General features: G+C 40.2%; 2 protein-coding genes across 5 annotated transcripts; one reads left to right on the top strand and one right to left on the bottom strand.

Moving 5' to 3' along the window:
• On the bottom strand, positions 5,848–78,541 carry DMGDH (dimethylglycine dehydrogenase). Of its 4 annotated transcripts, none has more exons than XM_005685299.3 (16): positions 78,400–78,541; positions 77,313–77,487; positions 68,462–68,560; positions 66,579–66,743; positions 63,210–63,414; positions 55,511–55,759; positions 53,050–53,248; positions 45,668–45,837; positions 45,039–45,192; positions 42,883–43,048; positions 42,292–42,422; positions 40,777–40,994; positions 38,989–39,146; positions 36,478–36,537; positions 12,553–12,687; positions 5,848–6,973 (listed from the first exon to the last, which is right to left on the bottom strand). In XM_005685299.3, the coding sequence occupies exons 1-16, from the start codon at positions 78,498–78,500 to the stop codon at positions 6,758–6,760; spliced, it is 2,601 nt and encodes an 866-aa protein (XP_005685356.2). In that variant the 5' UTR covers positions 78,501–78,541; the 3' UTR covers positions 5,848–6,757. The 4 variants fall into 4 exon arrangements, with proteins under 4 accessions (XP_005685356.2, XP_017909165.1, XP_017909163.1 ...); XM_018053674.1 differs by lacking the exon at positions 5,848–6,973 and adding an exon at positions 10,434–11,093; XM_018053676.1 differs by lacking the exon at positions 77,313–77,487 and having other exon boundaries at positions 68,462–68,556; positions 78,400–78,472.
• Positions 78,656–96,145, top strand: LOC102175022 (S-methylmethionine--homocysteine S-methyltransferase BHMT2). Its single transcript, XM_018053790.1, is given in 12 exon segments — positions 78,656–78,688; positions 78,960–79,026; positions 79,082–79,239; positions 79,341–79,444; positions 79,973–80,075; positions 83,567–83,846; positions 87,402–87,493; positions 88,487–88,678; positions 90,515–90,662; positions 92,092–92,273; positions 92,525–92,754; positions 95,964–96,145. Coding segments are annotated over 12 exon segments (1,671 nt in total). The 3' UTR covers positions 96,046–96,145.

Here is a 113,827-nt window from a genome sequence, read left to right as displayed (position 1 = left end):
TGAATACGTCCAATTCTATTTTCCCCTTTTCTGTATGTATATGGGTTGTATTAATTTTCACTATCACCAGTCATTAAAAAAAATACTATACTTTTAACTTTAGCCAATCTAATAAGAAAAATGGTACCTCAGTATAGTTTGTGTTTGTTTTTGTATTTCTCTTATAATGAGTAAGGTTAAAAATCTTTTCTTATGTTGAAGGGACATTTTTACATTATTTTTGTGAACTGTCCATGTCAGTTTCAATTGGGTTTTTGGTCATTTCCCCGTCATTTTAAAGAGTTCTTTATTAGATATATTATCTCTGTGATTAACATCACAAATATTTTCTCCCAGTTTGTCTGCTGTCAAATATTTGGCTATAGCGTTTTTGACATGCCCAAGTTATTTTTATGCAGACAAATTTATCAATATTTTCCTGTTGTATTGCATCTGGATCTGAGTCATAGTTAGATTTTCCTTACACTAATGTTAAAGTCAAATGCACTCATATTTTTTTCTAGTACTTGTATTCAGTTTTTACATTTAGATCCCTGATCCACTGGCATTTATAGTTGTGTATGATGTGAGATAGGGATCTAATTTTATCTTTTTCCAAACGGTTACTTAGTTTTCCCACCATTGTTCATAAAAAGAATAGAGAAGTCCACCATTGTTCCAGTGATATGAGATGCAAACTTTATTACATGCTTAATTTCCATATGGGCTTCCCTGATAGCTCAGTTGGTAAAGAATCCACCTGCAATGCAAGAGACCCCGGTTTGATTCCTGGGTTGGGAAGATACCCTGGAGAAGGGGTAGGCTACCCAGTCCAGTATTTTGGGGCTTCCCTTGTGGCTCAGCTGGTAAAGAATCCACCTTATGTGTGGGTTTATTTCTGGGCTTTCTATTCCTCTGTCCTACCTGTTGACTCATGAACTCAATACCACACGTATTCAGTTATAGAGGCTTTACAATATGTTTTAATGAGTGGTGGGGACTGACTCCTCAGAGCTTTTAATTTTTAATATTTTTCTGACTCTTCCTGCATGTTTAACATAAACTTTAAATCAACCTGTTTGTTGGTATTTTATTGGAATTGCATTAAATTTATAAATTAAGAACAGCTTAAGTCTTTATATGAAATTGCCTATCTAAAATAAGAGGTTATCTTTCATTTATTAAGGTCTACATTTGTGTCTTTTAGAAGTGTTTTAAAATTTTCCTCATTACTGACTTTGTACTTTTTTTGTTAAATTTATGCCTAAGTATTTTATCTTCTCTGTTGCTACTGAAATGGGGCTTTCTTTAACTTTTCCTCTATCTTTTAACTTGTTGTTATTTGTGGACATGAAGGCTACTGACTTCTATATGGTAATTTATATTCTGCCAAATAATTATTTTATTGTTTGAGTTAATCTAATCATTGATCTTTTTAGGGTTTCCCTACTACATAAGCGCATAAAATAATATAGATTTAAAAATTCCAATCAGTTTGAAAATGCAAAAATTAGGACTGAAAGAAAGGCTGCTCCCAACTCACAAATAGGTATTAAAGTTAATTGTTTGATAGATGAGGTGCTTGGAACTTGGTGTATATTTTTTACATAGAAAAGATATTAGAGACACCTGATTTACATTCTAACCCATACAAAACCTATTTAGCCCATACTTTAAAAATTTTTAACTCCTAAAGTCAGTAAGAAAAAGATCAACATCCACTTTTAAGTAGGCAAAATATAGGAACCTAATAGTTTACAGAAAGGGAAATGTAAGTGGTTATTAAATATGTGAATATATGTTTAACCTCACTCAAAGGAGAAATACAAATTGAAATTTCAAGAGTATACCGCTGATACTAGTGAGAACTTAACTATTTTGGGTAAAACAAGCCCTCATATATGAATCACAGAAGTGAAATTTGGCATAACCCCTATGGGGAACAATTTTGCGTATCTATCAAAATGTACATACACTTTAATCCCAATTGTAGGCATTTATCCTCCAGATATACTCTATGTGAGAAATATCATATGCATTAAGATATTCATTTTGGCCTTACTTTTATTAGAAAAAGGTAAATAGCTGGGCTTGGTCAAAATAATTATGAGACACTAAGCTATCATTTAAAAGGATAATATGGAATAATCTCCAAGATATACTGTTACTTTTTTTAAGTTTGGCAAAGAACATTATGCTTGGTATGTTTTAATTTGCTTAAAATTACATGTATGGTTGGATAGCATCACCAATTCAATCGACATGAGCTTAGGCAAACTCTGGGGGATGGTGAACGACAGGGAAGCCTGGCACGCTGCAGTCCATTTGGTCACGAAAAGTTGGACATGACTCGGTGACTGAACAACAACAAAATTACGTGTATACATGAGTGTACACACACACATATATTCATATATTGAAAGAGATAAATGTTTACATACTTATAGAGAATCTCATAAAGGATTTAGAAGAAATGATAACATTGGTTGTCTCTTGACAGGCGGTTGACCCTGGACAGGGAGAGGAGGAAAACTAACTTTCACAATATATCCTTCACATCGAAATTTTAAACTCTGAGCCTGTATTATCTGTTCCTAGTAATATTATTATTAACAGTTTGGTAGTAACATAATTTAAACAAAAAGTAAAATGCATTTTAAGTTAGGACAGAGTGCCAAGAATAAACATGCCCCATGAACAGGGCTGTAAAGCCCACGGGCCATGCACTGAGGAGATCACGTAGATGCTTCTGCTGCACTGCCTTATTTCTCTGGTTTGCAGAGTCTTGGGTTCTTGTCATGGTTCTAATGGGCTAAACGCTGTGCTCAGAAGTCATGAAGTCTCTGTTCAATGCTTGTCTCAACCTGTTTGGTGTCAGTGCCTCTGAATATGATAAGTATTGCGTCCAAAGGCTGAACAGTTTTAAACATGTTTCTCTAAAGGTTTAACCGTTGCGGTAGAGATAAGAATGGCAAGAGGCCTACTGAAGTTTACTAACCAAGTGTGGTAAATTGTGGTCAGTGTTACTCATTGCCCATTACTACCTTGAATAGTCCAGAAGGAGATAGACTTGAACATCAGGAAGAATAGACAAACTTGGTCATTCTAGATGTTTAGCTATTAAACTATTTTCAAAATATTACTTAGTTTTGAAAATCGATTTGGGATGGGATTTGTTTCTACCATATCTAAGTGAGGGGGTCAAGTGAAGTGAAAGTCGCTCAATCATGTCTGACTTTTTGTGACCGCATGGACCCCATGGACTGTCCAGGCCAGAAGACTGGAGTGGGTAGCCTTTCCCTTCTTCAGGGGATCTTCCCAACCCAGGGATCAAACCCAGGTCTCCCACATTGCGAGCGGATTCTTTACCAACTGAGCCACAAGGGAAGCAGAGAGGGTCAGAGTCTTCTTAAAAGCCCATAAGGTCCTATTTTAAACTTGGAGATGAGTTTAAGTTGCCAGTAGTCACATGCACCAGTTATATGCGTTAACCGCCATCAGTGCTAACTACTGTCAAGGCATTAAGTATCATCAAGCTTACAAGCATGTAGGAAGGTAATTCTAAGAAGTATCTTCCATTTATTGTTGATTTTGTTTTGTGTGTTAGTGTAAGTATGCGTATTGAGAAGGAGAAGATCAGTTTTTTAAAAAGAAGAGATAATTCATTTATCTCTGAAAACTCTCCCAGTGTCTGAAATTGAGAATTTGATTAAAAACTGCTATGGCCAACTCAAATTGAAACGCCTTTGACCTCCTTATCCTGCTTGTTGCTTATCACCTCCTCAAAACCAACTAGATGAGAGTAGAGAGTGGAAAACAGTACCATTCATATAAAAAGATTTTGACATAGCATATTTTGTGTGCTTAAAACAGTGCACAAAAGTGTACATAGGTCAATGAATTCTCACAAAGTGGACAGACTCAAGTAACCACTTCTCTGGTCAAGAAACAGGATGTTACAGACATGGATATACCTTTTCTATGGTTCCAGCTCCCACTAGCAGCTCCGACCCGTATGAGTCATAGTGTCAGCTTGGCAGCTGGCATCTCTCACTGGTTTTCCATGTTAAGTTCCCTCCTTTGAACTACCTAGCAAGATAATCACATAGTGAGGCCGCATGGAAACAAGTGCCCTGCCACCCCACGGTGTTGCCATTGGCCTTAGATAGGTGCCAGACATGAGAGAAGAAGCCAGCCCGGACGACCATTTTTTAGTGATTCTCTCCCTCTGTTACATTATACGACTATTTTTAGTAATAATAATGAAATGAATAGTGAAAGTGAAGTCACTCAGTCGTGTCCAACTCTTTGCGACACCATGGACTGTAGCCTACCAGGCTCCTCCATCCATGGGATTTTCCAGGCAAGAGTACTGGAGTGGGTTGCCGTTTACTTCTCCAGGAGATCTTTTTGACCCAGGGATTGAACCTGGGTCTCCTGCATTATAGGCAGACACTTTACTGTCTGAGCCACCAGGGAAGTCCCATACAACTATTTTTAATAATAATAATTATGAAATGAATAATAACTCCCAGGAAAAAAATACACAGGATAAAAAAATTCTATTAAACTTTGAATATATAGTCAGGTCAGTAATAAGAAAAATAGAAATAAATGTTATAGTATAAAAAAGAAATTAATATTTTTAAACTATATTAGTTTTGAAAAAGGAGAATATTTATACTCACAAATTGGTCTGCTACTTGTGAATAATAAACCTTTTCTTTTTTAAGCTTTGTAGTGATTTCACTGAATTTTTTCTTCTTCACATATTAATGTTTACCAGGCAGTATACCCAGATTTGTCTGGTTATCTTTGCAAAGTTTATTGAAGAATATTTTTTAAGCCTTTAATTTTCTTTTACATGAGCAACAGATGTACAAGTTTGGCAGAAATTCATAAAAATCTTTCACAACAAACTCCAGGAATTGAAATACTGTCTTTGGTGCTTTGGGAACATTTATAGTGGCTTTCAAACATGTCTGTGTTTAAAAGTTTCCACTAAAATATCTTCATCAGAAAATTCATCATACATTTACATTACATACAGTAAACATTTCTAAAGTTTTTCTTCATCTGCTAAAAATTAGAGAAAATGGCTGGCAACAAACTTTAACATTGTTCAATCTATTGATTTAGAGCAAGTGCCCAATTTTTGGTGGAAAAGGTGAAGACATTCAAATACTTCTTTACTGATTTCTTCTAGCAATGTAAGATCAGAATCTTTTGATATTTCTCCTGGCATTCTTTGAAATTTGAATTTTATTTTTTTTAAAAATGACCATTTTTTAAAATTTTGTTTTTGCATAGTCAGTTGCCTTCTCCTTCCGGGTACTGTTCCTTTGATTAGAGTCTGATATCATAATATTTTATGTAAATAATTTTCCAGTAATTCATCACTGAAAAGTTACAACTTAGGTAACTCTTAAATTGTACTACTAATGCAGTTTTATATTTTTTCAATTGTTTCATTAGTTTTAACACAAATAGCAATTAGGCTACAGAAAGGCAAAGAATGAGAAATACCTATACCTGTATCAGAGCTGAGGGAAAGGGTCTGGATGATACTCTTGATAATTAGAAAATATGTGTTTTCAAAGGGATTTTCTTCATTTCTTATGTAAGAGGAGATACCAAAGATAAATGAATAGCATGTTGAAGAGTTCTAATACGTGATTACTTTTATAAAAATTTACATGTAAATTTGGCACATTTAAAAAACTTACAAGTTAAGAAATTATTTTAAAATCTAACTGCAGCATCTTATCATGCTTCGCATTCAGCTTTCTTTGATACGCATGTATTGAACTTTTCCTGGGGGGTGAATGTGTGCACAGAACAAATGATAAATGACAAACGACAATTTTTTGAAATGTTCTATTTATTCAACTAAATGCAAATAATTTCAAGAGGTGTATCAAAGAGTTATTTCTAAATGGCTTTTTTTTTCTTGCTGTACACAGTGGTAAGGGCAATCCTGTCAGCTCTTAAGCTCTTATTTGACCTGCTTTGCCAACAGTTTGTGAAATGGTATCCAGAACAGCACAATGAAATGTCAACCCGCATTAATTCTTTCCCAAAGAGAGGTGTTCAGTATTCAGGCTGTGTTTGTCCTGGCACAATCTATTTATTTTTCAGCTTCATTTCAGAAGGTTTACAAGTACCACTTCCTTTGGAAGACTCTGTTCTTTTTTGCAATTTCTCTTCTAAAACAACCTTTGAAAGGACAGTAATGATGTCCCATAAAACTGCCTTCTGGGAAGTCATTAAGAAAGTAAATATCTCAAGGAACTGAATAAAAATGTTACACATACCAATATTAAATTTTACTGTTTTCTTCCTAGGCATGTTATGAAAAATTAAAATGATACCTTATTCAATGAGTATTTCTCAATGAAGTAAATCCATCAACACTGCATTTGTTTTTATGTAAAGTGTAATTTGTTTTCAGCTAACAAGAACCATATGCAAATGTTTCTAAAATTATATAATGTTTTCTATATTAGCAATCACTTAAATGTTTTGCTAATGGAGTTTCATAAACAACAATATAGGATAACAAAAACATTGATTTCAAGTATCTTTATTTGAAACAATGTAAATCATTCATCCATCATTCTATCTTCCTTAGAAAACAAGAGAAAGGTTTTAGAATTCTTAATCTAGATTTTGATGATTTTGAAATAAATCTTTGGTTTTCCCATTCCCTAGCCAATCAGTTATAATTCTGAGTACAAGTATATTGCAACCATAATACATTTGCCTCTTCAAAGTCTTTTCAAATTTTGTCCTTTCCACCTTTTTTTTGAAGCCGGCTTCTGGTTGGTTCTGTTAGTACCAAGGGTTCTTGTATGACAACTGCAGGGTAATTTTTGCCCAATAGTTCAACTTCAACTTGTTGTCCCACTTTACTGAGCTCTACAGGAACATACGCGAAAGCCAGACTCTTCTGGATGTGGTAACTATAGCTCCCGGAGGTCGTGTTGCCAACCACCTGAAAAACAAGGCCCCACCACCCTTGGCATCTTGCTCACAGCTAGGACGAGATGGGTGGAGGGCATCACCGACTCGATGGACTTGGGTTTGGGTAGACTTCGGGAGTTGGTGATGGACAGGGAGGCCTGGCGTGCTGCGGCTCATGGGGTCGCAAAGAGTCAGACACGACTGAGCGACTGAACTGAACTGTGTGCTTCCTCTTTAGATGAAAACTCTCAAAAGATATGTTCAACTTACAAAGTTTTATGATATGCTGTCTGTGAGGATAATATCAGGAGGAAAAACTTCACTTTTTTTAGCAGATTAATGAAAGTTTAAAATTATGAAAAACACTTCTCAGAATATATATCTATTTATTTTGCTCAGTTTCATGCCAAGTGATTTGATAGGAAGAATGACATATTTCCATTTTAAAATTCAAAAAATTCTCTTCCATCAGACTAGCATGGCAGTAATAGATAAAAAGGAGGAAAACCTAAAAATCCTAAAGCAAACCTAGCCAACTGTTCCTGTTAGCATTTAGAAAATGACCTGTCAGAAGAGTGCTGAATTAAACTGTTAGTATATCAACAGTCAACATAAAGTGAATCTTCTATATAAATATTGCTGTTGTTGTGCTTAGTTGCTCAGTCATGTCTGACTCTTTGAGATCCCATGGACTGTAGCTCACCAGCCCTCTCTGTCCATGGGGAGCCTCCAAGCAAGAATGCCATCATGGGTTGCCATGCCCTTCCTCAGGGGATCTTCCCAACCCAGGGATCGAACCCAGGTCTCCCACATTGCAGATGGATTCTTTACCAGCTGAGCTACCGGGGAAGCCCATATGAATATATAGAGCATTTAACAATTCCTGATAACTGCTAGGCACTTAAATAAATGTTAACTTTATCTTCTTTAGCTCTAGATGCAAGAAAAAGAGTCAAATGCCAAAAAAATTACAATATAGATTTAAATGCCACATATCTTAAAAGTAAGAAAACAAAAGCAAAATATGATATATAGCCCAATTCAAAATGGCTTCTCCTGGCTACACAATGTCTCACTAATCCTTATAGCCTCGCTGCCTAGCACAGTGGTTGTGTATAGCTCGTGCTTGAAAACATCCATGAGCAAGAAGCAGCCTGGTGATGTTTTAGCTGCCTCAGCAAAGGGCCCACAACAGGCAACAGTCATGTCACAGCATTTCTAGTCTTTTAGATGCTTACACATTTATGACATTAAATACAGGCTCCTATCTCTGCAGCCCCAGTTTTTAATTATCTCATTGAAACCCCAAATCAGAAGCTCTCCATATAATTTCTGAACTCATTATGGTGATTTATAAAGTGAATGCATTCATTAGTAAAAGCTTCTCTCTGGTAGATTATTAGCTGCTAAGGTATTTCTGAAATAACACACATGTTTCAAAATGGTTTTTCTACTCTAGATCAGAGTTCCATGATATAAAGCTGGGATTTGGGTCAAGGTAGTTGGAGTTCTAACCATTGCTTTTTGAAAGATACTGATAACTTGGCTTCACTTCCAAATCTCTAAAACAGAGATCTGCGTTTGGAACTCTGGAAAAGTTAACCTGATTTTCTTGGGCATCTTAAGAAAACAGGAAGAATCCTAAGTGAATCTCTTGGTCAAATTCCCTAACTCACTGGATCAAAAACCCACAATCCCTCTTCAGAGATTGCATGCCCTATTTCCTCAGGTCTCCCCATCTCTTAAAATCCACCAATAATTCATCTGGCAGTTATTTCTGCATTAGTAACTTAAATAGCATGTTTATTTTGTGAATGCTATTCTTAAAATATTTATTGAATGTGTTCTGTTTGATTACTTTTATTTCTCCCTTAATTTCTCTCTAATCCAGAAATTGGTATCTCAGAGTATTTTAGAAATCTAGTCTTTCCTTTGATCTTATTACTATGTCTCCAGGGAAAGGTTTTCCCTAGCATAAATTTTATATCATTCTACTTTCACATTTTCCAAATTCAATTAAATTCATTGCTTCATTTTGCTCAGTGAATCATGAGAACAACTTGTTTTCACCCTCTGCGTAATAGAGTCTCATATTCTTTGTGAACTCAAATGTCGGCCATCTTTTTACCAACGTAAACAAGCTTCATTTATTTTTAGCCTTGTCTCATTCTTTTCTTAATTATTAGACTTAAAGATGCCTGTAACAGACATAGAGAAGAGAACATGGTAAATAGTCTTTGAAAGAGGGAACATAATTTAAATTGGATGATATATTTATTTGGCTATCCCTGTGTGTTTTAGTTTATTAATAATGAAAAAGAAGACTTTCCAAACTTTCCCAACTTCCTTATCAAAAAGTTTTTTTTCAAAACTTATTTCCCAGCAAAGCTGTTTTTTTTTTTTTTTAAACTAATTAAAACCCTTCTCATGCATACTCTTGGAGAAGTATGCAACCCACTCCAGTGTTCTTGCCTGGAGAATCCCAGGCACAGAGGAGCCTGGTGGGCTACCGTCTATGGGGTCACACAGAGTCGGACACGACTGAAGTGACTTAGCAGCAGCAGCAGCAGCATGCATACTCTTCTGCCTTGATTTTTAAAAATGAAACCTTACTTAAAATCATAATCCATTCCTCCAGCACTGCCATCTCCCAGTGAGACTTAACATTTCCCCAAAGTACTCATCACCCTGTGATGTGCTATTTATTTTATTTAATGTTCATCGTTTGTCTCTCCCCTCCCTAGAATATAAGCTCCACGGGGACAGTGACTGTCTGATTTGCTCACTGCTGCACCCTTGGTACCTAGAATATTGCTGTCACTTAGCAGACATTCAGATTTGTTGAACAAACAAATTAATGATGTTTGCAATGCTAGCAATCAATCCTATTGCTAGCATTGCAAATATCTACCTGTAAGAATAGGTAGTGTAAAGGTAGATATAAGTCCAAAGGTAGTGTAAGTCCATATAAAGTCAGGAAATAAAAATCAAAAAAAGATTTCATATCATTCTAGAGTATAAAGTAGGTCAAAGAGGGTCACCCCCATGATAAAACGATTTAAGCATCATGCTGATATCAGGAAATTTAAGAGAAGTATTTAAAAAATATTTTTGCAAAGACTTTTTTGAATTTGCTACAATATTGCTTCTGTTTTATGTCTTGCTTTTTTGGCCACGTAGCACGTGGGATCTTAGCTCTCTGACCAGGGATTGAACCCACAACCCTTGCCTTGGGAGGCAATGTCTTAACCACCAGGAAAGTCCCTAGTTTCAGATTTGCCCAAGATTTCGACCACCAGGGGAGTCCCTGAGAAATATTCTTAATAACTTAAATTGCAATTGGATTGGCAGCTCTATAAACAGATGGCATGTAATGGAAAGACGAAAAATATAACAAGATAATTTGGTGCACAGAGAGGGCAAAGGAAATAAAATTTAAAAATAGAACTTGGGTTTCCAGGGTTTTTCTTTTTTTCCCCCAGATTTGTTGTGCTATCATTGACATATAACATTGTATAAGTTTAAGGTACAGGATTTCAGTTTTTTTTAACTTGGGTATGGTCATATTTAAGATGACTAGAAATCTGTCAGTGGATCATGGTCAGTGGTGGGGTTGCATACAGAATGTTACAACATAATCTGTCCTTCATTCCGTGGCCAAGTGAAACAGCCAGAAGGATGGGTGTGGACCATATCAGAAGACCAAGAAAGCTGAATGAGAATAGAGTGCAAATGTAGAACAAATTCAAGGATGAGGTGGGGGGTGAAACACAGTGACAAGGGAGAAAGTAATTAGAGGCAGAAAGAACTTTAGACATTATCGCACTCAATGGCTTCATCTTACAGATAAGAACACCGAGACTCAGAGAGGCTCATGCAGTTGGCTAATGGCAGCGGGATTTTAAGTGGAAATCATGGGCAAATCTGAAACCAGAAAAAGAACATATTAAGAAAAGAGGACTGAACCAGGGATCTGGAACAGAAAGGTGAAGTGGAGACTGTGAGTTAAGAGGAAGTACGGTACAAACAGAAGAGCAAACTCAACACAGTTAAGGCTGAGGCATTTGAGAAAAAGCTCCAGATCTGAGAAAAGATCCACTGGCTTCATAGCATCGACTATGACATCCATCTGTTACCGAGATGTGCAGGACCTGTGGGTATACAACGAAGTGCTTAGGAAAATACAGGGGCCATCAGAGACAGAGAAGGGAGAAAATGGGGGGATTCAACACAGGCTTAGAAGACAGCATAAGCAATTTTAAGTCCAGCGGTGCCTGGGTCAGAAATCACCTCTGCCAGCCACATGTCATAGTGTGTGACCTCCAGCAAGTTGCTTAATCTCTCTGAATCCCAAAGCCTCCTCTTTAAATGGGAATGATCATATGTATCTGAGAGGGTAGTTATAAAAGTAAATGGAATGACATGAAAATTATCCAGCACAAGAAGGAAATCTGTACATGTTAGCTCCATGTCAAAGTGACCCCTTACCCAGATGCCATTTCTTTAGTGAACGGAAAGTTAAGATTTGGTCCCACTGGCTCTCCCCACTACCAGTGCTTTTTGTCACTGAACTGATGGGAAAATGGAAACAAATATTAAGTAGGCTGCAATGCGTGAGAAAACACTTTAGCACAGAATCTCTGAATCTGTGCGTGTTGGCCGAGCAGACCCTGCTCCATACAGAACAGCTATTAGGTGAGTCTTAAAAGCCCCTTGGTTGCCACACTGTCTCTGTCTGATAACTCCTGTCTGGTTGTTGTTTTTGTTGTTGTTGTTTGTTGTTTAGTCACTAAGATGTGTCCAACTCATTGCGGCCCCATGGACTGTAGCCCACCAGGTTCCTCCGTCCGTGGGATTTCCCAGACAAGAATTCCTGACCCCAGGATCAAACCCCATCTTCTACATTGCAGCCAGATTCTTTACACTGTCTGGCAACACCAGGTAAAACACAGCAAAATGCTGAGCCAAAGTGGGTTTTATAACTAGTCATAAAAGAGGGAGGAAGTGAAGTTCTGTTGATAAGTTATCGAACTCCAGCTTTACCAGAAGAGAGAATGAAATGTAGCATCCCAAAGGGAAAAGAAGGTGATCTAACTGCTCCTGCAGAACTGAAAGATTTCCATTTTACTTTCTAAGGTTCCACCCTCCCTTGTCATAAAAATTTTCATTTGAATTTTTTTTTCTGTTAATGTGCTGAGGTCAGAATTGCCTCCTTCTGAAAGATCCCAGAGAAGCTAAGTCAGAACACCGAGTTCTTTATAAACTCTTTCTCTTGTATTCACTGATACGGATGTGGCAAGTCAATAGGCCATTTCACCTGCTAACCTTCTAAATCGTACCTTCCTCACTGACCAGTGTGTTCAGGTCTCCCAGTTTATTGTCTTTCATTAAAACATATAGAACATGATGTTTTCCAAAATGGGCAACATTTCACATATTCCTTTCAGGTAAGTAATCTCTGTCTCTTGACTGTCAGTTCTGAATCCAAAAGAGTGTCATCTCAACAGTAGATAAATACCTAGCAAAAAAACTGTAAACAGAAACACAGACAAGGCGTTTCTGCTTCAGAAGAACTGCAGTGGCCCCTCGCTGTGGGGCTTCAGCACTCACCTTGCCATCATACCAGATGCTTTCATTTCCCTCCGGATCGACGTCGTCTGTTGCCAAGGTGAGGCAGACCAGTCTCCGTTTCAGCCCCTTGGCTTTAATCTGTTTCAGTGCCTGCTTTCCTATGAAGTCTGCTGGCTGCAGGAATCCAAGATAATGATGATGAATGAATGCTCAGACACTGTGACAAGGTTAGAGATGCAAGCATTTAAATTTGTCTTTGCTATTTTCTCGCCAATTACACATTAAATAAAAATACAGATTAAATCAAACGTCTAGACAAATATTTCTTAGTCCTCGGATGACAGCATCAGCCATGTATTGCTTGAGAATAGGTGAGACTTAAGGGTAATAACTTCTGATAAGTGTACCAGAACTACCCAGGCAGAAACACACGAGGCCTGATATTGTGATGGTGGGTTATGAAAGGTACCCTTGCACCCGATGATTCTGGACAGTGGGACTGGTGGGCAGTGCGCAAGGTGTGGCTCAATTTCTACCCCAAATAAGCCTTTCCTAAGGAGGAAATACACTTTTTTGAAATATGATGCTAAAGCAACTCCAAAATGCCTACTTTTCCCCCTTCTTCAGAATAAGGGTTCCTGGAATGTATTAACTCACTGGGTTGCATTCTCAGTTCATGCAGGAAACATATTGAGCTCATGCTGTGAGAGGCATCACGCTGAGCCCTGGGTGGGCTACAAAATTAGTCAGATACAGACATTCTGATTAAAGAGCTTATTCTCTAATGCTGTGTTTTTCAACCTCCCCCCACCTCCTTTCCCACGACACATGACAGATGACACTCTCATTCCTAGTGCAGTCCCCCGGGCACACTCAGGGCTCTTCCCAATGCAGTGCAAGCGAGTGAGAGGGACAGTGTTATAGGGATGGCCTTGAGTCCACTCTCATGCATTAAGAAAAGCAGGAATCATGCAAACTTCAGGAGTTTCGTGTTTACTAGTAACCAGCCGTACAAACAGGCGAGCCATGGCTCCGCAGCGGAGACACATAGCTAGTAAAGGAGACACAGCTCTATGCGACAAGAATGCCAAGGACACGGGACAGACATGAGAAACTAGTCAGAGGCTAAGAGCACTGAGCGTGCAGAGGGAGAAGGCTGACCCAGGTGAGGCGCTGGGAGAAGGCTTCGACACATAAGTGTCCATCTCTTATCTTAAGGAGGAAAAGAATGTGTGATATTCAAGTCACATCTCTGACGACTCAGATTGATAATGTGGAAGACAAAATTCTCTAAACAGTTCTCCTAGACTAACTACTCTCTGAAAGAAAGGAAAGGAAACAATAATTTTTATTTCTTTACTGGTCAAAGAAGAAAGGAAATTCTCTTTCATGCCAAACAGGTCCTCCGCTACCAACATTTGGGATTTATGCAGCTCTTTCTGCACACAATCATTCAGGATTGGGTGTAATAAGCCCTTCACCTCTCAATTTCCTTTGTGCCCCAGCTGGTAAAGAATCCTGCAGTGCGGGAGATGTGGGTTCGATCCCTGGGTTGGGAAGATCCCCTGGAGAAGGGAAAGGCTACCAGGATTCTGGTCTGGAGAATTCCATGCACTGCATAGTCCATGGGGTCGCAAAGAGCAATTTTCACTTTTGCTTCACCTCTCAGTGAAGCAGCAGGGGCGGTCCTCACACTCCCTCTGCCTGAGAGCCTCCCAACTCTCTCCCTTACTGACTCAGAATGTCTTAGGACAAGCCCACAGCACAGTATGATTTCTGTGGATATTTCAGCTTTACATTGCTGACTACACAAGAAGCTAAAGAAAGCTTCTACTGGCCAAGATTAAAAAAATTATAAACCTGAAGTCCAATTCTTTCCCCTCCACTGTAATCCAGATAGTGAGAACCAACTACAAGCTTTGTTATTAAGCCAGATAAAAATTCAAAGACTAGAATCCATGTTCTTTAAGTTGGGACAACTGGGGTTAAACAAAGCAACAAACACAGGAAGAGTTTATTCATCTGAATTCGATGTAGGATAAATTCAGGATAACATAAATCAAAACAAACCAAGTTCATTATAGTTAGAATGTTTGTCTAAATACAGAAATAATTCTACAACAGGTGTTTTTTTTTGTTGTTGTTATCTTTTTAAAAAGAAGGCTTGCTATTGTGGATATATGATGATAAGGAGTGCTTTTTAGAGTTGCTGTCTATATGGGAAGTGAGTGATTGCAATGAAAAGAGGTCACACACTTTCTTGAGTGGAAAAGCACTCAGTGCTGAGTGGCTATGCACTCTGTAATTTTGGAGCTCGAGGAAGCCCTGAATAGAGTCCTCACCTCCTGTTATGGAATCTGAATCTTTGCTGCTACGAGATTCACTTAGATCTTGAAGGTTTGAGGTTCTCCTGCGTCCCTATTAAAGAATTTTCTTTCGACTGTTTACTCAACTGTTGTCATGCCCCTGCTGTGTATCAGATACTAGACACAGGGTATTCAGAGCTAAAACCACAGGGTCTTGCAGCCTCTGGGAGGTCCCGCAGGAGATATGACCTCTTCCCCTCCACATTACAACATGCTCAGTGCTGAAATTATTTCATCTGCTTAGTGTTTTAACATATCAGCAGAAAAAAGAATAGTTTGAGATTACTGGAAACATGGTAAAATGTGACATGCACAAATAAGTTATACCAATTTGAAATGTGATTCAGTGTTACTTCTGCTTGTTCTAAGAGTGTTAAAATCACAGTGTTTTGAAAATTTTAAATGTCAAAGAAAAATGTCTAATGCATGTCTAAGGCCCACAGACAGATGCTATGATAGAGGTATGTACAGCGGGAGCTCAAGAAGGAGTATGATTAGCTCTTTCTGGGATAGGAGAGGGGGGCTGGGGCACCCTTCTGTCGTCAGCTACAGTTTTGTAAAGGGTTTGAAAGATGGGGCTTCCTGATAACTATCGTCTGAATAACCTTCTCCAAAAGCCCTTGCACTTATAAGTCGATCTTCCCAACATTCATAGAGATGGATTTGGGGTCTAAAAGAAGTTTGAGTTAACTTAGACAAAGACAGTGAACCAAGATCTCAGGAGTTCAAACCCCATTCTCTTCATCTACTTCGAGCTGCATTCACTGAGCTGTTTAAGCCAGTATCTGCCACATCTTGAGCGGAGCTGCAGTGAAAGCTGCCCATGACCACAATTTCCAAGAAGAAGGACTTTAGGGGGTGCTGGCGCGTGGGGGAATAAGGTGTGCTGGAAGGGGAGCCCAACTCCACCAAATTCACAATTTTAACTAAGTCTAAGCAGGAGAAGGAAGCGGCAACCCACTCCAGTATTCTTGTGTAGGAAATCCCATGGACAGAGTCTGAGCCTGGTGGGCTACAGTCCATGGGGATACAAAGAGTCGATACAACTTAGCAACCGAACACACGCAAGCAGGAATGTAAGGGATCCATTAATCACAAGAAACAGGAAAGCGTGGAACCCCGGAAAACTTCCTTTAAAAGAGAAAAATTAAAGTAACAAATTCATAATAGATAAGTAATATTAATATTTATTATTTATTAGGCATTTGCTCTGTGCCAAACACTATGCCCAGGGCTTTACAATCAGGAGCTCATTTAATCCTCACAAGGTTTCTATAGGACCAGTGATTTTATGCCCAGCTTATGAAGAGAAGGCCTAGAAAACTTAAGTAAGGGTCTTTCACGAGACTCAGCTTTAGATTTTATCCATATGAATGTTTTAAATGACTGTGCCTAGAGTCTATCATTGGCCTGCATAGCTAAAGAATGTTTCTTTTAAGTTATTTAGAAAGAAATATATGATATCACATATATGTTGAATCTAAAAAAATGATACAAATGAACTTATTTACAAAACAGAAAGAGACTCACAGACATAGAAAACAAATGTATGGTTACCAAAGGGGAACGGCGGAGGGATAAATTAGGAATTTGGGAATAACATATATACATTACTATATAAAATAGATAACCAACAAGGACCTATTGTATAGCACAGGAAATTCTACTCAATATCTGTAATAACCTATATGAGAAAATATCTGGAAAAAATGCATAACTGAATCATTTTGCTGTACACCTGAAACCAGCACAACATTGTAAATGAATTATATTTCAATACAAAATAAATCAATTACTTAAAAATATTATTTCTAAGTACCCTGAACCTATTTTGAATGACATTCACTACACAGTAATATTTTTACTATACAAAAGAATTTGAAAATGTCCTGGAAGTTAATATTTAATGAAATTTAACTTCTATGCCTATATATCCCTGAATTAAGAAATGATCTTGTCAGCAATGTCGTCCTCAGATGAATGAAAACTAATACTCAAACAATAAAAATGTAAGGAACACATACTTAAAAAATACAGATAAGAGATAACACTTGTCCTGTGAAACAATTGTTGCTTCCTAAGCTAACCTGTGAAAGTGAAAGTCAATCAGTCATGTCCGACTTTTTGTGACCCCATGGACTATACAGTCCATGGAATTCTCCAGGCCAGAATAGTGGACTGGGTAGCCTTTCCCTTCTCCAGGGGATCTTCCCAACCCAGGGATCGAACTCAGGTCTCCCACATTGCAGGCGGATTCTTTACCAGCTGAGCCACAAGGGAAGCCCAAGAATGTGGGTAGCCTATCCTTTCTCCAGGGGATCTTACCAACCCAGGAATCAAACTGGGGTCTCCTGCATTACAGGCAGATTCTTTACCAACTGAGCTATCAGGAAAGCCATAGCAAGGAGAGATAAGAAAGCCTTCCTCAGCGATCAATGCAAAGAAATAGAGGAAAACAATAGAATGGGAAAGACTAGAGATCTCAAGAAAATCAGAGATGCCAAGGGAGCATTTCATGCAAAAATGGGCTCAATAAGGACAGAAATGGTATGGACCTAATAGAAGCAGAAGATATTAAGAAAAGGTGGCAAGAATACACAAAAGAACTATACAAAAAAGATCTTCATGACTCTGATAACCACAATGGTGTGATCACTCACCTAGAGCCAGACATCCTGGAATGTGAAGTCAAGTGGGCCTTAAGAAGCATCACTACGAACAAAGCTAGTGGAGGTGATGGAATTCCAGTTGAGCTGTTTCAAATCCTGAAAGATGATGCTGTGAAAGTGTTGCACTCAGTATGCCAGCAAATTTGGAAAACTCAGCAGCGGCCACAGGACTGGAAAATGTCAGTTTTCATTCCAGTCCCAAAGAAAAGCAATGCCAAAGAATGTTCAAACTAATGTACAATTGCATTCATCTCACACACTAGTAAAGTAATGCTCAAAATTCTCCAAGCCAGGCTTTAACAGGACATGAACCATGAACTTCCAGATGTTCAAGCTGGTTTTAGAAAAGGCCGAGGAACCAGAGATCAAATTGCCAACATCCACTGGATCATAGAAAAAGCAAGAGAGTTCCAGAAAAACATCTACTTCTGCTTTATTGACTATGCCAAAGCCTTTGACTGTGTGAATCAAAACAATCTGTGGAAAATTCTTTAAGAGATGGGAACACCAGACCACCTTACCTGTCTCCTGAGAAATCTGTATGTGGGTCAAAAAGCAACTGTTAGAACTGGACAGGGAACAAACAACTGGTTTCAAATTGGGAAAGGAGTAAGTCAAGGATGCATATTGTCACCCTGCTTATTTAACTTATATGCAGAGTACATCATCTGAAATGCCAGACTGGAATAAGCACAAGCTGGAATCAAGATTGCTGGGAGAAATACCAATAACCTCAGATACGCAAATGACACCACCCTTTTGGCAGAAAGTGAAGAAGAACTAAAGAGCCTCTTGATGAAAGTGAAAGAGGAGAGTGAAAAAGTTGGCTTAAAACTCAACATTCAGAAAACTGAGATCATGGCATCCAGTCTCATCACTTCATGGCAAATAGATGGGGAAACAATGGAAACAATGGCAGACTTTATTTTGGGGGGCTCCAAAATCACTGCAGATGGTGACTGTAGCCATGAAATTAAATGATGCTTGCACCGTGGAAGAAAAGCTACGACCAATCTAGACAGCATATTAAAAAGCAGAGACATTACTTTGTCAACAAAGGTCCGTCTAGTCAAAGCTATGGTTTTTCCAGTAGTCATATATGGATTTGAGAGTTGGACCATAAAGAAAGCTGAGCACCAGCGAACTAATGCTTTTGAACTGTGGTGCTGGAGAAGACTCTTGAGAGTCCCTTGGGCTGCAAGGAGATCAAACCAGTCAATCCTATAGGAATTCAGTTCTGAATATTCATTGGAAGGACTGATGCTGAAGTTGAAACTCCAATAATTTGGCCACCTAAAGCAAAGAAGTGACTCATTGGAAAAGATCCTGATGCTGGGAAAGATTGAAGGCAGGAGGAGAAGGGGATGACAGAGGATGAGCTGGTTGGATGGCATCACTGACTCAATAGACATGAGTCTGAGTTAACTCCGGGAGTTGGTGATGGACAGAGATGCCTGGTGCGCTGCAGTCCATGGGGTCGCAAATAGTCAGACATGACTGAGCGACTGAACTGAAGCTAACCTTAGCCCTGACTTGGGAAGATTTAAAGTGGGGTGATAGCAGTCCATTCTCATTTTACTTGCCTTTCCTCCCAAGATTATAGGCTTTATTATATAGTTATTCATCACAAATGAGAGAGGAAAATGTGTCTGAAGGTAAGTGCTGGGATTAAAATTGGTATCTTCAGGATGACCTGGGAACAGAACTGTATTTCTTAATGAGTCACTACCAAATTAACTACATAAATAGCTGTTAAAGTCTTTGAGAAACATTTCTGGAGCACTGAAAATATACCTTAAAATAGTTTTGGCTTATATTGTTAACCTATTAATTTTTAAAAAGCAATGAGTCATTAATGCAGTCACCTGTGATATATCCTAAATATAACATCCACACAGATGAAAACATTAAGTGGATTTTAAGTGAAATGTAATTAATCATCTCTCTTTAGCTTTATTAAAAACACACATATTACCAAAAACCACATGGAAATGAAATCAATTAAACCAGTATATATAGGGTTGGGATTCTCAGAACAGTGGAGGGTTTTCACACATGTAGCTAAAGTGAACTTGAAAAGAGCAGTGGAAGGAAGGTTCTGAGATAAAGTCAGGGTGGTGGGCTCCTACAGACTGGGAAAGAAACGTTAAAAATCTTCTTTTGGACCTTTTCTGTTTCATATATTTGGAGTCAAAACCCATCAGAAAATTGAAAGCAGCCATTGGTGTGATTGAACTTTTGGCCCAGATCCTTTTAAAAGTTTCCAAAACCATAAGGGAGTCAGTGTAATACACTGGGTTTCAAGAAAGTCCCTTTGGAAACCAAGTATAGCACCCGTGGGGGTCACACCCTGGCATTTAGAAACATGGGGAGAGTGGCAGAGAGCCCGCTCAGCACATCTACCGCCAGTCACAGAGCAGAGATGAAAACCGGGGTAACAGACTTCCACCACTGCCCCTTAACACATTCCTAAAAAATTCCTATTTAAAATGAGGCCAGGAATCATGCATTAAAGACAGTTCTCATGGGACTCCCTTCGAAAGCACGTGGCCATGACTAAACTAGTTTAGTTAGTTCTGTAGCTCAGTCGTGTCCGACACTTTGCGACCCCATGGACTGCAGCACACCAGGCTTCCCCGTCCATCACCAACTCCCGGAGTCCACTCAAACTCATGTCCATTGGGTGATGTCATCCAGCCATCTCATCCTCGGTTGTTGTCTTCTCCTGCCCTCAATCTTTCCCAGCATCAGGGTCTTTTCAAATGAGTCAGTTCTTCACATCAGGTGGCCTAAGTATTGGCGTTTCAGCTTCAATATAAGTCCTTCTAATGAATATTCAGGACTGATTTCCTTCAGGATGGACTGGTTGGATCTCCCTGCAGTCCAAGGGACTCTCAAGAGTCTTCTCCAATACCACAGATCAAAAGCATCAATTCTTCAGTGCTCAGCTTTCTTTATAGTCCAACTCTCACATCCATACATGACTACTGGAGAAACCATAGCCTTGACTAGACGGACCTTTGTTGACAAAGTAATGTCTCAGCTTTTTAACATGCTGCTGCTGCTGCTAAGTCACTTCAGTTGTGTCCGACTCTGTGCGACCCCATAGACAGCAGCCCACCAGGCTCCGCCATCCCTGGGATTCTCCAGGCAAGAACACTGGAGTGGGTTGCCATTTCCTTCTCCAATGCATGAAAGTGAAAACTCAAAATGAAGTCGCTCAGTCGTGTCCGACTCTTAGTGACACCATGGGCTGCAGCCTACCAGGCTCCTCTGCCCATGGTGTTCTCCAGGTAAGAGTACTGGAGTGGGTTACCATTGCCTTCTCCGTTTTAACATGCTAAGTTGGTCATAACTCTTCTTCCAAGGAGCAGCATGTTTTAATGTCATGGCTGCAGTTGCCGTCTGCAGTGATTTTGGAGCCTGCCCAAAATAAAGTCTCCCAATGTTTCCCCATCTATTTGCCATGAAGTGATGGGACCAGATGCCATGATCTTAGTTTTCTGAATGTTGAGCTTTAAGCCAACTTTTTCACTCTCCTCTTTCAGTTTCAAGAGACTCTTTAGTTCTTCTTCACTTTTTGCCATAAGGGTGGTGTCATCTGCATATCTGAGGTTATTGGTATTTCTCCCAGCATTCTTGATTCCAGCTTGTGCTTCCTCCAGCCCAGCGTTTCTCATGATGTACTCTGCATATAAGTTAAATGAGCAGGGTGACAATATACAGCCTTGACATACTCCTTTTCCAATTTGGAACCAGTCTGTTGTTCCATGTCCAGTTCTAACTGTTGCTTCCTGATCTGCATACAGATTTCTCAAGAGGCAGGTCAGGTGGTCTGGTATTCTTATCTCTCTAAGAATTTTCCAGTTTGTTGTGATCCACACAGTCAAAGGCTTTGGTGTAGTCAATAAAGCAGGAGTAGATGATGTTTTTCTGGAACTCTCTTGCTTTTTCTATGATCCAATGGATGTGGCAATTTGATCTCTGGTTCCTCTGCCTTTTCTAAAACCATCTTGAACACCTGGAAGTTCATGGTTCACGTCCTGTTGAAGCCTGGCTTGGAGAATTTTGAGCATTACTTTACTAGCATGTGAGATGAGTCCAATTGTGTCGTAGTTTGAGCATTCTTTGGCATTGCCTTTCTTTGGGATTGGAATGAAACTGACCTTTTTCAGTCCTGTGGCCACTGCTGAATTTTCCAAATTTGCTGGTATATTGAGTGCTGTACTTTCATAGCATCATCTTTCAGGATTTGAAATAGCTCAATTGGAATTCTATCACCTCTACTATCTTTGTTTGTAGTGATGCTTCCTAAGGCCCACTTGACTTCACATTCCAGGATATCTGGCTCTAGATGAGTGACCACACCATTGTGTTTATCTGAGTCATGAAGATCTTTTTTATACAGTTCTTCTGTGTATTCTTGCCACCTCTTCTTAATATCTTCTGCTTCTGTTAGGTCCCTACCATTTCTGTCCTTTATTGAGCCCATCTTTGCATGAAATATTCCCTTGGTGTCTCTAATTTTCTTGAAGAGACCTCTAATCTTTCCCATTCTATTGTTTTTCTCTATTTCTTTGCATTGATCTCTGAGGAAGGCTTTATCTCTCCTTGCTATTCTTTGGAACTCTGCATTCAAATAGGTATATCTTTCCTTTTCTCCTTTGCTTTTTCCCTTCTTTTCACAGCTATTTGTAAGGCTTCTCAGACAGCTGTTCTGCTTTTTTGCATTTCTTTTTCTTGTAGTGGTCTTGATCCTTGTCTCCTGTACAATGTCACGAACCTCCATCCATAGTTCATCAGGCACTCTGTCTATCAGATCTAGTCCCTTAAATCTATTTCTCACTTCCACTGTATAATTGTAAGGGATTTGATTTAGGTCATACCTGAATGGTTTATGGTTTTCCCTACTTTCTTCAATTTAACTCTGAATTTTACAATAAGGTGTTCATGATCTGAGCCAGTCAACTCCCAGTCTTTTTTTTGCTGACTGTATAGAGCTTCTCCATCTTTGGCTGCAAAGAATATAATCAATCTGATTTCAGTGTTGACCATCTGGTGATGTCTATGTGTAGAGTCTTCTCTTGTGTTGTTGGAAGAGGTTAGTTAATTATGACTAACCTATGGTCCTTATAATGAACTAACTTTCTCTGGTCATTTGTAAAACACCATATGCATCTATGTTTGTCTTACAGTTAAACTGATAAAGTCACATACTGGGTTTGTTCCATTGAGGGAATGGATCTGACCAGCCCACCACCCCATCAAAACAAATTATACCATCATTCATTTTATTATCACACAATTAGAATCATACAGGATTAAAGCAGGCAGAAAACTTAGTCCAAGGTCATTTTTTATATAAGAAAATTGAGACCCATAGTTAAGATTATTGCCCAAAGTGACAAAGTGAGTTAACACCAAACCTCAGAACCAGACTTCCCATTCTTGATTCCTTTTCCTCTTTGCAGAAGTTTATAACAGTCCATGCAAGTTTATAATAACTACAATTTTCCTATCTCTTTATTAGCAAAATATTAAACTATGAATATAGCAATTCCAGTCTGTTATTATTGGCTAGAAATGAATATTCTCATATTCATAGTTTTTTATTCTCTACTCTTGGCATATTTAAAACAAAAAATTCATCTAGCATTTTTCTAACCGAAACTGCTAAGCAATTAAGCATTCCTTCTCAAAAAAGTCTGATACAACTAGAAAAGGGAATCTATTAACCAGAAGAAAGGTGCGGATACATCAAAACCTGGAGAAAATAATTAAAATATGATTCATGAGCCAGGCGAATAATTAGGTTAATTAGCATCTGATCCAAACTAGATGTTTCAAAATGAAAATAGCATTCATTGTGTGTGTTTAATGACTTTTAATATATTCAATATCAAAGAAAACCATATTTTTCAGTCTTTGAGTCTTTTGATTCATAAGAAAACAGGGAAATGAGCTTGTGGCTTTGTCAGAATGTACTTTTTTAAAAATTGGAGCATAGTTGATTAACAATGGTGTGTTAGTTTTAGGTGTACAACAAAGTGATTCAGAGGTACTTTCATGCTTAACTGCATTAGCAACAATTAGAATATCGAGGTTTCATAATAGCTTTCATCTCTTTAGACTATAGTGAAGAACAATTGCTTATTTGGTGTTTTAAGTAGAGCACTCAAGCCTAAATGCAAAGTAAATAATTTTTAAAGAAAATACAAAGAAATAAAGCTAGGGTCTTCAAAAACTGAAAGGGTTTTCTCTATAGTTGGTTTTCCATAAAAGATGTGATTAGATTCCATTCAACAAGATTGGATGAGGCCTAACATTTATTGAGGTATCAAATGTTCTTTGACTCATCTAATATTTATAACAAATTTAAAAGGTGGATGTTTTCTTCATTTTAGAGATGATAAAATTGAAGCATTTTTAGATTAGGCAACTTGTTTATTTTAGAACCAGTTGGTGGCAGAGCCATGGTTCAAACCTGTTAAATACTTACTAAGACTATACAAATTATAGCACACAGTACTAGCCCTGAGGATTCTTGGCCTCTGTCCTCAAGGAGCTCAGTCTTGCTGAGGAGGCAGCCAGTACTATTGGGTGTGAAAATACCATAGTAGAGGTAAGTACAGGGTGCTATAGAAGGGATCCCAGAACTCCCCTGGTTTTAATTGCCACCTATATATGAATGATCCAAATCCATACTTTCAGAGCAGTCTCCAGACTCATGTGCTCAGCTGCCACTGAGACTCTCCACTTGGCTGTCCCATAGTCCCCCCACATCTCACAAGTCTTTCCAACCTCTCAGTCACACCCCACCGGTGTTTCCTAGCTCATTAACAATATCCTGGGTCCTATTTTCCACTCCCTTCACAAACAGCCCTTCATGTGGTCTCCATCCTACCTTCTCATTATCATTCATACCTCTTTCTTCTCCATCCTATGGCCACCGCCTTAGTTGAAGCCCTCAACATCTCTCCATTGGATTGCTTCAATTCGGGAAGATGACCTCCCACTTACCAGGGTAAATCCCTCTTAATCTGTTTTCCGTCACTAAAATGTCATTCCTTGCACAAAATCCTTTAAAGTCTTCTCAGTGTCTCCAGGATACACTCCAAACTCCCTAGCCTGGCAGATGAGACCCTGCATGATGAGGTCCCAATACTTCTCTGGCATTATCTTCATCTGCTACATGCCAGCCTTGATAGGTGCTGGGGATAGAATGGTAAAAATGTATTGTGTATTACCAGAACCTGTACTCAAGAAGGTTATATCAAAAGATCAAGAAATAGGAACAAAATAGTTGCAAACTGTAACAGGTCTTATAAAGAGGATGCAGCTACAAAATTTCTTTTAAAAATTATCAAATAAAACCCAATAACATAGAAATACATAATACATCATTACTACATGGATTTTATACCAAAATTAAAATTGGGTTAACATTTGAGAATAAATGCAATTCATCACATAACAAAGTAAAAAAGAAAAGCCGTATGATTATCTCAATGGATCCAGAAAAAGCACTTGTCAAAATCTAACATTCCTAATTTTAAAACAAAACAAAACGCAAAACTTCTAGCACGAAAAACAGAAAGGAGTCCCCTCAACCTGATAAAGAGCATCTGTGAAAATCCTACAGCTTTCTCTATGGAAAACGTACAGCCAACAGCATACTTAATGATGAAAGACCGATGGTGATGATGGTGAGTGTTTTGGATCTAAAACTGGGAAACAAGATAAGCATGTCTGCTCTTACCACTTCTATTTGTTGCTGTTTCAACCAGTAGAGGTTCTAGCTGGTACCATAAGGTAAGAAAAATAAATGAAAAGCATCCAGATTAGAAACAAAAGACAAAGAAAAGTTTTATTTTCATGCACACAGTTGTAGAAAATCCAAGGAAATTTTTTTTTTAAGTACTAGAACTACTAAGTGGGTTTAACAACGTTGCAGAATGTCAGATCACTATACAAACCCATTGTTGTCTACATACTAGCAATAAACAACTGAAAATTGAAGTTAAAAATTTACAAGTCGCTCAGTCATGATCAACTCTTTGTGAGCCTATGAACTATAACCCACCAGTCTCCTCTGTCCATGGAATTCTCTAGGCAAGAATACTGGGGTGGGTAGCCATTTCCTTCTCCAGGGGATCTTTCTGACCCAGGAATTGAGCCCAAGACTCCTTCACTGCAGGTGGATTCTTTACCACTTGAGCCACCAGGGAAGCTCACTATCAAAATACAAAATACTTAAGGATAGATCTGTAAAAAGATATGCAAGACCCATAAAGTTCAAAACGTCATTGGAATTAAAGATTACCTAAATAAATGGACAGATAGACCTCATCATAAGACAGAAGACTTGAACTGACCTATAGACAGGATGTAATTCCAATCAAAATCCCAGCAGGCTTTCTGATTCATGGAAATCCAAGGGACCTAGAATAGCTAAAACAACACTGTAAAATAACAACAAAATTTCAGGGCTATCACAACCTAATTTAAGTTACAATAATGAAGACAGTATGGTATCCTTAACAAGAAAGATAAATAGATCAATACAACACAATAGAGTCCAGAAACAGACCTAAACCTAGATGAACAATTTTTTTGGACAAAGGTACAAAGGCAAAGTAGTTTGAATATATAGTCTGTTTCAACAAATGGTGCTGTAAACAATTGTACATCTATATGCTAAAATATAAATGTCCATCCATACTTTTTATCAGATAGAAAAATTAACTAAAATTGAATCACAGATCTAAATGTAAAAAGATGATAGAACCTGTAGAAAAAAAATAGCAGAAAATCTTTGTGACTTTGGGTTAGGCAAAAATTTCTCAGCTACAACATGAAAACATGATCCATAAAGGAATAAATTGATAAGGTGTTTAAAAATTCAAAAATTAAAAACTTCTTTTTGAAAGTCACTACTGGACAAATGAAGATATAATACACAGCCTGGGAAAAAATATTGGCAAAGTATGTACCTGACAAGGACTTTTACCTAGAATGTATGAAGAACTTTCAACACTCAAAAATAAGGGAAAAAACGAACCCAGTTTAAAATGAGTAAAAATTTGACCGATGCTTGATGAAAAGAGAGACAGGAATGGCATAAAAAAGATGTTAAGCATCAAGTCATTAATGAAACAAATTAAAACCATGATAAGATACCACTACACATCTCTTAGAATAACTGAAGTTAAACAGGCTGATCACAGCAAGTGTTTGACGAGCGTATGGAGAAACTGGAACTCTCATATACTGCTGGTGGGAACATAAAATATGAAAAATGGTACATCACTTTGTAAAACAGTTTCTTATAAAGTTGACATATCCCTTTCACTTTATCCAGTCATTCCACCTCTAGGGATTAACTTGAGACAAAAGAAAGCCACAGTCCATGCAAATACTTCTACAAGGATGTTTACAGTCAGTTTTTGGTAATAGCTAATCTTCTACAATTATGCTGAATCTAGGCTCAAAAGATTATGAAAGTTCTTCATACATTCTAGATACAAGTCCTTGTCAGGTACATACTTTGCCAATATTTTTTCCCAGGCTGTGTATTATATCTTCATATACCCAAAAGAGTATATATTGTATGATTCAATTTATATAAAACTCTGCAAAATGCAAAATAGTCTGCAGTGATGAAAAGTTCCTTCGGGTCATGTAGAGTGTAGGGAAGGCTGGGAGGTATGGATTATCAAGGCGCAGGAACACACTTCAGGGATGAGGGGTGCATTCACCATCTTTGAAGTGGTGATGCTTTAATGATTACAGACATGCATCCAAACTTATCCAGCGGTACATTTTAAATATGTCAACTCACTCCAGTAGTCTTGCCTGGAGAATCCCACAGACAGAGGAGCCTGGTGGGCTACAGTCCATTGAGTCACAAAGAGTGTGGCATGACTGAAGCACCTTCGCATGCATGCAGGAAACTGTTAAAATAATTAAAATAAAAGCAATCTAAAGAATTACTTCAATTCATTCCTAGCCACGGGTTCCCATACATTTCCAAATTAGAAAGTAATTAGCTAAATAGCATACTTAAGATTTTAGGATGGAAATAGAGTTTTATAACAGAAATTGGATATATATGAGGATAAGGCTATGGTTTTTCCAGTGGTCGTGTATGGATGTGAGAGTTGGGCTGTGAAGAAAGCTGAGCACCGAAGAATTGATACTTCTGAACTATGGTGTTGGAGAAGACTCTTGAGAGTCCCCTGGACTGCAAGGAGATCCAACCAGTCCATTCTGAAGGAGATCAGCCCTGGGTGTTCACTGGAAGGACTGATGCTGAAGCTGAAACTCCAGTACTTTGGCCACCTCATGCGAAGAGTTGACTCATTGGAAAAGGCTCTGATGCTGGGAGGGATTGCAGGCAGGAGGAGAAGGGGACGACAGAGGATGAGATGGCTGGATGGCATCACCGACTCGATGGATGTGAGTTTGAGTGAACTCTGGGAGTTGGTGATGGACAGGGAGGCCTGGCGTGCTGTGATTCATGGGGTTGCAAAGCGTCGGACATGACTGAGTGACTGAACTGAACTGAACTGAATGATTCAATGGATGTTAGTTTAATATACTCTAACACATGTTTCAAGAATGATAAACTTGATCTCAAACTTGATTTCACTTCCTTTTTTCTTTCTTCTCTTTTTCCCTCCTTTTTCTTTCAGCAACAGAAATGGGTAAGAGACTAAGGATGGCTTAATTAGAATAATATAATCATGCAGCTCATATAGATAACATAGCAGCCTCCAAGACTGCTATGATAACAGAGAGTATCCAAGCACTCTGCAAGGTGGGACTACGTAGAATCTTAGACATGAAAGGGAGCCTTTATTTTACAGAATAGCAATCTCACTTGGAAAATGAAGTTAAATAGCTTCCCCAAGTTCACAGAGCTAGAATTCGGTGACATTTTAAAAAATTCTATTAAAAGAAAATAATAGCAAATGAAACAACTGACAAACAACTAATCTCAAAAATATACAAGCAACTTCTGCAGCTCAATTCCAGAAAAATAAACGACCCAATCAAAAAATGGGCCAAAGAACTAAATAGACATTTCTCCAAAGAAGACATACGGATGGCTAACAAACACATGAAAAGATGCTCAACATCACTCATTATTAGAGAAATGCAAATCAAAACCACAATGAGGTACCACTTCACACCAGTCAGAATGGCTGCGATCCAAAAATCTGCAAGCAATAAATGCTGGAGAGGGTGTGGAGAAAAGGGAACCCTCCTACACTGTTGGTGGGAATGCAAACTAGTACAGCCACTATGGAGAACAGTGTGGAGATTCCTTAAAAAATTGCGAATAGAACTACCTTATGACCCAGCAATCCCACTTCTGGGCATACACACCGAGGAAACCAGAATTGAAAGAGACACATGTACCCCAATGTTCATCGCAGCACTGTTTATAATAGCCAGGACATGGAAACAACCTAGATGTCCATCAGCAGATGAATGGATAAGAAAGCTGTGGTACATATACACAATGGAGTATTACTCAGCCGTAAAAAAGAATTCATTTGAATCAGTTCTGATGAGATGGATGAAACTGGAGCCAATTATACAGAGTGAAGTAAGCCAGAAAGAAAAACACCAATGCAGTATACTAACACATATATATGGAATTTAGGAAGATGGCAATGACGACCCTGTATGCAAGACAGGAAAGAAGACACAGATGTGTATACCGGACTTTTGGACTCAGAGGGAGAGGGAGAGGGTGGGATGATTTGGGAGAATGGGAATTCTAACATGTATGCTGTCATGTGGGAATTGAATCGCCAGTCCATGTCTGACGTAGGGTGCAGCTTGCTTGGGGCTGGTGCATGGGGATGACCCAGAGAGATGTTGTGGGGAGGGAGGTGGGAGGGGGGTTCATGTTTGGGAACGCATGTAAGAATTAAAGATTTTAAAATTAAAAAAAAAATAAAAAATTAAAAAAATAAAAAAATTAAAAAACAAGATTTGGGACAGAATTTATTAACTGGTGGGCTTCTTGGTGGCTCAGTGGGAAAGAATCCCCCTGCTATGCAGGAGACACGGGTTTGATCCATGGGTTGAAAAGGTCCCCTGGAGAAAGAAATGGTAACCCACTCCAGCACTTGCCTGGGAAATCTCAAGGACAGAGGAACCTAGCAGGCGGTCCATGGGGCTACAAAATAGTTGGACACAACTAAGCAACATATTAACTGGTAGCCAATCATCTGACCAGGCTGTTTTTCCACTTTCCTGTTTATTCACTGGACCATAGCTGGTATGAAGTTAACAGAACTAAAACAGCAGTTCTCAGTCTTAGTTCAGTTCAGCCGCTCAGTCATGTCCAGCTCCTTGTGACCCCATGGACTGCAGTACACCAGGCTTCTCTGTCTATCACCAACTCCCGGAGCTTACTCAAACTCATGTCCATTGAGTCGGTGATGCCATCCAACCATCTCATCCTCTGTCGTCCCCTTCTCCTCCTGCCTTCAATCTTTCTCAGCATCAGGGTCTTTTCCAATGAGTCAGTTCTTCACATCAGGTGGCCAAAGTACTGGAGTTTCAGCTTCAGCATTAGTCCTTCCAACGATTTCCTTCAGGATGGACCGGTTGGATCTCCTTGCAGTCCAAGGGACTCTCAAGAGTCTTCTCCAACACCACAGTTCAAAAGCATCGATTCTTTGGCACTCAGCTTTCTTTATGGTCCAACTCTCACAACCATACACAACTACTGGAAAACCCATAGCTTCGACTAGATGGACTTTGTTAGCAAAATAATATCTCTGCTTTTTAATATGCTGTCTAGGTTGGTCATAACTTTTCTTTCAAGGAGCAAGCGCCTTTTAATTTCATGGCTGCAGTCACCATCTGCAGTGATTTTGGAGCCCAAGAAAATAAAGTCTGTCACTGTTTTCATTGTTTCCCCATCTATTTGCCATGTAATGGGACCAGATGCCATGATCTCAGTTTTCTGAATGTTGAGCTTTAAGCCAACTTTTTCACTCTCCTCTTTCACTTTCATCAAGAGGCTCTTTAGTTCTTCGCTTTCTGCCTTAAGGGTGGTGTCATCTGCATATCTGAAGTTATTGATATTTCTCCCAGCAATCTTGATTCCGGCTTGTGCTTCATCCAGCCTGGCATTTCTCATGATGTACTCTGCATATAAGTTAAATAAGCAGAGTGAGAAATAACAGCCTTGACGTACTCCTTTCCCAATTTGGAACCAGTCTGTTGTTCCAGGTCCCATTCTAACTGTTGCTTCTTGAACTGCATACAGATTTCTCAGGAGGCAGGTAAGGTGATCTGGAATTCCCGTTTCTTGAAGAATTTTCCAGTTTGTTGTGATCCACACAGTCAAAGGCTTTGGTGTAGTCTTCATTGCATAACAAAACAAGAAACCAGATCCTACCCCTAGGGTTGATCCAGTTGGTTTGGGCAGGTCTCAGACTTCGTGTTCATCAAAATCACATGGAAAGACACTATTCCTGAGTTTGATTTGGGGAGTTGGAATGGTGCCCAATAACTTGAATTTCAAATAAATCCTGAGGTCACACTGATGCTGCTGGTCTGTGAACCACACTGAGAACTGCTGGGGGTAAGGCATCAGGTAACTTTTCTTTAAGTTCTCCAAGATAGTAATGTTTAGACAGTTGAAAGTCACTTACCTAAAAACAGTCATTCTCAATCTTTCTTGAAATCACCTGGGGAATTAAAAAAAAATTAAAAAACACTGCTGCCTAAGTCTCTACCTTCTATTTTAATTGATCTGGGATGCAGCCTGAGTGTTGAGGCTTTTTTTAAAAGGTTGTAAGATATAAAGGAATGATATTTCAGATGACTCTGATATGCAGTCAAAACTGAGAGTTGCTGAAAATATTCTGCTTCCTCAAATCCTACTATCATTTACCTAAAATTTCCCCAGAGCTGGGTACTTTCACCACTATAACATAATAGAATTCGTTTCTAACTTGTTGTCCATGAACAATGATTAATTTCCAGTTTGATGTTTTAATAATGCTAATATTTATTGAATACTTGGATGTAGTAGGCCTGGTGGTGAGGGTTTTGCCTCTTTACCGTCTTTTTGTTCCACTTTGCTCACTGAATGATTAGGCTTTGCTTACCGAATGGTTATACTTTGCTTACTGAATGGTTCAGTTCAGTTCAGTTCAGTTCAGTCACTCAGTCGTGTCCGCCTCTTTGCAACCCCATGAATCACAGCACGCCAGGCCTCTCTGTCCATCACCAACTCCCAGAGTTCATGTGCATCGAGTTGGTGATGCCATCCAACCATCTCATCCTCTGTCATCCCCTTCTCCTCCCGCCCCCAATCCCTCCCAGCATCAGTCTTTTCCGATGAGTCAACTCTTCGCATGAGGTGGCCAAAGTATTGGAGTTTCAGCTTCAGCATCATTCCTTCCAATGAATACCCAGGACTGATCTCCTTTAGGATGGACTGGTTGGATCTCCTTGCAGTCCAAGGGACTCTCAAGAGTCTTCTCCAACACCACAGTTCAAAAGCATCAATTCTTCGGCACTCAGCTTCCTCCACAGTCCAACTCTCACATCCATACATGACCACTGGAAAAACCATAGCCTTGACTAGACGGACCTTTGTTGGCAAAGTAACGTCTCTGCTTTTTAATATGCTATCTAGGCTAGGCTTTGCTTACTGAATGGTTATGCTTTAAATCCTTTTTCCTCAGAGAGACCCTTTAATTTCTAAAAGTAATATTGTCTTCCAATCTGTTATTAATAAATATTACATTTTTTAATTGGAGGATAATTGCTTTACAATATTGCGTTTCTTCTGTACAAGAATGTGAATTAGTTGTAGGAATACATATATCTTGGAGGAGGGCATGGCAACCCACTCCAGTATTCTTGCCTGGAGAATCCCCATGGACAAGAGCCTGGCAGAGTCGGACATGACTGAGCAACTCAGCACAGCATAGCACATGCATATATATCTCCTCCCTCTTGAATTATATATCACATTTTATTCTGTTTCTACTGGTGAGAAACTCAAGACAGGAAAAGAGAGGGAGAGAGAGAAAGGGCAGGGGGCATTTTATAAGGGGAAAAAAATCTTTTGATCTTAATACTTCACCCTTAGTATTCGATCCTCTGTGGCCCTTGGCTGGGGTTTTATAGATTCAGTAATTCCCAGAAGAAAATTCCAAGAACATTTATGATTGTGACCAAAGGCAGCTGATTTTCCTTTTGTTTTTAATTAATGCACTTCTTTCATTTCCAACAACAACGAAAAACCACTAACTTTTTTCCCCAGAAAGTAACTTCCTCGGGAAAAAATTATAATATTATTCAGGTCAAGGGGTTTTAGACTTCACAGGAAACATTCAGGAGTTCTTACGTGTCTCATAGCACTTCCCATCTCTTCACAAGATGGTTCTGATATGTGCTATTGCACAACCCACCTCATACAGAGAATTATTTTTAGAATCAAGGTTAAGAATACATCCTACAACTTTAGTTCTTAAAGTTCCACTCATTTCAAGCTTCCTGAGATCTAAGAGTCATCAGGAGCCATCTCTTTAATTTTTAGACCTGTGGTCTAGCAAAGTGTTCAGTAAATAGTACTTAATAAATGTTGACTAGATGGATGAATGTGTACACACAGGTGTATTTGCTTCACATAAGCCAACACCACTGGGAGACTGACTCGGAGAGCTTTAAGAGTTAAGGAAGACAAATGCCATCTTTATGATCTAAGATTTCTTCAGTGCTCCAATTTTCTCTTCCCTACTTTTGTACCAGTTTTGAAAAGAACACAATTCACCCTAATGAGGCTGGCTCATCTCCTCACTCACCCATCTTCCTTCTTAAAATAACCAAAGCAGCTATTCTGATCCTACCACAAGATACAAAATTCGTTATAACCAAAACATGACTGTGGGAGGTACTCACTGATAAAATGTAACAATGCAAATCTTATGATACATGTTGCCAGAAAATTTGGGGGCAGTTTTTCAAGGCTGATAAGCTCTAAAGAATCTGCCTGCCAGCACAAAAGACTTGGGTTCAATCCCTGGTCTGGAAAGATCCCCTGGAGAAGGAAATGGCAACCCACTGCAGTACTCTTGCCTGGAGGACCCCATGGAGCCTGGCATGGGGTAGCAAACAGCTGGACACGACTTACCAACAGAATAACAACAACAAAGCCCTGGCTGAGAAAGTGGTGAGTGAGAAAGCACTCACTGCAGCAAGGTCAGAGTTCAACCTGGGCAACACATGGCACAGCGCCTGGGTCACTTCCCTGTGCTTCAGTTTCCTCATCCTCAAATAAAGAGGTGTAGGTGTCCTCCTAGCTCTGACACAGCCTACATCTCTGTATTTGTCTTCACATTATGGCATATACAGTCATTTTGCAGACACAGAAGGGCCAAGCAGGGAAGTCTAATATTTGCTTTGAAGGGTAAAAAAAAAAAGAAAGAAATGATGTATAATAATTGGAGAATGCCAGGATCTAGGGGGTTGGTTTTGTTTTAAATACAAGTGTTCTCTGTTTGCTGCTTTGGTTTTCATATAACATCAGTTTCCCCAAGCCATGTGGACTTGCATTATATTATTCTTTAAAAGGTATGAAACCAGGCTGGGTAACAGCCTGGCACAGGAGTCAACTTATCAAGTGACATGGTTCAGTTTGTAATATAAGTAAGTTTTTCAGGAACCTGTTTTGCACTAGAGACTGCTATGGAACCAAGATAAAATTGTTGTGAAACCACCAAACAAGCTCGAAACAAAGCTGATGCAACCTATTCACCTGTCTTGGAAATTAGCAAGCATTGCTATGGTTAGGCTGAAGCCCACTAACCACCTGAGTTATGCAACTGAAAAGCACCAGCTTGATTAGGTCCTGGTCCTTGTGCTGCATGGACCTTCCCCCAGCGAAAGCATTAGAAATTAACTTTATGACACCCGAATTAGAACAAACAATTCAGAAATCGTAAAAATAACATAAATCAAAGCCACTGTATATGAAACAACTAACAGTTCTAAGCTGAGATTTGGTTACTGAACTAATTTAAAGGAACTAATAAACACACAAGTCAATCCACACCTGCTTATAAATCATAAAGTGAGTTTTAAAAATCAAATAAACGATAATACCCAAACACTGAAGCAAAGAAGTCAGTTATCTATTTACCTACTGGTGACCAACAACAGAAGCTTAGCGCTTTCAGGAGCCAGGCCATTTTGATCCTTAGTTTTATACGACTAAACCAAGACTTATGTTAGCAGAAGGAGCAATCTGCTGCCAGGGTCTGCCCAAACTCCAAGCACCTGCTTTCTCTGGTCTGGAGGCAGATGGTACATCGTAAAAACAAAAGTCATGGGGAAAATGTACAGAAAGATATTCCCTTTAAAACCCTTTAAGAGGTTCTTTTCCCTAAAATCTAATGCCATAAATATACATGTTTATGTTAATATCTTAGCTTAGAATTTGGAACTGATTCGGGGCATTAAAAAAGTTTCCTTAGCCTGATTCATATTCATGTGTTCACATATTTCCATGGAATATGAAAACAGCTTTTCCTTTAGCTGATTAACACCTAAGGCAGCACAGGACAGGAATTTTGGAATTCTAACAAATATCCTAAACAAAAACAGCTGCTGTCCTTATCCTTCAATATTACCACCAACTGTACCTCCACTAAGTGCTTGTATAGTAACTAAGACACTGCTTAATAAGTACCTGAATCAGCTCAGGCTGCTATAGCAAACTAGCACAGATGGAGTGGCTTAAACAACAGCAATGATCTTCTCACTGTTCTGGAGACTGGTGAGTCCAAGATCCAAGGCCAGTTTTGTTCCCTGTGAGGTTCGTCTTCCTGGCTGGCAGACAGCCATGATCTTACTACATCCTCACATGGCAAACAGCAAGCTCTGATCTCTCTCCTTCTTCTCATAAGAACATTGACCCCAATGTGGGGACCCCAAGAATGATGTCACCTAACCCTAATGACCTCCCAAAGGCCCCACCTCCAAATAGCACCATGTGGGGGTTAGGACTTCAGCCTATGGATTTTGGAGGGACATAATCACTTAGTCCATAATGGGATAACCTAGTTTATATTTGTAGGATTTGCAATAGGTGAGCTAGATTGTAATATACTTGTCTTAGAATACGCTTTTCCATAATGATTGTATACGCTGGTGCATCTCAGACTTTAGGTGCATTGGAATCCCCTGAAGCTTGTTAAAACACAGAGCACTTGGCCTGACCCTAGGGATTCTCATTTAGTAGGTTTGAGGTTTGAGTCAGTTCCTCATTTAGTGGAGAACTAAGGACTTGTGTTTCTAGCAAGCTCCCAGATGACACTGATGCTATCTGTTTGAGAACCACTGATGCAAGTGCTCCCTTTAGAATGTCAATATCAGTTATGACTCTCTGGGCCTGTATTGTCTTCTCAGTAATAACTCTTATGCTGAACATATTTGAAATGTGTCAGTTGCTTATATGCAGATGTTGCATACCAAGATGCTCAATAAGCAGATGGACAGATCTGCTGGGTGAGGCTGCTTCACGCTGTTGAGCACCCAGGAAGAGTCAATTAATGCAGTATGTCTCATCAGCTAATTGTGACTTCACAAGTCACCAGGATTTACAAGACTGCCTGCTGACATCTTATTCTTACTGATTTTTATCTTAGAATTTAGATTTGGTCTTCAGCGTTGATGGATTCTTGCATCGACAGGCACATTAGAATCATTTGAACTGATATCAAATTTTGACAAAGCTTGACATGAAGCACTTAAGTAATGCTTACTATTTATGTTCAACTCCTTTGCCCTAAAGTCACACTTCGTTAAATTTTAAAGCATGGCTCTGTCATGAAACAGCATAATTTTAAGATTTATTTCAAATACACTTTGGAATGTAAACATACCTTATTTAGTTTCACAAAAGATTCCAGTCCAGCTTCCAAGGGATTAGTATCACAGTTCATCTAAAAGAGAAACATGCATTTTAAATCTTAGATGAGTACAAGTGGTTTTAGTAACATCACTTTCACATTTATTTTTTAAAGAGAATACTTTTTCATTTGAAATATATAGATAGACAGATAGACATAGATACAGATTGTGAACTGGCCTCTAAAGTAATTTTTTAAATCTAAAATTCAAATGTAGCCTTTCAGCAAATACTGTTATTTTAATAGCAAATTGGATGCTAAAATTCCCAGCTTGTTTCCAAGGCTCTTTTGGTATAATAAACATCTGAGAGATGCCACAACAATGATGTTCTTCCCAGAAACAAGCTTCTCATAAGCTTTTACCTAATAATTCTACATAAATATGTTTTGAAACATTATTAAGTAATTAATTTATCTTGCAATCATCCAGAAATCAGGATAAGTGGAGGAAAAAAACATATGATAGGAAAATAGTTTCCACAGAGCTCAGGAGAGGGAAAGGGGGGCGGGGGGAAAGAGGTTGAATTCGGCTGTCATTACAATATACCTCAAGGGGAGCTAAAGCCATTATTTGGGACTAGACCTGATTTTTGTTTGTTTTGCCTTCATCAATATCTTTTGCACCAAGAGAACTGATCTAAACCCCATAAAAGGTAGCCAAACTCAACAAAAGAAAACACAGCCTTCACATGACCTAGATGTGTGATATAAACTTGTTTTACATGATATAAAATTTGACCTCATATTTCCTAGTCAATCTGAGCAACTCTAAGATTATTTTTTACCTGCTCAAATTTTCAAAATTCCAGAAACAAGATGAGAATTTATTACTTAGGCTTTTCTCAGTGTCTCACCCCAAACCTCATGCTTACTATAGCACGCGATACCATCTTGTGGATTTTAAGATGCTGTCCTTACCACACTGACATTTCTAAAGCCCGCATGTGCTCTATGATAAAAAGTCTACTTTTCAGACTATACTTCATTGATTAAAAATGTTTCAGAATTCCAGGAAAAATTTTAAGAAGTCCAGATGCTTGATTGCTCTAATAACACTAGAGGGCGTGCTGGCACCGCTGGGAAATTAGAGGGGCTGGGATGGAGACAGAAGGAAATGAAAGGGGGAGAGCAGAGAAACGCTGCTCATTCCTTGCGGAGAGTGGAGGCAGAGCTGCCCTCCCCGTCTCTCCCTGCAGCAGCATCCTCTGAGGACTCTGAGGATCCCTGCAACAGAGCACATTCTCTGTAAAGCAACAGCTGCCCCAGGGCTTTTGTTCTTTCAGTGACTCCAGGAGGCTGTATTGTCCACCTCAAAACCCACTTTCTTCTGCCCCTGATCTAAATGTTCTAGGGACCCTGCCTGTGTTTTCAAACCTACTTTGCCCTCAAATTCACACTTTATGTCCTAGGCACTAACAATATTGTCCTAGACAATAACTCTGTAGGATAAAGACTCTCTCTCTTACAGAGAAGTGAAGTCTCTAGAGGGTTAAGGCCACATAATATGTGGTAGAGGATACATTCAAACTGCAGAGACTGTACCCTAAAGTACACCCTTTACAAAGGTCCCTTATCTAAGCTCTCATACCTAAAACCTCAGTGCATTCCAAGAAAACAACTAGCGGACCTGAGAAAATTGAGATCTAAAGATAGCCTGCTATATTGGAGATAAAATGAGAGAACAGAGTTTGAACCACTGTTTGGACACTTCTGTGCAATCTGGACCACGTTGTTTATTGTTTCTTAGCATGATTGTGTGTTTAACTCCCACCTCCTTGCCCAAGAATCACCAATAATACCCTCTTCAGGGAGAGCTGAGCAGGTAGATGACATCATGCCTATGAAAATTGTGTGTAACTACACAAATAGAAACTCCTAAGTTCTCATTATTAACGATGGGTGTGGGCTGGACCAGCACATTCCAGACCACCAACCTTGCCCCTCAGAAAGACAGCTTTTGTTGTTACTTCCCCAAAAGGTGCAGAATAAGAAGGAAATGGTGATAGACAATATGACAGAGGAGAAGGAAGAATTTTGAAAGGTGATCCCCAAATCCCATGGGGGTAGACAGGCTCCCTTGGGGCAGCCAAAGTCAGCACCCAGAGGCAGATGTCCAGGGCTCTCTGCCAAACAAGGGGAATTAAGGCAGAATAAACATTGCATCACAGTTCCCCTGAATTTGTAACTGGGAAATTGAGGGGAAAAACCTTTGTCCCTAATTAAATAAAGTTTTCAGGACTTCCCTGGTGGTCCAGAGGTTAGGACGCCATCCTTCCCTGCAGGTGGTGTGGATTCCAGCTCTGGTCAGGGAACTAAGATTTGGCCTGCTGTCCAATGTGGCAAAAAAAAAAAAAATTTTTTTTTTCTTACAATACATTCTTTCTCTTACAGTCAGAGCCAATGTTAACACAGTTAAACTAACCCTTGCATAAAAATCAGATACAACACATGTAAAATTTTCATAAAGATGATCGCATTTCAAACCTCTAACCCCCAGGCTCTGAAAGCTTTCTCCAGTCTTAAGGCATTCATGGCGTAGGTTCCAAAATTGTCAATTCCCTCCTCCTGGCCTGCATTCATGATAGCATCGTAAAGCGCTGCAGAATCTTCTTGTCTGTGGTACAGCTCCCAACCCAGCTCACCTGAAATACACCCACAAGGGCCGCACCAGAGTAAGAACGACAATCACTAGGTCTAATGTGCATTAGCTAAAACACATCAACAAATGAGAGGTTCCACTTCTGCAAAATAGACACTGTAGAGTGATAAAAGCTCGGTTCCCAAAAAAGTTGCAGCCAAGCCGCACTGCAAAGGAGCCTGCCATATAACAGATGTTTCTGGGCCCAATACTGCCCCACCCCCCACACAGAGAGCAGCATTTAAGACAACTCAGACAGATGGTGATTCAGGACTTACTCTTAATTCTCACCTTGGCTTCATAATGTTAAGTGAGGAATTAGCATGGCAAAGTTGATCAAGATAAGGAGTTCAAGGTTTAAACACCTCAACCCCCAACTCCGTGGCCCCAGATCGCAAGGCTTAAACATACAGGCCACTGATGGCAATTATTCGGATGTTCCTCACTGTGGGATAGCCAGAGCTTCTAATGGCCCCCGCTTCCTCCTTCTCCCCTACTTGATCATTTCATTCACCATTAGAACCACAGGCAAAAAAGAAAAGAAAATGAAACCCAACTCAAAGAGTCGGCTTGTTTTTTACTTTGCTTATGTTTGATTCTGGTCGCCAGTTTTCCGAGGTTGGGTGGAGGGAGGATGGGGAAAAGAGAAGCCTAGGGAAGAGCTAAGGCCTGTATGCCGTACGCAGAGGGCTAACGATGCGGTGCCTCTCCAGGACAGGAGCACCGCGTACCCGAGTGAAGGCTGGGCGCCTAGCACTCCTGCAAAGGGACGAGGAGTCTAGAGGAGATTAGGAGGGAGCCCAGGGAGCCCGTGGGGAACTGGAGAGCATTCATTCTTCCCTGTTTCTAGTACCTGCTACGTGCCATCATTGCCAAGGAAGGCTTCTCTAACACACTTAGAAAGAAAGATGAACAGCGGTAATGCTTTAAGGGCAGTGCCTGCCACATTCAAGATGTTCTCTAAGGGAGACCACTTTGAATCCTCCCACATGGAATCAATCCTAAAGGAAATCAATCCTGAATATTCACTGAAGGACTGATGCTGAAGCTGAAGCTCCAATGTTTTGGCCACCTGATGTGAACAGCCGATAACAAGTGTCATTTAGAAAAGACACTGGTGCTGGGAAAGATTGAGGGCAGGAGAAGAAGGCGGTGACAGAGGACGAGATGGTTGGATGGCATCACCGACTCAATGGACCTGAGTTTGAGCAGCTCCAGGAGACGGTGAGGGACAGGGCAGCCTGGAGTGCTGTATGCAGTCCACATTGGTCTCTGTGAGTGACCCCACTGGGGTCACAGCGTCAGACACGACTGCGCAACTGAACAACAACACAGAATCCGCTGCCCTGAACACCCTGTCATCCCTTCCAGCTATTCCAACAACTATCCTCTTTGCACTTTCTGACCTACCTTTCTGAATGGTAGGCAGCTAGCTATGGGCCTGGAACCACAATTGGGAATCTGCAGAATGACTTTCTCAGACTCGGAGTGAATAAACAGAATTGTCAGAAGACTTGGGCAGGAGAAATCGTCCTCCAAAGTTACACTGGAGAGACTGAACATGTGTGTGTGCACACATTTCCGGGTGCTTCTAAGTTTTAGAGACTTACTCTCGGTTGCTTTCCAATTCTTACCAGTATAAGATATCCTGATAGCAGTGACAGGAATGTTGGAAACCTTTAAAGACTTGGTTTGAAGAAACTTGAAAACATTATCACTAAGATCTTCAGAGGTCAGTTTCTGTAGCACCTTTCTTGAATATGGTCCTGTGACGCCAAGGACTCCAAGCTCATCAGTTATGTTTTTAATTTCAACATCACATCCACCTTTGATTGCCTCTTCCTCAATCCATCTGCATTTGAGATTCATAAACACTGTGTTAAGTCTTGCTGGAATAACACATGTTGGTAACAGATTATTTCTCTGAAGATATACTGTGTGTTTAAAATCACCAGAAAATCCCTAGAGTGTCATTTCATATAATCAACAAATTTTTAAATTTGAGGAAACTGAGTCTCAGAGATAGTAAATGATTCTTTTTAAGCTACTCACTTACAAATATGCAGGTGATTTTTCACATTACAGAAGGATCCTTCCATTTAAATAAGCTCTGTCACAAAATTTTTTCAAACAGTGACAGCCTTACTGCATTTAAACTAATGAGTCCATCTTGGGAAGTTAATTTAAATCCAAATTTTCTCTAATACCCATACATAGGAGACACAATTGTGCTGCTAAAGGTTAATAATGTGCCTGCCACCAGACACATGCTTGCTTTGACAATCACAAGGAGAAGATTAAAACTCTAAAGACTGGTTTCAATTTCTGGGTCTTGATTGGAAGCCAGTGAGAGAGGGTTTGCTTACAATGTACTGAGCAGTCCCTGGAGCTACACAAGTCTGTCATAAAATGATCATCTGGACGGGCACAAAGCTAAGTGACTAAGATGGCTCCTAACGTTATCTTGGATAGGAGGATGGAATTTGCATCACCTTACAACTAGAGAGAGAGTCTGTTGGAGTAAGAGGTTTATCAAGCAACAATATTCCAAATATTTTAGAAATACTAAAGACAATGTATTTTAGAATAGACTAAATAGTAGGCTGAAGATTTATGTGAAGGACAGAGTTGGAAAATCAATGATTCCAACACAGCGATGGGCCAGGGAGCACAAATATGGAAAAGAAAAAGGAAGAAAACCCGGGAGGCAACGCACTGACATGAACCAAATGTGAGCATCAGAATCAACAAGGCTAACTCGAGCAGGTCACTTTAACCCAAACTTCAGTTTCCTCACCTGAGAATGGGCATGATAAACACCCTGCAGATAAGTCTACTAAAAGAACTTACTGAGATAATGTGTAAAAACGGTTCTGACATATGAGTGATCCCTAATAGATAGGAGTTAATATTATTAGAACCAGTAAACCCACTGGTTTACTTTACCTTTGGGAGAGGGATGGTTATAGGGACCCTCACTTGAGTAATTTCCTATGAAAGACATGACATTTATTTAAAACAAGAAGGTTTAAAGATTTTAAGTTGTGTTTTCAATTACTGATTTAAAAAGCCCACAAAACATAAGTACCCTCAGTGCAAGACTGGATCAGTCATAATGCATATAATTTTCTTAGTACATGTACACTTACCTAAGATCATGAAGTTCTGACCCAGAACCAGTTACTAATAGAAACTCCCCAGGAGACTGGTGAGAGACAGTCAGCTCAGCATATACTCGACCTTTTGGTGTTAACATGTGACTTATATTTGTAAAACCCACCTACAGAAAAGAATAAAATCTTATGTATCCTTTCAACGCCACATGGAAATAAAAATGTGGATGTCAACAACGTAAGACATCTGAATCTTTTATACCAATTGTGTGAACTATCTGTAAACCTAAACCCATTCATTTTGAAGTTTGCAGTTTAAATGATCATCATAATTACTGATCACAAAAATTACATTTCAACCAATCTGGGGGTTCCTGTTGACACAATTAAACAAAGCCATATGATCCTTAGATAATAATTCAGTCAACAAAAATTTAAATTTGAAAATTAGCTAGACTGCCCTTCACTAGTTGAAGAATTCTCATGTTCATACAGAAATCATTAGGTGAACTGAAATAACACATTGGTTTTTTGAAATAACACATTGGTTTTTTGAAATTGAGGGGATAGAAATTAAGCAGGCCAGGATCCTGGACCTTATACCCCTACCCCTATAATGTTATTTACCTTGGGAATAACATTTGCAAAGACATGGTCCAACAATCTAATGGAGTCTTTGCCTTTGATGTTAAACTTGCCAAACGGTGACAGGTCAATCACCCCTACTCTTTGCATAACCTGTTGATACTCAGAGCCCACAGGCTCAAACCAGTTTGTGCGGTGAAAACTTGGCCTGAAACACAAAACAAGTTATTTGTTTAAAAAAAAAATTTTCAGAATATTTTTATAAGCTTTGTGTGCTCCATCATGTCCGACTCTTTGTGACCCCATGGACTGTAGCCCACGTGGCTCCTCTGTCCATGGAATTTTCTAGGCAAGAATACTGGAGTGGCTTGCTTCTCCAGATTCCTACTCCAGAGACTCTTCCTGACCCAGGGATCAAATGTGTGTCTCTTACCTCTCCTGCATTGGCAACTGGATTCTTTACCACTGAGACACCCGGGAAGCCCTAACAAGCTCTACTTGTCTAGACATTTTCATTTGGGGGAAAAATGCCACCTGTTCTACAAGTCATATACTGGAAACTGATTTTTTAAGTTACTCATCTATCCCTTGACCTATTTCACAGTGAATGAAGTATTAATTAGCTAGAAAATAAGGTAGGCTATGTGGGCTCTCAGATTTGAAAAAGAGCTTAAAATCACCCAGTCCTTTAGTTGTCAACCTTGTTACGTATCAGAAGCACCTGGTGGAGTATTTTAAAAATACTACTTTGGGGGACATAAAGCAGAATATATGGGGGGTAGAGCTATCTTGTCTGGTGCTTCTCAAGTGTCTCTGTAAATACGTCACTTGCACTTGTTACAGATTCTGATGCAGCAGGTCTGGGGAGGGCAACAGATGCTGCCCTCTAACAAGCTCCCATGTGATGCTCATGCTGGCCACCTGGAGTAAGCAAGCATCTGGCCCAATATCTTCCGTTTTTAGAGAAAAGGCACAAAGTGACTTCCGAGGCCTTTGTACTAGTTAATGACAGAGCGGGGCCTGGAGCAAAGGTCTACTGACTGACTCATTATGCAGGGGCCTTTCTACTTTACGGAGTAGACTATTCATGTGGTATTTTAACTTTAGAGGAGGATATGTTTTCAGTGGTTTAATTATTAAAATAGTAGAAAAAACAGGCCAGGTCCAAATAGTACAACATGAAGCATAGATCTGGCATTTATCTGGGTCACTTAGGAAAAAAAAACCAAGCCAGTATTTTGTCCCCAGGTGATCTCCATTGGCTGACTACAGAGTCCAAATTCATTAATCAACAATTGGCCCACTGCTATACTTTGAACCGTTTAGGTCTGATTGTAAAGTAGACATCAAAATCTGCTTAAATAAGCAAAGTAACAGTCAGAAAAAGGTAACAACTTGAAAACTTGTTTTCTCTTGGTTTGCGTCTTCTCATGAGAAAAAAGTATGTAATCATTATTAATCCTAAATACAAGGATGGTATGCGACCCAAATACTATGTCAACCACTTTAGAGGAAATCAGAGAATCGTTTCCGTTATATGCTTTATGTTTTAGCTTAACCTAAAATAGTAAGTAAATGACCTTTTCCCCTAGTTTATCAACAGTGCATATAATTTGCATAATTCATTGCACACACATTAGAAAGCAGTAGCTTTCAGCTATTCCCTTATAAACAGAAAATCCATATTTCCATACTGTTTTCATACTATGTGATTCGACCAGGCATCTTAAATCAAGGTAAACCTTGAAAAGCCAAATAAAGGGGATTTGGAGAGGGTGGGAAAGGTTCCTCTGAGCAGTTGGAAAATTCCAAGCAGAGGCTTCACTTGGGCCGATTGTAGGTTTCTCGAGGCCACATGGGTCCTTAATGTGGGCCAGTGTCCCATGGGATAAACTGAGGCCTCCACTGCACAGAAATTATTTTTATGGAAAAAGGCTCAATGCTGTTTGGAATAGGGCAGAGTGAAGGCGTGGGAGGAGGATATGATGCTTCTCTGGGGTCCCCCCATCCCAGTCCCAGAGTTCATTCTGCAGTCAGAGCCACAGGTAGGCTAAGTCACTCATTTGCCTGTACCCAGGGTCCTGGCCTGGTTTGTAGAGCCAGTGTGGGGGATATGGGGCTTCTCTAGGGTCCCTCCATCCCACTCTGAAAGTTCACTTTGCATTCAGAGCCACGGATAGGTTAAGTCACTCATTTACCTGTACCCAGCGTCCTGGCCTGGTTTGTAGAACCAGTGTGGCTGCTCCCAGCCTGCATGGAACCCCATGGAACACTTAGACTCCAGGGTTTTATAAAGCCCACTGACTCGCTGAGTTGGCCTCCCAGCAAATCGTTCTTCTTTAGGATAACCAACTGAAAAAAGGAAAACCCATACCCTAAATAACATAGAACCAAAACTACAAAGTATTCTGAAGGGATTCAGAAAACAGAAAACACAGTACTTAAAATCCAGAAGCTATATATGTATACATATACATACACATAGCATGTATGTAAAATAAACATATATAAGCTTAATACATAAGCATATATAATAATACGTATTAAATTTACATTTTCAAGAAACCAAAACCATCATTTATAATGATCATCAAAGGTAAAGTAAAAATAGGTTTAAAAGTTAAAATCACTGATGCATTCCTCACATTAAAGACATATATTCACATAGATTCCTTTTTTGTTTTAGAAGCATATGCTTTTTAGACTCCCTAACCATTCCCCAATGATGCACAGAATAAAAAGCATCTAGAGTCAGAGGTGCTGTAAGTCAGTTCTGAACAGACAGACAATTCTGAACTTCCCAGACAGCGGTAAATTTGCACCTTACCGATATTGTTGAATCCGTAAGACTCCCTTGCTTTGGCCTCGGTGTACTCAGTTGTCGTCCACTTGCCATAGCGATTGGGATCCAGTTCTATCAGATCAAAAGGTGGTTCTCCGTGCAGGATCCAGTCGCTGAGATATTTCCCAACCCCACCAGCATGGATTATGCCGTATCTTTCAAATATAGAAATAAATACCCTGTTATTAACACATATTACTTTCCAGCAATGAAACATGTCCAAATATTTCACAAGGCCTCAAAGCTGGAGTGTTCTATGCTATTCAGAACACACAATCAACATAATCTTTATACTATCATCTTTTTCCTCAAAAAAAAAAAAAAAAGTTTAAGCATCCAAATTAAATGCGCCTGACTTGATAGCTAGTTAGTTTCCACAGTTTCAAGAGACGCATGTCTGTGAAATAGCCTATGACTCTTAGCTAGCAAGGATCTCGCTCTAGGAAAATGGAGGCAAGGAAGCACACAGGCAGAGGAGCTTGGCACCTTATCTTGAGCTATGATTATTCTCACTAATAGGAATCTTGCAAGAGAAATACGTGCACTCTGGTGTGGCACACCCATCCCTTCTCGGACTCAGTTTAATTTAGGTCCCTTTCGCAACGATCTCTGTACAAGGACTTGGGCCATTATCACAGAGGCACACAGACAAAGAGGCAGTCACCCAAGGACTCGAGGGGAAGAAGGGGAGAAACAATGGCACCTGTATTTTGCAACCAATGAGTCGCTCGGTGTGGAGGATTAGCTTGTTTCTATACCCACATGAAGATACTTTGAAACCAAAAACACAGGCTTCCCTGGTGGCTCAGTGGTGAAGACTCCACCTGCCAATGCAGGAGATACAGGTTCAATCCCTAATCTGGGAAGCAGCTAAGATCAGGGAGCATGGCTGTAGATCTTATGCAGAGCTGAAGAGCAATTAAGCCCACCAGGTGGCTCAGAAGGTAAAGAATCCTCCTGAAAAGGGGGAGACCTGGGTTCAATCCCTGGGTTGGGAAGATCCTCTGGAAGAAAGCATGGCAACCCACTGCATTATTCTTGCCTGGAGAATCCTGATGGACAGAGGAGCCTGGTGGGCTGCAGTCCATGGGATTGCAGAGAGTCGGACACGACTGAGTGACTTAAGCAGAGAACAGCACAGCCACATCTATTGAGCCTGTGCTCTAGAGCCTGAAGCTGCAACTACGGAAGCCTGTGTGCCCCAGAGCCCCTGCTCCTCAACAAGAGAAGCACCGCAGCGAGAAGCCTGTGTACCGCAGCGAGCGTCGCCTCCACTTGCTGCAACCAGAGGAAAAGCCCAGGTAGCAGTGAAGACCCAGAGCAGTCAAAATCAAACGAATAATTTTTTTTTAAAAGACCAAGAACAGAAGTGGCAAGTAATTTTATATCAGATGGAGGAATCAGGGTTTAATATCACCCATGTGAGGTTCTACCCACTCACTCTTGTGGGTAAAGTCTCGGGTGGTTCATCTGTGGTTTAAGTCAAGAGAAGCTTTCAAGAAATTGGATGAGTAGCAAGTCATGGGGAGAGGACTAGGAGCAAAAAGGAGCCACATTAGCAAACGTCAGAATGTAAGAAATTCCAGTACCCCAGATGACAACTACTTAGCCAGCACTGAAGCTTCTAAAAACATGGGAGGACCTTAGCAAAGACTGGAAATGCTAACTACCTTTTTCTACAAGATACCAATTTTACTGTTTCATAAAAATGATTTATATCATTTGTTATAATGATATATTTCCTTATATTTGTTATAAGGACATTTCTTAAGCAGGATAAAGAGATAGCAATTTATATTTCTCTACATAATTTTGAAAAGAGACTTGATTTGGCTCATCCAAATCACCCACAATCTCACTAAGTATCAAGAAAGCAAAAAAAATTAAATATATGCTTAAAATAACTGTGAACTACTTGCATAAACTGTTTATTCACTTAACCAGTTCCAGTGTCTGACTACAACTGTTACCATTTTTGAGAGCTAGAGATACTGTTTACAAGGACTGAAACTATATAAAGTTCTTTTGGCATTCACTGAGAGCTTACCATTTACCAGGCATTGTTTCCCCCTAACATCTACCAGCTGATTTATGCTTTAGCAACTCTATTTTACCAGTGAGAAAACCAACCTGCACACAGGAGTTAAATAAGGCTGTCACACTGCAACAAAGTGCAGATTTAGGATACAAACTCAGTCATCTGACCCCACACTCTGTTATTGGACTTTACTTCTTTAATGGTCCTTCTTCTTTTTTTTTTTTTTTCTGCCAAGACACACATAACAGAATTTATATCCTTGGCAGACTCCTAGGGCATAGCCAGGGTTGTGCTTTGGTTTCGTGTGGACTCACTACCAGACCATCATGTTCTTTATCTTTCAACAATGCATATGAGTAAATAAATAGGCCAGAGTGCTGCTGCTTGAGGCAAATCCTGAATATAACCTATTTATTTATTTTTATGTTAAATGTGTTTATTTTTTTTTTTAACTTCAGAGTTTTTATTTTATACTGGGGTATAGCTGGTTAACAATGTTGTGATTTGTTTCAAATGGACAGAGAAGGGATTCAGTCATACACATATATGTATCCATTCTCCCCCAAATCCACTCCTATCCAGACTGGCACATAACATTGAGCAGAGTTCCATGTGCTATACAGTAGGTGCTTGTTGGTTATTCATTTTAAATATAGCAAAAAGGAAATTCCCACAAACTTTAGCCTTATAACCCTTATTAAGTTATATGTAAAATCTCATACAACACATCTGTTGAGATGGATGAAACATCTATTGACAGCCCGAGTAACTGAGAGTGAAATGCATAGAGTAAGAGAGATCTGGGTATAATTCTTGTTCTGCCACTACCAGTTGTGCGACCTTGCAAGTTGTGTGACCACCCTGAGCTTTAGTCTCCTCATGTGCACACTTTATGGTGCTGGTGGAGAATTAATTGACATGGCATTTTAAAGCAGATAGTAGGCAAGTGATACATGGTGGCTGTTGGGTCCTTGTATAACCAACAACAGAGTATGCCTCTGCCCAGTGGAAAAGATTTTCATAAGGAAGTAATGTATAACATGGAAGTGAAAGGGAACTTGCTGAGGAAAGAAGAGTTAGGCTTTTCTTCTATGTCTAGCATTTATCTGCATAACCCATTATTACATGGCCCAGCTGCTATGCCTTTGGAGTGTTTGTGTCTGCTTTTTTATAATAACTGTTAAACTGTCAGGCATTACATCTTACAGCACTCTCCTGTCTTTAAATTTGCTGTTTGTAATCTATTCTAAGCCAAGATAACTAGATTCAGTTCAGTACAACTCATTAAACATCTGGGGAGCACTGTGTCAGTCACCTAGAAGCAGGAGGACTTGCTATATTTGGGACAAAAGTAAAACAGCTTTGACTAGAGTAATGAAAATGAGCACTGGCATATCTGCAGACAGTTTGCAAATTCCTATTCTCTGGACTAGAATAACAGACAATACTGAGATGTGATCCCTGGGCCCCTCTCCAGACTATTGGATCAGGATCTATAGGAGGGGGTTGTATGGGAATTACGTTTGCTTGTTGGTTTTCCAATTCAACACATCTCTCATGGATTCTAACGACAAATAATAGGAATTTCACAGGTAAGATGCAAAGGAGGATGAAAAACACATGCAACTAAGGACAGAGTTGAGATTTCGCTTTTTAACAAACCCAGTGGCTCAGTGGTAAAGAATCCACCTGCAATGCAGGAGACTCAGGTTTAATCCCTGGGTTAGGAAGATCCCTTAGAGAAGGGAACGGCAAGCCACTCCAGTATTCTTGCCTGGAAAATCCCATGGACAGAGGAGCCTGGCAGGCTACAGTCCACGGGGTCACAAAAGAGTCAGACACGACTGAGTGGCTCAACAACAACAGGTGATTTTGGTGCTCAGCCACATATATGGAAACCACTGGCCTTCAGAACTGTGGACGGGATCCCTGGTATAAGCTGGAAGGGGCAGTCGACGTAAGCATTCCACCGTGTTTCGTGAGAACTATTTTAGCAATCTCAACTTTTAAATAACAAAAATGTCTTTTGGGGTTAGGCCAGATTGGTCAGAGAGAGTGAGGCACTTTGATCCATCCCTACCATTTGTCCTTCCCACTCACCTCACAGTGTGTACAACCTGGGGAAATTGCTCAGAACAGTCAGAGCTGGATGTCAACATCAACCCCACACAAGCAGATACAATGTCTAGGTGATAAGTAACTAGTGTTCTAAAGAAAGCAACTTTCTGCTTACCTTAGTAATAGGTGTTCTATTGAAGTAGAAATATCATGAGACCAGGTATACTGTCTGTTTGTTCATAGATAAAGAGCAATGATTCACAAAATGTATTGACTAAATCAATATTCAGTGATTCAGTTACTCGCAGGATCAAAAATAAATAAAATATTTAGGAATAAATTTAGCAAAAGAAGCGCAAAACTTATACTCTAATAACTACAAATCACTGTTGAAAGAAATTTTAAAAATCCTAAACAAATGGACTTTCCTGGTAGCTCAGCTGGTAAAGAATCCGCCTGCAATGCAGGAGACCTGGGTGTGATCCCTGGGTTGGTAACAGCTGCTGGAGGAGGGCATGGCAACCCACTCCAGTATTCTTGCCTGGAGAATCCCCATGGACAGAGGAGCCTAGTGGGCTACAGTCCATGGGGTCGCAAAGAGTCAGACACGACTGAGTGACTAAGCTCACGCACAGCACACAAACAAATGGAAGAGATCCCTCTTGTCTGAATCACAAGACTCAACATTGTTAAGATGGAAACACTCCCCAAGTTGATCTACAAAAACGCAATCCCTATGGAAATCCTAGGTGGTTTCTTCAGAGAAATTGACAAGCTGGTCCTAAATGTTACGCAAAAATATAAGAAGCCCAAATAGATAAAACGATACTGAATAAGAATAAAGTTGGAAGAGTCACATTTCCCAGTTTCAGAACTTGGTGAAAAACTACTGTAATCAAGGCAGCGTGGTACGGGCCTAAGAACAGACCCACCGACTAATGGAATAAAATTGAAAGTCCAGGAATAAATCCAAACTTATGCAGTAAACTGATTTTTTACAAGGATGCTGTGGGACAATAAAAAAAATAAATATTTGGCCTTTGTCCTCAGTTCCTGGCATAGAGCTCCTAACACTTTTGGAATTTATATTTTTTTGTATGCTACGCTAACAGTTGGCTCCATGGAGAGGGGGCAGAGGAACCAGAAGGCTTCAGAATAGAGGCTGGTCACCAGAAGTTTAATCACCAGTGATCAGTGGTTTTAATCCATTGTGCCGATGTAATGAAGCTTCCACAACAACTTCCAAACCACAGCGTTCAAAGAGCCTTTGGGTTGGTGAATCCACTGAAGTGCCAGGAGGATGATGCACCAGAGAGGCTCATGAAGGCCCTGCAGCAGATCCTCCCTCCCAGACGTTGCCCTGAGCTTCCCTTCCATACGCACTGTTCCTGAGTCGCATTCTGGAGAATAAGCAGGTAAAACTGAGTAAGTTTTCCTTGAGTTCTGAGAGTCATTCTAGTGAATTAGCAAAACTGAGGAGGGGTTGTGACCTCCAAATCTGTAGCCATTCAGTCAGAAGGACAGGTGATACCTGGAAATTGAAACTGGTATCTGAAGTGAGGATGGTTTTGTGAGCCTGAGTGGGCTCTGCACTCTGAGAGTGAGCATCAGATTTGAACTGAAACTGTTGGACACTCAGTTGGTGTCCGAGAACTAGAGAACTAAGTGCTGGTGTCAGAAGTAACATCAGAAAAAAAGACATCACAGATGCCAACACTATTTAGTGAGTAAGAGCAGTCTTTCAACAAGTGATGCTGGGACAGTTGGCTATCCTCAAAAGAATCAAGCTGCGTACCTACCTCACAGCACATACAAAAATTAACTCAAGATTGATTAAAGACCTAAATGTAAGTGTTAAAACTATAAAACTCTTAGAAAAAAATAAAGCTATAAATCTTCATTAACTTGGATTAAGTAGTAGTTTCTTATATATGATATCAAAACTACATTCAAAAAAAGGAAACACACATTTTGGACTTCATGGAAATTAAAATTTTTGTGCTTCAATGGATATCATCAAGAAAATTTTAAAACCCACAGAAGGGGGAAAATTTTGCAAATCATGTATCAGATAAGGGTCTTATATCTAGACTAAAGAACTTTTACAACTTAACAATTAAAAGACTAATAATCTAATTTCTTAAATGGGCGAAGTATACAAACAGACACTTCTCCAAAGAAGATACACGAGGGATGCACAAAAGAAACACTCCCACATGCGCAGGCCTGCGTGTTGACTCTATAGGTGATTCCCTAGGCTCCCAGGTCCATTATACCTTCCAGACTCTACAGCTCCGTCTGGTTTTCTACCTCTGGATGTTCTGAAGACTTAAACTTAACACTGTCACAAATTCAACTCATTATCTTCCTGGTTGTTGCTTCCTTTGACCTCAGCAACCACAGAAGTAAGTTGGAAAGTTTGCCATCATTTGCTCCTTTTCTCTCTCCCTTAAAACCTAATGCAGTCTGTCACCAAATCTAGGTAATTTTGCTTCCTATCTCTCAGTCCCCACTGCTGCTTCCTTAGTTAGTTCAGACCCCAACCTCTCTACGGTCCTAGAAGAACAGCACCCCAAGCTGTCTCGTGCCTCTGGTCAGACTTCCTGCCTTGTTCTCAGCTATAGCCCAGTGCCCAGCAGTAGACCTGGCACAAAGCTGGCCAATCACCAATCATCAGTTGGATAAATGGCCAAACAAAATGGGGAAGGAAAAATAGAACATTAGAAACTGTGATATGATAGTAAAATAGGCTTGACATTAATATTCACCAAATTAATGGGACAAATGTTAGAGATGAAAGATCAAATGGGTAATGGAACCATAAATAGTAAGCAGCTTGAGTAATCATAAAGAAACAAATCATGTTGAACAAGCATGAATTATGGTGAAAACTACATCAGATATATGACACATTTGATATTTTAAATTATCTTTGTCATATTGTGTTATGAAAACGTCCGTGTAAAAGCGGGGCAAATTCATTCATCTGAACATTTCGCAGCGTGAAAGGAGACATAAATAACGGGAGTGGCAAGAAGTATGCAAAGAGAAAATTCCAGGAAATCACTGCCCTTCTGTGAACAAATCGGTCAAACCTATACAAGCCAAAGTTTTAAGACTGAAAATTTTTATTCCTTTCACGTCATTGCTCACAAAAGGGAGAAAACTCTCTGCCTCTCCCCCGTTTTCCATTTTTGGCCTGAGATTATGGGGCGAGACTTCTCTAAAATATGTAACTCTAATCAATGTTGAGTTACATAGAGATACTCACCCGAAACCTACAGCCACCCAGTAGTTTCGGACCCCCTGATGGGGCCCCACCATAGGCAGAATGTCAGGAGAATAGGTGATGGGCCCGTTGACAATCCTGATGATGTCAGCCTTTTTCAAGACTGGAACCAAGTCCATGGCAGCTTCAACGTGTTCCATGATTCGGTCTAGATCAGACTCAAAGAGCTCCTTTCCAAAACCTGAAAAGAAATGCCAGTGTTTGGACAGAAAAGTAGAAATATCGTGTGACATCCCTAATGTGTGGAATCTAAAAAGAAATGATACGAATGAACTTATTTACAAAACAGAAACAGACTCACAGACTTAGAGAATGAACTTATGGTTGCCAGGGGTCGGGGGCAGGGGGAAGGGATCGCTAAGGAGTTTGGGATGGACATATACACACTGTTTAAAGTGGATAACCGACAAGGACCTACTGTATAGCACGGGGAACTCTGCTCAATGCTCCATGGCCTCCTGGATGGGAAGGGAGCGTGGGGAAGAGTGGATGCATGTATATGTATGTCTGAGTCCCTGTGCTGTCCATCTGAAGCTATCACAATATTGTTTTCAGCTAGACCCCAATATACAATATAAAAAGTTAAAAAAAAAAAAAAAGAAATGTCATTGCGGTGAGGATACCACACCTGTCTTGCCATGCACTCCAAAGTGACTTAAATCCCTGAATCCAAGCTTACATTTAAAGATGGCTTAGGAGAAAGTTATTTTCTTTTTTCTTTTTAAATGCTATACTTGATATTCGCTATCAACAGATGAGTATTGTTATATTACCATATTATATACTGAGAATAATAATGTTATTTCTTAAAACATTAAATCATGAAAGACAACCTTTATAATATAAAATTTTATTTTATTCATATTAGCAGTTTCCAGTATTTAATCAGATCACAATTTTAAAAACCAACAATAACTTGGTTTGTCAAGAGAGATCTTTTATCCTTCAATTAACTACAAAATTCTGTTTCATCCTCTCAGGTGAGGGCAAATGGGAGTTGACAAAGTCGTGTCAGGACACTGGGGATAAATGGAAAGCCACTTTAAGATGCAGATAATGGATTCTAGATACCTTTTAACTCTCAGCAGGGAAAGAATGGCAAGGAGGCCTCATTCTTCAAGCCCCCTGCTACACACACACATTGTGGACTAGAACACTGTGAAGAGTCAAGGTCTTGGGACACAGTCATCTCCTCTGTTGTGAAAGGCACCGGATGAGCTGCTAAAAGAATGCCCCCAGCGGCGCTGGCGGCGTTCCCACACAGCAGCCAGCCAGCCCCTTCTTGCTCCTCTGTGGACAGTGTGTCGGGTCAGGGAGGCCTGCAGATCACGGGGGTTAGACCCGAGCATGTGGGCACCCAGGGCCAGCCAACAATCTGGCTCTTCCTCCAACCAGAATTATTTAAACATTTCTTCAACATTTATGTGGAGGAGAGGCTGCCAGCACAGAGGAAGGACCTAGAGGTAGGCTCCCAGGTGGCAGCTCAGCCCGCCCTCTGGGATGGGAGCTACTCCCCTCAGGCCCAAACATGCAGAGCCCACTGTGCAAAGCCAAGCACTTAACTGGCTGGCCTGACATCTATGGAAGGTGGTTTATCATGTGCAGTAACTGGGCAAATATGTTCTTTGAAGACTAGGAGGGAGGGATTCATTCTGTAGCCCAAGCAGCTTATCAAAGTAAATTCCAGAAAGCACTATCATCTGCATTTCTTCATATCCTCTATAATATTTGTGTGCCAATGACATTTTAGCTCCTTCTATAGACTAAAACCCAAGATGCCTCCTTAGGTGACCCAATCCTTCATCTGGCTTTGCAGAAAAGTTTCATGAAAAAATTTTTTTAAAAATAAAAGTAAATAAATAAAACAGGTTTTTTTTTCTCTCTTACAGAACTTAAAAGAGAAACTATGGTACCTCCAGAGTTAGCAGGGAGGCCTAAGCCTTTTCCACATCCATTTATGCAGCAGGAGACAGCTTCAGTTCGCAGTTCAGCCTGTCTGGTTCTGTTGTAGATTTCAAGGCTTTCATTCTTAACAGGCTGCATGCCTAGCTCTGATACCTGTTGTGTTACCAACTGTCAAAGCACAAGAGGAGCTGTATACAAATCTAGAAACTAGATCAAGTAAGCAGAGGAGTGAGAAGGAAGAGGGGAAGCAGGAGGTTGGTGTGTCCAGGTAAAAATTAGCTGGGGCTTTCCAAAGCAGCGGGGAGCACTATTTTTTTCAGCTTTTCTACCACCAACTCTCTTTCCTTACTCGTTGCTGTGATTGTTCAAAGGGGTATGAGATCAGAATTTGCCTCAAAGCCCTCACCTCCAATGTTCCTGGTTATCTATCTGATGGTCTAGTATCACGGTGTCATCTTATTCTACAAACAAACCAGAGCGTCAGGAGGGACAACATATACGTGTCCAACCTGCACGTGCTTCTGTTTGCCGAACCCACCTGGGGGGACTCCACTGGTGACCCATGAGTCCTGAACTTTCATTTTCTCCTGACTTTCATATGGACCAAACAAAAGCCCATCCCTTTCCTGTCGGAGGTAAAACGATCCTTCCAGGTCGCGGAGCACCGGGAGTTCTCGCTTTAAAGCTTTCACTTCAGGGATGGTCGATGTGATAATATATTGATGCTGAACCGGAATGAGAGGATGTTCTAGTCCGATCATCTTTCCTACTTCACGAGCCCAAAATCCTGAAATAAGAAAAAGTATTAGAAGATGTCACTTCACATAAAAATGCACCACAGATGGCCATCGATATGGCTATTTCAATTAAAAGAAAACATTTAGAAGAATTCAGTACTCATGGCAAAGTCTGAAGAATGTCATAACAACACCAATGAACTTATCCATGATACAGAAATAGACTCATCGGCATAAAGAACAGACTTGTGGCTGCCAAGGAAGGGGAAGGGACAGAAGGGGAGTTTGGGGTTAGTAGATGCAAACTGGTGTGTATAGGATGGATGAACAACAAGGTTTTACTGTATAACACAGGGAACTATATTCAATATCCTGTGATAAATATGAAAAAGAATGTATGTGTGTGTGTATATATATATATATATATATATATATATATATATATATAACTGAATGGCTTTACTGTACAGAATAAATTAGCCCAACTTTGAAAATCAACTATACTTTCCTAAAATTAATTTTTAAGAAATGAATGTCCATAACAACTTTAAACTTTTTGTCATTGCAAAACTGAATGGGGGAAGAGAAGACAATATTTTATACTACCCCAGAGTTCTGAAGAATCTAAGGGAACTCCATTTCTGAAAAAGTATTTTGCCCATAAGCAAAGGTATGAGGAAAAAACCCTTTGAAGGAAAAAATAAACAACCCAAATATATAAAATATCACAAACATTAAAAAGACAGTAATGGACTGACCTTACTTGTACAACAGGGAGGTCAGGCAATGAAAGAGACCCCGTGTAGCTGTGATCAGCATAATAATATGCAAAATAAAACCCTGCTAGTCAGCCCTCTATCCCCCAGACTCTAGTCTCTCCAAATCCTGGGAGCCTAAAATTCTACAAATACAGAATTGTTCTGTCAACTTAAAATTTGAAAATGTATATTCTTTGGGAAAGATAACAAGTTAAGTTCTCTGTTATATTAAAAGTTTAGTTTGACTATGTTTGTAAAAAGACCCTTTCTTGCAAGGGCAGAAGGCATCTTGAGCAGGAGGGAGGCAGTGCTCCAGCAAAGGGGAGCGGGCCCATAGGTAAGCGAGCATTCCCACGACCTGTTTCTCCCTTCACAGTGGGCATGGGCACGTCGTCTTGGGGGACACTAATATTACTTTTTCCTAATTGCAAAAGACAGAACCAGATAAGTGGTGGCTGAAAGGACCCTTGATTCTCTCCCCTCCCCAGTGACTCTTCAGTCTACAGATGTGGAGCTAAAGTCCAAAATGATAAGGAGACATGCCCAAGCTCATACTGGGAGACTCTGGAGTGGTCACTTCCTATTGGTTTTCTGGCTACAGAAAGACTGTTCTAAAAATCCAAGACATATTCAACTGCATAAAGGTATTTTAGAACCTAAAATGACAAAACAATGATGTGTCAGGGATGCAGGGCCACCTGACCCACCAATGATTTACTGGGGGGATGGTGGGTCCTGCTTGCTTCTTTGTTTCATAATAATGTTGAACGATCATTCTAATGATTAGGGAATCTTCCCCAAGTTATTTCTTTAGAGGTTGCATTCTCTAAACTTTTAACCATTTCTGGTGGTGGTGTTGGTTATTTTTTTGGTGGGGGGCAACCTGGTAAGGAGTCCTGAAGTCTCTGTCACTATGAAGTTCAGAGCCAGACACAAATTATCAATCGAATCTGAGAACCCTGATGATGTTCTCTTATGTGACATCCAAATATCACTCTTGGATTCTCTTGTTTTGTTTTAGCCTAACAGCTAAGCTGGTCACACTGGGATAACAGAAATGGGTGTCCATTTGCAAACCAAAAATCTTACCTGGGGGCATTAGAGCTGCCTGCTGGTCTTTGAATAATTTAAAGATTTAATTTATTCTTGCTAATAGAAAGATGTAGATTACCAATATCAAGACTTTGCAGGATAATATAGTAAAGCCACATGTTCTAGTTATATGCACTGGAGCAGTTTTAAAATATAAAAAGCCAAAATATTTAGCCTAGTATTTCAAACCACTGTAGTGGTTAATAAGCTCATTTCAATTAAAAACAAAAATTAAAGGAAATAAATTCTGTCCTCAGTTCAGTCGCTCAGTCGAGTCCAACTCTTTGCGACCCCATGAACTGCAGCATGCCAGGCCTCCCTGTCCATCACCAACTCCCAGAGTTCACTCAAACTCACGTCCATCAAGTCGGTGATGCAATCCAGCCATCTCATCCTCTGTCATCCCCTTCTCCTCCTGCCCCCAATCCCTCCCAGCATCAGAGTCTTTTCCAATCAGTCAGCTCTTCGCATGAGGTGACCAAAGTACTGGAGTTTCAGCTTTAGCATCATTCCTTCCAAAGAACACCCAGGGTTGATCTCCTTCAGAATGGACTGGTTGGATCTCCTTGCAGTCCAAGGGACCCTCAAGAGTCTTCTCCAACACCACAGTTCAAAAGCATCAATTCTTCGGTGCTCAGCTTTCTTCACAGTCCAACTCTCACATCCATACATGACCACTGGAAAAACCCCAAGGAAAAGAAATGCAAAAAAGCAAAATGGCTGTCTGGGGAGGCCTTACAAATAGCTGTGAAAAGAAGAGAAGCGAAAAGCAAAGGAGAAAAGGAAAGATATAAGCATCTGAATGCAGAGTTCCAAAGAATAGCAAGAAGAGATAAGAAAGCCTTCCTCAGCAATCAATGCAAAGAAATAGAGGAAAACAACAGAATGGGAAAGACTAGAGATCTCTTCAAGAAAATTAGAGATACCAAGGGAACATTTCATGCAAAGATGGGTTCGATAAAAGACAGAAATGGTATGGACCTAACAGAAGCAGAAGATATTAAGAAGAGGTGGCAAGAATACACAGAAGAACTGTACAAATTCTGTCCTACTCAAACATATTTACAAATTTCTGAACTAACTGTTTGCTTATTAATACACTTCATCATTAAAATAAAGTGGAAATGTATGCATAAGCATCATATAACTATCTTACTCCAAACCCCATAGCAAGCCCTACACTGTTTTCCGCTACACTGTGGTGGTGTTTGTTGGCATTCTCTTCCTCTATACATCAATCAAGTTAACCTAAATCTTGCCAGGATTACACTTTCACCCTTGCTAGATCACCCACTAACCGAGTTCAAAGGGAAGAGAAACAAGTGTGGAGGAATCTTCTATAATCTACCAATATCATCTGAAAAACATAGACGAGTCAATAAAAATGATCATTAGAAATGCCTTCCATTTTTAAAATGCAGTGATTAATAGAAATGGAGTTTAAATGAACAGTATGGGTTTGTGGACAAGTTTGCTTCTAGTAGATGGTTTATACAGTGACAATGATGGTTTATACAGTGACGTTCTCTGAGGCAAAGCCTGCACAAAATTAAGCACTTCTTTTTGGCTGAATATTGGGCTTCATGCTGGCATGACCCAATCACATTTCTGACTTACTGTATTGGGAAAATTCTGAAGTAAAGTTTACAGAGTTAACATGGGCTTAATGAGTAGATTGGAAATGAGGTCAAGAGAAACATTCATCATCAGGTATCACAGCAAACAGCTCCTGCCCTCGCCCTTGAGCTGCTCTGGAGCTCAGGTTGGCTCCCCAAGGATGAGCAAAGCTGTGTTCAGAGCAACACTAAAGGCAGGTTAGCCTATTGCACACCAAGAGCAGGGTGAGAAACAGTTCCTCAGCTCTGCTTGCTCAGCTAAAAGCTTCCCACGTTCCCTCATCTGTAGGAACAAGATATACAGGAAACACTGATATATCAGTGTTTCTCAAAAGATATTTACAGTCCATCTAGTACAGACAGTACAGTACTACCTGGAGCCTTGTTTAAAATGCAGCTTCCCAGCCAGACCACCTGGGAAACTTCTCATGGTGACTCTTATGCACCTAGCTTGAAAACCAAGCTCTGTGGGAAGTCGGGTTACCAGCAGAAATGTGTGCTGGGTGATCACAGAGCAACTGAAAGGAGCGGGGAAATCTCAAGGCTGCTACCAAGAAGCTATACACCCACTGCTAGTGCTTCCCAGACCAGGGCATAGGCCTTCCAGGAAATAACTATAATAATCAAAATTATCATTATTCTACTGAATTTGTTTAGTGCTTTCTATGTGGTTTAGTGGCTAAGTTGTGTCCAATTCTTTGCACCCCCATGGACTATAGCCCATCAGGCTCCTCCGCCCATGGGATTTTCCAGGCAAGAATACTGGAATGGGTTGCCATTTCCTTCTCCAGGGGATCTTCCCCATCCAGGGATGGAACCTGGGTCTCCTGCATTGCAGGCAGATTCTTTACCAACTAAGCCACTAGGGAAGTCTCTTATCTGGGTACTTTACATTATTAGCTCATTTACTGATCATAATAACTTGTTGAGATGGCAATCAGTGTTCTTGCCTGGAGAATTCCATGGGCAGAGGAGCCTGCCAGGTTACAGTCCATGGGGTCTCAAAGAGTCAGACATGACTAACACTTTCACACACATCTTTGTTTTACAAATGGGTACCTTGCCCAGGTCACACAGCTGGCAATAGCATGTCTCTGGTCAAGAGAGCCCCACTGCCCTGGACAGTGCTGGAGATACATCAGCAAACTAACAAATTTTTGCTTTTAGACTTCCCTTTTCGTGGTATCCTGAAGACTCAGCAGCCTTTTGTTATGACTCCATGTAAAGAGACGTTTAGCAGGTTATGGTACAGTTGAGTAACTAATAGTGGCCTTTACATCATTTACGTTTTGGTTATATTTCCAAGTTTATATCCCAGTGATGTTAATTAGATTTCAGAGCTGCCAGAAGGCTAGCTCTGAAATTTATGAGACATCTTGGTCTCACCAAATAACTCTGGGAAACATTCCATCAGATACACATTCTAAATCACATCAGCACAATGCCTTCTGCAGATGGTTGCTTTTATTCATAAAATTAATCACTGCTAGCTTTACGAATAGAAGAGGATTTGTCCAAAACTTCACCTGCAATGACTAAGGCTTACATTTAGGGGACCCTCCATACTTTAAAAAGGTTTTTTTTTAAAAAAACAGACATAAATAAGCACACACTCCTCCATACCTTCCACAGACTACTAATATGTGATAAGTTAGATTTTCTCCAATAATCTTTGCCAGTGGAAGAAAAGAGATGGAGAAGAAAAAGGAAAATAAAAGATATGGGGCTGAGATGTGATCTGAATGGCATAAAGAACTGAGAATTGAGACAACACAGTTATTTGTATGGCTTCTCAGGAGGCTCAGTGGTAAAGAATCTGCCTGCCAAAGCAAGAGAGGCAGATTCAATCCCTGGGGTAGGAAGAGTCTCTGGAGGAGGAAATGGAAACCCACTCCAGTATTCTTGCCTGGGAAATCCCATGGACAGAGGAACCTGGCGGCCTGCAGTCCAAGGGGTCGCGAAGAGTCAGACACAACCGAGCAACCAAGTGCACAAGCACACAGTTCTTCATACAACTGTGAACAAGGAGCTACCTGGAGTTATCAAGACCTGAGGATGGAACTCAGATGTGGCTGAGTTAAAGGCATCAGGAGCAAAGGCATTCAGAAGCAGGACATCTGAAGAACAGTTTTCCTGATGCTGCTCTGGGATTTGTTTTTTGAGGCCAGCACCAGAAATATTTCTCCAGGACCTCCTGCCCTTGTTCTCCTCTGCCCAGGCCACCCCACAAGATTGCACAGCTGCACAGAATACCTCATTTGGTAACCAGTGTCCTAGACTTAGGTCAGATCTCTTTGGAAATTATTCTTTCTCTTCAATGATTCCTTATTCCTCACAAATTGTGCTTTCGAAAAAAGAAAGATTATGATGGCAATGAATTGTATGAATAAATATTTATCCATTTTAGAAAATTAGAGCTAAATGTGTAAAATTAAGGTCTTCTATGTTATTTCTCAAAACAGTTGAGAGGATGTGGCTGCCTGAAGCATTGTGTAAGAAAAATCATGGGGTTTGTCCAAGTCTCTCTGAAATGAGTTCAGTGATCAATGAGCAATGTCTGTCACAGGTGCTGGATAAGAAGTCAGAGAATGTCTGTTTAGTATTTACTATCACTATGAAAACTGTCAAATGCTTTTAGAGGCTGAATTCATGAGACCATAAAGAAAGTTGCAAGATGACAAAGAATTTTTGCTACTTGGAAAAAGAGAAGAAACGGTTTTATTGCCTTAGATCTCATGGCAGAATTTAAACCAGGTGTGCCCAAGGACAGTGGGGGGGGGGGGGGCGGGGTTGGAGGGAGTTCCTGATGGAGATTTTCTTGGGGGCGGGGCAAGTGAAGTTCAAAAACAAATCAGTGCTTTTGCTTTTATTTTTTAGGCAAGTCATCTTATATTATTTAGAATTTCAAATGATGTCAAAGAATGAGATTTTTATGCCTTACAAATGGGAGCAGGGATTAGAAAGAGTCAGAAATACTAACATAAACTCTTAAATATTGAAGATATTACTTTTTCCAGGGTCACTAAAAATGTTTTGTTAAAAAAAATAACATCAAACAGAAGATACAATCTAAAGGAAAGAATCCCAAGAGTACTTGCTTCTGGCGTGTTCTCATGGCATATCATCTGATCTGATAAATATAAAGGTTGTTTTCACTTTGTAAATATAAGCAATGACTCAAAGAGCAGACCACGAGAAAATCTACAGCTGCCTCATGCTTATTTTAGGTTTTAAATTAACCATTATGTACCATAGGTAAATATAAATTATGATCCCAGGTTAGACTGCACAAGCAGTTTCATTTGCACAAGAATTTATTTTTAGTGTGTTATTTGAAAATTACTTCATAGGCGAAGGACCTGATAGAAAGTGTGTTAACTCAAGACTCCAAAGACCCAGGTTCAAGTCCTGGTTTTGACATAACTGTCATTTTGCCAATTAGCATAACTGTCACTTTGCAATAAACATAAACTTCTTGGACTTTGATCTTCACAAATGGAAGATGAGCGAGTTGTTAGATTATCTCAAATATCCCTTTTGGCGTCAAGATTCTGAGTCTAAATTGTAACAAAGCATACTAAAGAAAAGATTATCCAATACGTTTAATGAGTTAAAAGTTTTTTGAATAGAGTCAAGTAATCAAAATGGATGAGAAAGGATACAAATGATCAAATTTGCTCTAAAAAGCAAAAAGACAATGCTCATGAATTTGACCATTAGAATTTGGTTATTATTGTAAAGAAGGCAAAAATTTAGGAAGGAAGAAGAAGCATAGTTTGGCAAAATATGACCCGGAACAGAATAAGATGGAAAACCAACTTCTTATGGATAACCAAGGGCAGCGTCATATCTCACATATGAAGAACAAGGTGATGGAGGGAGAGATTTGTAGCTCAGAAACAGACAAAATGTTTAACATGAGAGCATCACAGTGTTTCATAACAATGTTTAGAGTATAAAACATTACTTCATAGCTAAATATCTTATTTCTTTGCCACTTGGAAAAAAACCCCACTATTAGAAAAGACGCTTACCTGCAGCATTCACAATTCTATTTGCTCTCATAGATCCATGCGGTGTTTCAACATCCCATGTTCCATCTGACCTTGGTTTCAAAGAAGTCACTGGGGCAGGATATTTTAAAAGGGCACCATATTTCCTAGCCCCAGCCGCCAGGGCCATAGTTAGAGAGTAAGGATCAATGTGACCATCTCCAGGATTATACAGTCCAGCTAAAATCTAAATGGATCATACAAGAGTCAATAGTCAAATGAATTTATATATATACTCACTCAGTATCCTGCCAGCAAATATTCAGTAAAGCTTAACTTTAAAAACACATCATGGCATCAGATTGCTCCATCTTCACTTTATTTTCCCTGTCCAAGTTCAGACCTAGGTAGGAGTCACATTTAGAGGCAAGTAAACACGCTATTTGAAAGAAGTTGGCAATTGTCTCCAGCATTTATTCTTCCCTCCCCCAGAAAGCAAGGGAAGACACATGTTTTCTTAGACACATAACCACTAAGAACAAAGAGCGTCCAATAGCTGGCAGCCATTAGTCCCAGCTGGTAACTAAAACTGGTACTAAATTCTGGTCAATGAAATGCAAATGAAAGTATCATGGTCACATGAATCATTTTAAAAAGACAACTGGCATGTGCCTCTCGTCCCTTCTTTGTCCCTTCCTCCACCCTGCTGTCTGTGATGCAGACATGATGGTTGGTCCTCTAGCTGCCATCTTGGAATAAGAACAAAAGAGCCACACCCTAGGAATGGCAGGGCAGTGATTTAGAAGGCAACCGGGTCCCTGAAGCCTTCATGGAGAAGAGTCACCGTTCAAGCCCTGGACTACCTAAATAAGAGAGAAGTAAACACCTATCTTGTCTAAGCATTATTACTTTGGTTTCTGACATTTGTAGTCAAATCTAACACTAATTGATCAGTTATTTATATTTAATTATTTAATACTATTAGTAAATTCACGTGTTAAATATGTAACTGGTATTGGGGAAATGTGTACTTGATTCAGTCATTCAACAACTAGTTCTTAAGTACCTACTTTGTGCTAGGGCTTGAGATACTGAGGGAGAAACAAAGAAGAATCCAACTCAGATGGAACAAGGAGGGAGCAGTGAAATATATAGTTAGCTCTCATCTATTCAGCAAAAATCTATTAAGCACCAAGTATGGGCAAGAGGCTTTGGTCAACTTTTTTCTGCATCTGTTGAGATGATCATGTATTTTTTTATTCTTTATTCTATTTATGCAATGTTACATTGATTGATTTTTCAGATGTTAAAACTAACCCGGCATAAGGGATAAATTCCACTGGGTTATGCTAAAGAATCTTTTTTTTAAGTTGCTGAATTCAATTGGCTAGTATTTTGTTGAGGATTTTTACATCAGTATTCATAAGAGATACAGGTCTTTCTTTTCTCATGATGTCTTTGTCTAGTTTTGGTATATATTCTGGCCTCATAGAATAAGTTGTAAAGGGTTCACTTCTCTTCTATTTTTGGAAGACTTTGTGAAGAATTGTAGTAATTCTTCTTTAAATGTCTGGGCCCAGTGAAGCCATCTGGGGCCCAGCTTTCCTTTGTGGGAAGTTTTGGATTACTAATCCAATCTCTGATTACAGGTTTAGTTCAAGAGAATTTTGATTTCAATGGTATTTGTATTATTGTAAACTTCTAAATATCACTTCTCTTCCCTGGTGGCTCAGGTGGTAAAGAAACTGCCTACAATGCAGGAGACTAGGTCGGGAAGAACCTCTGGAGAAGGGAATGGCAATCCACTCCAATATTCTTGCCTGGAGAATTCCATGGACAGAGGAGCCTGGTGGGCTACCGTCCATGGAGTTGCAGAGTCAAACAGGACTGAGTGACTAACACACACACACACAAACATCACACTGGTCTTTTATAATGGACATGTCCTTATGCAGTGATCCTGTATCTATTTGATTGGGATCCCTGCCCAGACGCAGAGAATACTCTTCCTGCATATTTCCACTGCCTAATATTCTTGAGAAAAATCTGTGAAGGTGAGGACTTGCAGCAAAGCACCCCAAGATTGACATATAAACAGAATATGCTTCCCAGTAGTGGTGGCAGAATGTTAATGCAGACGATGCGATATAACACCAAGCTGCCGTCACAATGGAATCACACAAAACTTCAGACAAGGCAGTGCAGCAGCCCGCAAAGACTCCCAGAGGCAAACAACCCCAGCTCCCAGATCAAAGCTATGGACTCTCCTGGGCAGAGACACTGCCGGACTTATCAGGGAGAAACACAAGCCTGAACAGCCCTACCTGATACCCTGAGGTAGTATGTATAAAGGAGTCAGTGACTCTGATCCAAGAGAGTTCATAGCTTTGATCTGGAAGTCAGAGAGCCTAGGTGCAAATCTCTGCTCCAGCTTTCTAACTGGATGGTCTTGGGCCCACTCTGTGAACCACGCTGCAATTTCCTATTTCTTGATAATGTGTGTATGTGGGTGTGTGGGTGTGGGTAGGTTCAGTCGCTCAGTCCAGTATGACTCTTTGTGACCCCATGGACTGTAGCCTGCCAGGCTCCTCTGTCCATGGAATTTTCCAGGCAAGAATACTAGAGTGAGTTGCCATTTCCTACTCCAGGGGATCTTTCCGACACAGGGAATGAGCCCACCTCTCTTGTGTGTCTCCTGCTTTGGCAGGCAGATTCTTTACCACTGAGCCATCTGGGAAGCCCAAATGGTTCTTATTTTTATTGTGAAGATTAAATGAGACTATACATGTAAAAGGCTGACCATAATACCTGGTACATAATGTGCTGTAGTGTTAGGTAATGCAGTATTAGTCATTTTTACTATTATTCAAAAGGGATTATCACTCAGCTAAAAGACACTAAATATCCAAATGGATTTTCTCAGCCAAATTTGGTTAGATCAATAACCTGATACAGAGATTGTCAAGCTAGTTATTTGAGTTAGGGGATATTTGTGTAGCAATATATATTAGGTATAGCATGTATTTCTATCTTTGATTTTATTTAAAAAATTAATAATACATTCTTTCTACACACACATTTATCACACCCAGTTATTTTCTTTGCATGTCTCAAGAAGAAGGTTTATTATAAAAACCTCTAGAGCTGAGGGACACAGTAATAGAGAGGTACTGAAAATGTTTCCTTGGTTGTCATAGGTAGAAAACTAATCAGCTTGTTCGTTACTTTTACTTTATTTAACATGCATAATATCCCACCTTCTCATTTACCCAAATTTCAGCATTAAATATCTAATTTTGTCATTCAACATGTATGCACAGAGTTTTTCTATTTTTAATTAACTTTCTAAAATAACATTTTCTAATCTTAATTAAAGTTAACAAATGGTGAGAATGCCCTTAAGATAAATACCTTATTCATGTTGAGTAAAGGAAACATTTCTTGAATTTTTTCAGGTTCAATAATATACTGCTCTGTTGCATGCCAGCCAGTCCGAGTCATTTGATATTTAAATTCATCTACCCTTACAGGAGTGGTAGCAATTCTGATACTACCTGGCTGATGGAATCCCACCACCTGCAACAATGATGCCAATAAAAACTCATAAGTAAATGATGATTTGGTACTCAACCATCGTTCTTCTCCAGCACAGTGAAAATGCAGGTGTGCCAGAAAAGAGATTCCGTATGCATGACAGCGATAACTATACATGTTTGCCTCATACAAAAAGATATTCATTCAAGGAGTGTGCGCTAAGTGCCTCCTCTGTGCCAGGCACCATACTAAGCCCTTAGAGATGCTGTTCTGAACAAGAGAGAGGAAGACCCTGCCTGGATGGAGCTTACAGTCTGCAGGTAAAGACAGACAGCTAAATGCATAATTACAACATGAGATAGTGTTCATCTACAGAGTGGAAGAAAATTATGTGAAAAAAGAAAAAGTTGAAGAGGGAACATGAAGAATTCGAATGTTGCAACAAGGAGAATAAGTATGAACTGAAAGAAACGTTCATTTGGCATTTATTGAAGTTCTTTACTTGGCCAAGCACTCAGCGAGGCCCTGAGTGACAGAGATCAAAAATGAAGTCCTTGGACTCCCTCGTGGCCCAGTGGTTAAGACTCCATCTGCCAGTGAAGGAGACATGGGTTTGCTTCCACGTGCTGTGGAGCAGCGAAGCCCATGAGCTGTAACTGCTGAGCCTACACGCCCTAGAGCCTGTGCTCGGCAGCTAGAGAAGCCACTGCATTGAGAAGCCCGCACACTGCGCCTAGAGAGCAGCCCCCCGCCCGGAGCAACGAGAGCCCGCGCAGCAGTGAAGACCCAGAACGGCCACAGAGATGCGGTCCTTATCCTCGCCTTATCTTGCTCAGAGTCTGTAGGAAAGACCAATTAAATAAAGTAAACAAAGCAACAACCACAATTGAGAGAGATTCATGTTATAAGGGGGTTGTGCACTCATGGTCTTAGAGCCAAGAGATGCACGCTCAGTCCCATCTGATTGCTGGGTGAAAAAAGTTAGGGATGGCTTCTCAAAGCAGACGACTCCCGGGAAGGTGGAGGGTGACGCTGAAACGGGGACCAGAGGGAATATCGTCTCAGGGACAGAGATCAGCTCGTTCTAGAACTGCATATAATTAAGAATAGCTGAAGCATATAAGCAGAGCAAAGAGTGGCAAGAGAAAATGTTGGGAAAGCAGGCAGGGCTTAGCTTATAAAGGTCCCTCTTTGGCTTTTGTCCTGTACGCTGTGGGGAGCCGTGTGATGGTTTTAGGAAAGGGAAATGGCATGAAAATTTTAAGCAGACTTCAGTCTTAGTCTATGGATACTCTTTGCCTGCCACTTTATTTTGAAAGTACTAAGACAAATGAGATGAGATGAAAATAAAAGTAAGGGGCTTTAAGGGAAGCGCTTTTCAAAGTCATGTGACAATCTGGCGTGTACAATCATCAGATCCTTTGCAAACCAGTGCTGAAAGGCTCTGATCTCTTAGTTTCCAGATATAGTAGCTGACCAAAGATATTTTTAAAGACTGCTTTTTATTCTCTTCTCATTTAAAAAATCAAGAAGAGCAGGTAGTTACATGGGCAATATACTTCAAGAAATTCAATTGATTGAAAAGCAAGCTCTAGAGGTTCTCATCTTAAACTCTCATTAGAATCTTCTACCACATTAGACATTTCACATGCCATAGATGTCACTACAGACAGTGAAACATGATGATATCAAAATCCTTCAGTAATCTTCTGTATCTCAGAAACTGACCTAAAAGATAAGTTCAAGTTAAATGCATTTACCTGTCCAGTTTCTTCTTCCAGTTTCTCATAAAGTTTGATGCTATAGTAATGTATTTTCTTTAAGTTTATTCCAGGATGAAAGTAAGTTGTTAAACCTGCCTTAAAAGTGGGAAGGAAAGGAAATACCAAAAAAAAAAAATTAACATTTTCAAAATGTTAATAGTTTATCTGTTAAGAATTAAATTACTGTTGGTAAATTACTGTTGGTGAGAAACTGAGACATACCAGCCAGTTCTTTGGGGGTGAAAATACATCAGAATCAGTTTGAACACACATTGCTTAAGGCTCATGACAGTTATAAGAACCCATCTGAACCACATAAATAATGCAAGAACCAGCCAACAAACATATACATTAAGTCCATAAAAGTTATTAGAGAAAGAGTTGTTTGCAGATTCAGAAATGGGATGACTTAGATGGAATCACTTAGGTTAGGGATATACACTATTAGGAAGAATGGGGGGTGACATAAAACGTGGACTCAAACTAACAAAGCACGTGCGTTCCCTTAAGGAGAAGAACTATGAACCAGCAAGCAAAGAGTTTTCCTGGTCCCAGTCCCCACCATTCCCTTGAATCGAGCAGCCCTCCTGGTTCCTTTCTTAAAATTTCCAAAACTGAAGAACTAGAACATTCCCAAGAACTAGAGCCTGTTGAGTGGTAAACAGACTTTGGTCATAGCTTAATCAGTTTCATGAATGAGCACGTAGACTCTACCCCACAAATATTTCCTGAGTCAATACTGAATAATCTGTCTCAAGAAAATATCTAAATACTACATTCCAAAACCTCTTCTATCAATTCTAGCAGATATGATATAGCATCCAGACAAAGAATTTGAAGCAATGATACGAAGAAGATTCTCTCAATTAAATGTCTGGGGCCCCATTTTGTAGCTAATTTACCCTGGAAGGCTCATCCAAACACAATCTGTTTTAAATAAAATCTGTTTAGGAGTATTTATAAGGTTCTTCTAGGATTATATTGGGCATTTGGTTCTCTTGAACTCAAAGACACCCCCATTAATATCATATGATATCACTTAGATGCAAAATCTAAAAAAAGATGCAAAATCTAAAAATAGATACAAATGAACTTATGTACAAAACAGACACAGACTCACAGATGTAGAAAACAAATGGTTACCAAAGGAGAAAGGGCTGGGGGAGGGATAAATTGGGAGCTTGAGATGAGCAGATACACACTGCTGCTGCTGCTGCCGCTGCTGCTGCTAAGTCGCTTCAGTCGTGTCCGACTCTGTGCGACCCCATAGACGGCAGCCCACCAGGCTCCCCCATCCCTGGGATTCTCCAGGCAAGAACACTGGAGTGGGTTGCCATTTCCTTCTCCAATGCGTGAAAGTGAAGTTGCTCAGTCGTTTCCGACTCTTCACGACCCCATGGACTACAGGCCACCAGGCTCCACTGCCCATGGGATTTTCCAGGCAAGAGTACTGGAGTGGGGTGCCATTGCCTTCTCCGAGATACACACTACTATATATAAAATAGGTAAATAATGAGGATCCAGTGTTTAGCACAGAGAACTATGTTTAATATTTTGTAATAACCTGTAATAGAAAAGAATCTGAAAAAATATATATATATCTGAATCACTTTGTATTATGTTGGTGCAAAAGTAATTTCAGTTTTGCATTGTTGAACTTTGCCGTTTGATACTGGAATACATTCTTAAATAAGTGTGGTTATGCTATACATCATTCCAATGCACATTTCTCACTTTATGTTTTTTTGCCAATGACTTACTACTTGCTATGTATTTTATATTTATTTTAGATTAGGGAAATGATTTTGACAAAAGCAAATTCAAGTGATTTTCTTATTTGAGTTCAATATGGGTCGTAAAGCAGCAGAGACAGCTCACAACATACACAACGCATTTGGCCCAGTGCGGTGGCAGTTCAAGAAGTTTTCTAAAGGAGAGGAGAGCCTTGAAGACGAGGAGCATAGTAGCTGGCCATTGGAAGTTGACAATGACCAATAGAGAGCAATCGCTGAAGCTGATCCTCTTACAACTACACAAGAACTTGCTGAAGACTCAGCATCAGCTGCTCTATGGCCATTCGGCGTTTGAAGCAAATTGGAAGGGAGAAAAGCTTGATAAGTGGGCATCTCATGAGCTGACTGAAAATTAAAAAAGATCATCATTTTGAAGTGTCATATTCTCTTATTCTATGTAAAAATAATGAACTATTTCTTGATTGGATTGTGACATGCAACGAAAAGTGGATTTTATATGACGATTGGTCATGACCAGCTCAGTGGCTGGACTGACAAGAAGCTCCAAAGCACTTTCCAAAGCCGAACTTTGAACTTGCACCAAGAAAACGTTATTGTCACCGTCTGATGGTCTGCTGCCCATCGGCTCCACTGCGGCTTTCTGAATCTTGGTGAAACCATTACATCTGAGAAGTATGCTCAGCAAATCAATGAAATGCATCAAAAATCGCAATGCCTGCAGCCAGCACTGGTCAACAGAAAGGGCCCAGTTCTTCTCCACAACAATGACTGACCACACGTTGCACAATGAACACTCCAAAAGCTGAGCAAACTGGGCTACAGCATTTTGCCTCATCTGCTGTATTCACCTGACCTCTTGCCAACTGACTACACTTATTCAAGCATCTTGACAACTTTTTATAGGGAAAACACTTCTACAACTGGCAGTAAGCAGAAAATGCTTTCCAAGAGTTCACTGAACCCTGAAGCACAGACTTTTATGCTACAGGAAAAAACATACTTGTTTCTTGTTGGCACAAATGTTTTGATTATAATGGTTCCTATTTTGATTAATAAGGATGTGGTTAAGTCTAGTTATAATGATTTAAAATTCATGGTCCAAAACTGCAAGTTTGTTTGTACCAACCTAACAGTATACCTGAAACTAACACAACATTGTAAATCAACTCTACTTATATTTAAAAAAAAAACCAAACCACCATTAAAGTTCATCAATCATCTTTTATGGACCAGAATCTTGGGGTGTCTATCAAGTACTTGTTCAAGTGTTTGGCTACTTTTCTAAAAAAAATGTTGCCCCAACGTATAAGTTCTCTCATAGTCCAGCCCCATAATGATGTAACTGTGAGTCAGACTCCCTAACTTTTAGCCAAACATCTCATCCTTCTTTACATGATTGGTATCTAGTATGATATGAACATTTCTAGTTCAATAATAGAGAATCTTTGGCTTTCGGGTATCTTCTAGAGAACTCAATTTTGTCTCCCTTAAATCTTGTGTCAGTTGAGAAAATGTATATTCATTCATGAGCCTGGGCCTAGGATTCTGCCCATCATTCATTCCTCAACATCCTCTAAGTTTAACCTAGGTTAAGTCAGGCCACCAGAAAGTCTTCTTCTTCCCTACCGTAGGAAGCTATTTTCACAGAATGAGTTAATGATCTCTCTTCTGGAAGAGTCACATGGATTTGTTTTTGTAAAATTTTTACTTAATACATTTAGCCCAATATCCTTTGCCTAGGGAAAAAATTCTTCTGTGAATTTCTGGTGAAGGAAAAGTTAATCTTTCTTACTGAACTAGAATAACTATTTCTATTGAACAATTCACACTAGCCTAGTTTCCCTGCTGCTAGGGCAGTGAGAAGTAAAGAATCTACCTGCAATGCGAGAGACCTGGGTTCAGTTCCTGGGTTGGGAGGATCCCCTGGAGAAGAGAATGGTAGTCCACTCCAGTATTCTTGCCTGGAAAATCCCGTGGACAGAGGAGCTTGGTGAACTATAGTCCATGGTGTCACAAAGAGTCAGACACGACTGAGTGACTAACACTTTCACATTTTATATTTTTAACAAATGGATACAAACCCCACTGAAACTCCTTATTTGGGAAAATATTAAATGTATTTAAATTTAAATGTATCTCTTGTATACATGAGAATTTTTCTAGGTGATATATCATTTTTGTAAGAAAAAATCTAATCATGATATCAACATTTCCAAGCATCCCTTCTCAAAATGCTTTCTTTCCAACAGGACTATTTTGCAAAAATTCGTTGTTTTTCACTTATTGTGAACATCATCTTGACTTTGAAGGAATAGGCTATGTCTATTTTTTTATACGTTTATGCTACATAGACTGCCTGACAGCTATTTCCATCACTACAAAGATCACCAAACTGGGGCTATTTGTCTTTTTTCAAAAGAAAAACTTTAAGTTTTACAACTCTTTTAATTACTGTTACAGTGTGACCAATTAATCTCTGCGTAGTACAATACTCTCAAAGTCATTCACTCTCCCTTTCATCACAAACAATATTATTTAAAGCCTTGTTTCTATAAAATCAATCACAATATCCTGGAGCTCAGTATCCTGTCGATATCCTACAACACGCCATCTGCAATACGTCCTGGCTGACTGAAGACAAACGAGAGAATGAGGGTGCTTCCATTGTGGAGTGTCGGCCTCTCCCTGGCCGACCTTGTCATCATACACAATACGTCCCCCACATCAAAGGCAAGGGCTACTTATAGAGATCTATAAAGATTAATTTCTTTCTTACATTTTACATAAAATAAATAGAAAGCCCTGATATTGTTTTCGTATACCCTAAATGGAAAGTTTTGCATCTTTAGTTCTCAGCCCTCCAAAACATCCTCTTCAGCACCGTTCTCAGGGGCAGCCCCTCCCAGGAACCCCTTGAGCCAAAACCACTTCTTACACCATCCTCTCCCCTTTCCTTCTATCCTACAAGAAATGTTCTATATTAGTATCAATAGTAGTATCAGGTGCTGACAAAGCAGTCTCATTAAAATACAGCAAAACCTCAAGACTTTGGGGATTTGTGACTCCATTTTGAATATGGAGTCACACAAGCTGCGCCTTCCTCCCCAAAGCATCTGATTCCCCTTGCTCCAGAAATGTTTAGTCTTGAGCGAATGTTTGTACTTCAGTGAAACCGCCTTTATATTTGTAGTCTGTCCCTCCAGCTGGCCCCTCAAACTTCCACATTTCCGTATCTCCTCCCAAACTTCTCTATGTTAAAAATGAATGGAGATATATATATGTATACACACACACACATATATATATAATTATATATATATAATGGAATATTAGTCAGCCACAAAAAAGAAAGAAATGTTGTCATTTGCAACAACGTGGATGAAGCTTGATGGCATTATGCTAAATAAAACAGGCAAAGAACTACAAATAGGTAATACTGAGTGATCTCATTTACATATGGAATCTAAAAACAAACAAACAAAACAGCAGAACTCAGAGATATAGAGAAGAGATTGATGGTTCCTAGAGGCAGGGGTTGGAGGATGGGTAAAAGGGGCGCTGCTGCTGCTGCTAAGTCGCTTCAGTCGTGTCCGACTCTGTGCGACCCCACAGACGGCAGCCCACCAGACTCCCCCGTCCCTGGGATTCTCCAGGCAAGAACACTGGAGTGGGTTGCCATTTCCTTTTCCAATGCATGAAAGTGAAAAGTGAAAGTGAAGTTGAAGCACAAACTTCCAGTTATAAGTCCTGGCGGATGTGCCATGCACCATGGTGACCATAGCTAACAACACAGTAATGCATATTTGAACGTTGCTAAGAGAGTAAATCTTAAACGTTTTTCTTTTCACAAGAAAAAGTTTTGTAACTATGTGTGGTAATGGATGTTAGTTAGACTTATTGTGATCATTTTTCAATATATACAAATATCAAATCATTATGCTGTATACCTGAAACTAATATGTCAGTTATATCTCAAAAAATTCTAACGTGAGATATCTTCATGATGCTTCTTGGTGGGAGACCCCTTGATTTGCAAGAATTCCTCTAATCAGCTTCCTAGGGCAATTCTGTTTTTGCTGTCTGTATTTGCAGGGACCCGTATAACCTAGCTTCTCATGCCTGAGTCCACCTTCAGTTTATACTGTATGAACCTCATTTTGTGAAGCCGAGTCTACAACTTTGTTCACAAAGCAGATAATGCCTTTCCAACTCATGTTGGTATCTCTCTGCTTAAGGAGAAATTATTTTGCACAGTCAACTTTTAACAAGAAGCTTTCATCTTAAAAATTTTGCCCACTTTTCTTAAAAAGATCTTAGGCTAAGGTATGCCATTTTATTGTTACCATTATTATGCATGAGATGTGTAAGAAGTGATAGTGCAGGGAATCCAGTAACTAAAATGCAGGTTACATCAAATCAATCAACTATAAATGAACAAATTAGTAATTAAAATGTTAAAATGCACACTCTCCTTTTACAATCCAGAAGTGTGACAAAGGTGTAAGCCTACCCTCTCGGGTATTCCCACTCGTTAAAATTTTCCATCTGCCTACCTGCTCTCACCAGGACAGCCTCACGGCCCACTCACTCCTTCACCTCTGCCCATCTCTGCTCAAGTGTCACTTTTCCAAAGTAGCCTTCAGGCCCTTCAGCCCCCACCATTCTTAATTCCTTTACCCCACTCTACTCTTCTGTCACTGATTACTCAAGAGCATCGCTGATGTGGTTTCCATCTGCCCCATCAGAATGTGACTCCATGAGAGCAGGGCTTTCTTTTGGGCACTGTTGTGTCTTCATCTCCTAGAACAGTTCTGGCCTGACACAATACAGCGAGTGAGTGAAAGCCGCTCAGTCGTATCCGACTCTTTGTGACCCGATGGACTGTACAGTCCATGGAATTCTCCAGCCCAGAATACTGGAGTGAGTAGCCTTTCCCTTCTCCAGGGGATCTTCCCAACCCAGGGACTGAACCCAGGTCTCCCGCATTTCAGGCAGATTCTTAACCAGCTGAGCCACCAGGGAAGCCCAAGAATACTGGAGTGGGTAGCCTATCCCTTCTCCAGGGGATCTTCCCAACCCAGGAATCGAACTGGGGTCTCCTGCACTGCAGGAGGATTCTTTACCAGCTGAGCCACAGGGAAGCCCTGACACAATACAGGCTCTTCATAAAAATTTGTTGAAAGAATAACCAAATATCTGCTAAAAAGAAGTTAGAGAAAGGTGGGGGGAAAATACAAGCTTTCTACTACATGACAGCAGGAAGCCTGCCTAGGGAGTCTGGTTCAGGGAGGGGAGAAGAGCCAGCGGTGTCCATGGCTTCCTGGGCCGTCTCCCCAGGTAGCAGGAAAGAAGCTGAGGCAGGACCAGTGACACGAGAGGCAAGTGTGCCAGCGGAGGCGCAGAAGAGATACTCGGGAAAAACAGAGAGACACTCAAGGAGGACCAGGCCTCCATCCCAGACTGAGGGGTGAGGGGGCTGGCAGGAAAGGAAAGGAGGGAGAGAAACTGGGCTTGGTGCTGTTTTTCTAGAAGTCCCCATCCAGTTGGCAGGTATAGTCTGACTACGTGACCATGGGGACTCTGGAGCAAACTAGGCTTAAATCTGGGCAGTGTCTTCCCCCAAACTCAGCTAGAGAAAGGAGATCCAGCTATATCCCATACCATGAGCACGTTCTGGGTGTCAAAAGGCCTCTAAAAGCTGTGTTTCCTCTTGTCTCAGTGGAGGAAAGCTAATGACAGAAACGGATGACAGGCAGAAGCTAACACTACCCAACTTTTTTTTTTTAATCAAAGTATAGTTGATGATGAGATAGTTGGATGGCATCACCAGCTCAATGTACATGAGTTTGAGCCAGCTCTGGGAGTTGGTGATGGACAGAGAAGCTTGGCATGCTGCAGTCCATGAGATCACAGAGTTAGACACGACTGAACGACTGAACTGAACTGATAGTTGATTTACAATGTTGTGTTAGTTTCTGGTGTATAACAAAGTGATTCAAATATATGTAAATAGACATGTATATATTCTTTTTCATATTCTTTCCATTTTGGTTTATTACAGGATATTGATTACAGTTCCTTGTACTATATAGTCGGACCTTGTTGTTTATCCCAACTCTTCCTCCAAACAAAAATGGAATCTAGTGTTGTTAAAAACTTCCTCTCCCATCCTGACTTCAGAAATAACTAGGTGGGCAGTATGAAAGCAGTGTCAATCGCCTCATTTACTTGAGTGGCTTTCCATGCAAGCCCAATTATTGTACAGAACTGGAACAATCGTGCATACCATTAAATATGCAAGATAAACTTGGCTGTGTGTCTTAATTAACACGAGAGCTATGTCACACATTCTCAGCTGTCATAGTTAAGCCCTCTTGAAGCCAAGCTGTTGTCACCCAGCATTAAACTAAAATTATAAATTAATAAATATGAAAGGATGACTAAAGCCAGGTGAGGGTACATAGGTCTCAGGCCTATATTCAGCTTTGATACAAAAGCTAACATTTACTAATCACTCACCATAAAAACTTTACACATATTAACTCAATCTTCATCATCACCCTATTTGGTAGGGACCATTAATATTCCCTTGTGGCTCAGCTGGTGAAGAATCTGCCTGCAATACAGGAGACCTAGGTTCAATTCCTGGGTTGGGAAGATCCTCTGGAGGAGAGCAAGGCTACCCACTTCAGTATTCTGGCCTAGAGAATTCCATGGACTGTATAGTTCATGGGGTCGCAAAGAGGCGGACATGACTGAGCAACTTGCACTTTCTCTTATTAATATTCCCATTTCACACACTGGAAAGTGGAAGCTTAAGTAACTTGCTGGAAGTCACATAAGTAGAAAAGGACAGAACCAGGTTGTGAATCCAGAAGCCGTATGTTCAAGATGATCTTATCAAGATGACCAACATCATAAATGTTGATCACCCCCCTGGAAGTCCATCAACTAAGCTGCAATTGCGCTTTCCAACACTACGAAACGGGAACTCACTCTAACGAGCTCACAGTGGGGAGCTGTGAATGGAAAAGAAACCAGTCGTGCAAAATGCATAACTTGGTGCCTGTGACAGTGCTGAGGTGTTTCCTTACTGCGTGCCAGGTGGATCCAGCTGTGAGCTCTGATTTCTCCAGAAGGACCACATCTTTCATGCCTGCTTTGGCCAAATGATAAGCCAGACTCACACCAACACAGCCACCTCCAATGATCACTGTTTCTGCTCTGTCTTTCCATCTTGATTCTGCAGATAAGGGTGGGTTTTCCTCTCTGGAAGACAATTCATTTAATAATAGCTTTACTAGGCTATGATACTTAAAGTTTCCTGTTTGTTTTTTTCTTTTTCTGACTAATGTGAGTCTCCTTATTTATCCTTCTAGTTACTTAACATCTAGTGTCTGTGAGATTTGCATTTACTGATCTAATCATTTGGGGAGCCTCAACCTGACTTAGCCGGGAAAGGGAGAAGGATGGATCTGAACCCCATTTCCCGTAATTCTGACCCATCATAGCTAACTAATAGAGCTAAAGAATTGAGCAGATGACTTCTTTTTTGTAAAGAAACATAGAGAATAATCTATCTCAATCTACTTTAAAAACACATCATTTTATTCCGTGAAAAACCATAATCATCATGAGGTCCTTTATCTATAAATCTTGGATCACCTCCTCTCTCCAATGTTTTCCAGGTTGAAGAAAGCCAGGAGTACAATGGTCTTCCTCACTTAAGGTCCTCTCCCCGTGTACCTGCTTCTCTAATTATAATTATTGCTCAGTGACTGGATATGTTTATATGCATGACTGTCTTCCTAGCTAGCTAGATCATGAGTTTCTCCAGGATGAACTGTAAAGAAACAAGGTACAATAAGCCAAGGAAGACCATATATACCCCTGTGTTTGCCTTCCCACGGACCATCTCTGGGTAAATACAGAAGACACTACGGTTGACTGAAGAAGGTGAGGGTAGGAGAGTCCTTGCAGTAGAAACCCTTTGATTCTCTCTGGACGGTTGTGCATAGGAAAAAAAAAAAAAAAACCATACATAGTTCAAGAAGAAATCCAAATGCCCATTTCTGGAGGTCAGAAGTGCCCAAGTGCCCATAGCCGGAGACGTCTCAGCCCCTCGCTTGCAACCCCGCAGCTGTCCAGGCGCGAATCTCCGCGTAGACCGGCCCCACTCACCCTTGGCGGCTGCAGACTGAGCGCGGGTGGCCGGGGAAGCCCCTCAGCGGGAAGCCCAGCAGCCTGAGGCCCCGCAGCCGCCGTATGCCCGGACGGAGCATGGCGAGGCTGAGGGCGAGGGCGCGGGCATCGCTTCCCAAGCCAGCGGACTAAAGGGCAGGCGGGCGGGACCCTCCGGGCGGGACCCTCCCCCGGGCGAGAGGCGGGCTCCTGGCTGCGCGCGCTCCCGCCACCCCGTGCAGCACCGAGAGGGGCGATGGCACCGATCGGGGGGCCCAGAGTCAAGAAGGTGAGTTTCAGGGAGCCCGGGAGGTACTCAGCCCTCCTGGCCGGGGGACTTCACCTCAGTCCCTGGCCAATCTCTGCGGCCTGGGCGAGGCACCTGGAGGGCTCTGAGCCTCCGTTTACCTCCTCGCGAGTCTCCAGGACTACAGTACAGCCTCGGTGTCAGGAGGAGACAGCAATCTTGGGTACCAGTTATGGAGCCTCGCCTTGGTACCTGCACCGCGGTAGTGCTCTATGCAAATTATCTCCGCTTTATTTTTATTCCCATTTTACAGGTGAGGAAACTGAAGCTCAGAGTCAGCAGACTAGTTCAGGCTCATAGATCGGATCCAGGTGGAGCAGGTATTTGAAATACAGCCTTTCAGACTTAGGTGGCGCTCACGTTTTCTACCCTCAGCCCACCTGCAGCCACAGCTCTTCTACTCAACTGTCCCAGAGTGCGTTCCTCTCATGTTTGAGGAAGAGCGGTTGTCTGAACCTCCCAAGCCCTGTACTGGCCTGAAACCGGTCTCGGACGCAGCGGGGATGGAGGATGGGGGTGTGCTGAGCGGAGGCGTAGGGGCTCCACCTCGTGTAGTCCTGCAATACCGGATTCCTAGCTCCCCTTTCCTGATGTGCTTGCCAGCTGTCGCCCTGTTCTCCCATTTTCATACTAGACGTGCGTGTGGTGGGGAGGAGAGGAGACGAAACACAATGAGGAAGGGCGTGAACTTGGGTGCGGAGCATCTCCAAACTCCTTAAAGCACGCCACCTGTGCCAGGTAATTCAGAAGAGAGGGTGTGCAAGGCAGTGACAGTATAGAAGTGGAAACGTGCGCCACCATTTCATTTATACTAAAAAGACAGGGGCAATCAAGATGCCCCACAGTCCTGGGCTCTGTAAACAAAGATCATTCACTTAATAAGTTATTAGGCAGCCAATTAAAAAGTTGAGTGTGGAAACAGGCAAAGTGCTTTGGCAATAAGTTACAAAAGGAGATATGAAATGTCACAGACTGATCCCAAATACATAAAAATATTTATACACACACTGTACAGAAAGACACAATAATGATAGTAATTACGTAAGATGTGGAATATGAGTTTAAAAAACTTAACAAAAACATATTTGGGATATATTTTTCTGGTTATAAAAGTAAAATATGGGCATTGAAGGAAATAAGCAAGATAAAAAGAAGAACCTTATGCTGATTTCTTTCTTTAAGCTTTCTCTAATATTATGTTTACTTTTTAGTTCATTTCTTTAAAGGTTTTCTTTTTCTTTTTTCTTTCTTTTTTTTTTTGAATAGGCTTTCCCTGTTCTATTCCCTGCTGGCCTCTGCTCTTTGCAACACCAAGATTTTCATATGCGAGTCCATGCTAATATGGGCCTGGGAGTTAAATGTTAGCGGGGTAGAGCTAAGCTCACCACTCTTCTCAGCTAACAGGTGCATCTTAAGTAGTCATTTAACTGCCACAGAGGACAGCTCCAATTGCTTTCTTTAATGCAAATGAGCAGTCCCAGTGGCAATCTCAGGTAGATGGAGAGATATTTTAAGCAGACTGGACCTCTGGCAGCTTCCTGCCCCAAAGTGAAGTTGCCCTACTCTGTATATGAATAAAGGTGCCCTGAAGCCAGATCTTAAATCCAAGAGGTCTAGATACTGCTATCTGCAAAAAGAGGGCATCAGTGCCTCTCAGAGCTCACTCAGATCCCAGGGAGAGTCACTGCCAAACAGAAAGGGAGGATGGAATGAAAATATAGACATAATGCAAATAATTTACAGTGTTCTTTATTTTACACAGTCCTCTGTCATTTTAGAGCTATATTTAGAGTGTAAAGGTGTAGCAGTTAACTGAGGTGGTAAGTCTAGCAGTGAACGAGGGTCTGAAAGATTCTCTGAATGGCATATCTTGATAATTTATTTTGCTAATAGCTGTTTAGAAAACTGGCAAAATTTTAAAATACTGGACAAACATCCAGATGACAGATCAAAATGTCTTACTTGTTATCATGAAGGCAACAGTCAAATTTCCACCATCATTTTCTTAAAACCCTAGCTAATTTTCTATTAGAATATTATTTTTTCCCTCCTTGTCAGGACCAAACTTGAAACATATGAGACACATGACATTTTCGAAACAGTCCAGTCATCTCCTAACTCTTGGCATGGTTTATTAAGGGCCTACTTCCCCTATGGCTCAGATGGTAAAGAATCGGCCTGCAATGCAGGAGACCCAGGTTCAACCCCTGGGTCAGGAAGATCCCCTGGAGAAGGGAGTGGCAACCCACTCCAGTTTTCTTGCCTGGAGAATTCCATGGACAGAGAAGCCTCGCAGGCTACAGTCCATGGGATCCCAAAGAATGGACACGACTAAGCAACTGTCACTTCACTTCACTTTGGGTGCTGTATGAGGTGGAGAGATAAGAAGGTGATAAGACAGTCTTGTCACCTGAGTCTCAAGCATCTTATAGCCAAACAGGCAACAGGTAAGTAACCAGATATGCAACACAGATGACGGATGCAGGAATGGAAGCTATATGAAATTCAGCAAGAGACAAAAGGGGATGTAATCATAAATAAGAGTAGGTCAGACAAGGCTTTGTTCTGGCAGCAGTGGAAGATAGTTTAGAGTGGGCTGGAGTGAACCGGAGACCATTATAATAGTCCAGGGCAGTAAGGATGGGGGAGGGGGCATATGTGAGATGTGTTAAATAGATATGCTTGGTGTAACCCTATGACAGATCGGATGTGGGAGGTGAGAGATTAACCTATAACAGCCAGATTGTGTGTTAATATTTTCCCCTCTAGAATTGTTGAATGTGTAATATTCAATCCAACTCTTAACAAAGTTAGCTTCATTGAAATGTGTTAGATTTTCAATTTGGAATTTTAGACAAATGATACCTTTGATTCTCTCTTCCACGTGCCTCCACAGCAGTTAGTCATTACCCTGTACTATGATGGTCTGTTGATATAATGGCCTTCCCCAAGGCAACCAGAACTTGGAGCTTCTTGAGGGCAGTGACCGTTATTCCAATGTTTATCCCTCTGGCCTAGAAACTGGATCTAGTATGTAGGAAGGTCTCAGTGAAAGTTTAAGTCCTTTTTATGTTTCAAAAGTACAAAATGAAAGGAGCAAACTTCACTCTATGGAAGGAGTAGGGAGAGAGGTGAGAATCATAGAATACATTAACGTTTCTTCTACATTCAGCTAAAATTTATCTTCCATATGAAGTATGGAAAAATAACCACAGTCAGGAGCTCTCTCTGCCAAAACAGTGTTTCTGGTTGACAGAGCTGGGCTGCATTTCACTTCCCTCCACAGAAAAATGGAGGAGGAAGGAGGCCTGGTGTTTAGCCTCAGGGCAGCCACTTCTAACGTCCCTTCCTGAGCTGCAGATGTGACTGGGTCCGAGGGGCAGCTCCCCTATTCATGCACTGCTCTGTGTCCAGCTATAGGCAGAGCTGAGATGAACTGGCTGATATTTTCACTAAAAGGTTGTATCTTCAAACCAATTCAACCTAGTTAAGATTCATACAATTTTCACACGACAGTAGGGTACAAATTTTATTCAAGTTCCCATAGACTGTAAACTAGGAGACACTTGGTGCTTTTTAGATCTGCTATATTCTTCTGTCTTTCGGTATATGCATTCGACTAATTTTTGAGAATTTGATATTGAAACCCCAACTAAAAATATTAATTTATCTACTTAAAAGATAAACTATACATAACTTTGTTCTGTATTTTCCCAGTCTCCTGTAAATGTGTTATCATACTTTCAAAATTTAAAAAAGAAAAAAGAAAAAGAGAAAAAGGTTATATCTTCAACTAACGTAGTCTATGCAAGAAGGATAAGGATTCCCATGGGGGTATTTGCAGTTTTTATAAATCAAAAGGAAGGTCTCTCTGAAAGAAAATGACACTTGACAAATGACCTGAAGGAAATGAGAAGATGAACCATGTAGGTATCTGGGGATGTACTTTGTACTCAGTGGACGCCATTAGCCCTTGGATAACTGCTCTGGATGCAGTCTTTTATTCAGGTTATAGGTGGGGCTGACTAGAAAGGTGGCAAAATAGAGACTAGATTAGAAATTTAGAAGGTCTGACGTCTACTGTTTTACCTACTGAGCTCTATGATCTTGAGCAATTCACTCAGCCTCTCTGAACCTGAGTTTCCTCATTTATAAAATTGCAATAAAAACTGTCTGCCTTGCCTAGCTCCCAGACTTGTTAAGAGTACCAGATGATAATATGCTGGAAAATGTAAGGCAGAACTATGAAATGCTGTGTCTAGTAGGATTATGTCCAATGGTTCACACAAAAAAGAGGTTTATTTTTCTCACGTAAAAAACGCAGTCACAGTCCACGGCCTCTGCAGCCCCTCTAAGCTGTCGTCAAGATACCAGGCTGCAGTTATTAGCCTGTGCCCTCAGCCTTATCCCGTGGCTTTCGATGGCATGGCTGCAAGATGATGGCTGTGGCACCAGGACTTGAGCTGATATTCCAGACAGGAAGGAGAAAAAGGGACAGGATGGAAGGGTGAGGGCATCTCTATCAGGAAAACAAATCCCTTTCAGGAATTTTCAGCAGGCTTTCACTTATAGCCATTGGCCACCACTGTATCACCTGGCCAGTCCCCCACAGCAAAGGAGCCTGAGACCCGAGAATTTTTTTTAAGTTTGGGACATTGTCTCCCTAAACAAAATACATTAGCAAACACGAGGAGAAAAAAATGCACGTTAGGCGATAAGCAGTGTCTACCACAAACATCTTGAAAAACCAAAATACCATGGAATCAGCATTTTCACTATAATTTGATTCAGATTAAATGGTATTTAAGAAAAAATACTCATAGAACTTGGGGCAAAACAAGTACCTGGATTGTCCAATAGAGTCTACTCAAGTTTTCTGAAATACTATCAGGCACAGATGATTTTCACAAAACTGGAGATGTGAGACCATTGTACCCACCTTTCCTACAACTGGGAACTGCTTTTAGGAAGAATAAAAGGAACGTGATTTTTCTTTCTATTCTTCAGGGCCTTTTGGAACGTCTGGATAGTGGGGAGGTTGTGGTTGGAGATGGCAGCTATCTCCTAACTCTGGAGAAGAGGGGCTATGTGAAGGCTGGGCTCTGGGCTCCAGAAGCCGTAGTAGAGCATCCGAATGCAGGTCGGTGCCAGCATCACCCTCAGTGGTTACCTGGGTGACAATTGCTTAGACCTGGCTGAGAGAAGCTAAATAGCGAGCGTTTTCTAAGGACTGTTTCATTTGCCAGAATCGCAAAGATATGGTGATACTGGCTGTAAATGAATCAAATAGAAGAAATGGCTTCTCTCTCTCCCATCCTCCCCACTCTATGCTTATGTGCTTGAGCTCTCTCTCTCTCTCACACACACACTTGCATCTTTATGTATAGGAAGTGCTAAAATACATATCCTAATATTTGTTCCATGAATATTTATTTACCTTATGTATATTCAAGAGTTTCCGTAACACAAGAAAACTATTATTGCTTTGGAGTCATCCATCTGGCTAATTTGCATATGATATTAAAACAGTATGTTTGATAGGGATGATTAATGGTAATTCCAGGTGACTCAGCTGGTAAAGTATCCGCCTGCAATGCGGGAGACCTGGATTTGATCCCTGGGTTGGGAAGATCCCCTGGAGAGGGGAATGACTACCCACTCCAGTATTCTGGCCTGGAGAATTCCATGGACTGTGTAGTCCATGGAGTCACGAAGTTGGTCACAACTGAGCAACTTTCACTTTTCACTTTTAAACTTAACTGCTGGGGTCCAGCCCCGGTGGATCCAGGGTGATTCGAAGGTGGGGACGGAGTTGGCGTCCTTGGAAATAACTTATTTAATTACAGATAGAGAGGGATTAGAAAATTTGCAGAGAAAAAGAGGCTGAATAACTTGGTTCACATGGTATACCAATCACCACCTACGTAGGCCGCAGGCGTCTTCCTGTTCTCCCCAAGGAGAGGAGGCGCTAAAGCCCCCCTGGTCCGATCTTAGAAGCCCAGGCAAAATTAGTAGGCTTGGTAGGTACCCATGCACTAGATGGGAATTCGGCCAGAAAAACGGAGAGCAAGAAAGAAGCGACATGGGGGAATCAGTCTTTCCGGAAGCTGATCCCATTTCTTTATTTTTCGGTTTGCTTATATACCTTTTGTTACACATAGGGATGAATACAGAGTCACGCGGGGATCAGCAGTCCTGACCTTTATCAAAATCAGGTGCTTCACATAAATGTATTAAAAAAAGGTCTTAGGGGTTTTACATCATCTTCTGGCCATGAGACCTGCTGACATTTTATGACCCTTTCTTTCTGATAACCAAAAAACTTATTTTTTCCAAGGATGTTTTTTCTTAAACCAGGCACCACCCTCCAAATAAAGTTACATTCCTATAGGGTGAGGGTGTAGTGAGTTACAATCAAGAAAGGAATTTATTTAACCCAAGGTTAACATGATTAATCTTAAAGGTTAATACTTATTTCTCCTATATGCTTAAAGGTTAATACTTATTTCTCCTATATGTTAGTTATATTCATTATAAGGGCAGGGAATATGGAGATTTAGCAGCAAACATCAGCCCAACAAATGAAAATCCTTTTACCAATGTTCCCCTTAAGATCTATTTAGTCTTAAGATAGTGATAAAGTTACCTTTTTACATACCGAGTACACAGTGATTTATAACAAAGTACAGTGATCTATTACAAAAGAGAAAATTCATTAACTCAAAAAGTCTAGTTTATTGCTAACCTTAAAAACTATTATATTTCCTTTTCTATATTCCAAATACATTGATTAATATATTCCCAGGTGCCTAAGGATATGGAGGCCTGGCGGCAATCATTGACTCAACAGTGAGAAAAGCCCTATGCTAATTAAGACTCTCAAAATACTCCAAACTCTCTGTGCTGTTTATGGTTGAAAGGTAGTAAGCAATCATGTGCATAGTGGCAGCAGTATGGATAATCCTGTCACACAAGCTAGTCTGTCAGCAGAGAGGTTTGACCTGAGACACCCTTGTCACACCCAGGGGAGGGAATTAGCAGCAATTATTGGCACAACAAATGAAAAAACCCTTCACCAATATAATTCCTAACCATCCCACTATACTGACAATTTCCCAAAGGAATTTGCCTTTAGTAAGTCTAAAACATCTCATGCCTCTCAGGTTGGGAGGCTGTAAACAATCACATGTGGCCGGAGGAACCTATACAGGCCGGCTAGATAACCTTCAGAGGAGTCCGTAAGCTGAAACACTCTTGTCATTCCCAGGAATTTTTATTGACTTGGAGCTGCACGTTTACTCTTTCTCCAAGAGAAATGGTGATGGGGGAGAGCCCCCCGTAAAGTCAGAGGTGTAGGCGAGAGCATAAAACAGTTAAGTAGGTAGACTCTGGTTTTGGGGGTAGATGCTCGGGAACAGGGGGTTTCCTGAGGCTTTATCACGCCTTTGCGTATGCAAGCCTCCTTCCTCATGACCTTTGCTATGGGCAGAGTTCCTCACGCTGGCCCCCGGCACTTAACAAAGCTTAGACAGGAGATAGCCAGGTTCTGTTGTGGGGAGAAGAGGGGCAAAGAAATAAACAATTCGTCCTCTTGGCTGAAAAAAACAAAAAAAAAAAACAAAAAAGAGTTGGAGGTAGAAACTGTGATAGAATTGGTTGGTAACATCAAATTGAAACTTTTAATCCTGTAAAGTTTGCTCTTTTTTGCATTTGCTTCCTAAATTTAAGTGGGAAATACAGCCAAAGAAGAAATGGGTGAAACAGGATACTAGCTGTGATGGGACTTTTGATTTGTTCTCCTTTTCTTCATACATGCATAGTGTATCAGACAAATGTGGGTTTTACTGACCAGCGGAGTGACCCTGGACAAGTCATTTGACCTCTGAGGATGAGTTTCTTCATCTGTCACACGGGAGCATGGCATGGGCTGCTTGTGAGGACTCATGAGTTAACCCACATGAAATGCCCAGCATATAAGTACCCAATGGCCACAATTACTGTTCCATCAGACACTCAGAGAGTTAGATGGTAGGACAAAGTTCTGTCTTTCTGGTATTAGCAGGGAGACTTCATCTGGCCCAAGAAGAACTCATTCTTAATTTTAGAAGATCTTTTTTGTGCTCTCAGGAAGAAAGTGCTGAAATAGTAGGATGGAGATTAAAGTTGGGGGGAGAGGGATGAAGAGCGAGAGGAAGGCGTGTCTGATGGACAAGGAAAGCTCTCTGGCCGCGTCTCCCAGCTGCTTGAGTCGACCCCGTTTGGTGGGGGCTCTACCATCTGCATTCTGCCCACTGTGAGAATTCCCTCATTCTACTTGGAGGGCTTCCCACTGCTGACTATAAGTAGACCAGCTACATCCTTCTTGACACTGGCAAATGAATAGACCCTCTTTAGGCCAAGGATCAGCGGGCCAACCCAGCCTTGCGGCCTGCCTGTGACTGCACCAGGCCAAGAGGCCCATTGGCAGGTCAACATGAGGTTACTCTCAACAGCCCCCATTTGGTATAGACTCTGCCTTTTCCCGTCCCTGAATTCTACTGACCTGAGTCTGCAATTTCTGTATAAGTACTTGGTTTGGAAGTGTGTATGATTGAAAGAGATGTCAGTGGATGAGCTGCTGCTAAAAATGATAGTTTCTGTGATTTTTTACTTTTTAAAAATTTCAATGGAAAATAAAAAAAGAACTCCTTTGCAGTTTGTCAGCTTCACATGGAATTCTTGAGGGCGGGATCAGATGTCATGCAGACTTTCACCTTTTCTGCCAGTGAGGACAATATGGAAAGCCAGGTAGACTACAGCGTGGCAGCTGGGGATGGGGCGGGGTGGGAAGAGGGGTCGCCTATAATAGAAATAACCTCCTGAAGAGAATCCATGGAGCTGACCTGATGTGGTACTATGCTTTATTACAAATTCTTCCACATAGAATATTAAGTAATTCATCATATGTAAACTTATGTAAAAAATAATTATTTTTTGTCTGTTTATCTAGGGGAAGGGTAGGGGATGGGACTGGGGGAAAACAGACTATTGGAAGGGTATGGCCATCCTCTGTGTTATGTTTTTGTTGAGAAAGGACACTACAGATCTCTGTTTACCTTCTCATTTCACATTCTTCTTTTTCTGACATCTGCAGACAGGATGGTTCTAGAAAAGACAGCATCACTGGCTAGGAATGAGGAGAATTGGGTTTGACACCCAACTTTGCCATCTACTATCTGTGTGATAACTGATGCTTGCATGCATTGGGTTGTTGGGGGAAACAGATAAGGTGAAGGATATGGAAGTATTGCGAGATATTCTACAAATGGAAAGTATTAATACTTGTAACGTTAATGCCCATTTATTCATTCAACCAACCAACATTTACTGAGTACCTGTTATAGTCCATTCTCTGTGCCAAATACAGGGACGATACAAAGGCATAGACTCTATTCTGAAGTGGCTCACAGCCCAGTGGGGAGGCACATGCATGCGTGCTAAGTCACTCAGTCATGTCTGACTCCTTGCAACCCAACGGACTGTAGCCCACCAGGCTTCTCTGTCCACGGGATTCTCCAAAAATGAGCATTCACTAAGATCCAGTGTGATAAGTACAATAATGGAAATATAAGCTCATTGGGAGTACGGGAGATGGTACCCAACTCTGCTGGTCTTCTCGAATTGCAGGTTAAACCAGTGACTTGTACTCATGCCACTTGCTCATTGCCCTCTTTGTTATTTATTACATTCCACCTTTCAAATGCCAGGCTCCCCATGTGAACTCTTGCTCTCTAACTTCAGTGGGAAGCTGTAAACACCGCTGCCTGTGACCTCGCCAGAGAAGTAGCTGACAAAGGGGATGCTTTGGTAGCAGGGGGGATCTGCCAGACATCATTGTACGCACACCACAAGGATGAAGTTAGAATTAAAAAGCTTTTTCAACTACAGCTAGAGACTTTTGCCAGGAAAAATGTAGATTTCTTGATTGCAGAGGTAAGCCTATGTTATAGGGAAAAAATGAACTCTATTTTGATATAACTGCATAGTCTTCAACTTTCATAAGAGTATGGGACTGCCCTGTGCCCTCATTCCCTCCCTGTGCATGGTCAAAGGTTTGCTTATATGCACTAAGGTCAAGGCCAACATCCTTTCGCTTGTGTGCTAGATTCTCTGTGAAGACAAAGAACAGAGCCAGGAGAGGCCTACCTGTATGTAGCCTTTGGTTTTATTCTGGGTGGTTGTAGCAGCTGACTCTTGGGGGACCCTACAATGTAGGGTAAGCTAACGGGGACAGGGATTCTGGGAGCATCTTCTCCTACAGGAGAGGCAGGGCAGGAAGAAGCTGGGGGCTGGGGAGTCGACGCTGTCAGGGAGCAAAACCTAGAGGATAGGCAGCTGCCGGGGCTCCTCCAGGCCCCCAGTAATACTCAGGGCCAAGCAGTAGTTTACTTGCCCACCTCCGTCCATGCCTTGCTCACCTCATCTCTCCGCTTTCACTAAAGTTGTAACACATGAGCAATACTTTGAAGTTAGAATCAATAAAAGTTGTCACTGACTACACATGAAGTCCCAGAGTAGTCTCTTGCTCCCATCTCCCTATTTCCCATCATGATTGCTATTGTCTGATCCCCCAGTCAAGGTCTCAACCCAGGTTTTACCCTTGACAAAGACAATAGCCTCCCAACTGCTAGTTCCCCAGTCATCCTACTGAATTTATGAGAAACTTTGCTTCATCATCCTTCTTAAGGCTTACGGCTACCCTTGCCTGGCTAATGCACCTGGAAAGTCATCTACAAAAATGAAGGCAAACTCCACCCTGTACGTTCTCCACATGGGTGAGAACATAAGTTTGTTTTTTAAAAGCCTCTCTTTTGACTTTCTCCACGATTCCTTTGTGTAATTCCATTGCTACTGCAGAATCTAAGTCAAGAAGGAAGAAACACAGAGATTTCTGCTAGCTTTTCTCCACCTACTTAAACTAAGATCAGCTCTTCAACTGTGGCACTTAAGGGGGTTCCTTAAGTGCAGGAGAAGCACCCCAGCAAATGACCTGGGTTTACCAGACAAGGTGTCCTTTCCACCATCAGCAAAGACACTCAATAAGTACCCCTCCCTTCTCTGTGCCTCAATATTCTCACCTGGGGAAATAATCATATTTCCATTCCTGTTTTATGGAGCACTTATGAATAACAGGGCTTCCCAGGTGGCTCAGTGGTAAAGAATCCTCCTGCCAATGCAGGTGACACAGGAGACATGGTTTCAATTCTTGGGTCAGGAAGATCCCCTGGAGAAGGAAATGGCAACCCACTCCAGTACTCTTGCCTGGAAAATCCCTGAACAGAGGAGCCTGGTGGGCTACAGTCCATGGGGTCACACAGAGTAGGACACGACTTAGAGACTGAACATAGTCATGAGCATATGACTACCCAACTAGAAGTGAATAGAAAAGTATTTTGAAGTGTAAAGCATAAAAAACTATTCACTATTCTTCAGAGACCACCCTAGTTACATTAAAATAAAAAAGAGTCCAAAATTTATAAGTAAAACTTTTGTTCCTTCAAAATCATAATTTTAAGTACTCAATTACTTTAAAATCTTTTTTTTTATTAGTAGTATAATATCTGAATGAAAATCTATATGTTATTGTTAAAAGAATTAAAATTTACTCAGAAAAAATACTCTTTAGTCAGTCTGGTAGAGACACATTTCTTAGCACATTTATTACATATATTTGGTAATTTTTATAACTGGTTTTTGTAACATTTATGGTCTACCACTTAAAGTCTGCTTTCTATTTCGACCAATAGAAAAACATTAAATTTCTCTTAGTATTTTGAACATGCTGTAGAAGCTGTGTGGGCTGTAGAAGTCTTAAAAGAATCTGGAAAGCCTGTGGCAGCCACTGTGTGCATAGGCCCAGAGGGAGACATGCACGGTGTAACACCTGGAGAATGTGCTGTGAAGCTGATGAAGGCAGGTAATGTGGACCCACGATGTGATAAACAGTTCACTTATTGTTTATGAAATTTAACAATGTTTCTTAAGATTGGGAGAACAGTTTGGAAATAAAATCATTAATTGGAATTGATTTATCAGTAAACCTTAAGAAGTGGAGAGGGATAGCTAATTTCTAAGGCACCTTCCAACTATTAAAAGATTTCTGTGTCTATTTTTGTGCCAGAATGAAGCTGCACTGTACAGGGGCTTCCCTGGTGGCCCAGAGGTTAAAGCATCTGCCTGGAATGCGGGAGATCCGGGTTCGATCCCCAGCTCAGGAAGATCCCCTGGAGAAGAAAATGCAACCCACTCCAGTACTCTTGCCTGGAGAATCCCATGGAGGGAGGAGCCTGGTAGGCTATAGTCCATGAGGTCACAAAGAGTCGGACACAACTGAGCAACTTCACTTTACCAAACTGTACTTGGTACAAACTGTACGAACCTGTATGTTTGTGGTACCGACAGAAGTCAGGGAGCTTGATTCCTCCAGCTCTGTTCCTCTTTCTCAAGATTGTTTTGGCTATTCAGGGTCTTCTGTGTTTGCATACAAATGTTAAAATTATTTGTTCTAGTTTTGGGGGAAATGCCATTCATAATTTGATAGGAATTACATTGAATCTGTACATTGCCTTGGGTAGTATGATCATTTTTAAAATATTGATTCTTCCAATCCAAGAGCACTATATATCTTTCCATTTGTCTGTGTTATGTTCATTTTCTTTCATCAGTGTCTTATAGTTTTCAGAGTACAGGTCTTTTGCCTCCTTAGGTAAGTAGGTTTATTCCTAGGTATTTTATTCTTTTTGATACAGTGGTAAATGGGATTGTTTCCTTAATTTCTCTTTCTGATGTTTTGTTGTTAGTCTACAGAAATGAAGTCAGACAGAGAAAGACAAATATCATATCATATCACTTATACGTGAATCTAATAAAATAATACAAACGAACTTATTTACCAAACAGAAAAAGACTCATAGACTTAGAAAACAAACTTATAGTTACCAAAGGAGAACAGGAAGTAGGGAGAGATAAATTAAGAGTTTGGGGTTAACAGATACACATTCCTATATATAAAATAGATAAACAACAAGGACCTACCGTATAGGACAGGGAACTATATTCAATATCTTATAATAACCTATAATTAAAAAGAATCTGAAAATATATATATATATTTATATATAGGGACGGGGGAGCCTGGTGGGCTGCCATCTATGGGGTCGCACAGAGTCGGACACGACTGAAGCGACTTAGCAGCATATATGTTTAACTGAATCACTTCACTGTACATCTGAAACTAACCCAGCATTGTAAATCAACTAGAGTTCAATTTAAAAAAATAAACAAATAAACTGTAAAACAAGTAAATAAACTGTAAAACAAGTAAATAAATGTATTTCTTTGCGCAGGGGCTTCAGTTGTTGATGTGAACTGCTAATTTGGGCCCTGGACCAGCCTGGAGACGATGAGCCTCATGGAGGAAGCCCTCCAGGCTGCAGGGCTGAAAGAACACTTGATGGTGCAGTCCCTGGGATTCCACATGCCTGACTGTGGCAACAGAGGGTTTCTGGATATCCCTGAATATCCCTTTGCTCAGCTTGGGTACATATTAGAGACCTTGTGATTTCTTGTGACAAAATAGAAATGACTGTAAGGAACAACTATAATACAATACAGACTTATGATATGAGATTGCATAAGAAAAAGGCATACAATGTCAACCAAAAATGAGCTATCCGAAGAACTCATACTCTAAAATTTAGTTTTGTCATTGAAAAAAAAAAAAAAAAAAACATTTGAAAACAGAGGTAGTAACAGAAGTACTATATCTATTGTATTACAGCGCTGGAGCCCAGAGTTGCAACCAGATGGGATATTCAAAAGTACACCAGAGAAGCCTACAGCCCGGGGGTCAGGTACATAGGTGGGTGCTGTGGCTTTGAGCTCTATCACATCAGAGCGATTGCAGAGGAGCTGGCCCCGGAGAGAGGATTTTTGCCACCAGCTTCAGAAAAACATGGCAGCTGGGGAAGTGGTCTCAATATGCATACCAAACCCTGGATTAGAGCCAGGTAGGAATTTTTAAATTAACATTACTATTTTCCTCTAATCTCATTTATTGTTAACATTAGGCATGCACATGGTAATAACAATTCATAAGTATAGAAATGTATAAAATGAAGGGTAAAAGCCACTCCATTCCTGACATCCATCCTATCCCAGGCATAACCTACTCGCCATTTATATTTTGAAGTCTTGTTCCTCTAACTTCTGTTTCGTCAGTTTTAAGTGGTAATTATGAAAGCTGAGAAATTTAAATCAGATCATCTTTCCACTTTCCTTGTTCTCCTTTTGCCAATTTTGCCTTGTTACATTTTTGCTTATTCTGTTAGTTATCTTTACAAGGTGGAATTTCATATTTAACCACCTATTTTTTAATCCATTAATATGAGGCAGTATCTCTTGATTCCATTCTCTGTAAAATAAGAATTGACTTCCTCTATTTCCTTCCGTTTTTCCTCCTCTAAATGGTATACCGTTCCTTTTAGATCATCAGTGTTTATAACTAAACACAGTGTAAGAAAACACAACAGCAATTCAGTAATTAAGTGTTCAATTCCATGTGAAATCAAAACTTGGAACTTGTTTCAAGCTTAAAATTCTCCTTTTTTCTGGCAGAAGATTTTAAAATGTAGGAAAACTGGGATGGCTCATCTGATCTTTCTCTTTCCCTGTCTTGTGCTTCCATCCCTCCCTTCTCCCATATTGCTGATCACTGTTTCTGACCTCTTCAGATTCAAAGAGTGAGGAGAGAAGCTGGAAAAGCAATAAACTGCTACTGCCTGACGGGCACACTGTTATAAGACCACGCTCCCTGGGCCTGGCAGGTCCTCATGAGTGTATTTACAGCTCTTCAGAGGTTTCCACCAGGAACTTCTGTTATTTCTCATGCCACAGGCATTGCATTTTTCTGTAAAATTTTTTTCTCTGCTTCACCCTCAGATCCTGACTTTCTCAACAGGTCAACTACAGATACACCCTATTTGTGAGAGTCTCATTTTCCTTCTTGGTGTTTCTCTTGAGCCTGATTTTAGGCGCACCCTCTCCTATTAGGCTCAAAACTGGCTATAAGACTTTTCACCCTTCGTTTATGGAGACGAACTCTAAGAGTGTGGTCTAATCTCAATTTAACCACAAGCAAAGTATCCAACTCATTGGTCTCTGTGATCTGATTTTCCAGTGTTGAGTCAGTGAGTGAGTCAGCTGGCTGGCTCTTAGCCACCTACTCTGAAAATTCTGCAATGTCCGTCTTCCTTTAATATCTGATCTCTATCATATCTTGTGCCACTAATCAAATTTCCAAACTAATATCTTGGTACTATGTCATGATTTTCTAAACATTATTCATTACAGAACCAAGAGAAATAGAAATAAATCTATTTCACAGAACCTGAGCCCTGTGTAGGAGAATGTTCCAAGCATCAAGGTCAACTTGAATCTTTCCTTTTACATTTCATTCATAGTCCAAATTCAGATATTTTAATTTACATCATAGATGGACTACAACTTCCTTTATACAACATTTGGTTTCACAGGAAAGTCTAATTAACTTTCTTTTCTATTTTTGAAAGAAGAATAACAGGCCACCCTCTTCTCTAAGGTTTTCCAGTATCTAAATTATGCTGTTTGTTACAATCAGTCACTTTATTGTTGGAGACATTTTTTCTGGGAGGCTCCTTAAATTACTGTTTGGTTTTGAATTATCCTCTTCCCATCTCCCTCTCCCTCTTTTTCTCCTGTCAAACAATGCCATCCCTTTTCCATCTTTCATAAACCAGCTATCTTCTCTGCCATCTTCTGTAATCAGTGCTATTATGTCTTTAATCCATTTTTTTACTTTATCCATTTCAGTGGGGAAGAGATTTAGAATAGTCTTCATTTTTGAACTGGGACAATTTTCTGAATGCAAATATGTTTAGATTGTAGACGTAGGCAAGAAATTATTTAGGTAAACATTTCTTCTGAAATGTATGGATATTTATCCAGAAAGATTTTTTTAAAGGTCTCATGCATAGAAAAAAAAAAGACTAAATAGAAATATAATTAAAAGGTGAGGAAAGCATACTTTGATGATGATTAAAATAGTTCAGATAAGTGAAAAATGGCTTATTTTAATATACATTGTCCAAGGATCTTTGAAATTTATTAGCAACTTAAAACATTATTCTGTAGACTAAAGGCAGACATTTCTTGTACCCTAAACTCCCAAACATACTGATGTTCACAAAAATTTGCGATTACCCAAAAACCTATAGACTTCTGACATTTTCAACATCAAAAAAAAAACTGGTTTATTAGTTGTTTCATAGGTAAAGTGAAAAAACTGTAAAAATATATTTAACACAAAAGTCTGTGACCAGGAACCTTGTGTTCTTTCTTTTTCTAAAAACAAGATACAAATACTGAGCAATTTGTATTCTTTTTTTAGTTAGTTTCTGAAGAATTTTACTTTGTCTCATTATGTGAAAAACTGGCTTCAGGCGCTTCCCCGGTGGCTCAGCGGTAAAGACTTCACCTGCCAATGCAGGAGACGTGGGTTCAGTCCGTGGTCAGGGAGAACCGAACGTGCCTAAGAGCAATTAAGGCAGGCGCCGCGACGATTGAACCTGCGCTCTGCGCCCGGAAACCGCAAGTGCTGAGCCGAGAACTGAAGCCGCTGAAACCTGCACACGCTAGAGCCTGTGTTCCTCAGCAAGAGAAGACACTGCAGTGAGAAGCCCGTATACCGCAAACCAGGGAGCAGCCTCCGCTCACGGCAGTTAGAGAAAACCCCACACGGCAGGGAAGACCCCGAACAGCCAAAAGTAAATTGATTAAAATTTTAAAAACTGGCTTCATATACTTGTCATTATGTTAAAATATTGAATAGAGTTAGAAGGATCCTGATAGATATTTCTGGATGAATAAAATTCACAGAAACATGTAAAATTCAAACACATTGTCTTTTTCTGAAAGGTGATTTGAAACCCAGTGGTTGTTATTGAGAATAGAAATATAGAAAGACTCCTGAAATTAATGGATATGGGCACAGTTTTTCTATGTATATGTTAAAACTGAAATTCTACTTTAGCCTGATCATCCACCAAACTTAGGTGTATTTAGCCTACACACACACACACACACACACACACACACACACAAACACACACACATAATATATGGACTTATACAATAGACGTGAATCTTTTAATTGATTAACTATATATCTTTGCAAACACAGACCTAGAAGGGAGTATTGGGAGAATATGTGGCCGGCTTCTGGTAGACCTCTCTGTCCTTCATTGTCAAAGCCAGATGCCTGAGGAATAATGAGAGAAAATACTGAAACAGCAGAACGGAAAGAAATCCCCCTCAAGCCCCATCTGGAGCCCTTCCGTGCCTCTATCCTCAGCCCACCCTGATGTCTCCAGCTGTTGAACAAGTGTCAGCTTATGTGCTGACAATTCAGCATAGGATTTGTTTTACAGTCCTGCTGTGCTTAAGCAAGAGCTGGATGCTGGGCGAGATGCAAAGCTGATGAGAAAGGCTTCTGGTCCTCCAGGTACTGAGTGTCCAGTGGTGCTGTAGGACATGCTTTGGAAGGGCGTCAAGAACGGTAAAACTTGTCAGTTAGAGTGAATGTGACATTTTAAAATAACCCAAAGTTAGTGAGCAACAAACGCAGTGATTAATTCAGGTGACTAAACTAGGTACAGAAGGATAGAGCAGCATTCTAAACTAAAATTAATGAGTCTGCCTTTTTTGAGTGATTTGTATAATAACTCCAAAGGCAATCCCAAAGGAATAGATGCATAAAATATTTTAGGATTTTTAAAAAAATAATCATATAACCTTCCAAAGTGATTAGGTTCAAAGATAATTTTACTTAAAGGTATTAGGTCCCAGAATTTTTTCAATGTATCTCTATAGATCATAAATAGCTAGATTATACACCACTAAAGACAAGGACCATGTCAGATGCTTCTTATATTTTTGGTCAAAGTATTTAGCATGGTGCCAGGCATAGTAATAGATGCTCAGTGAAACACTTATTGTTGATTGTTTTAAATAAATAAAATAAGTAAAAATAGATTAGCAGCTGAAGAAGACATTTATAAAAGTCAGAGTTCAAATTTGTCATAGTCTAATATTTTCTTGATATGTTTGAGCTATTTGTTATGTGCTTATTTCTCTATTTTTCAAAACAATGTATCAATTTATAATAATAAAATTAAAAATAATTTATCTTTTATAGTGTTTGAACATTTAAATTTCATGCATATTTTTGGAAAGTAATAGCAACAAGCATTTATTATGCTCCAGGCTCTTACTTCTCTCTCTCCCTCTCCTTCTCTCTCTCCTCTCTCTCTGTAATATATATATGTATGTATGTATGACAAAAGTCATCTGCATATCTGAGGTTATTGATATTTCTCCCAACAATCTTGATCCCAGCTTCTGCTTCCTCCAGCCCAGCATTTCTCATGATGTACTCTGCATATAAGTTAAATAAGCAGGGTGACAATGTACAGCCTTGAAGTACTCCTTTTTTTATTTGGAACCAGTCTGTTGTTCCATGTCCAGTTCTAACTGTTGCCTCCTGACCTGCATACAGGTTTCTCAAGAGGCAGGTCAGGTGGTCTGGTATTCCCATCTCTTGAAGAATTTTCCACAGTTTATTGTGGTCCACATAGTCAAAGACTTTGGCATAGTCAATAAAGCAGAAATAGATGTTTTCCTGGAACTCTCTTGCTTTTCCGATGATCCAGCGGATGTTGGCAGTTTGATCTCTGATTCCTCTGCCTTTTCTAAAACCAGCTTGAACATCTGGAAGTTTGCGGTTCACGTATTGCTGAAGCCTGGCTTGGAGAATTTTGAGTATTACTTTACTAGCATGTGAGATGAGTGCAATTGTGCGGTAGTTTGAGCATTCTTTGGCATTGCCTTTCTTTGGGATTGGAATGAAAACTGACCTTTTCCGGTCCTGTGGCCACGCTGAGTTTTCCTAATTTGCTGGCATATTGAGTGCAGCACTTTCATAGCATCATCTTTCAGGATCTGAAATAGCTCCACTGGAATTCCATCACCTCCACTAGTAGTGATGCTTCCTAAGGCCCACTTGACTTCACATTCCAGGATGTCTTCATGGGAAATAGATGGAGAAACAGTGGAAACAGTGTCAGACTTTATTTTTGGGGGCTCCAAAATCACTGCAGATGGTGACTGCAGCCATGAAATTAAAAGACGCTTACTCCTTGGAAGAAAAGTTATGACCAACCTAGATAGCATATTCAAAAGCAGAGACATTACTTTGCCAACAAAGGTCCGTCTAGTCAAGGCTATGGTTTTTCCTGTGGTCATGTGTGGATGTGAGAGTTGGACTGTGAAGAAAGCTGAGCACCAAAGAATTGATGCTTTTGAACTGTGGTGTTGGAGAAGACTCCTGAGAGTCCCTTGGAGTACAAGGAGATCCATCCAGTCCATTCTGAAGGAGATTAGCCCTGGGTGTTCTTTGGAAGGAATGATTCTAAAGCTGAAACTCCAGTACTTTGGCCACCTCATGCGAAGAGTTGATTCATTGGAAAAGACTCTGATGCTGGGAGGAATTGGGGGCAGGAAGGAGAAGGGGACGACAGAGGATGAGATGGCTGGATGGCATCACTGACTCAATGGACGTGAGTCTGAGTGAACTCCGGGAGTTGGTGGTGGACAGGGAGGCCTGGCGTGCTGCGATTCATGGGGTCGCAAAGAGTCAGACACGACTGAGCGACTGAATTGAGCTGAACTGATGACAGAAGTCAGCCTAGATTTATGAAACACACATTTCATTTTGGGTATAATAAGTACAATGTTCAGAATAGAATGTTGATGAGATGGACATTGATAAAACTTCCAAGAGACAAACAGATAGCCAATAATGTCTTTAAAAAATACATTTCCTACATTGAAAGATTGAAAATTTATATAATTGGATCAAATTTTAGGTAATAATAAAAACAAGTTGGGGAAAATTGTTTCAAACCATGTGGTTTTAACTCCAAATTTAATAAGATCAATAAAGTACCCCCCCAAAAAAGTCAAGGAAGTATGGTCAGTTTCTCTCTGTTATTACCTTGGTCTGGCAATATTAGACAATACATTTAGATGATTTAAAATAATGTAAAAGTGAATTATATTTTATGTAGATGAAATGATTATATAGCTAGAAATCTCAAGATGATCTGGAAAATTCTTACAAACAACGGTAGAATTCAGTAAAGTGACTGGTTGAAAATGTTATGTACAAAGGTCATCACTTCTCTATATACATTCAACAACTATTTTGAAAGTATAGTGGACATAAAGATCTATTTTATATTTTCAGCAAAAGGATTAAATAGGAAGAATATTACAAAAAATGTGTAAGAGTTGTTGAAGTAAATTTGAAGATGCAAAATAAGATGATGAAATCTATATACATGGTCATAAAGAGAAAGACAGTATTTTAAGATGCAAAGTCATTCTAAATTGATTAATAAATGTAATAAAATCCCAGGGGAAAAAACATGAAGATTGAGGGTAAATAGACTTGCAAACTCTCAAGTTCACATGGGGGCAGATACTGTAGGGCTCATGAGAAAATTAGAAAAAGAGAGCTAGTTAGAAAGGTGTGGCCTTGCCAGATAATCTCTATATATAACCTAGTGATTAAAGGCACTAGATATGAATTTTTAAAAATCAGTGGAATCTATATATATATAGTAGGAATATATTTTTAATCATTTTTAAAAATTGTGATCAGAAAAGATGCTTGAAATGATTTCAGTTTTTTAAAATTTACCAAGGCTAGATTTATGGCCCAGGATGTGATCTATCCTGGAGAACATTCTGTATACCCTTGAGAAAAATGTGAAATCCATTGTTTTGGGATGAAATGCCCTATAAATACCAATTAGGTCTAACTGGTTCATTGTATCATTTAAAGCTTATGTTTTCTTGCTAATTTTCTGTTTGGTTGATCTATCCATAGGTATGAGTGGGGTATTAAAGTCTCCCCTATTATTGTGTTACTGTTAATTTCCCCTTTCATACTTGTTAGCATTTGCCTTACATACTGAGGTGCTCCTATGTTGGATGAATATATAATTGCTATATCTTCTTCTTGGATTGATCCCTTGATCATTATGTAGTATCCTTGTCTCTTATCATTGTCTTTATTTCAAAGTCTATTTTATCTGATATGGGTATTGCTACTCCTGCTTTCTTTTGGTCTCTATTTACATGAAATATACTTTTCCAGCCCTTCACTTTCAGTCTATATGTGTCCCTGGGTTTGAGGTGGGTCTCTTGTAGACAGCATATATAGGGGCCTTGTTTTTGTATCCATTCAGCCAATCTTTGTCTTTCGGTTGGAGAATTTAACCCATTTACATTTAAGGTAATTATTGATAAGTATGATCCCATTGTTGTTTTGGGTTCATTTTTATAAACCTTTTCTGTGTTTCTTGTCTAGAGAAGATCTTTTAGAATTTGTTGAAGAGCTGGTTTGATGGTGCTGAATTCTCTCAACTTTTGCTTGTCTGTAAAGCTTTTGATTTCTCCTTCATATCTGAATTCTGAATGAGATCCTCGCTGGGTAGAATAATCTTGGTTGTAGGTTTTTCTCTTTCATCACTTTAAGTATGTCCTGCCATTCCCTTCTTTCCTGAAGAGTTTCTATTGAAAGATCAACCGTCAGCCTTGTGTTATTTGTTGCTTTTCCCTTGCTGCTTTTAATATTTGCTCTTTGTGTTTGATCTTTGTTAGTTTGATTAATATGTGTCTTGGGATGTTTCACCTTGGGTTTATCCTGTTTGGGACTCTCTGTGTTTCTTGGACTTGGGTGGCTATTGCCCTCCCCATTTTAGGGAAGTTTTCAACTGTTATCTCCTCAAGTATTTTCTCATGCCCTTTCTTTTTGTCTTCTTCTTCCAGGACGCCCACGATTCGAATGTTGGGTCATTTAACATTGTCCCAGGGGTCTCTGAGGTTGTCCTCATTTCTTTTCTTTTTTCTTTTTTTCCTCTATGCTTCATTTATTTCCACCATTCTATCTTCCACCTCACTTATCCTCTCTTCTGCCTCAATTATTCTACTGTTGGTTCCCTCCAGAGTGCTTCTGGTCTCAGTTCTTGCATTATTCATCATTGATTGACTTTTCTTTATTTCTCCTAGGTCCTTGTTAAACATTTCTTACATCTTCTCAATCCTTGTTTCTAGTCTATTTTTCTGTAACTCCATTTTGTTTTCAAGATTTTGGACCATCTTTACTATCATTATTCTGAATTCTTTTTCAGGTAGGCTCCCTATCTCCACCTCTTTGGTTTGGTTTGGTGGGTTTTTATCATGTTCCTTCACCTGCTAAATATTTCCCTGCCTTTTCATTTTGTTTAGATTACTGTGTTTGGGATGCCCTTGCTGCAGGCTAGAAGTTTGTGGTTCCTCTTAACTGTGGAGTCTGCTCCCTGTGTGTGGGGTTGGACTGGTGGCTTGTCAAGGTTTCCTGGTTGGGGGAGCTCGCGTCTATCTTCTGGTGGGTGGAGCTGAATTTCCTCTGGAGTGCAATTAAGTGTTCAGTGGTGAGTTTTGGGGTGTCTATGGGTTTGGCATGGCTTTGGGCAGCCCATCTTGTAATGTTCAGGGTTGTATTCCTGTTTGCTGGAGAATTAGTGTGGTGTATCTTGCGCTGGAACTTGTTGGCTCTTGAGTGAAGCTTGGTTTCAGCAAAGGTATGGAGACTTTTGGGTGAGCTCTTGTCTATTAATGTTCCTGGAATCAGGAGTTCTCTGATGTTCTAAAGTTTTGGAGATAAGCTTCCTGCCTCTGACTTTCCGTCCTTCTCTTACAGTAGCCTCAGGACTTCTCCATCCATACCACACAGAAGATTAAAACCCCTAAATTAATGGTGAAGCAATTCTCTGCAGCCAGGAACACCCAGAGAGATTCACAGAGTTATGTAGAGAAGAGAGAGGGAGGAAGGAGATAGAGGTGACCTGGAGGAGGAAAGGGAGAGTCAAAAGGGGAGAGAGCAATCAAGCCAGTAATCAAATCCCTAAATGAAAATGGGTACTGAAGATTAGATTCATAAAGGTGATAGCAAATATCAAAAAGCAAAGATTAAAAACCTAGAATAGAGGTTAGACTCTCAAAAATACATTGTAAAAATACAGAACAAAATCAATCACAAAAATTAAAAATATATATATATGGAATTTGTTTTTAAAACATAGTTTTTTTTTTTGAAAGATAATAGAATGTCAACTACAATTATTTTGTGACCCTATGGGCTATAACCTGCTAGGCTCCTCTGTCCATGGGATTTCCCAGGCAAGAATACTGGAATGGGTTGTCATTTCCTCCTCCAGGGGATCTTCCTGACCCAGGGATCAAACCCACATCTCCTGCATCTCCTGTGTTGGGAAGCAGATTCTTTACCACTAAACAACCTGGAAGCCTATGTGTGTGTGTGTGTGTGTGTGTGTGTGTGTGTGTGTGTGTGTGTGAGTGAAAGAGAGAAAGAAAGAGAGAGAGAAAGGGATAATCAGTAAGGAAAAACTGGATTGGTTAGGAGGTATTTCAGTTTAGTCAGGAAAAGCTGTATTGTTTAATAATATTGGACATTTGATCAATCACCTAGAAAGAAAAAATTGGATCTCTTGGAACAATTTCAAGGTTGATCAAAGTTTGAAACATAAATCTGTAAAAGAAAAGCCAGAAAATAAAATAAAAAAACATAAATTTCACCATATAAAAAATTTTAATGTGTGCACAAAACCTGAAATACTCTAAACAAATGTAAAGTCAAGTGGGAATGATGTGTAACAAGGGTTTAACCACGATTCCAGTTAGGGGTCTTGAGCTGTCTTAGTTCAAGCTTCCTCCCATCCATGCAGATGCTGTGAGGGGCTGCCTATGTTACTGGCTTTCAGAATTCCACCCTGGGTTCTTGGGCACACAAGTGTTATGACAGGGAAATGTACACAGCTAGGGACCAAGCAAAGCCTTGGGGTCAGTGCTAGCATCATCACCCTTGCCTGACGCTGTGAGGTAGGTGCCCCTGGAAGCACAGGGCACCTGGTAGTGATGATATGAGGTGATGGTAGTGAGTCTGCAGGCACTGACAGAGAATTCAGGCAACTTCCGAGTGCTGACACAGTATCCCTTAATGTGGTACCTCCTGGGCCCAACTTAACTCTTTCCTTCCTAGGCAGCAGGGCCTCTCCTTTCTTGGGAAACTTCTGGGGGTTAACTCTCAGCTCCCATAGCCCACATGCAGCTCATATCATCTCCTCTCTACATTCTCCAATGTCTATAATCTTTTAAGATTTTCTGGAAAACCTCTTTCCCTCTTGCTCTGTCGATATAAGAGTATATTAGACAAAATATAATGGACAAACAAGGTCCACATTCCTAAAAGGCACCCTTATTGGAAGTGTGGAATGTATTTGCTCTTCATCTTTCCATTGCAGGAAAAAGATGGGGGAAAGAACAATATTTTTTTATTTTTAATCTATAAATTGTTATTGTGTATAAAGCAATCCAATATCCTGCCACAAATATTTACATACAGTTGATATAACAAAGGAGATTTTCCTTAACCTGTAAATTAGAAAAAAAGATTTCCTAAACCTATTAAATATAGGAAAAGATATGCAACACATTCAAAATTAGGTAAATGCATATGAAAGGAATAAGCCATTTTTTCCTCTATATTAACAAAAACAAAACTTTTGATAATACTTGGCATTGATGAGGATGTAAAGGAAAAGATATTATCATACACATCTCTATTGTAAACTTGTAGGAACTATTTGTAAAATAATTTGGCCATATCTATCTAAATTTAGAATTTCAGCCACTAGACCATTCAGGTATGACCTAAATCAAATCCCTTATGACTATATACAGTGGAAGTGAGAAATAGATTTAAGGGACTAGATCTGATAGACAGAGTGCCTGATGAACTATGGATGGAGGTTAGTGACATTGTACAGGAAACAGGGATCAAGACTATCCCCAAGAAAAAGAAATGCAAAAAAGCAAAATGGCTGTCTGAGAAGGCCTTACAAATAGCTGTGGAAAGAAGAGAAGCGAAGAGAAAGGAGAAAAGGAAAGATATACCCATTTGAATGCAGAGTTCCAAAGAATAGCAAGGAGAGATAAGAAAGCCTTCCTCAGCGATCAAAGCAAAGAAATAGAGGAAAACAATAGAATGGGAAAGACTAGAGATCTCTTCAAGAAAATTAGAGACACCAAGGGAACATTTCATGCAAAGATGGGCTCGATAAAGGACAGAAATCATAGGGACCTAACAGAAGGAGAAGATATTAAGAAGAGGTGGCGAGAACACACAGAAGAACTGTACAAAAAAGATCTTTATGACCCAGATAATCATGATGGTGTGATCACTCATCTAGAGCCAGACATCCTGGAATACGAAGTCAAGTGGGCCTTAGGAAGCATCACTACGAAAAAGCTAGTGGAGGTGATGGAATTCCAGTGGAGCTATTTCAAATCCTGAAAGATGATGATGTGAAAGTGTAGCACTCAAGATACCAGCAAATTTGGAAAACTCAGCAGTGGCCACAGGACTGGAAAAGGTCAGTTTTCATTCCAGTCCCAAAGAAAGGCAATGCCAAAGAATGCTCAAACTACCACACAATTGCACTCATCTCACACGCTAGTAAAGTAATGCTCAAAATTCTCTAAGCCAGGCTTCAGCAATACATGAACCGCAAACTTCCAAATGTTCAAGCTGGTTTTAGAAAAGGCAGAGGAACCAGAGATCAAACTGCCAACATCCGCTGGATCATCGGAAAAGCAAGAGAGTTCCAGAAAAACATCTATTTCTGCTTTATTGACTATGCCAAAGCCTTTGACTGTGTGGATCACAACAAACTGTGGAAAATTCTTCAAGAGATGGGAATACCAGACCACCTGACCTGCCTCTTGAGAAACCTGTATGCAGGTCAGGAAGCAACAGTTAGAACTGGACATGGAACAACAGACTGGTTCCAAATAGAAAAAGGAGTACTTCAAGGCTGTACATTGTCACCCTGCTTATTTAACTTATATGCAGAGTACATCATGAGAAACACTGCGCTGGAGGAAGCAGAAGCTGGGATCAAGATTGTTGGGAGAAATATCAATAACCTCAGATATGCAGATGACAGAAACCCTTATGGCAGAAAGTGAAGAAGAACTAAAGAGCCTCTTGATGAAAGTGAAAGAGGAGAGTGAAAAAGTTGGCTTAAAGCTCAACATTCAGAAAACAAAGATCATGGCATCCGGTCCCATCACTTCATGACAAATAGATGGGGAAACAATGGAAACAGTGAGAGACTTTATTTTTATGGGCTCCAAAATCACTGCAGATGGTGACTACAGCCATGAAATTAAAAGATGCTTTCTCTTTGGAAGAAAAGCTATGACCAACCTAGACAGCATATTAAAAAGCAGATACATTGCTTTGCCAACAAAGGTCTGTCTAGTCATAGCTATGGTTTTTCCAGTAGTCATGTATGCATGTGAGAGTTGGACTATAAAGAAAGCTGAGTGCCAAAGAATTGATGCTTTTGAACCGTGCTGTTGTAGAAGACTCTTGAGAATCCCTTGGACTGCAAGGAGATCCATCCAGTCCATCCTAAAGGAGATCAGTCCTGGGTGTTCATTGCAAAGATTGATGTTGAAGCTGAAACTCCAATACTTTGGCCACCTGATGCGAAGAGCTGACTCATTTCAAAAGACCCTGATGCTGGGAAAGATTGAAGGCAGGAGGAGAAGAGGACGACAGAGGATGAGATGGCTGGATGGCATCACCAACTCAATGGATGTGGGTTTGGGTGGACTCCAGGAGTTGGTGAAGGACAGGGAGGCCTGGTGTGCTGCGATTCATGCGGTGGCAAAGAGTCGGACATGACTGAGCAACAGACTGAACTGAACTGAGACCCTTTGATGAGCAATGTCATTTCTAAGAATGTAACCTACTATTATTTTCATATTTGTGCAAAAACACATAAGCCTGGAAGGGCTTCCCTTGTGCATCAGCTGGTAAAAAGTCTGCCTGCAGTGTGGGAGATCTGGGTTCAATCCCTGGGTTGGGAAGATCCCCTGGAAAAGGGAAGGGCTACCTATTCCAGTATTCTGGCCTGGAGAATTCTATGGACTGTACAGTTCATGGGGTCACAAAGAGTTGGACACGACTGAGCGACTTTCACTTACTTAGTCACACAAGTCTGGAAATCACAGAACTATCCATCAATGAAATATTAGTTACGTGATTTATGGACCATGTACAGGATAATGACCATGGAGTCATTCAAAAGAATACATGCTATGATATCATATGATATTACTTATATGTAGTGTCTTAAATAATGGTACAAATGAACTTATTTACAAAATAGAAATAGAAAACAAATGTGGTTATCAAAGGGGAACTGGGGAAGAATAAATTTGGAGTTTGGGATTAATATACACACAATATTATATATAAAATAAACAAGAAGAATCTACTGGATAGCGCAGGGAACTACATTCAATATCTTGCGCTTATCTTGTAATAATCTATAATGGAAAAGAATCTGAAAAAGAATATATATGTGTATATATGCATATACACATGTGTATAATTGAATCACTTTGCTGTGTATCTGAAAGTAACACAACTCTGTAAATCAACTATACTTCGATTAAAAAAATATTCAAAAATTAAAAAGAAAAAGAATACATGAGCTCAACATGTATGGAAATGGAAGGATCCCCAAGATAAGTTCTAAGTGAAAGTATGCTCCCATTACGTGTATGTAGAATATTTCTGGGAGGATTGCTTCCCTCTTAGGAAAGGGAAACTTGTGATTGAAAGTTTAGTGTAGAAGAAGACTTCTTTTTCTCTGATACCGTTTTTAGTGTTCCAATATGTTAATATGGGTAGTTACTATTTTTCCAACGAAATAAAAAATTATTTTTTTATAATCTTAAAGTTTATATCAAGATTTCTGATTGCAAGAGGGAAAATCAGTTATTATGAGATTCCTGTCATGATACAGAATGAGAAATATTATATCATCAATGATGTACCAGCCAAGGGTGCCTGACTGGACTTTGCTCAGGCCTTTAGATCTCACTTCCAATTTAGAGAAAATATAGATGATTAGGAACAAGGTAAATAATACCGCAAGGAAGCAATCAGGTGAATCATATATTCTACAGGACAGCTGGCCTGGTCCATTCCACAGGTCAGTGTATTGGGAAAGCTGACATGTATAAAGGGCTTCTCTGGTGGCTCAGATGGTAAAGAATCTGCCTGCAGTGTAGCAGACCCAGGTTCTATCCCTGGGTTGGGATTATCCCCTGGAGAAGGGAATGGCAATCCACTCCGGTATTCTTGCCCAGAGAATCCCACGGACAGAGGAGCCTGGCCAGCTACAGTCCGTGGGGTCACAAAGAACTGGGCATGACTGAGCAACTGACACACACACGTGTACAAAACAAACCAATGCAACATAGTTCTGGATTGGATCCTAGATTTGACAAGCATACGATAAAAGGCCTATTAGGTACAAATTGGGTAAAATTTAATATGGACTGGGTATTAAGGAATCTGAATTAATTTTGTCCTTACTTTTCAAAGATGCATATGAAATTTTTGATACATTCTAAAATATTAAATTACTATTTATAATTCACTTTAATTATTTTAATATATAGAAATGAGGAAGAGCGACACAGACATAGAGAACAGACTTTGGACACAGCGGGAGGAGACGGTGGGCTGAATTGAGAGAATAGCATTGACATATATACGCTACCGTGTGTAAGACAGAGAGCCAGTGGGAAGCTGCTGTACGGACACAGGGAGCTCAGCCCAGTGCTCTGTGACAACCTAGAGGGGAGGGATGGGGTGCGGGGTCAGGGGAAGGTTGAGGAGGGAGCAGACATATGTGTACTTGTGGCTGATTCACGACGTTTTATGGCAGAAGCCAACACAATATTGTAAAGCAATTATTCTCCAATCAAAAGCAACTTTTACAATTAGAAAAAATGAGGCTTTTCTTCAAAAGCAAAATTCTTACAGGTTCAGACTTGGTACAGGGAAATTAAGAAAAGTTCGTTGTAAAAAGTTAAAAATGATCAGTGGAACTAAGAACAACTGGTTTGAACCAGCTCTTTCCAGTTCCACAGCAGATGTTTACCTTACTGGGGAGTTACCAGGAACCGTAGATGGCCCTTGGATAAACTCTGCTGTGCTGTGTGTAGAATCAGCAACGCAGACCTGCAAATATCTGGCATGGAAACAATCACAGGGGATCGAAGAGATGTGCTGAAGCTAAGAGGCGAAGTTCAGCTGGAAAAACAATTCCTGCTTTGCAGTGAACACAGCCAGAATTTGATACCCTTGAGCAAAATCGCAAGCAAAGTTAAGCAACTCCTTTTGGCTGTACAGCCTGCTGCCTTGAAGATGAGCAGATATTCTGTCTAATCAATAATGAAAACCCTGAAAAGAGTTTCAGAAGGGTGCAATTTTGCCTGACATCAGAGTTTAATTAGAGTCTTGAGCTAAATAGATGGGGGCCTGCTGACTCGGGCATTGCTGGCATTCTGACAATCACATGTCATTCCATTCTGATATTTGGTCAGAAGAGAAAGGAGAGAAGAGGAGAGAGGCGGAAATAAAAGTTGTATTTTTCATGATATGGATTCATATGAGCTGACCTTTTCAAAATACTGAACTTGGAGAAGCATCTTTCCATGTGATGGTGACTATTCACCTTGAAGATTCTGTGCTCCCATACCAGTTATATTCATTCATTCATTCACCCAACCACTCACTCATCCATTTGTTAAACGTTTCCTAGTGCTTGACTTCTGATAGTTACTGCCCCCTGCTTCTATGTGCTTCTGTAGTACCCTATATTTATCATGAATAAATACAATGTAGTTTTAACACTCTGCTGATCATTTCTGTTTGCTTGCCTGTCCCCACTAGAGGGGGCAGAGAAGATGTCTTGTTAATTGATGTATTCCCAGTACCTGACATATTGTAGAACTGAAAAAAGATACGTGGAATGAATGAATGAGTGGGCGAGCCAATGTACAAACCATGCTAGGGTCAAGGGATGCAAAGATGAGTAAGTCACTGTCTTTATATTGCCTTGCTGAGTTCTCTTCCCTGATAGCTCAGTTGGTAAAGAATCCGCCTGCGATGCAGGAGACCCTGGTTCAATTCCTGGGTCAGGAAGATCCACTGGAGAGGAGATAGGCTACCCACTCCAGTATTCCTGCTTCCCTGGTGGCTCAGCTGGTAAAGAATCGGCCTGCAATGCAGGAGACCTGGGTTCAGTGCCTGGGTTGGGAAGATCCTCTGGAGAAGGGAAAGGCTACCCACTGCAGTATTCTGGCCTGGAGAATTTTATTGGAACTATACAGTCTAATACAGAATTATTAGAACTATACAGTCCACGGGGTCACAAAGAGTTGGACACGACTGAGCAACTTTCACTTCACTTCACTTTGCCAAAAATATTTTGAGGAGCAAGTACATGGTATATGACAGACCAGCATCAGATTGTGTTCCTTTGAAGAACCTGGTGTTGGAGAGACTGGTGCAAGAAAATAAGAGGCATTGGGGATTAGAACAGCACATTATACAAGTAGAATGGCTCAGAAAGCAACCCCAGGCAGGTTCTGGCTGGAGTAGCTAGCTAGAAGAAGTGTTAGGGTAGAGGGGGGGAGTTTGCACTCAGGATCATTACCAGTGGGAAAAAGCTGCACCTATAAAAATACATCGTTGCCATTTAAAACGTGGAAACCAGGGCTTCCCTGGCAGTCCAGTGGTTAGGAATCCACCTGCCAATGAAGGGGACACTGGTTCGATCCCTAATCTGGGAGGATCCCGCATGACAGGGGGCAACTAAGCCTGTGCGCCACAACTATGGAGGCTGCGCTCTGGAGCCCGCGAGTCTCGACTACGGAGCCCCTGCGCCACAACTACTGAAGCCTGCGAGCCTCTAGAGCCCGTGCTGCACAACAAGAGAAGCCGCTGCAATGAGAAGCCTGCACACCGCTACTAGAGAACAGCTCCTACTCCCTGCAGCTAGAGAAAACCCACGCACAGAAATGAAGACCCAGAGCACCCAAAAGGCAATACATTAATAGTTTTTAAAATGCGGAAACCATTTTGAAGTATAAAAAAAAGTAAAACCAACGTAGCCATTTTAACTGTTTCTCGAGAAGATGAGTGTGGAACACACGATCACAAACTACTTTTGGTAACAGCAAAATGATAAATCTTTCTGTTTAGTAGATTAAGAAATATTGGTTCCCCATTCATGAAATGCGGGCTTCTTTCCATGCTGAAGAAGCCTTAAACATGGCTATGATGAACAGATATACCTATATTTTCTGACTTCAAGGGCAATAAATAATCCTTTTCACTCCCCTCTAAAAGTACTTGTTTCTCTTACCTACTTATTCATTCATTCATTCATTTTCTTCAATAAATATTTATTAAGGCTGCTATAAGTCAGACACTGTTCTAGAAATTCACAGTGTGATTAACTGGCCTGGCTGGCGTGGGACAAACCCAGTTTTAGCACTGAACGTCCTGTGTCCTGGGAAACCCCTCTCTCCTAGGCCAAAGTTGGCCATTCTAGAGCCTGGTGAGATTGAAATTTTAAATAGAGAGACCCCTTACTCAAACGGTTATTTTCAAGAAAAAACTTGGAGGAGATAAGGACGGCAACACATGGATATCTTGAAGTCCAAAGAGGTCAAAGCCCAAGGCAGCCAGCTTGCCCCACATTTTCGAGGAACAGCCGAGGAACCAGGAGACACAATGAGAAAGTCACAGGAGCTGAGATCTGGAAGTTAGGAAAGTCTCATTATGTCAGGACTTGGCAGTTTTAACAAAGATTTTGGCTTTTACTCTGAATCGTATGAGAGGACACGGAAGAGTTTTGAACCAAGAGAGGACGGGATTACTTTGGTTGCTGCATTGAGAATAAACCACAAAGATGTCAGAGCAAGGAAAGAGAGGTATAAGATTTAAATCATCTTTTTGAAAGTTCTGATTCCTCTTAGCTGTACCCACGGAAACTGAAGGAAAGATTATCGCCCATCTGGGGGCTCAGTTTTATCTTTAAGAAAAAGAGATCAGGGGGAGGAGTCCTTATTCTTTCCTGCTCTAATCGTGATGGATGATTCTCACTTTTATAATGAGGGAAGCAGTTTTAAACATGATAAACATTAACAATATTATCTAAATTGAAAGTCTCACAGTGGCACAAGCTTATTGCCATGGAGTGTTGTTAAGGATGTGCGGTCTGGGGACAGACCACCGGAGTCTGAATCTCAGTTCTGCTGCGTACTCTCTGGCCTTGAACGAGTAGCTTAGCTTAGAGACATTCCTTGTTCTCCTCATCTGTAGGAATAAGAGCTGTACTTACTTATAGAGTTACTGGGACAATTCAGTGAGTTAACATGTGTGCCTGGAGCAGTATACGTGCTCATTAATGTTATGCATTCTCATAATTATTAAGTCATCCAGCAACAGAGGCTCAGCTTTGAAACAGATGTGAGCTTTCAAAGACAGGGCTTGTGATTTACTAATCACCCATATCCTTTTTAGCTCTGAGCTCAAGATTTGCTGAATGAATAAAAAACTGATACTAAAGCATCATATTTTTAAAATTTATTTATTTTTAATTGGGAGATCATTGCTTTACAATGTCGTATTGGTTTCTGCCATACATCATCATGAATCAGCCATAGGTATACATAGGTATCCCCTCCTTCTTGCAGCTCCCTCCCACCTCCCACCCCATCCCACCCCTCTAGGCCATCACAGAGCACCCAACTGAGCTCCCTGCATCATACAGCAAATTCTCACTGGCTGTCTATTTTTACACGTGGTGTATATGTTTCAACGCTACTCTCTCAATTTGTCCCACCCTTTCCTCCCCCGCTGTATCCACAGGTCTGTTCTCCATGTCTGCGTCTCTAGTGCTGCCCTACAAATGGTACCATTTTTCTAGACTCCATATATATGTAATACATCATATTTATTTTTCTCTTTTGACACATACTTAACTCTGTATAACAGTTCATGTTCATCTACCTCACTAGAACTGACTCAGATTTGTTCCTTTTTATGGCTGAGTGATATTCCATTTTGTGCCTGTATATACATATACCACAACTTCTTAATCCATTCATCTATTAATGGACATCTAGGTTGCTTCCATGTCCTGGCTGTTGTAAATAGTGCTGCAATGAACAGTGGGTACATGGGTCTTCCAGAACTGTGGTTTTGTAAGGCTATATGCCCAGTTTAAATTGCTGGGTCTTATGGTAGCTTTATTATTAATTTTGTAAGAAGTCTCCATACTGTTCTCCATAGTGGCTGTATCAATTTACATTCCCACCAACAGTATAAGAGGGTTCCATTTTCTCCACATCCTCTCCAGCATTTATTGTTTGTAGACTTTTTTTGATGATGGCCACTCTGACAGGTGTGAGATGATACCTCATTGTATTTCTCTAATAATAAGTGATGTTGAGCATTTTCATGTGTTTACTAGCCATATGTGTGTCTTCTTTAGAAAAAACAAGATTACAAGAGATAAGGGAGGACAGTACATAATGATCAAGGGATCAATCCAAGAAGACACAACAATTGTAAATATTTATTCAACCAATACTGGGGTACCTCAATACATAAGGCAAACACTAACAGACATAAAAGGGGAAATCAACAGTAACAAAATAATAGGAGGGGACTTTAACACCCCGTTTACACCAATGGACAGATAATCAAAATAGAAAATTCATAAGGAAACACAAGCCTTAAATGACACATTAGATCAGATGAACCTAACTGATATCTTCACAACAGTCCATCCAAACACAGAAAAATAACACTTTCTTCTCAAGTGAACATGGAACATTCTCCAGGATAGATCACATCTTGAGTCACAAATCAAGCCTTGGAAAATTAAGAAAATTGAAATCATATCAAGTATATTTTCAGACGAAAATGCTATGAGACTAGATGTCAATTACGGGGGAAAAACTAAAAAAAAAAAAAAAACATGAACACATGGAGATTAAACAATGTGTTTCTAAAGAACCAACAGGTTACTAAAAATATGAAAGGGCAAGTCAAAAAATTCCTAGAAACAAATGACAATGAAAACACAATGACTCAAAACCTATGGGATGTAGCAAAAGCAGTTCTAAGAGGGAAGTTTACACCAATATAATCCTACCTCAAGAAAAAAGAGAAACATCAAATAGACAACCCAACATTACACAGAAAGCAACAGGGGAAAAAAGAACAGGTATATTATTTTATGAACTTAAAAAATTGAGTTTAAGAACAGATAATTTAAAGTTTTTTTTTTTTTTTTTGCCTTGGAAAGTAAATATTTAAACCCTGGACACATGAGAGATTATCTTAGAAATAAATTTTATCATCAGCCAGTGTTCTGGTGCGCCAGCAACAGAACCCATTCTATCAAGCTGAAGCAGGAAAAGATTTATTAAAGACTATTCAGAAGTTCAAAGAACCTTCAGGAGAACTAGAGTCAGACTGATCTTAACAAGGAACATTCAAACCAGTCCATGGATGAGCCCACTGCTGACACCAAATATGAGGACCACCTCCATCACTGCTGCTTTGGCCACACTCATTTCATATAAGGGGTCTACATGATGCCTGCTTCAGTACACCCACTGCTTCTCACTCATACTCTCAAGCTGATGTATCTGATTAGCAGGGCCTCAGTCATGGGCCTGCTGATCCTAGCAGTCAGGAAAGCTGGGAAAGTCAATTGGTGGGGGGTGGTTAACTTGAGGAGGCAAGACTTCTAGAATGGGAAATTACCCCCAAACATAGGAAAGATAGTCAAAGATTGGTAGGCAGCCAGATAACATGACCACATTAACCAAGAGAAATCAAATATTCAGTGGACTAGAAATAGATACAACTCATTGGAAAAGACTTTGATGCTGGGAAAGATTGAGGGCGAAAGGAGAAGGGGGCAGTAGAGGATGAGATGGTTAGATAGCATCACTAACTCAATGGCC

Source organism: Capra hircus, chromosome 10 (genome assembly GCF_001704415.2).
Source record: "Capra hircus breed San Clemente chromosome 10, ASM170441v1, whole genome shotgun sequence".
Taxonomy (NCBI): Eukaryota; Metazoa; Chordata; class Mammalia; order Artiodactyla; family Bovidae; genus Capra; species Capra hircus.
The sequence above is the reverse complement of the archived record's forward strand: the minus strand, read 5'-3'. Positions and strand labels throughout refer to the sequence as shown.

Excerpts from the sequence above, each read along its gene's own strand:
- DMGDH (XM_005685299.3), bottom strand. The coding sequence starts at position 78,500 with ATGCTCCGTCCGGGCATACGGCGGCTGCGGGGCCTCAGGCTGCTGGGC. Across the intron at positions 77,488-78,399 it reads TCAGTCTGCAGCCGCCAAGG|AGAGGAAAACCCACCCTTAT; the intron begins GTGAGTGGGGCC and ends ATTGTCTTCCAG. Across the intron at positions 12,688-36,477 it reads CTTTTGTGAAACTAAATAAG|CCAGCAGACTTCATAGGAAA; the intron begins GTATGTTTACAT and ends GGATTCCTGCAG.